The sequence below is a fragment of the Pipistrellus kuhlii genome, unplaced genomic scaffold, assembly GCF_014108245.1.
Source record: "Pipistrellus kuhlii isolate mPipKuh1 unplaced genomic scaffold, mPipKuh1.p scaffold_m20_p_30, whole genome shotgun sequence".
NCBI classification, from domain to species: Eukaryota; Metazoa; Chordata; class Mammalia; order Chiroptera; family Vespertilionidae; genus Pipistrellus; species Pipistrellus kuhlii.
The window spans coordinates 1,949,334-2,063,238 of record NW_023425530.1 but is presented as its reverse complement, the minus strand read 5'-3'; the positions used below and the strand labels follow the sequence as shown (position 1 = coordinate 2,063,238).

The 113,905-nt window shown below is 59.1% G+C and overlaps 1 protein-coding gene across 18 annotated transcripts; it reads left to right on the top strand.

The window, feature by feature from the left end:
• The first annotated feature begins 14,127 nt into the window (after nt 1-14,127).
• Nucleotides 14,128-113,650, top strand: PTPRS (protein tyrosine phosphatase receptor type S). 18 transcript variants are annotated; one of them, XR_006743043.1, is made up of 39 exons: nt 44,552-44,691; nt 51,152-51,348; nt 57,705-57,850; nt 58,759-58,900; nt 61,582-61,770; nt 63,538-63,546; nt 65,153-65,170; nt 67,245-67,355; nt 69,031-69,042; nt 78,160-78,429; nt 80,096-80,677; nt 81,605-81,738; nt 82,171-82,315; nt 88,902-89,207; nt 90,253-90,446; nt 90,574-90,600; nt 92,903-93,020; nt 94,626-95,234; nt 95,655-95,752; nt 96,069-96,322; nt 96,864-96,957; nt 97,059-97,274; nt 98,152-98,309; nt 98,783-98,794; nt 99,016-99,128; nt 100,825-100,872; nt 102,738-102,835; nt 102,918-103,041; nt 103,558-103,733; nt 103,826-103,945; nt 106,624-106,778; nt 106,858-107,143; nt 107,315-107,493; nt 108,717-108,843; nt 108,930-109,055; nt 111,060-111,214; nt 111,857-111,992; nt 112,524-113,186; nt 113,217-113,650. XR_006743043.1 is itself a non-coding variant. In XM_045589128.1 (39 exons), the coding sequence occupies exons 2-39, from the start codon at nt 51,258-51,260 to the stop codon at nt 112,590-112,592; spliced, it is 5,715 nt and encodes a 1,904-aa protein (XP_045445084.1). In that variant the 5' UTR covers nt 44,552-44,691; nt 51,152-51,257; the 3' UTR covers nt 112,593-113,650. The 18 variants fall into 18 exon arrangements, 17 of the variants coding, with proteins under 17 accessions (XP_045445076.1, XP_045445084.1, XP_045445075.1 ...); XM_045589128.1 differs by having other exon boundaries at nt 88,902-88,960; nt 89,093-89,207; nt 112,524-113,650; XM_045589120.1 differs by lacking the exon at nt 44,552-44,691 and adding an exon at nt 14,128-14,339 and having other exon boundaries at nt 112,524-113,650.
• The last annotated feature ends 255 nt before the right edge of the window (nt 113,651-113,905 follow it).

The window sequence follows — 113,905 nt, the reverse complement described above, 5'->3', positions numbered from 1 at the left end:
TCCTCCTCCTCCTCCTTCCTCCTCCTCCTCCTCCTCCTCCTCCCCTCCTCTTCCCATCCTCCTCCCTCCTCCTCCTCCTCCTCCTCCCCTCCTCCTTCTCCTCCTCCTCCCCTCCTCCTCCCCTCCTCCTCCTCCTCCCCTCCTTCCCTCCTCCTCCTCCCCTCCTCCTCCCCTCCTCCTCCTCCCCTCCTCCTCCTCCTCCTCCTCCCTCCTCCTCCCCTTCTCCCTCCTTCCTACTCCCCTCCTCTTCCTCCCCTCCTCCTCCTCTCCTCCTTCCCTCCTTCTCCTCCCCTCCTCCTCCTCCTCCTCCTTCCCTCCTCCCTCCGCCTCCTCCTCCTCCCCTCCTCCTCCCCGCCCTCCTCCCTCCTCCTCCTCCCCTCCTCCTTCCCTCCTTCTCCTCCCCTCCTCCTCCCCTCCTCCTTCCCTCCTCCTCCTGCCTCCTCCTCCTCCTCCTCCTCCCCTCCTCCTTCCCCCCTCCTCCCTTCCTCTCTCCTCCCCTCCTCCTCCTCCTCCCCTCCTCCTCCCCTCCTCCTCCCTCCTCCTCCTCCCCCCCTCCTCTTTCCCTCCTCCTCCTCCCCTCCTCCTCCCCTCCTCCTCCTCATCCTCCTCCTCTTCCTCCTCCTCCTCATCCTCTCCTCCTCTTCCCCTCCTCCTCTTCCCCTCCTCATCCTCTTCGTCCTCCTCCTCCTCCTCCTCTCCTCCTCGTCCTCATCCTCCTCCTCCTCCCCTCCCCCTCCCCTCCTCCTCCCCCTCCTCCTCTTCCCCTCCTCCTCCCCTCTTCCTCCTCCGCCCCTCCTCCTCCCCTCCCTCCTCCTCCCCTCCTCCTCCCTCCTTCCTCTTCCTCCTCCTCTTCCTCCTCCTCCTCCCCTCCTCCTCCCCTCCTCCTCCCCTCTTCCTCTTCCTCCTCCTCCTCCTCCCCTCCTCCCTCCTCCTCCTCCCCCTCCCCCCTCCTCCTCCTCTCCCGCCTCCTGCCTCATTCCTCTTCTCTCCCCTCATCTCCTCCTCCAACCGCCTCCTCCCCTCATCCTCTTCAACCTCATCTCCCCCTCCTCCTCCTCCTCCTCCTCCTCCTCCTCACAGTTCCCCAAAGTCTCTCTAGTCCAGTGGTCGGCAAACTGCAGCTCACGAGCCGCATGCGGCTGGCAAGCCTCTGTTTGCCGCTCTGTTGACGAATGAGTTTGCCGACCACAGCTCTAGCCCATGCCAGCTAACAAAGGAGGTAACGTGATCCCAGTCACCTGCAGTCATAGCTGTTGAGGTTGTGACACCAGGCCAAGACTGGGAGGCAGCCAGGCATGGGGACAGCCCCCACTGTGGTTGGCAAGGAGCACCCGCCCTGGCAGGCCCAGGTGGGGGGCAGTGAGTTGGGGCCAGGTGTGGGACACCCCTCCCCCCCAAACTGAGTCCCAAGCCCATCTGTCCCTGTGCCTGCTTTGTTTCATGTGCACTGCCACCAGGTGGGGGCATAACTGGATGGTGGATGCCAAAGAGCTGAGAGCTCTCGAGACAGAGCCCAGGTGCAAGATGCAGCCGAGGGTGTCCGCCAGATTTGGAGGACAGAGTTGGAACCAACCCTGGAGATAAAACTGAGTCAGCTTTAGACCCTGGGCTACAGGGAGGGAGGTCTGGACAGGCTGACATCAACCACAGCCAAGCACTATTGCATGCTGGGCATGGCACACATACCACACAGGCCACGGAACAACCCCGGGAGGGAGAGATTTCTGCTCTTTCTTTTCAGAGGAGGGGATGAAGCCCCGTGTCAGGAAGTGACTTCCCTAAAGCCTTACAGGAAAGATGCAATTCAGCCAGAATTTGAGCCCTGACCTGTCTGAGTCCAGGATTCATCCTACTGTCTTTTCCCAGAGAGTGTAGAGGGTTTTCTCTGAGCAGAAGCAGCCCCTTAACTGTGGGATGGCAAACGTGACACACAAATCCCCATATTCTCCTCAGCTGCCCATGACAGGCATCACTAATCAGTAACAAAACTATCCCAAGGAGACAAGATCCAGGCATCACTAATCAATTGCAGCACCTTTTCCCTGCAGAACTGGGACGGACACAGATTCAAAATCCAGCCCCCAAGGAGCAACTTCCCGTAAATGAGTGGGTGTGCAGTCGGAATTGTGAGGTGAGCACAGACTGACAAAGGTTCCTCCATTTTCCCAATGGACAGCGTGAAGCCACAGGTTTAATCCCTTCCCTGTGAAAAATCCCGTTAGTTCCTTTCCATTGCCCCGAGGATGGGATCCAAACTCCTGGCCCTGCCTTTGTTCCTGCTATTCCCTCCTGCTTCCATGCCATCTCTCAGCTCCTCAGAGAGCTCCCCACAGCCAGCCACTCTGGCTAAAGTCTCCCCAACATCTACCCTTCCATTATGTTACCACTGGAGGCCCGGTGCATGAAATACATGCACAGGTGCAGTCCCTAGGCCTGGCTGGTGATGTAGACAATAGTGTCTTGTGTGGAAGGGCAGGTCCCAGCTGACTTCTGGGCCCTGGGTAGCACCTGGGCCTCCGAGCCCCCACAACCCCCCTCATTGGGCCCCCACCCTGCTCTCTCAGCACCTGGGAGCTGGGCAGTGGCCCCACCGCCACTGCTGGTCGCCATCTGCTGGGTGATAGGCAGGGCAATTGGGCCCCACTCTCACCTGCCTTGGCCTGGTGCTGCCTGCTCACCTGCTCACCTGCTCCACCATCCCGCTGCGGTCCTACTCCTGTTGGGGCCTATGGGGCCGGCAGGGCTTCCACTGCCACCAGCTGCCAGTGTCACAGCGCCAACACCCACCATGTTCTGTGCCGCCTCCTGGTGGTCATTGCACGTTATAGTGAGCGGTCAAACTCCGGTCAGACTCCCAGTTGAGGAGACAATTTGCATATTAGGCTTTTATTATACTGGATGCTTTTCTTTCTTTGTAGCAATTGTCATAATTTTCAACATCCTCTTTATTCCTCAGTGTGCCTGCCCCTCCCACAAGGCAGGGGTGTGGTCTGAAGTGTCTGGTGTGTCGGGGTCCTCACTCCCAACTCCAAGAGGAAAGAATCTGATTGGCTCAGCCTATGCCCGGGGCCACCTGCTGAGACAGGAAGGTGGGGGTCGCAGTGTGAATGAGGCAGGGGTGCCGCGTGAGTGTGGTGGAGGGTCAGGGCAATCCTCAGGAAAAGTCCATGGGCTGGGCGGGCACCCCACTTGGGTTGTGAAAAGCAACAACAGACACAATAAGAAGAGCCAATTATAGCAGCAAATAATCACAGCTCATATTACAATGTTAAAATGAAAATATTGTTCATATTTGGCAGATGGGAAAATTGAGACTAGGAGATGGAATGCAATGTGCCCAAGATCTCACAGTGAGTACTCAAATGCCCACTAGAGACCTCCCTCATCTCCACCCCCACATAATATGCAACAGGAAATGAGAACCCCTTTCCCAGGAGTCGGAGCCTGGGCCCTCCTGGGCCCTCCTATCTCCTGAAAGGGCCTCAAGGGCAATTCCCTCCCACAGCATCTGGGTCCTCCATGACCTTCACTCCATCTTGGCGTGGCCCCAGGAACATGTCGGGCTGCAGCTCCGAGCAATTACAGTCTCTTTGTGGCTACTCTGCCTCCACGGCTCTGCAGGGCCCGGCACCCACAGCTGTGGGTGAAGTTTGCGTGTGGAGGACAGGAAGTGTCTATCTTTACATTCCGGCATTAACAAGCCTCTGCCACATTGAAGTGGCGTTTTATTTCTCCTCCTAATAAACGAGAATGTGGGGTGGTTTTTTTTAGCTCTTCCGCGATTACTTGATTCTCAAGTTTGAATTGTTTGGAAGCTTAAAACACTTCTGACTCCATCCACACATTTTAACATTTTCCTCTCCTGAATGAGAAAAACATAAAAAGGGGAGAAAAAATTTGAAAAAAAAAATTTGATTATATTAACAGGAGCATGGAGTGAAAAAATAGGGAGGTGATTGTGCCACTCTCTCTGCTTGGAACCTCACTAAGAGGAGTGGGTGTAACTCAGAAAACGCTGATAAACTGGAGCACAGGGAGGAAGCAGGTAGGAGAGTGTATAATGTTTGTTATTCATTCATTTCATTCAAAAGCACTCATTGAGCACGTACTGGGTGCCGGTGGTAGTCCAAGGTGCAGAAAGAGCAGATAGCAAGCCCTGCCCTCCTGACGTGGAGAATGTGTGGGGAAACAGGAGTTAAGCAGTCAATTACATAATTAGCCATCATAGTTTGTTTGTTTGTTTGTTTTGTTAATCCTGACCTGAGAATATTTTTTCTATTGCTATTCAAAGAGAATGTAAGGGAGGAGTGAGGGGAAAAGAGAGAGAAACATGATGTGAGAGAGATGCCCTAAGTGAGGGATGGGGCTCAAACCCACAACCCAGGTACATGCCCTGGACCCAATTTCAAACCAGCAAACCTCAGGTCAATGGGCCAACACTCTGACCACTGAGCAACTGGCCAGGGCTTTTTAAAACATATTTTATTGATTTTTTTTTTTTTTTTACAGAGAGAAAGGGAGAGGGATAGAGAGTTTAGAAACATCAGTGAGAGAGAAACATTGATCAGCTGCCTCCTGCACAACTCCTACTGGGGATGTGCTCCCAACCAAGGTACATGCCCCTGATCGGAATCAAACCTGGGACATTCCAGTCCACAGGCTGATGCTCTATCCACTGAGTCAAACTGGTTAGGGCTTTTTTTTTTTTTTTTTTTTTTTTTTTTTTTTTTTAATTCGAGAGAGAGAGAGAGAGAGAGAGAGAGAGAGAGAGAGAGAGAGAGAGAGAGGGAGGAAGGGAGAGGGAATGAGAGATCGAAACATCAATGAGAGAAACATTGATTGGCTGCCTCCTGCACACCCCCTACTGGGGACTGAGCCCACAATGCAGGCTTGTACCCTGACTGGGAATCAATCTGGTGACCTCTTGGTTCATGGGTTGGCGCTCAACCACTGAGCCATACCGGCTGGGCCATCAGTTTAAATGTAAACCCTTGGACACGGGAGGGGAGGGAGCCCCGAGGGGGAACCTCACGTAACTTCTCAGCATTCCTATTAAGGATGAAAAGCAAAGCAGGTGAGTGGGAAGAGCATTTCTGGCAGAAGGAACAGTATGTGCAAAGGCCGTAAGTTGGGGAGGAGCCGGCCTCGATGAGGAGCAGAGAGAAGTTGGCTGGGGAGGAGATGATTGTTGCTCTGGGAGTCCTGGGAATTTCTTGAGAAGGGTCAGATTTCGAGCATATGTGGAGTAATCAATGGACGAATGATCGGAAAGAAAAACATCCATTGAATAAACATTTATTGGGCATTTGCGGTGTGCCAGGCTCGGCGAGGTGCTGGGGCCACAGGGGCCACCAAGATAGGGGATAGCACCCTCGTTTTTCCTGAGGAGGAAACCAAAGAGCATGTACCGTAGACAACATGGATTGTCCAGGGCCACAGAGCTTGCCAAGGGGAGGGAGTATCTGACTCTAAACCCTAGGAGTCATCTGTTCCCCAATTCTGGTCCCTAGAGTGAAAGCTGGAGGGCTGCCTGGAGGAGGAGAGAAAGGTGGTAAGAGGAGGAAGGAGAGAAGGAAGAAAGAGGAATGAAGAAGGGGAGGAGACTTTTTCTGAGCAACCTCCAGAGAGTAGGACCAGGGCCAGAGGAGGGAGGTGAAAGAAAGACAGAGACAAACAAGAGCCAAGGAAAAACTAACTCTTAGCATAATCCCAGACCAAGGTGGCTCTCCCGTCCAGGAACGAGTGTGCAAGGCCAGCCTGTGTCAGGGAGGGGTTTCCACGCTGAGAAATCCCTGTCCTCCGGGCCCCTCACCCCTCTAACGGCCTGTGGTGGAAGGGCAGAGGGACCCTGACCTGAGACTCAGGGGCAGCCGTGGCTGAGCGCGGCTCGATTCTCAGAGTCCTGGTTTCCAGTCCCGGCTCTGCTGTGCGGGTCTAGGCTGGTCCTCAGCCTCTCTGTGCCTCGCCGGAGCCATAACAGCCCAGACCCGCAGGAAACGCATTGGGGACAGTGGAACAGAGCTTGTGCTCTGGAAACGCCGATTTGGTGACCCTCCCAGCTTCAGTCCTCAGGAGCTGTGGTTGTTACTAAGGGCTGGTGGGATCTGGCACACACTGGGAGGGCTGTGTTTCCACCTCGGCCCTCTGCAGGCCCCTGCTTAAGGGCTCAGGGCGGAGGAGTGGGCTCCTGTTTCCTGGGTTTTGGGGGCACAGGCCGCCCGTGGGTGAGGGGCTCACGCGCCTCATCCTCGTCACACAGCCCCTGGGGCAGCAGCGGCAGGAGTCAGAGGACTCGGGGCTGTGTGTACACCACTGACTAGTGCATGCCTGGGGTCCAGTCCTGGGACTCTGTCATCTGGGTTAATGATTCAGATGTGTCCCTGCAGGTCATCCAGGCCAAGGGTCACTTTGTTTCCCAAGCCTGTCCCCAGTCTAGCCACTCTCTCCCCTAAGCTGCTTGCACCCTGGTCCACCCTGCCATCACCCAGCCAGGGCAGCGCTGTCATCTCCAACCTGGTGTCCTAGCTCCCACCCTCGCCCACCCATGGTCTGTCCTCCCTGCGGCAGCCACCAGAGGGCGCCTGTGAGCACTTTAGTCAGGTCCCCCTTCCTCCTCTGCCCATACCCTCAGGGTATAAGCCCAAGTCCTCCCTGTGGCTCCGAAGGCCTTGCACAACCTGCCCTCTCCTCCTCCCTCTACCCCCCTACTCACTCTGCTGCGCGCACACACACACACACACACACACACACACACACACCGTCTTCCTGTTCCTCCAACACACCAAGCACCGTCCTGTCCCAGGGCCTTTGCACAGACTGTTCCTGCTGCCTGAGGTGTTCCTCACCCACCAGCACTTCTCCCCGTAGGCTCATTCATCTGGTTTCACATCTATCTCTTCCGTTACGAAGGCAGCTCAGGTGCCTGTAATAGTCTGCCAGAAGCACGGATAAATTTAGAATGAGCTGAGTCAGACCTGGGGCAGGAAGCCCAGCCCCGTCTCTCCCAGGCGACGTGAATGCCAGTACGTCCTTTTCAACCCTGAGTCTCAGTTTGCCTGGCTGTAAAATGGGGAGAACTCACCCTGGGGAGAATCCTTACTGCTCGGCTGCCCGGGAAGCTCTCGGCCTGCCACCCAGCATGCAGCAGACGCTCATCCGATGGACGTTTCTGTTGTGCTATGTCCTTGACCATCCCCTTTCCATCAGCAGCCTGCTCCCAGCTCGGAAACAGGTCTCATGTTTCGGTTTCTCTCTGCTCCCACAAAAGTTATGTCCTCTTAGGGGACAAGGACAATGACCCCAGGTTGGGAGGGTCCGTGTCCGGCTTCTGAAACCCTGGGGCACAGGAAAGGCACCCCCCCCCCCCAAGCCCCAAGGGCCCAGAGTGCCAGGCCCCCGAAGAGAAGAAGCTGGATGGGTAACCGGGACGCAAGGCGAGCGGATTTATTTAGCGCTTCCTGTTTTATCCTGAAGAAGTCTCCACTGCCAGGACAATCCCACTCGCAGCCGCACGGCGGGGTGGGAGCGCAGAGGGCGGCAGGGGGAGGGCCACACTCTAGCCGTGTTGGGGCATCCATGCCCCCGCCATGTCTGGGCCTAGCTGCCCCCTCCCTGAGACTGGGCTTCCTTCGGAGGGGTGAAGGAACACTGTAGCATCCTGTAAGCGCCTACTATGTGCCAGGTACGTCTCTGATAGCTGCCCAGGATGAAAGGCCACTAGCAGTTGTTCTTGGATGTTTAACTAACTTAGTGACTGCGCAGTGGTTAACTGGGCCGGGTGGCATTGCCTGGCAGTGGCTGCTGCTTGGTTAGGTTTTGGAGAGAACCATGCATACCGACTATAGGTAGTAAGCTGAGAACAACGTGATAACCTCCTGGGGTGCAGCACACCCGCTTGGATGCCCTGTGGTTGTCCAGTGATGGGGAGAAGCGATGTCACTCTGATCCCACAGTTAGGGCGCTGACCTTACCCTGACTCCCTCCCCCCCTCCCCCTCCCAGCTCATAGCCTCTAGCTCTGCCCAGAATAAGCCCTTTTCCCTTTCATCCAGGCCTCCCCTCCACCCACCCCCACCCCCAGCTCGGGTGCAGTCTGTTCTCAAGAAGCGTCTCATCTGGGCACAGTATGCAAACAAAGCGAGTTAACCCTTTCCACACTCAGGAAGGTCCCACACCTGGCCAGATTGAGCCAGCCCCGGGGTGTGCCAGGCTCCCTGCCCATCCCGGGCCCCCAGCCCAGCTGTCATAGTGACTTAAGACCAGGGGCTGCTCCAGCCGGAAGAGTCACCCAGGCCTCCTGCAGGTGCCTGGTCGGGGTGAGGGGAAATGTGGACCGACAGAAAGGGCAAGCCTGAAGTAGGCACAGCCTGGGAAGATCCAGAGGCAGGACCGTGGGCAAAGGAAGGGGGATGGCTTCTCCAGATCAGCCGGGCTGGTCTTTGTTTCAGACTGTCCCCGGGCCTCCCAGCGTGAGCTGTAATTTACACAGCACACCCTTCGCCCGTTTAACGTGTACAATCCAATATCTATAGTGTACTCCTAAATGGTCGTTAACCACCCAGAACCCAATTTTAGAGTAGTTCACCACCCCAAGAGGACCCATTGCCTAATCGAAGATCATGCAGATTTAGACCTGTTTCCACCCGAGAATTTTACAGTCTCACCTCTTTTGTGGAGGATAGAATCTTTTTTTTTTTTAAATATATATTTTAAAATATATTTTATTGATTTTATACGGAGAGGAATTGAGCCGAAGCCAGTTTGGCTCAGTGGTGGAGCGTCGGTCTGCGGACTGAAGGGTCCCGGGTTTGATTCTGGTCAAGGGCATGTACATTGGTTGTGGCACATCCCCAGTAGGGGGTGTGCAAGAGACAGCTGGTCGATGTTTCTCTCTCATCGATGTTTCTAGCTCTCTATCTCTCTCCCTTCCTCTCTGTAAAAAATCAATTAAATATATATATTTTTTTTTTAAAAAAAGAGAGGAATTGAGAGGGATAGAGAGTTAGAAACATCGATGAGAGAGAAAAATCGTCCACTGGGGATGCGCCCACAACCAAGGTACGTACCCCTGACCAGAATCAAACCCGGGACCTTGTGGTCCGCAGGCCGACGCTCTATCCACTGAGCCAAACCAGTTTCGGCAGATAGAATCTATTATGAGTTAATCTCTATATACAGTGTGAGGTAAGGGTTCAGTTTCATTCTTTTGCTTGTGGATACGCCGTTTCCCCAGAGCCACATGTTGCAAAGACCGTTCTTGCCCCACTGCATGGACAGCCTGGGTGAAGTCAATTGATCGAAGATGTGAGGGCTTGTTCTGGACCCTCGGTTCTATTCCATTGGCCTCCATGTCTATTCTGATGCTGGTACCATGGTGTCTCGATGCACAGAGCTTTGTAATAATTTTTGAAACTGGGAAGTGTGAGCCTCTCAGCTTTGCTCTTTTGTAAGATTGTTTGGCTATTCTGGACCCCTTGAGTTTCTGTATGAATTTTAGGATCAGCTTGTCAATTTCTGCAAAAGAAGCCAACAGGGATTTTGACAGGAATTGAGTTCAATCTGTAAATCTTAACAACATCCCATCTTCCATCTCCTGATCCATGAACATAGGTTGTCTTTCCATTAATTTAGGTGTTCTCTCAACAATGTTTTGCTGTTTTCTTAGTATAAATTATAGACTTCTTTTGGTAAATGTATCTCTAGGTATTTTATTCTTCCGATCAATTGCAGATGGAGTTGGTTTCTTAATTTCATTTTGTTTGTTCATTGCCACTGCATAGGAAATAAAATAGATTTTTGTGTATTGATCTTGTATTCCGCAGCCTTGCTGAATGTGTTTACTAGTCTTAATGGTTTTTTAGTGGATTCCTTAGAATTGTCTACACACTCAATTATGTCATGCGCAAATAGAGATACTTTCATTTCTTCCTTTCCAACCTGGATGCCTTTTATTTCATTTTCTTGCCTAATTGCCGGGTTACAATTTCCAGTGGTTTTGAACAGAAATGGTGAGAGCAGACATCCTTATCTTGCTCTTGGTCTTAGAGCACGTGTGTCAAACACAAGGCCCGCGGGCCAAATCCGTCCCGCCAGGCCTTGGAATGTGGCCCGCACCGCGCTGTCATCACTGCACTCCGCTGCGTTTCCATCACAATGACAGTTTATGACTGTTCAGTAAACCATTCGGCCCGCGATTTAGGCTGGATTTTAGATTTTGGCCCCTTCTCTGATTGAGTTCGACACCCCTAGTCTTAGAGGGACAACATGTACTCGTAGTCTCTTCCATTAAGTATTATGTTGGCTGTCGTGCCCGTTATTTACCAGGTTGAGAAAGTGCCCTTCCATGTCTAGTTAGTTGAGTGCCTATCACGAAGGGATGCTGAGTTTTGTCAAGTGCCACAGTCACAATCTGAACCCATGTTTCTCACTCCAACAGATAACTCCGGCATTAACCTGCTGAACTAAATCAGCAGACTCCAAAGGAGGCCCCCACGGAACCCAGTAAAGAGCTAATGTTCAGCAAATTCGGTGTTCCCGTGTGCCTCTTTTCTCTTTAACGTTTGAAGTGAACTTGGAGGAAGAGGGGGAAAGGGAGGGGGAGGGGGAAAGAGGAGAGGTAGGGGGAAGGGGAAGGGGAAGGGGAAGGGGAAAGGGAAGAGGAAGGGGAAGGGGAGAGGGAGAGGAGGAGAAAGGGAGAGGGAGGAAGAGAAGCATGTTTAATTTGAAGGAAGTGTAATGGTGGTGGAATCTCTGGCACACCAAAGCCGTAGGGGGATGTTTTAGACCTGTCTCATAGGGATCTAAGGCTGGGTTCTGTGCAGACAATCCTGAACTTGGCACAAGGAATCCTGTTTGTATTGGGCAGCTGATGGCTTCCCTGCAGTTGTCTCAACAAAAACACACTGGAGCTAATCACTAGGTTCTGGGAGTCACTGGGCGATGGGCAGGCTGGGCTGGAGGAACAGGAGGAAGAGGAGGAGGAGGAGGAGGAGGGGAAGGAGGAGGAGGCTGGGAAGGGGGGGGAGCTCCCACCCCAAGCAGAAGTTGGCATGTTCAGTGACTGCACTTTTCACCCAACAATGAGTTGCGCCCATTGCTGGCCAGGTGCAGAGGCTGGCGGAGACCCAGCGCCCGCCTCTGGATCCCAGCGTTTGGCACAGTGTGGGACTCGGAGGTTTCAGCCATGCCCCCGGGGGGAGCATTCTCTCCCTGTCCTCTCCCAGCTCTGGCTTGCAGGGAGTCTTGGTTTGGTGTGACTGAATCCTAATGCCTTCTTGACACTTGTAGACCCCCTGGCGCTACCTGGAGGCTAGCACAATGTCAGACTAGAATGTTCTGTTCTCCTTGTATTGATCTCTCCCGTCACTTGGGCCAGCCATTCTGATGTTCTCACGGACAGTGGCCACATTTACCAGGCAGGTCCTTCTGGAGCCGCCAGGGGCTTGGTGTTGTGCAGCTAACTTCACTCTCCCAGCAGCCCTAGCAGATAGAGACGATTGCCCCATTTATAGACGGGCAAACAGAGGCATGGCTAGAGTAGGCAGACAGACAGAAAAAAAAGCAAGCTGGCCAAAATATAAAACCATTCCAAATGATAATAAATAATCTGGTCCCAAGACAAAGGGTGAGCTGCATCCAGGCGTGGAAAGAGCATCCTGGGCAGAGGGAACAGCCAGTGCAAAGACTCTGAGGCTGGACTGACTGGCGTTTGCAAGGAACGTGGAAGAAGCTGGCGTGGGTGGAGGGGAGTGAGCAAGGGAGACAGGCAGGGGGAAGAGAGGATGTGGACAGGCTGGGGAGGACCTAGTGGGCTTCACCAACGAGTTGGGTTTTTACCTGGAGCGAGAGTTTGTCTATGGCTTCCCCTGCACTATTAATTCCTGGAGGGCAGGGATTGTTTAATCTGTTTTGTTTACTTCTGTGTCCCAGGCCAGAGTAAGGGCCCGAAGGGATGGGTTTCCCAGGAAGGCACACACTGTACCGTATTTACATCCGTTTCTCTTTGGTGCTTGAAAGAAAGAGGTAGATGTGGTTGCCCTCTTTTTTTTTCTTTTCTTTTTTCTTCAATATATATTTTTTAGAATAACAATTTCTTTTTATATATGTATATTATTGATTTTTTACAGAGAGGAAGGGAGACAGATAGAGAGTTAGAAACATCGATGAGACAGAAACATCGACCAGCCGCCTCCTGCACACCCCCACCCGGGGATGTGCCTGCAACCAAGGTACATGCCCTCTACCAAAATTGAACCCGGGACCCTTCAGTCCACAGGCCGACGCTCTATCCACTGAGCCAATCCGTTTTGGCTTTCTTCAATATTTTTATTAATTTCAGAGAGGAAGGGAAAGGGAGAGAGAGAGATAGGAACATCAATGATGGAGAGAATCATTGATCAGCTGCCTCCTGCATGCCCCCTACTAGGGACCGAGCCCACAACCCAGGCATGTGCCCTTGATTGGAATCAAACCGGGAACCCTTCAGACTGCAGACTGAAGCTCTATCCCTTGAGCCAAACCAGCCAGGGCTGGAAGAGTAAGGCTCAGAGTGACTTGTTCAAGGTTCCAACCCTTCATGGGCAGAGCTGGGGCTCATGCCATATCCATCAGCCTGCAGGCTCATTTCACTCTGCCTCCGCCGAGCATGCCGGGCCCGAGCGCCTATTGTGTAAGAGAAACCATGCTCAGAGTTTGCGGGACCATACCACTTGATTCTTCAAAACGGGGCTGTGTCCCCACTGCTTGGATGACAAAAACCAAGGCCAGTTTGCCGATGGCTAGGTCATGGAGCTTGGAAGGACAACACAGGCTCTGCAAATCTGGCCATTGCACTGGCCGCTGGGAAACTCCAAGCTTAATTTAGGTCCCTTGTTTAATTATTCATTCTCTCCTCTCCTCCTATTTATGACTTCCGCCTTCTCATTTTGTTCCCCAGTTAATGCCTTTTGTTTATATCTGCATCTTTGGCCTGGAATGAATGAATCAACGATTTTGGAAGAAAAAAACAACACTCAAATTCTAAACTTGAGTTCCTTTGTGGGTATGAGGCCCTCTCCAAATACATGCCCTGAAGAAAGAAAATCCTTTCAACATGTTCAAAGCACAACGACTCCACATGCAATCTTGTTTGGTGTCAGAGCACTCTCATCTCCCGTGGTAACCCTTTCCTTTATTTTTATTGTGTTGTCTCATTATCCCATTTTCAAGCACCAACTACAGGCTAGGCAGGCACCTTATCACCATTCATCCTTACACTTTCTCCATGTGCGCAGGGGGCTGGCTACCTTGCCCCGTTTTACAGATGGGAAACCAAGAACCAGAGAGGGAAACCCAGTTGGCAGGTGGCAAAACCCAGGCTCAGAGTCCCACACAGCTAGTTAAGTTCCTGAGCTGGGGTTCCTGTGGTGGTTTGTCCTGTCTCCAGGGCAGCTGGCAATGATACTTAGGTAGAACGTTTGTAAAGTGTTTCCTCTGCAGAAAATGCTCCCTCATCCATTCCCTCATTCATTCAACCCATACACAGGGATCCCAGGGTCCACGGCATCACATCCTAGTATGACCAGAATAAAACCAGGAAGATGGACAGAGAACAGGGCGTGAGATGGTTTTAGTGGCCCAGGTCAGGGAGGGCTTCTCCAAAGATTTGCTATTATTTGTGCAAAAATTAGGTCTTCGAGGAAGACCATTTCAGACAAAGGAACAAGCACGGCCAAGGTCCCTAAGTCAGGAGTGAGCAGTTTAAGGAGCCAGCTTGTCCGGAGCGCGGAGTTCTGGGGACAGAGTCGTGGGTGCAAATGCGGAGAGGTGGCTGGGTTTTATACGAAGAGTACTGGGGAGCCTGGCAGAGTGTACAGCAGGGCATGGCAAGCATCATGGCCTTCGTGCCAACAGCCCTGGGGCTCACACGCCAACCGGTGATCAGAACGGTCCCTCGCGCTAACGCAGCCGCCCACGTGTCACGCGAAGCCCCGCGCCCCACGTGCTCCGCCGGTCCTTTAAACGCCCGCGGCCACGTGGCTCCACCGCGCCCCCTCATTGGCCGGGGGGCGTGGATGCTGCGCGGCTGCGCAGTGACGCGCGCGGGCCGGCCCCGCCCCGCGGCCGCTGGCGGCGGCGGCGGCGCTGGCGGAGGGGATGACGTCACCGGCTGGAAGGGGGGCGCGCGAGCCGGCGCGAAGGGAGCGCGAGCCGCAGTGAGTGTCCTCGCGCCGCCCGCCCGGCAGCCCGGCCGGCGCGCGCATGCCGCGAGCCGCTGGCGCTGGGGCTCCGCTCGGATCCCTCGTAGCAGCCAGGATGTGAAGCGGAGCAGAGCCGGGGGAGCCCAGCCCAGCCAGCCTCCAGGTAAAGGGGGGACAGAAACCTCGAATTGCCCTGAAATCGCAGGCGCTCCAGCGGGGGTCTCGGAGGCAGCGGAGTGGGCAGCGCGCCGGCTTTGTGCCGGGGAAGCCTGCACGGCCATTGTGCTCGGAGGACGCTCCGCTGCAGCCGGCTGCACGCCCAGTCGCTGCGCCCGGCCAGCTGCGCCCGAACAATGCCCCCGAGGGCCGGGCTGGGCGGGGGCTCCGGGCAGGCTCCGCCGCGGGCGGGGGGCGGGGGGCGGGGGGCTTCGCCGCGGCGGGGAGGGGGCTGGGCTGGACTCGCCCGGAGCGCAGCGTTGGAAACAGCCCAGCGCCGCCGGCTGCACCACCGCCCCGGGCTGCGGGCGCAGGGGTATGTGCGCGTGTGGAGGGGTTGCTGGCCCCCTGAGCGCCGGCGAGGGACCCCGGGCGGGCCCCGAAGGCAGGGGGCGCTGTGCCTGGGGGTGCGGGTGCGCGGGCGCCCCGGAGTGGAGACCAGCCCGGGACGGGTGGCTCCTGGTGGGAGTCAGGGAGGACCCGCAGCTGCGTCCGGCTTGGCTGCTCTGCCCAGCGCCTTCCCTCTCCAGCCCCCATCCCCTGGAGACACCCTACTCCATGCCGTCTCCCCCGAGCGCCTTCCCGGCCTCGCCTCTCCTTGCAAAGGGGAGCGCCCCTCCATCACCCCGGCCTTGCCCCACCCTTCTGCCGCCCTGGCTTCCCCTGGCAGCCCCCCGGGCGAGGCCAGGCGAGGCTTAGCCCCCGACCCCGGGGACACTGGCGAACGGCCGAGCGCGCGCCCGGCACCGACCTCCCCGGGCGCCGGGGGTCCCGGGAGAGGGGATGCCGCCCCCCCCTCGCCTGCCCCGGGGTTTGCGCGCCGCTGGAGCCCCCTGGGGGCTGGGAGGAGAGGGTCGGTGACGTCATCCAGGGGGCGGAGTCGCCGGCACGGGGTGGAAGGGGGCGTGAGGAGGATGGGGTTGCCCTGTGGGGGGCTCCCCGAGTTAAGAGTGTCCGTCCGTGCCCTGGCTCCAGGGTTTCGTCTCAGCTGCGGCCAAGTTCACGGCTCCTTATGGGAAACCTTCCCATTCAGGACCTCCTCCCCATAGTGCTCACCCCCACCCATCTAGGAAACTTACCCTCCCCCCCCCCCCTCACGGAACCTCCCTAAATCGGGGGGGGGGGGACTCCCCTTCAACCGCTTTCTCTTCAACATTTTCAAATCAGGGAACACCCGCAAACTGGATTTTGTAGCCACACCCCCCAATCTGGAACCTCCTCCGAAGTGACCTTTTCCCCGATTTCCAGTCCTCGGGTAGCTGCGGACATGCGGCTCCGGAGAGGCCCCTTCCTCTGCAGCCCTCCTTCCCACGCAGCCGCCCCGGGGGACCGGGCCCCTCAGGTGGACAGACCTCCCCGCGCCTCCCGCCGAGGGGCGCCTCCCCTCCGCCTGGGCTCAGCTGGGATTCCCCGGTTCCCCCCATCTCCATCAGGGGGAGTTCCCATTCTGAGCGCGGGGCCCTTCTGCCGCTGGTCCAACCGCTGGACAAACAGCCCGGGAGCGGGGCTGGCGGAGCCGGAGTCTGGTGTCCAGCTTAGGCGTTAGGTCTATGCGAAGTGGGACAAAGTCGGAGGGTTCTGGAGGGTCCCCAAGATAGGGATCCACCCGCTCTAGCCCCCCACCCCCCTACCCCGTGGCCTCCATCCAGACTTTTGATTGCTGGGGTTTTGGCTTTCTTTCCACGTCCCCCATTGTAGTTCTCCCTGGGGTGCAGGGGAGGGGGGGCCCTCTTTGTTTGGGGCACACTGCTTCCCCGATGAGCTAGCTGCCTTCCAGGAGAGGAAGCCAGCCCTCCCCGCTCTCCTATGGTACCAGCTGCTGCTGCCGAAGCTTTTATTAATGGCCGAGGAGCCCAGTTGATTCTGCCATTTGCATAGCTCCCCACCCCCTCCCAGGGTCCCTTTCCTTTGTACCCCCTCCCCCTGCCAGTCTCGCCTGCCTTCTGCCCTTCCGCGTGCGCTCTTCTTCCTCCGCCAGCTGATACTTTGGCTGAGGATGGTAGGCAGCTGGGGCTAGGGGTGGCTGCGTCCTGCGCCTCCAAATTTCAGAAACCACCAATTTGGGCTGATGTCTCTGGCTGGACTCCCCTGCCCTCCCTCCCCCAACTCCCCAAGATGCCCTTCACTGGGCATCTTTTGCTGCCTGTGCTGCCTGCTGTCTGTCCAAGTCCCCATTCTTCCTCTCCAGGAAGCTTTATTCTGCCCCGGCCCCGGGGCCGTGGGGTGGGGGTGGGGGGGGGGTGGGGGCACCTTCACCATGACGGTGCACTTCTTCACGGGGCCCAGCCCCTTGGGGGCTGCCACCGGCCACACTCTGTCACACTGAGAGTTGGTTTAATTGGGCTCAGGCAAACAAAACGCCGAGGGAGACCTGGCCTGCCTGGTGAGCTCATGCGTTTTTCTATTCTTGTCACCTGGGCTGGTGACATCGGCCCCCGCGGGGGTCATGGGGGGGGGTCTGTCATGTCAGTGGACTTTGAAAGCCTGATCCACTCACTCCCTTTGGCAACGGGGGATGGGCATTCCGGTGTGGCCCAGGCTTGGCACTGGAGGGCAGTGCTGGGTGGTGTGCCTGGCTCCCCAGCAAACCCTCTTTCTGCAAGGTTCCTTGCAAGCCCCTGATCCAGGCCTGGCGGGGAGGGGGAGGCGGGTGCCAGGAGAGGGTCACCGGAAACCAGGGGCCTGCCTGCTGCACAGAAAGCATCGTCCGTGGACCATGCTTCTCTCTCCCCTCTCGGAGCCCGGCTTTCTTCCCTGCTTCCCAGGGGATCCGGGCATCTCCGTGTCCGCGGTCCACTGGGAGGCACGAGACTGTCTCCCCGCACGGGGACTGTGGCCCAGGGAGCGGGTGGGAGGGAGAAGCTCCCTGGGCCCCCAGGGTGAGCGGTGGCTTCTAGGTGGATGATTTGGGAGCCGTCACTATCCCCCCCCTCCCCCATTCTCTCCATATCTGGTATCTGGGTCGCACAGCGTGTACGCCTCTGCCTGGCATTTCCCGGACCTGGGCCCCGTCAAGGAGTCCGACCCGTCTTTGCTGGACAAAGGGATTTCCTAGGGGTGACTCAGTTTCCCCTCCCGCCTCCTGGGATCAGCACTGAGCAGCATGCCTTTCACAGGTGTCCGAGCGCCGCTCACACTTCCCACCGCCGCTTCCAGCATCCGGGCGCCCGGAGACCTGTGGCTGCGCTGATTGTGTCCGCTGCCACGGGGCCTGAGCGCGGTGGCTGGGCAGGGACGGGCGGGGACGGTGTGGCTGGGAGGCTCGGTGTGACGTTTCCGCCCGGCGCCCTCTTTGCTCACCTGCTCACCTTGACTTTGGTGCCCGCCTCGACTGTGCGTGGGGAAAGGGAGCGGGGGCGTGGAGAGAGTTCCGGGTGGGGAGGAAAACCCTAAAAATAAAAGTGGATATTTATAAACCCAGCAGGTTTGGGCAATAATTGACGAAGCTTAATGTTTTCAGCTGAGAGCCTTTTCCCCACCCGACTGCATTAGGCTCCATTTGTGGAGTCGCTGGGAGCCAGCTGAGGGCTCTGGAAGAGTGCGGTGGGCTTGGCAGGCGCCTGGCAGGCCGGGCCTCTTTGTGTGCGTGTGTGTGTGTGTGTGTGGCGGGGTGTGTTTGGGGGGGCATCTTGTGCTTCTGGAGGGAGGATTGGGGGGGGGCGGGGCGGGCGGGGCGGGAGTCGGCAAGGGCACTGAGACACCAGAGTCTCCGGCTTCTCCTCATCCAGGCAGCCTCCTGGAGCACCTCCGGTGGTGGGCATCCCCTTTTCCAGAATTCGCAAGGAGATTTGTCTCCCAGGAAGCGGGTGCAGGCTGTCCTTGCTCTGTCCTGTGCAGCTAAAGATGCCGGGGGTGGGCCATTGGGAGAGAACCCACACACACACACACACACACCTGCTCACCAGGTAGGGTGGCTCCGCCTTCAGTGGGGACAGGAGGGGACAAGATGGAGGCGTAACTGCTGTGCCAAGCCAGCGGAAACCCGCCATGGCTGCTTGGACACAGGCACATCGCTTCCCGTGTGAGGGAGAACCAGGATAGGAGGGTTTTCCACAAGTCTTTAAAATGTTGTCTATTCCCACCTGGTCTGGAACCAGGAAGCTCTGGCTTGCAGGTTGGGGAAGATGGGAGTTGAGGTTCCAGTGCACGCTCCCCTATTCCAAGGATGACGGACAGCCCCGAGGCGGGCGGGGGGGCAGACCTTCGCGCTGAGATCCGCGGGAACAGTGGCGCCTGGGTCTCCTGGCCTGAGGTTCAGTGTGTCACCTCCTCTGCCTTTCAGAAGCTCGAGGCTACTGAGCATAACATGTGGGCTCATTTTTCCCCCTTTCTTTTTTTTTTTTTTTTGCCAAAAGGAAATAAAAGACACTCAGAAAAGAAAAAAGGAGGGGGGAGGGAGTCCCGGGGTACCATTTCTGTCTTGTCTCTGGCTGATATTTCTGAAGTGTTGTGTGTGTGTAGGGGGTGTATGGGGAATATGAAAAAATCAATTGCCTTACACTTCTGCAAAGGCGAAAATTAGTGAGCGGGTGGGAGTGACTCACGGAGAGGGCCTGGACTTTTCATGGCTTTATTTTTGTCTCCTTGTCCCCCGCCCCCCACCCCCTGCCCCCTTCTCGGAGGAGCTGTCGATCCCCATTGCCCCTCCCCAGGCCTAAACAGGCCGGACCTGGGGGTTGGTGTGTTTGGCCTGGCCTTGGAGTCCCCTCTTTTCTTTCCTGCTATCAAGGCAGTGGAGGCCAAAGGGGTCCCAGACCTGAAGATCCTTCCAGTTTTTTTGTCTTGCATCCCTTTTGGTTCCTTCTCGGTTCCATGGATTCCACTCTGGCGAGGTTTCTGGGTTGCAGTGACCCTCCTCCCCCGAAAATGTCTGAACTGGAGCCGAATTGCAAAATGTCCTTTTTTCTTTCCAACGGGCAGATTTTGTTCAGAGCTCCCTGGGTGGTCCCTGCGACTTTTGAGGGTTTTTTTTCTTCTTCTGTGTGTGTGTGTGTGTGTGTGTGTGTTTTAAATCTTTGCTGTTAGCCCCTTGTAGTAAGGTTGGGAGTCCCCGGTCTTCCTACTGGGAGAACTGAAAATCCTCATTTTCCCGATTGTCCCTTCCCCTCTCCCTCTCTGTTTGGCCTGTTTTCGCAGAAACCTTCTCGCTTGCAAAAGGAGGTTAGGCCTCTGGCCTCGAGATGAGAGCCCTGACTTCTACCCCAGACCCTGTTTCTCCTGTGCACCCTTGGGCTGGTTAGCTGACCTCTGTATTGCTTCGTCTGTAGGATCAGGGCATTCACAGCCTGTTTCTTGGGGAGCTGGTACCTGAGATGCTGTGGGTCTGACGTAGGCTGAGGCGTGGGACCCCGGATGGAGGCGGTGGGGGAGAAGGGATGGGACAGAGGGGGCCTGGGAAGATGGTCTGTTGTCTTGCTGTCATGTGGGTGATTAAGTGTTGGTGGAAATTTAAGGGTTCTGGGGAAGTAAGGTCGACACATCTGTGTGTATAATTTAATGCCGCTTACAATTAGCCCTGTGATCGGCAAATGAGGGGATGTCGGGGGGATAATAATAGCTGCCCCGACGTATTCGGAGCTGGCGCCCGTATTGGGCCCCGTGCTGAGTAAGCACACGAAGCCCGTCCTCGGTCTTTAACCTTCACACCCCCGTGAGCCCGGCGGCTGTGCCCGGAGCCCGATTTTCAGGGAAACCAGGACACAGAGAGGGGTCTTCACGGGCCTGGGGTGGCACAGCTTGTAAGCGGCAGAGAGAGAAATGGCACCCAGGGCCACGGATGCCGGAATCTGAAGTCTTACCTGCCGCAGTCAGCTGCTCTGCCAGCTGTCAAAGAGGTCACTGTAATGACATTTCCCCCACTGGGGGCACCTGAGAGGGACTCTGGAGGCTCCGGGTCCCAGCTGCCTCCCTCCGAGGGTGAGAGAAGAGCCTGGACACTAGACCAAGGGGCCTGGGTTCAAATCCCAGCTCGGCCACCCGCTGGCTGGGTGGCCTGAGCCAAGTTGCTCGCCGTCTCTGTGGTTCCATTTTCGAGTCTGTGGAACGGAGAGTAATAGTACCTGCCACGCAGGTAATCGGGAGGATTCCACAAGTTCATACAGATAAAGCGGTGCCTTGTGACTTAGTGGGACCTGCCTTGCGGGGGCTCCTTGGCGGCCCCCCCCCTCCTGTCCGTCCATCCGTCCACGGGGTTCAGCCTGGGTGAAATGTTGGGATGACTCAGCCGCTGCAAACTGGGGCGTTCCCCGTCACTGGCTGCCTAATCAAGGCTGCCCCACTTCTTAGCGGGACCAGGCCAGGCGCCCGGCAGGATCGGAGCCACGGGAGGCCAGGGGAGGCTGGTGGGGAGGGCTGGCGGCTGCCCCTGAGACCCCAGTCGGTGGTGACCTCTGACCGCCAGGAGCCCCTGTGGCTTTGAGCAAGTGTGGAGGGTTTGGGGGTGGGGGGCGGTCAGGGACACTTCACAGCTGTAAGGTCTCGGCTTTGACCACGGCCTCACTGAGCGGTGTCTAAGAGAGGATCGGTTACAAGCTTGGCGTGCAAGCATTCGTCCGTTCATTCATTTGCCGATTCATTTGCCGATTCATTCCTTCAGCCAATCAGTATTTGAAGAAATACCAGCTGCCAGAGAATTGAGAGACAGACTCTGCCGCTCGCTGGCGATGGGCCTTGTGCTAGTTACATAGCCATCCTGTGCCTCAGTTCCTCATCTGTAAAATGGGTGCTTTGGCATTGCTTCACCCAGGATAGGGGCATTGTGAGAGGCACATGACATAAACCTGGCCGATTTCAAACCTTAAACCCACTGTGTAAGTACTTTTTCTTTCTTAAAAAAAAAAAAAAAAGCAGCAAATAAAAATGAAGTTCTGGGACTACAGCAGTGAACAAAGCAAGCTGGGTCCCTGGGACCCGCAGTGTATTGGAGCTAGTGAGGGCAAGTAAGGGTTCTGAGGCTGAAAACCGGTGGCACTTGGTACGTCACCTGGCCACTGTGTCGTCTGGGGGCACATGGACAGCCGCTCTGAGATGGTGTGGGGGCAGCAAGGGCAGAGCTGGAGACGAGGGAAGCAGCAGTGAAGGCCCCACTGGAAGGTGGGCTGGGTCCCCTCTCACCAGTCTGGAGGGGGAAACTGAGGCAGAAAGGCAGCGGGAAGATCATTCTCAAACCCACTGCCCACCAGGGCTCAGCAGGTAATGCCAGGGGGCGGTGTGGGCCAGGCAGGCTCCCCCAGCCTCTTGGGCAGCCTCCCCGAATGGCTCCATGGCCGGCTCTGCCGGTTTTTCTGAGAAAAACCAGGAATCTAGATTTCACATGAAATTGCCCTATTTTACATCTTTGGATCTTTTTCTTTTTTTCGTATATTTTCATTGATTTCAGAGAGGAATGGAGAGGGAGAGGGAAATGGAAACATGGATGATGAGAGAGAATCGTTGATTGGCTGCCTCCTGCATGCTCCCTATGGGGGGTTGAGCCCAGAACCGGAGCATGTGCCCTTGACTGGAATCAAACCCGGGACCCTTCAGTCCGCAGGCTGGTAACTCTATCCACTCAGCCAAACCAGCCAGGGCTGGATCTTTTCTTAAAGCTTCCTCCATTTGCTGATTGCGTTACCTCGAGCCACCTCACTTGCCGTGGCTGAGCCTGTTTCCTGGGCTGTGAAATGGGTTTAAGGTTTGAAATCACGTCGATGGGTTCTTCGGAGGCGCTGGCCCGGTAACTCCTGGGAGGGCCGAGCACAGGGCCTCGGCCAGCGTCCGCGCTCGATACACGTTGGCTCTGATTGTGTTAATATCGGCCATAACGATAAACTTGACTTAAATTAAATGCTGAGCAGAAGGAAGCCGGCCGGTCCCGTGGGGCAGGGCTGTGAATTATCTCCCGGCCGCTGGACCCGTTCCTCACGCGCGCCTTTCCCGGAACAAACCTGTTTGCTCTCAGGGCTGGGGCGTGGGCTCACCGGTGCCATTGGTAGAGTTTATTGGGGTGGTTTGCAGCCAGGGGTGTTTTTGCTCCCTGGGTGTCACGTGGCAATGGGAACCTCTCGGATGCTTCCGGCATCGAGGGGGGGGGAGAAGGGGAGAGGGATGCTGCTAACACCCCCCTCCCAGGGGACAGCCCGGCCCGGTGTCATGGTGCTGACGAGAAGACAGACCCTGGCTCCTGCGCATGGTGCGTAGCAGCGGCGGAGTCAGGCTGTGGGCTTGTCCATGGGTGCCCGCCTCCCACGCTTCGCAGGGTCCTGTTGGACTTGAACTTGCCGAGGTTGCTGGCGGGTTCCCTCCGGCACCTGTCCGGGCCCCATCGCCCGGCTGATCATCAGAAGCGTGTCATTGCCGCGACGTGTGGTCTGGAAACCGGGGGCGGCCAGGTGTCTGGCGATGGTGCTGGATCTGGAACGTGGAGGGGCTGCCATGTCCAGGGTTTTTTTGTTTTGTTTTGCTTTGTTTTGTTTTGTTTTTTTCCCCTACCTGGCCCTGGGAGCTGGACTCTGGCCCCACCGGGGAAGGGCTTTTGGAAAGTGAGACCTCTGGTTTCGAATTCTGATACTGATCTTCTCAGCTGTTGTTCTGACCACCACGCCTTGATTGTTCTCATCCGGGAAATGGGGACAGAGCTTGCCTGCTGCTCTGCCATTGGGGATGACGTGGGGTGATGCTGATATGGTGCCGGCACCTGGGGTGCACAGTTAGGGGCTGAATGACTGTGTCCTCCTCCCCAACCCCCATCTTCATGAACAGCTAGGGGGATGGGGATTGTCCCAGCCCCACCTCAGCAGCCCCAACACCCTGCTCGGCTCACTCTGCCCCGGGCAGGGAGGCTCGGAGACCCGGAGTGGAGGTGCTGTGTGACTTCGGCTACCCACTCGCTGTCTCTGAGCCTCTGCCTGTCTGCGGTGTCTGGCACAGAAGCAGTGATGCGTGGCCATGGAGAGCCAGGGATTTTGAGGATGGGGTTCAGGGAACCTCAAAATAGCCCATGGGATTTCCCATCTGGGAGAGGCCCAAATGAGCCGGGACTCCCAAAACAGTGCGCGGCAGCCAGGCGAGGCGGTTTAAGACTCAATGGGATACCCTTTGTGTCTAGCCAGATTGCTGGGGACGACGCCAAAGAGGCCCCCAGGAATGGGCAGGCTTTCTTTGGGGGGATCACTTTTGACATCTGAAGAGCCCGCACTGGAGTCTTGACTTGACCTCATGGGCCCGTAGACCCACCTGCTAGGGCCTCAGTCTGCTGGTCTGTAAAATGGGTGTGAGACTCTCTTGGGTGGTTAGAAGGACCCATCCTGTGGATGCCTGGAAAGTACTGGCATACACGTGGTGCAGTGCCATGTGAGGGTTAAGGCCTTTGGGAGCAGATGGGGAGACCTGTGATTAGGGGTTTGGAGGGTAGGTTTTGGGGGAGCTGTTGGGCCGGGTCTGACTTCTCTCAGGGTGTGGAGTCACGTCCAGAGCCTCCTGCTGCAGTGCCAAGCGCAGGCTGACAGGTACACCCACAGGCCAGGCTGACATTGGGATGGACGCTGGCAGGAGGCCTGCCCAGGACCACCTGAGCCATGGAGGGGAAACTAAGTCACACTAGTGTGGCCAGAGTCTTGGTAGGTATCGGGGCGGGGGGTGGGAGGGGAAGGTGATCAGTCCTGACCTTCTAGGTCTGCGCTGAGGTCGCCCTGCAGGCTGCATGGAGACCTCTGGACTCCCTGTCCAGTGCTCTGCCCAGACCCCACCCCGATGTCCCTCCCTCACTGTGCCCTGTGCCTCTCGCCCTGGCGGCCTGGTCCTCTCATGGCCTGCGTAGTTTTCTCTAAGCCCGTTCTCTTCAAACGCTGAAAGGGAAAACGTTGTCTTCCTCGCGGATGGGAAGCTGGTATATCCCTGACAAGAGTAGGTGGGACTTGACAGAAAACGTGACGGGAGGAAAAAAGGACATGAAATCATTTAGCTGCTACCACAGGCTGGGAGCAGAGGCCGAGGGCTGCGGAGACGGTAAAGCCACGTTAGACTCGGGGAGACGTCCAGCCCCGGAGGCCGTCCCCCTGCCACTGAGCCGGGGCTGCTGACCGTGGCTGGGACTGTCTGGGGCCCCAGCCCGGCAGGGAGGCCAGGTCCCCTCCTGCCTTCCCACGGAGCTGCTTGGACTTTCCCTGTCTGCATTTCAGTATTCCTTCTCAGCGGCCTGCGGAGAAGGTTATTTCTCCCTGAATTCAATTAATGAGCCTATTAAAAACTATTTATTTTCTCTGACAGTGTTTACTGTGGAGAAGGAGATGAATGGGTCAGGCGTCCGCACCGGGCGGGAGGGAGGATGGGGATGCCGGGTGCCCCGGGCGCTGGCGCTCGGGGAGGGCACAGGGGGCGCTGCCTTCCGGAGCCTCCAAAGCGCAGAGCCTGACCGTGGGCTGCGGGCGCTGCCTCTGACCCGGGGGTTTCGGGGGAGGTGGGTCCTGGGCTGGGTGAAGACCATCTGGTGTGGAGGCAGGGGGCTGGCCCCAGTGACTTCCGTCTTCACGTTCCAGGCCAGAGTGTCCCAGATGCACTGGTTTGGGACCTGAGACCTGCCCCCCCCCCCCGGGGGCCATGTGATGGTGGCAGGGGGTCCGAGGATCCCTCCTCTTCTCCGTAGCAGTTGAATCCCATGACTTAGCCGGGCACGTGGGCATCTGGTGAAAAGAAGCATCATCTTTTCATCGTGCTTCGAAGCTCTCTGTGCTCGATGGTTCGGCTCTGAGCAGTGGGATGAATAAGCAGGATTTCCGGGAAATGGGAAGTGTACACGCTCCCTCTTCCCCCCCAGCTGGAAGAGGGAGGTGATGGTCGGCACTCGGCAGCCCTTTTGGATCAGGAGGCAGGCATCAGGGGTAAGAATGAGGGAATCTGAGAGATGGAAGGAGCCTGGGCCCCTAGGTGGTGGGGTGGGCACAAAAGCCCTGCAAGGCCGGCCTGGGAGCGCGCTTGATGGAAAGGGAGAGAGCCCGCCTCTCCGGTGAGGCGTTGGCACCCGCAGCTCAGCGTGATCTGACAGTAGCAGTGCCGTGCGCCTCAGTAAACGGTGCTTTCCTGGTCTCCTCAGGTCTCTTCTCTTCAAATTTCTATTTTTTAAAAAAATTGAGTTTTAGAGATGAAGAGAGAGAGAGAGGAAACATTAATGTGAGAGTGAAGCATCATTTGGCTGCCTCCTCCATGCCCATACCAGGGTTCGAGCCTGAAACCCAGGTATGTGCCCTGACCAGGAATCCAACTGGCAACCTTTGGGGTACATGGGATGGCGCCCAACCCACTGAGCAACCCTGGCCAGGGCTCTGCTCACATTTTTAAATATATATATATATATATTGATTTTAGAGAGGGAGAGAGATAGAAACATCAATGATGAGAGAGTCATTGATCGGCTACCTCCAGCACGCCCCCCACTGGGGATCGAGCCCACAACCAGGTTATGTGTTCTTGACCAGAATCCAACCCGGGAGCCTTCAGTCCGCAGGCTGACCCTCTATCCACTGAGCCAAACCGGCTAGGGCTCTGTTCACTTTTAAGTGAGGCCTCCCCTCACCTCCCTATTGAGATCGGCAGAATTTGCCTCTCTCCCCAGCTCCCAGCACCCCCCTCCGGCTCTGCTTTTACTCGAAGCACTTGTCAGCATCTCCATGTTGTCTGGCTCTCCTTATCTCCGCCTCCTGCTCTGGCTGGGGCTCCCCGGGAGGCGTTTTGCCTGTTGTCTCCGCCGTGCCCGCAGCAGCGCCCGTGCACAGTGGGGCTCAACGCATCTGTTTTGCGCACAGAAGACAGCTCCGGTCACGGGGGAGACACGAGGTCTGGGGTCTTCCACCTGGCGGGTGGCAGCGCCCACACTGGCACCGAGCAGGTGGCTCCCGCGTTCTCTCTCTCCACCCTGCCCCCAGCCAGTTGGCCAGTCCGGGCGGGCCGAGCCAGTCCCAGTGCGGCTCCTGATCCTCTCTCTCGCCCCCATGTTCTCACCTCAGCCTCCAGAAATAGCCCCTTTAAAATAGCCGTGTCCCTGCCAGCCTTCCGGGGCCTCTGCCTGCCCACGGACATGACGCCTTGCTGACGGGCCGGTCTCTGTGCTGCTGTGGGATTTTTAAAAATACAGTTGGTATTGGGTGGTTTTTCCCCCACCCCTCCTTTCTGCCCAAAGAAGCCCTGTCATTCACAGGGCTGCTTCCCCATCCCGATGCCTGTCACTGAGGTTTGGCTCTGTGTGTCCCTGTGACTGCTCCACCGAGGCATGGCCACTGAGGGGTGTCCGGTGTGCAGAGACAAGCGCTTCTGCCATAGGCTCATGACAGCTCCACGGTCCCGAGACCGGTTGGGAAGCCCTGAGTTTGAGTCCCAGCACCGTCTCTTGCTGGCTGTTTGGCCTTGGGCAAGTGCCTGAACTTCTCTGAGCCTCGGTTTACCCTTCTGTGAAATGGGGGAGGGGGGCATCTCAGGACTATAAGCAAATGGCTAAAGTTCTCTGGGCCTCCGACACAGCTAATAGGCACTTTCTTAGGTTTTGTTCTTGTCATTTATTGAGACTGTGTAAATGAATGGTTAAGAACTGGACTCTAGCACCCGGTGGCTTGGGTTCAAGTCTCAGTTCTATTCCTTCTTTGCTGTGGTCTCACCTCTCCTGGCCTCACTGTCCCCATCTGTAAAATGGGGGTACTGAATATCCCAGCCTGCCAGGGTCCCAGGCAGGGTCCAGTGAGTTCCTTAAGGGTGAACTCCTTAGAGCAGCGCCGGGCTCAGAGTGAGGGTGAGATGGCGCTTGTAAATACCGTATTTTTCGGACCATAAGACGCTCCGGACCATAAGACGCACCAGTTTTTAGAGAAGGGAAATGAAGAAAAAAAGATTCTGAAACAAAGTGTCCTAAAATATTTTATGTACATTAAAACCCAACATCACAGTCATAAACACATGTAATCAACCCTGTAAAGTAAACAGCAGCATTTAGAACCATTTTAGAGCCGGGCAAGCACACAGAGACCACACAGAGCCGGGCAAGTAAAAAAACTTTTTTTTTAAAGTATATGTGTAGGCTATATTTGGACCATAAGACGCAGGGACTTTTCCCCCCCACTTCTGGGGGGGAAAAAAGTGCGTCTTATGGTCCGAAAAATACGGTAATACGTTTATTTGCTAAATATTTATCAGGGAACTTCCGTGGGCCGGCTCTTCCTGGAAGCGGGATCAGCGAGATGTATACTTCTCCAGTCCAGCTGTTTGCCTTCGGGCCCTGGCGCAGTCTCCAGGCCCTCCTCTCCCACGGGGCAGGGATTACACCGGCCGGAGGGACATGCCCAGCCCGGGCTACAGGCACCAGGCAGGCCTCTCTTCCTGTGTGTGCTCAGCAGGTGCGGGGCCGCCGGCTGGCTCCGGCTGGAGTGGAGGCTCAGGAAAGGGGGCAGAGGGCAGGGCCCAGGGATGGCTCAGAAACGGGGACAGGAAGGGCCCGCCGGAGGAGGTGCGGATGCTTCTGATGCTCGCCCAGCGGCCGGTTCAGCTGCTGCCGCTGCCTCCCCCACGTCTTGCCTTTCGTCACCCAGGGCGTCTCTCAGACACCTACTGTGTGCTGGGCTCTCTGCGGGGACCCGGCTGACGAGGAGGGGCTTGCCATGTGGGGCTCGTGTTCTGATCACAGGGACAGTGAGCAAGACAAAATATGTGTCATGTTCGATGGCGATAAGAGGAAGCAAAGGAAAAGACGGGATTTGGGAGTGGAGGGATGAGGGTTGTCACTTTAAAGGGATGGTAGGGACGGCTTCATTGAGGAGGTGACAGTTTGAGTAAAGGCAGGGGGAGGGGGGCGGGGGGATATGTGGGGAAGAACGTTCTGGGCAGAGGGGACAGCCAAGCCCATGAAAAATCCTGGGTGGGACCGTGCCTGGCATGTCGGAGGGGCAGTGAGGAGGCCCATGTGCCGGAGAGAGTGAGTGAGAGGCAGCGGGAGGTTGTGCAGGGCCTCCTGGGCTCTGGGAGGTCTTGGGCTTTTAACCCTGGGGAGGTGGGAGCCCTGGAGGGATGTGGTCAGAGTGGTGTTGGGACCTGACTCCGGTGCTCACATGCGCCCTCTGGTGGCTGCTTCGGGGAGGACAGCCTTTGGGGGCTGAGGGCAGAGGGGCAGGGTCAAGGGCTGAAGAGCCTGCACTCTTCCAGGTGGTGATGATGGAACTGGACCAGGTGGAGAAAGAGGGGGGGGCGGGGGGGGCGGCGGGGTGGTGGTGGTAAGATTTGAGATAGAATCTGAAGGCAGGCTTTTCGTGAGTCTAATCTTCGTAGGAGCTTTGAGGGAGAGACTCATGCCCATTTGACAGATGAAAATGCCATGGCCCAGAGCAGTGGAGTCATTTGACCGATGTCACACAGATGCTGCCCAGCGACTGGGCAGCCGGGCTGGCCGACCCGCTGCCGGGTCTGGATGGGGTGCAGCTTGCTCCCCAAGTCCATCGCAGTCATCCCTTCCCCCTAGTTTACAGACGAACCACGTGCATTTGAAGGCTCCGTTGAGAGGTTTGCCGGGTCCCACCCTGTCCTGCTGCAGGAAAGTACACTGTGCGTGCGGGGAGCCACGCAGAGCAGGGCAGAACTGGCGGTTCTGCTGGACCTCAGCTCCACGTCCGTCCTCACTGAGCTCTTGCGTGACTGTGGGACCTGTGGCCGGGGCCCAGCCCCTCTCAGCTCTCGTTGGCTGTGTCCTTGGTTTGTTCACGCAGGGATCTTGTGTGAGCGCCTGCTGTGCACCGGGCGGCTCAGGCAGAGCGGTTATCCTGCCGTGGTCATGGAGCCTCGAGCGTCGCTGACAGACCCCAGCGCTCGGGCCACGTGATGGCAGGCCGGAGCCGGCCCTCGCTGTGCTTCTGCGGATCCCTTCAGGGGGCGTCGCCGCTCGGAGGGCAGCCCGGGCAGCTGCCCGTGGGTGGGTGGGGTAGGTTACTGGGGCCTGGCAACCCGGGCATGGTGCCGGGCACAAAACCCCAGAGTGGCAAGCCTGGGCTGAGGAGCAGTGCAGCGGCGTTTCAGGGAAACTGGAACCTTACATTTTACTTTTCATTTTGCAGCTAGTTCAGGAAGGAAAGTCATCAAAATCTCTGTTCAAAGAAGTTTAAAAAAGCTCTTTTAGTAGCTACCAAATGATAATTCTCTGTGATAAGGAAGTCATGTCCAATTTTATTGACAGTGGGTTTTTGTTTGTTGTTGTTGTTTTCCTTCTCTTTTTGGTAAGTAATATAGCTGTGCACCTTAAATTCAATGAAGCATGGCAGTTGCCAGGCCTGGCACTGGGGTGGGGGAGGGGAATAAAGGATGGGGGGAGGTCAGGGGAGGCTTCCTGGAGGAGGTGGCCGCCTATCTAAGAGCTGGACGTTGAGTAGGGAAGTGGGGGGGGGGGGGTGTGAGGGAGAGGGAGCAGTGTTGGCAGACTTCCCTTTCTGCACACAGTGGAGCCCTCCAGGTGAAGTTGTTCAGTCTTGCACTGGGCCAGCACCGAGCGGCTGTGAATGGCTGATGCTCTCTGTCCCAGATCGGGATGGTGACACCCACGCGGGTGTTGCTTTCCGGTGACTGTGTTTCCAAAGACCCGAGGCCCAGGGGTTTGGGTCTGTCTGAGGCCCCTCGAGAAGCGGACAGCTGAGCAGTGACCTTCCAGGGTTCACACCCTCAGTCCCTGCCCCGCTACTAGTGAGGCCTCAGCCTCCGACACACAGGGGGCCTGCAGCCTGAACGGGAAGAAGCCCAGGTCTAACTGACTTCCGGGTAAAAGCAGGCGAATTGGGCCCTGGCCAGGCAGCTCAGTGGTGTCGTCCCAAGACAGCAGGGTTATGGGTTGGATCCCCGGTGAAGGCACATACAAGAATCAACTAATGCTGACGAATGTACAAATAGTGGAACAACAAACCAGTGTTTCTCCTCTCTCTCTCTCTCTTGCTCTCTCTCTCGCTCTCGCTCTCGCTCTCGCTCTCTGTCTTTTTTTTTTTTTTTTTTGTCACTTAAAAAACAACAACAGATGCATTGATTGGCTCTTGTAACTGAGAGGCTTGTGTGAGAACATACTACCTTCAGGCATGGCTCAGTCCAGGGTGCAAAGGGAAGGAAAGCAGACCCAGGTTGCTCAAACCACTTGCCTGAGGCTGTAGAACTAGGAGGAGCTCAGGCCAACACCCAGACCCAGAGCTGCTGTGAAAGTCGCGTTCGTGGCGTGGGGAGGTTGTCCCAGGCCGGCGGGCGGCAGCTCCATTTTACAGAGGGGGAAACCGAGGTTCGTAGGTGGGAAACGGTTTGCTGAAGGTCCCACCGTAAGGAAGGAGCGGAGCCTGGAACCGAACGCTCCTCAGACCTGTGGTCTCGGACCTCTCGCCACAGGGTTCTCTGTAGACACCGGGTGGATGGCAGGTTGGTTCAACCGAGGCAGCGAGGGAAGCAGGTGCGCCTGGGCCAGGCTCACCTCTCCCCACCCAGGAGGTGCCCCCTCGTGCCCGCTCCTGCCACCCGCCCCAGATGGCTACGGCATTTCCCTGCTCCTGATGAACACATCATGGCTGACAGGTGGGGAGGTCCCCGCTGGCTCTGGCTCCCCGCCCGCCACGGCCCCGGCCAGGCCTGCCCATCTCAGTCACGGGAGGAAATGAGACTGGCAGGCAATTGTTATCCTCCGAGCCAGCCTGCTCCCCGCGGCCCAATTCCCTCTGTGTTTGTGTTGCTTGCTTGAGCCTTCCCTCCCTTCCCATAACCTCCCCTCCTCTCCCCTCCTCTCCCCTCCCCTCTCCCCTCCCCTCTCCAGCAAGCGCCCGACTGACGGCTCAACAGCTCCCACCATCTCCACCTCAGCTCGTTTCGCCCATGGCATTTATTGGGCACCTACTGCATACCAAGCATGGTGCTTGGCTGCAGGGGGAGGGGGCGCATTGCCACCACATACCCCGTTCTGCCACATCTGAGCTGTGTGACCTCGAGCAAGTGTCCTGACCTCTCTGAACCGCTGTGAGGTGGAGAGAATTAGCGAGGTGTTAGGTGGAAAGCACCTTGCACAGTGCCAGCACACGGTACCCGGTCGTACGTGTCAGCAGTTGTCATCGCTGCTGCTGCTGCTACTTTACCAGTAGCTCCTGCAGCTCTGCTCTCCCCCCTCTTCCACACGACCCTCCTCACATCAGCATTCGCCGGACCTCGCCGGGTCATCCACAGAGAGTGTGTGCGTCCCGCTCCGGGCACCGGGGAGCCAGCGCAGGCCTCCGATGGCAGCGTGGGGGGACAGGCGTGTTTTCCTTCTTTCTCCGGCTGCTGCCACGGAGCCAGGGCCCCTGCCCTGCCCTGCCCCGCCCCGCCCTGCCCTGCCCTGCCTGCCCCCGTTCCTCCTGGGATGCTCCGGCTCTAGTCTTTTCTTCTGGGCCCTGAGAGAAGCGTCTGAGAAAGATGAAAGCCGTCGCCGTGCTTTTTCTGGGCCCAGGCCCCCGGGGGGGGGGGGGGGGGGCCGGGGAGGGGTCCGGATTCGCCAGTGGAGAGCTAGCCTCCTGTGTGCCGCCCGGAGAACAGAGTGGTGCAGCAGACAGAGGGGACACCCATTTCGCCTGGAGTGTAGCAGGGAGAAGGACAAGACACACCTCAATAGGCTAAGCATTTATTAAGGGCCTACTGTATGCCACGCTTGTAAGGAGAATGAAGCCAGGGGAAGGGGGGGGGGGCTGAGGAGGGGACCTGTGAGTCGAGGCTGGCGGAGGCGAGGAAGCGGAGGATGCGGATGGAGGCGGGAGGAGAGCTTTCTGAGGCTGCATGTTGCCTGGGTCGTAGGGCCACGAGGAAGCCCTGTTCCTGGCGCCAGGAGAGGGAGGAGAGGGGGGCAGGTGGGGCTGGGCCTCGTGGTCTGGGGGGGCAAGGGCAGAATCGGGGGATGAGCATGGGGGTGACTGCACTGGAACAAGAGGGAGATGCTGGGGGCTGAGCCAGATGGAGGTAGGAGAGGGGGAGTAAGTGCAGGGATTCTGGGAGGGTTTCTCACAAAAGCCGGTGGGATCGGCCAAGTGCCTGGGGGAGGGTGGGATGGGAAGGAATAGGATGACTTAGATCTTAGGCCTGAGCATCTGCCAGGAGGAGAGGGGCAGGCACGGGGACCCCCGCCAGCCCAGGACAGCCACCCCGGTTCCCAGGAGGCGGGGGGGGGGGGGGGTAGGAGGGCTGTGGAGGCTTGGTGCGGGCCTCCTGCAGGGGCGGATGCGAAGGGGGCCGGGGCCCTCGGCCAGGCACGTTCCTTTCCCGGCCTACGCACACATAGCGCCCAGCTGTGCCTTTGGGGCTGGATGGGGCTTGCGTTGGGACCCTGCCAGCTCCAAGCTCTGCTGGGGCTCTTGGGGCAGAAATTCAGAGATTCACAGAGGCCTCCATGTGGGGATAGAGGGGGGTCCTGGTTTGCGGACCAGGAGGCTGAAGCCCAGAGAGGCTAAGGCACTTGCCCCAGGCCACACAGCACGTGGCAGGGGTTCGACCCCACCCATGGGCCTGCACTCCCGCCTTCCCCTCTCGGCCCCTCGTTTTCCTTATCTTCTGTGTGTCTCCCACTCCCCGGGTCCCAGTTCGGTTCCTGGCAGCTTCAGGCTCCCCTCGGCCCCAGCTCGGCACTGCCCACCCAACCTCCATGCGCTCTGGGTCCGGGGCGGGTGCCAGGTGGGCCTGAGGGAGTTGAGCAGCCCCTGCCTTACACCCGGGGTTCCCACTGTGCCCCCCCCTGTCCCCCCACAATCCCACTAATGATGGAAGAGGAATGTGAGAGAGGGAGGGAAATTATATACACACGAACATACAAAAATTAGCTTAGGACCCGGGCCAAGAACCACTTGCGCTTGGCTGGGCATTGTGGGTAATTCATCGCCGATTACCATAAAAGCCAGAGCCTGGCTGACAGGCGGCTGTGGGGCTTTTGTTTAAGATTCTGATGAATCTATAATTCCTCTCCAGGTCTGGAGCCCGGGGTTCCTCCCCCCGAGGCGGCCGCTGCGGGTCCCCCGCCACCCTGCCCGTCTCCCCCTCTGCCCAGCGCTCTCCGCGGGCGGGCGGTGACAGGCTCCTGCCCAGGGCCAGGCTGGCCCGCGCCTGTCGGTGGCACGGCCTCAGGGAAGCGTGGCTTGGCATTTCCACGCCCGCCGCCAGTCCCAGCAACCCCAGGCCTTGTGCTGCGGCCCTGTCCCTGGGCCCAGGCCCTCCGTCCGTCCTCCATGCCCACTTCCCGGGCTCCCGCTGTTTGCCTGACCCGCACGGGTGCTGGGGACACTGCGGCCGATGAGACGGACGGGGTCCCTGCCCTCTGCTCCCGAGGAGGCTGGGGTCGGACGTGTATCCGTGTTTAAAGAGTCCCAGGAGATGCAAATTAAAACAACGAAACAACCATTTTTTTGCCCGCCCTTGGCAGAATTGTCTGGAGCCTGGTAATATCCAGAATGCCACCGGCAGGAAAATAAATACGCATCTCCGCGTTGCAACATCTTTAATTTTTAATTTATGTTTCTGGCCAGGTAATGCGTGCCCGTGGGGCACAGATGTGATGCAGACGAATGCACGGTGGATGCCTCTGCTGTCACCCCCCCCTCCGGGGTCCTCAACTCCCTCCCCCTCTCCTTCCCCAGAAACAGAAGTCAGAACATTTTTTTTTTTTTCTGTGAAGGGCCAGATAGTAAATCTTCCCAGCCGTACGCAGTGGAGAGTCCTGTCTCTGTCACTGGAGCACGAAGGCAGCCAGAGCCAGGAGCCGGGTGGATGGGCGTGGCCATGTGCCAATAAAGCTTTATTTGGCCTGGGGGGGCGTGGCTTGCACCTGGTTCTGCATCCGTCCCTGGGACCTTCGTGCAGTGACAGAAGTGCTCTCTGCCTGGACTTCCTAAGGAAGTAGCCACTAGCCAGGGGTCCTCTTATGCATTGGAGATGTGGCTAGTGCATCCGAGGACGTGGATTTTAAATTGTATCTCGTTTTATTTCATTTACATACCAGCAGACACTTGCAGCCATGGCTACCATCTTGGACAGCGCTGTTCTGCGGAGCTCTCCGGCGAACATTCAGTGGGCGGGCAGGTTTCTACTCCTTTGTGTCGCCGGAGGGTAGCGTCCTTTACAGGCTGTTCTGTACCTTGGCTTTTTCTTCCCCCACTTAAAAATCCCGTATCTTAAAAAGTAATTTTGTAATTGTACATCCAATTCCAAGGATATTTTCCCCTTTCATTTTTTAAAATATATTTGATTGACTTTTTTTTACAGAGAGGAAAGGAGAGAGAGAGAGTGAGAAACATCGATGAGAGAGAAACATCGATCAGCTGCTCCTGCACACCCCCTACTGGGGATGTGCCCGCAACCAAGGTACCAATATCTGCTGATAGTGATGCCCTATCCACTGAGCCAAACCGGTTTCGGCATCCCCTTTGATTTTTAGAGAGGGAAAGGAAGGGGGGAAGACTGAGAGAGAGACACATGGATCGGTTGCCTCCCGCGTGCCCCCGGGACCGGGCCGGGGACTGCGTCTGCAGCCGAGGTGTGTGCCTTGGCCGGAATCAGTCTGAGGGCTGATGCTCTCACACCACGGGAAAACGCCATTCCTTTTCGCAGCTGTGACACTGATCTCATAATCCTGAGGAATACCGGTGTTTCTGTGGCATTATGTGGTCCCTCGGACGGCTGCATATTTAACGGATCCATTATTAATGGGCACTTACGTTATTTCAAGTCTCGCTGTGAGGGTTTTTCTACACGTGTCACTTCAGGGGTGAGGACTGTCTGGTGTGTCATTTCAGGAGAACGCGTCTATCAGATACATTTCTGGAGGTGTTGTTTGCAGGCTCAGAGGGAATGTGAAAGCATCCCTACACCTCTCAGCAGTGAGCGAGACAAATGCTTCCCCCGGGCCTGGAGGCATGGACACCGAGACTCGGCATGGCCTTGGGGGAGCTGCGGGTGATCCAGCCTCCCCCCCCAATATATCCTATATAATGAAAGGCCAGCGACCATAACGGTGTAACGACCAGAACGACCAATCGACCGGTTGCTGTGAGGTGCATTGGCCACCTCTTTGTCCCTCCCCTCAGCCGCAGGCTCCGATCGCTGTATGGCCAACGGGGAACCATGGGGAAGTGGGGTGGGTGGGGGTGGGTGGAACTGGGGACTGGCGAGCTGGCGGAAGGCACACCTCTTGGTCCCTCCCCTCGGCCAGCAGGCACCGGTAGATCGCCAGATGGCAAACAGGGAACCAGGGGTGGGTGTTGGCGGCGGGGCGGGACTGGGGACTGGCAAACGGGCAGAAGATGGCCCTGATTGCAGGCTGGGCCTAGGGACCGTACCCGTGCCTGATTTTGTGCGCTGGGCCTCTAGTACACATGTGTCAAACACAAGGCCCGCGGGCCAAATCCATCCCGCAATGTGGCCCGCACCGCGCTGTCATCACTGCACTCCGCTGCGTTTCCATCACAATGACAGTTTATGACTGTTCAGTAAACCATTCGGCCCGCGATTTAGGCTGGATTTTAGATTTTGGCCCCTTCTCTGATTGAGTTCGACACCCCTACTCTAGTACATATATAGAAGAGGTTGGACCATATATATATATTGTTGCCAAGGTCAGGGCACATGCCCGGGTTGCTCAGAGAGGAAGGGAGAGGGACAGCAAGATAGAAGGAACAGCCTCTTGCACGCCCCCTACCAGGGATCAAGCCCACTACAGGAGTGTGATGCTTGTTCAAGCCTCGAGTATATTCATTTCTCAGCTGAAATGCTCTGTCATCCCTTACCCCTCCAATCCCGTTTCTCAGCGACCAGCCACCTCTCTTTTCCTGGAGCTTAGTGTGTTCAGTCCCCACCCCAGGGCCTTTGCATGTGCTGTGTCCTCTGCCCAGAGCCGGCTCCTCACCCATCGCTGCCTGGCTGGCTGTGTCTGTCACTCTTCTTCCCGAAAGGAGAGCCCTGGGCGGCTGTCTGCATTGGTCCCCGCTGTGTCCCCAGAACCCGGGGCAGCGCCTGGTGCAGGGGATACACTGAGGTGTGAGCACTGAGGGATCCAGACCTGGCCCCACCTCACCCTGCCTCCGGGACCTTGCTGGCCTTTTCCCTGATCTTTAAAGACCTGGAACCTACAAAATCAGCTTCGGGCACTAAAAAAACCGACCTTCCTCTCCTCTCTGTAGGTAGGGAAACTGAGGCAAGGGAGTGGCAAGAACTAGCTCGGGGGCCACGTGGCTCACCGGGGACAGAGCTGGGAAAAGTACCGTCTCCTCCTGCCTCCCAGAGACAGTAATTCCTAAAGGCTGCCCCAGAGTGAGGCTGTTTCGGGGTGACCGTGGAGGAGGTGTCCGGTGGCACAGACTAGCAGTGACTCCCTTTGGGGTTCATAGGGAACAGGGCAAGGAGAGGGACTCAGTCGGGGGCAGGGCGATCTTGAACCCCAACACCTGCCAGTCCAACCTCCTTATAACCAGATCCTTTCAGGCTGCTGCCTTCGGCAATGGTGTCCAGGGAAGGTGGCAGAACTCTGTGCGCACTTCCATTGTAACCGTTTTCCTGGTCACGTTCGAGGCTAGGCAGGGAGAGCCGTGCATGGTGGAGTAGTTCCTAGTTTTACCAGATTCTGAAGTAAATTAGGTGAAGGCAGTGATTTTCAACCCTTTTCATCTCATGGCACTAATTACCAATTACTAAAGTTCTACGGCAGACCAAAAACATATATGACAAAAAAGAGGTATAATTTTTATTGATTTACCAAAAAAAAAAACCCAACTAACGTTACCTACCTTTTATTACTCCTAAGTGCCTTTGAAAACAAGAAATCAGGTGCCCATGCTTATATTTAAGGATTTCTAGTACCAGGAATTAACCAATTGGACATAACCTTATACGATGTGACCAGTCAGATGCGGCTCTATTGAATGACCTGTATGCACTGAGTGGCCAGATTATTGTGTTCAGAAATCATCATCATCTGGCCACTCAGTATATATATATATTTTAGAGGTCTGGTGCATGAATTCGTGCATGGGTGGGATCTGGCCAGCCTGGCCAGGGGGAGGGGACATGAGCGGTTGGCCTGCCTGCCTGCTGGTCGAACTCCTGGTCGAGGGGACAATTTGCATATTAGCCTTTTATTATATTGGATACACACTGAGTGGCCAGATTATTACGCATTCAGAGGTCATCATAACCTGGCCACTCAGGGTATTTATGGCTCAAGACCGGCCGTTCTCACACCACTCCTCTTGTTGTTTTGCCTGTTGTAGGTTTTCCACGTGATAATCTAAGGGAAAGAGGTCAGTGCCCCTGACTCAGTGAGTCAGGTGTTGCACGTTTTCAGAATTCTTGGGGCACACCAGTGTGCTGGGCACACCAGGAGCTGAAGATCACGGCTTCAGGGAAAGGCATGAGCCGGCTGGATGTAAGGTTGAGGGCATTGGGATGTGGTAGGAGGCCTGAGCAAGGAGGGGGACGTTTGGAGAGCTCCAGCCACTCCCTGGGGAGCTGCTGAGCGTAGAGGCACGTTGCAGAGACCACGTGGCCAGAGCCAGGGAAGCAGCCACAGGTGGCTCAGCCTGGGAAATGGTGGTGGGCCTGGCGGGGGGCCCACCCTAGAGGACCATGCGTGGCAGGGGCCCAGGCCCTTCTCTCACCCACCACCACCCCTGCTTCTGGCGGGGTCAGTATGATGGCTCTGGGCTGCAACAAGGAGTAGCTTTTTACAGATGTCTGCCCGTGGGCCTGGAGTAGCATTCCCCGGAGAGTACCTGGGCAGCAGCTCAGACAGACCCAGCGCTAATCCCCGCTATGGGCCTGGGGCTGCAGGCGGCCTGTCCGGCAGATCCGCGCCTCCGGGTGCAAAGCCTCTGAGCCATCATTTGTCCAGAGAGCATTTATTGAGCGCCTGCTCTGCCAGGCCCCGGGCCCAGCAGTGACCACATACAGCCCAGCCTCACTCTCCTGGCTCCCGGGCTCCAGGAGAGCCGTCCACAGAACTCCTTGTGATGCCGAAAGGCACTGTGTCACCTGGCTCTGCGGCTCCGCTGATGGAGCGCCGTCCCGCGACTGAACGGTCACGGTTCAGGGCACCTGCTCTGGGGTCAGACTTGATCCCCAGCAGGGGCGGTGCCAGAGGCAGCCGGTCAGTGCTTCTCTCTCTCCCCTTCTCCCTTCCTCTCTCTCTAAATAAACAAAAACATATATATTTCAAAAAGAAGTGCCGAAACTGTTTGGCTCAGTGGATAGAGCATCAGCCTGCGGACTGAAGGGTCCCAGGTTCGATCCCGGTCAGGGGCATATGCCTTGGTTGTGGGCACATCCCCAGTAGGAGGTATGCAGGAGGCGGCTAATCGATGTTTCTCTCTCATCTCTATCTCCCTTCCTCTCTATAAAAATATCAAAAATATATATAAAAAGAAGTCCACTAGATCTGCACCAGTACCCTGGTCATGGGCCTCATTCATAGGCAGGAAGCTCAGCTGGTGTGACCAAGGAGCTACATTTTGAATTTTGTTTAGTTTTATTTAACTAATCATACATGGCTATTGATTCCCTGCTGGAGAGTGCTGATCTAGGCAATAAACAAGGAATAAATACAGGGAGGGGCAAGAGTAGGCTTACAGTTGTTCATATGGGGAATACTAATGCAATAATTAATATATATATATATATATATATATACACACACACATACATATATATATATATATAGTCTCACATACTCACAACTCTAAATCTACTTTTGCCCACCCTGTAATTTCAGATGAAAGCAGGTGCCCCAAAAAAAGGGAAAAAACAGAGGACGGTGTGATAACGGTGATGGGGGTGCTACCTGAATGGCAGTGAGGTCAGTTGGAGTGCCTGTGAGGAGGTGATGTTTGAGGGAGACCTGAATGGGGAGAAGGAAACGGCCATGAACATGTGGGGGAAGGGTGTCCCAGGCAGAGGGAACAGCCTGTACAGCGGCCCCGAGGCAGGACTGTGGCTGCAGGGTAGTGAGCAAAGGGGAGAGGGGGAGGGGGAGGTGTGGGCAGATTGTTCAGGGCCCCACGGGCTGTAGGCAGGGCTTGGGCTTTCACCTGGAAGGAGGTGGGAGCCTGGAGGGCTGAGGCCAGAGGAGGGACAGGGCCCAGGACCTGACTCAGCGCCCTCTGGCTCCTGCGGGGAGGACAGACTGTGGGGAGTGAGGCAGGAGCTGGAGGACCAGGTGGCGGTGGCTGAGGTCCAGGCAGGCCATAACGGGGACTAGGCAAAGAAGGCACATGGAGACGGCTGGACAAGTCCGTAAGAAATGGAAGAGGGAGACTCGGGAGCAGTTATTTGCAGACCGGCTGCGTGCGCAGAGCAGATGAGGGGAGAAGAGCCGGCTGGCCCCTAGGCTCCAGCCAAGCCTCTGGGAGGGTGGAGCTGCCAGCAGCCGGGAGTGGAGAACACGGGAAGAGCAGGTGCATCGGGATCCAGGGGCCCTGGAAGGCATCCCGGATTTCTCTGGAAGGAGAGGGAGGGCGCTGGGCCTGGGGAGCCGGCGGGTGAAAAAGGCAGCGGAGGAGCTGGGACGTGCCCGCTGCGGTGCGGCTAGCAGGCGGAGATGGCGCCAGGACCGCCATGCGAGTGTGGGTGAAGCAGGTTCCTGGCTGGTTGGCACACGCTCCCTGCCCCGGGTCATGGATACTGTGCTGGGCAAGGAAGCTGCCCAACCAGTTTTCCCCTCACTCTGATCCCAAGAGGGTGGACTTTGTCGGTTGCCTGCAAATGAAACTTGGAGGGATTTGGACTTCAAATGTGAAGACAGTGGGACAGATTGGGAGAGGGCTAGGAGTGTGGGGGTGGGCAGGGGAGGGTCCTACCGAGGTGTGTGGGGTTTTGCCTGAGGGCCCCACATCAGGGTGGGTGTCAAGGGCTGTAGGACATCCCAACAGAGATACTGCTTTTTTTTTTTTTAATATATTTTATTGATTTTTTTACAGAGAGGAAGGGAGAGAGATAGAGAGCTAGAAACGTCGATGAGAGACAAACATCGACCAGCTGCCTGGGGATGTGCCCGCAACCAATGTACATGCCCTTGACCAGAATCAAACCTGGGACCTTTCAGTCCGCAGACCGACGCTCTACCACTGAGCCAAACCGGTTTTGGCCAGCAGAGATACGTCTTGGTTGGAACTTTCGTGCAGGAAGTGACGGGCCCCAGGTTCACGTGTGGATGTCCCTCGCCGTGGAGTTTGTCCTGTAGAACAGGTAGGGACTGGTTGAACTCCGTGGGTTGGACACAGATAAATGGCCATTTTCAAAAGGAAGTACCAGTTTGCACACACAGAAGACTGGAAGGGCACAGTGGCCACAGGACCTTTGCACCTGCTGTTTCTCCTGCCTGAAGGTCTGTGCCATGGGTGCTTGTATGTCTGATTTGCTGGCTCCCCTGGGCCCCTCCAGGCATCTGGAGCCTCCTGTGTGTTAGTTGCTGCTGTTGGGATCTCTTAGCACTGACCGGCATTCTGCCACTGACAGTGGTGGTTTCCCTGGGAGTGTCTGTCTTCCTCACTTGTCTTGAGGGCAGGGGTGCTGGCTCTGCCATGCCCACTGCTGTGTCCCCACTGGCTCGGCACACAGTAGGTACCCAATACACGCTTGTGGAAAGAGTGGGTGAAAATGACCACATGCTCCCGTTTTCTCTCCAGGAGAGGCGTGCAATGTGGGCAATTTTTATATTCTTCTTTATGCTGATTTTCTCTAAATTTTCTGCTGCGCGCGCCTATTTTATAATTAGAAGAAAAGTTATTTTGAAGAAAAAAAAAATTACCCCCCCCAAATGCAGCTGCAGGGGCTGACGTGATCAGGCCCCAGGCTTCTCCCCAAGGACAGTTCCTCCTGGGTGTGTGTAGAGGACATGACCGAGCATTCAGGAGCTCCTGGGGTCAGCCCTCAAGAGCACTGGGAGGACAAAGCAGTCAGAGAGGGCTTCCCCGAGGTGGCAGCTCAACCTTCATGCTGCTCAGGCCCCACACCATGGAGTTGTCCTTGTGTCCCTGCTTTAATTCATGCCCCACCACTCGTCCTTTAGAAAATCCTGTTGGCTCTGCCTTCTCAGTCTGTCCAGAATGGGCCCATCCTCCCCAGCTCCCTTCCTGTGCTTCCAGCTGATTCAGCCCCCTCATTGCTGGCCTGACTATGTGCTGTCCCCTCTCCTCTGGGCCCCCTAACCTCCCGCAGGGTGTCTTTGCAGTGGACAGAGGGCTCCTGTGAGCACTGGAGCCAGGTCCTGCTCCTTCTCTGCCCATATCCCTCCAAAGCTCCCCCTCCCATGGGGAAAAGGCCCATGTCCTCCCTGGGGGCCCACAAGGCCCTGTATCCCTGCCTCTGTCCCCGGCCTGTCCTCCCCTCCCCCCCCTGCCCCCCCCCCCCCCTGCTCCAGCCACACACGCCGCTTCCTCCCTGTTCCTCCACCAGCCACACAGGGTCCTGTCCCAGGACCTTTGCATATGCTGTGCCCGCCCCTATCGCACTTCCTCCAAGCATCCTCCTCTTCCACATTCTCCCACTTCCTCCACATCTTCGGTAGAATGTCACTTCCTTCCTCCCTGACCGTGTTTAAGACCGAAACCCCCCTCCCCCCACTTTCTCCATGTTCATAGCACTGACTGCTAACTGATCCTCGGTGTATCTTACTTCTTCTGTTTCCCTTCCATCGCCCTCGCTAGAACATAAGCTCCATGAGGGCAAGGAACTTGGTCAGACTTAGTCACTGCTGTGTCCCTAGTGCCTCAAGCCAGTCATGGCTTATTACAGTAAGTGCTCAGAAATTTTTATTTTAAAAGGGTGGGTGAAAGAAAGAGAAGGTGGGTGAAGATGCCTGCTTGTGAGGAGGGTGCCGTGCCCTGTGCCCTGGGGAGAGTAAGGCTGGAGCGGGTTCTCCTGGGTGAGGAGGGTCCTGCTGTTCAGGGAAGGTTTGCCGAGAACCTGCTGTGTCCGATGCAGGCCCTCTGCTGGGTGCTGGGGACCCAGGACAGGGTGTCTGCCCTGATGGAGACAGAGTCCCTGCCCTGCCTCGGAGTCCGTCGGTCCGGTGGCAGAGGCGGGCCCGGACCAGGCAGTTGAAGAACGGGGTGATGGGAGCTGTGCTGGGGACATTCAGGTTGCTGTGTGGGTGGAGTCACCCCGCTGGGGTAGACCAGAGGCAGGCCTCATTCCTCGCCCAAATCTCCCCCACCCTTACCTCGAAGTGGCTGTGTTCCCAGCCCATGTGGTCACTGCCATGCACGGAGGCAAGAGGTCGTCTCCGAGGAGACACGGGCAGGAGGCCCAGAGAGGGCGGGACTGGCTGGAAAGGGCGTGGCCGGTCTTCAGCCACCATCCCCTGGGGCCTGGAGACCCAGAGACGGACGGCGCTTCTGCCCCGGGCGCCCTGACATCTCGATTCATTGTGGGCCTGGTGCTTAATAAAGCTGGGAAAACAGGTTCTTCCTTGAGGTCACATGGGCGAGCTTGGATTCATGCCTGAGTGTGTATGAGCCCCGTGTCTGGGCCATCAGTCTGCAAGTGCAAGCAAAGCGCCCACCGTGCACCCTGTCAAGCAGGAGGTCACACTGCATGATTTCACATCCATCTTGACACAGAGCACCTCCTGTGTGCGCCATGGCATGCTGAGGTGCCAAGTGTAGGCACCTCGTAAAGTACCTACTGTGTGCATTTCATAGTTGGGCTGTGGGGGGGGATATTGGAGTATCTTGTGTTTAGCAGCACCTACTATGTGTTCTGTATAGAGTCCACATCCAGACATTCACGGAGAACCTACTGTGCGCTCCGGGCTTTGGGGACTCCAGGGCAGGCCTTCCCAGTGCCGGGGGAGGTGGCATCGTACACTCTGTTTTGTGTAGACGGGAGAGCTGAGGCACAGGGTGGGGAAGGGGCAGATTCCCCGGGAGCGGTGGGGAAGGGGCCCTCTAAGGCAGCCATGGCAGGGCATGGAGAGGCCGCCTTCGGAAGTGAACTGTCCCTGAGCCCTTATCAGGGCCTCCTGCGGCCCACAGCTGCCTGCGTGGCCCCATCACAGCCGTCCTTTGCCCCACTGTGCAGAGCTCACTGAGGGCGGGGCGTCTCTGGCCAACAGGCCCTGTCCCTGGACACTTGCAATTTGTAGCAACTTGTCCATTTCTCCTCCCCCAGCCCTGGCCACCCCAGGCCTCCCGCAGCATTGTGGGTAAGGGCTCACCCTCTGGACCCAAACCCTGGCTCCAGCCCCTGCTCTTTTCGACCTTGGACCATGGACCTCTCTGTTCCTCCGCTAACCCCTTCGGAAAACGGGGGTGATGATGGGTGAGGGGAGCAGGCCCAACACTTAATATACAGCAGGAGCTCAATACCTGTTAGCTGTCCTGAGCACGAACGGTGAACCAGGCATTTGGGAACAGATGGGGAGCCAGCCCCCTGCAGCGGCCCTGGGCTCCGCTTTAGGGTCTCCGCCCGCCCCTCTCCAGACGCCTCTCTGCGCTCCCAGAACCCGGGGCCTCCCGCGCTCCCGGCATCAGCCCCGGAGTTTTCAAACCCGCACGGGGCGGCAGCGCGGCCGGGATTGGCTGCCGGGGAGGGGCCGCCCCTCCCGCTCCCCCTCCTTCCCTCCCTCCCACCCACCCCTCCCCGTGGATCGGGTGTCTCCGGCCTGGCACGGTGGCCCCATCTGTTTCCAATCTGGGCCTGAGCTCCCCGCCCCTTCCTCAGGGCTGTGCCTAAGGTGGGGGCCTCTGCCACCGTGTCCCCATTCATCCCCCTCCCCAGACCCAACCAGGGGGGCAGCCTCTCCGTGCCTGCCCCCCTCCCCCCCTCTGGGGCCCAATGTGGATGTGGGGGCGCGGCCGCTGCCATCCAGCTCGGCCTGGGCGGGTCTCTCTCTGCCCCTTATCCGACCTCCAGTGTTTGGGTGTGTTTGGGGAGCCCTCTGCTGTTTCGGGCTCCCAGTCCCTCCATCCGTTGCCATGGCCACGATCAGCACCTGGGAGGGGAGGGGGAGCGGGATCGGGGTTCCCTCTGCCATCAGGTTTCCAAAGGGGAGGGTGTCTCTCATGCATGTGCATGTGGGGGTGCAGAGTGCCCTCCTGAAGGCTTTGCGCACGCGGGAACCCCTCTGAGGCTTCCAGGGCCCTCGATGGGGCTCCCCCGCTGGTCCCCCGCCCCACTTCCGTCCGGAGCCCCACCCCCGGCCCCGCCCCCGGGCCGGGCTCTCGGGCCGCGGCCTCTCCCTGCGCGCGGCGCCGGCCTCAGAGTGGACGCCGCTCCGAGGGGACGCGCGGCCGGGGGGCCGGCTGCAGTGGGGCACCCCGTCCTCCGAGCCGGGCCGCGGGGTGAGTGCACCTGGGATTCCCTTCCACCTCTGGGGCCAGTCTGCGCTGGGCTTTGTTCCCCTCCTTGTCCCCCCCTCGGGGCTCCCGGGAGGGGAGGGGAGGGGAGGGGGTGCCCTCGCGTTCCCCACTCACCCCCTCCCGCGCGGGCCTGGCCCAGCCAAGCTCCAGAGACAGCCCCAGCCCACACCGCCTGCTGCGCCCCCATTCGGGGCCGTCCCTCTCACTTTGGAAAACTCCTGACCGTTATGCTCCGCAGGGTCCCCTCCCCCGGCTGGCCCCCGGCCCTCTCTCCTCCCCCACCTCCCGGGGCGGGGCCAGGCTGGGTAGCCTTAGCTGCCAGCCCGCGGCTCCTAGCTGGGGGGCTTCTGCATCCTTCCTGGGGGACCTGGACCTCCGAGGAGGCGGCTGGACCATGGGGGTGGGGTGGGAGGGATAGGTGACTGAGATCTCTGCTCTTAGTCACCCCTAAAACTCACTGAAAGTTTCTCTCTGTGTCCCTGCGCCCTGCTGGCTTGTGGGTCCCAGGTTGACACTGTGTCTTGTTGGGACTTTCGTAAAGGGGGGGAGGGGTGTCAGGGCAAGCACATCAGCACCCACATTCTCACCTCCCATTCCTCACCCCAAGCTCCATGCCTTTGTACCACCCATTATCGGCCGGCCAAACCTTTGCCTCAGTGTCCCTTTTATTGCCCGGGAGTCCTGCTCCCTGAGGTGGTTCTTTGTCCTGCTGGGCACTCCTCAGAGGAACTTCCTGCAACTCTCCCCACCGAGGCCCAGCACCCCCTTCCCCGTCCTGCCTGCCCCTCCTCGAGTCTCACTTCTACCCCTTAAGGCTCAGTGACAGAGCAGATGTAAGTTGCAGCTGGCGACATGCTCGCGTTGGCCTCCCCTGCCTGCAGTGTCGCCCTCCTACCTCAGTTTCCACTTCTGCATTGGACGTGCCCACGAGAATGATGTGGGTGAAGTGCCAGGTGGGCATCCAGTTCTCAGGGTGGGGAGAAGGCTCCCATCCCGGAGGAGGCAGAGCTGTGAGGGGAGACAGGGTCCGGAGAAGCCCAGAGTGGGTGCTGGTCCAGCCTGGGGCATTCAGGAGGGCTTCCTGGAGGAGGTGGCAGCTCAGCTGAGGCCTGATGATAAGTGTAAAGGCTGAGGTGTGATGGGGGAGGAGGAAGGCTGTGCTAGGGAAAGGAGCAGCATACACAAACACCCCTGTGTGGACCAGAGGCCAGTGCGGAGGGCAGTGGGGCAAGGAAGGCACTGGGTGCCACCTGACGGGCCAGCAGTTCTGGATTTTAATGGACGTGGATGAGAACCAGGGGAGGTTTTGGAGCGGACACAGCCACTCCCAGCTGCGGGGTGTGGGTCAGAGTTGGGCGGAGGAAGGGTCCCGGGGTGGGCGGATCCGTGGCGGCAGGTGGACCACTGGGGAAGGGCGTACCGTTCGGAGGGACTCGGTTAAGAAAGGCCCGAGGCCCCAGGCAGACCCCTGCATGCTGGGAGCAGTGGGACGTTTGGGAAGGTCCCAGATTGCTGAGCAGAGGAGCTGGGGAGCCCGGGAGGGTGGGGGTGCGCGCAGATCTTGGTATCTCACGCTCCTCTGTGAAGCCAGGGGACGTGCTGGTGGGAGCGAGCCTGGCCGCCTGGGCCCTTGGGGAGTGCAGGCTCTGGGGTCGAACGAGAACCAGCCTCAGACTTCGAACCCCAGCTCAGCCCCTTCCACGCTGGGTGAGCCCTGGCGAGCAGCAGCCCCTCTCTGAGCGTCAGTGTCCTCACATTCAAACAGGGCTTGGCACCCAGGGGCATCAAGCTGGGGTACTGATTCCGCCTTGGGGGCTGGCTCCTGTCTGCTCACCCTTCCACTCCTGATCTCGGGACAGCCCTAATGCAAACGCATAGTCAGTTAAAAGCAGCTCCCTCTCCCCAGGGCTGGGAGGGAGGGGGCCGGCTAACACTGAGCGTTTCCCAGTGGGGTGGGGGGCGTGGAGGCCCCCCGGGACTCAGCTAGAGCTTGGACCCTGCTGGGCACTGTGGGGGCACAGTCATCCAGCGAGGCCGGCTCCTGCCCTTGGGGACTTTGGGGCTTTGTCCTGAAGGGAGGCCATGGGCAGGGAGACGTGTGAGGGCGGAGAGGGGCCCCGCTGCCAGCATCGCCAGCCTTGCCTCCCCCGGGCCCTGGGCGGTGGGGAGCCTCTGAGGGTCAGCGCTGTGCAGGATGGACACCAGGTGGGGCAGAGAGGCCCTGGGCATCCTCAGGCCCCAGGAGACCCCGCCTTGGCGGGCGGCAGAGCCTGTGCGCCTCGCAGTCCTGGGCCATAATTGCCCCTTTATGCTCCCTGCTCTGCGTGGGTACACAGGCCGGCACATGGATCGCGTGACCCACGCCCCGGCGCCCGGCTGGAATGGGCGCCCACTCGTCCCCCGTTAGCACAGCCTGGGGTCCCCCAGTGGCTGTGTGAGGCCCTGGGAGGGTCGTTCCCTTTCCTGAGACCCCAGTGGCCACGGAAGCACAGTCGTATGAATAAATATGGGCTCTGGACCCAGCTGGGGACCTGGGCCCATCGCTAGGGACTCCTCTGTGAGCCTCAGTTTCCTCATCTTTGAAAGGAGGGCATACCTCCCTTCCCCCCAAAACGGGCTGCTGGGAGAGATGGTGGGCAGCTCAGCGCCTGGCACAGAGAGAGCTCTCAGCCGACCGCAGGGCAGGGCCCTCCCTGAACCCTGGGCTCCAGGTCCCGGGCTGCTCCTTCCTTCTCTCCAGCCCTGGCCGAGCCTCATCTGCTGCCCGTTATTTCCTACAGCTCCCCGGGAGGCTGTTCCCTTCTAAGCAGCCACAGCGTCTCCCGGGAACTTGGTGATTGTGGCATCCTGCAGCCCCATGGCGCCTGCCTCGGTTTCCCTTTCTTGACCGTGGCAGGGCTGGTGCCTCAGGCTGCTTTCCCAAAGGAGGTGCAGGGAGACTTGGCTGCCTGCCGACCTGGCCACGTCTCTTCCTGCCCAGAGCTGCCTCGGGCTCCTAGCTGTCCTGTGTTTCTGCCCTAATCTCTTCCCATCTCTCTCCTAGGGCCTCTAGGTACTGCTGCTTGCTGTTTCTTGTTGGATGACACCCACCCCCGTTTCCATTCACCGTTTAGTTCTTAGCCAAGTAATAATATTGCCGTTAAGTCTGGAGGCAGAGAGATCCAGGCAAGGGGACAGCCAGTGCAAAGGTCCTGGGGCAGGGCCATACCTCTTTGTTGGAGAAATAGTGAGGAGGCCGTTGCGGTGGGAGCAGGCGAGCGAGTGGGGAGAGGGCAGGGAGGGGCAGGGGCAGGTCCTGCAGGACCTTGTGGGTTGGGGGAGGGGAGGTCTTGGTAAAGGCCGTGGACAGAGGAGGGATGGGATGTGATCCGGGTGCTCACAGGGGTGCCTTGCCTTTGGGGTGCGGACAGACTATGGGCGGTGAGGGTGGGAGTGCATTGGCCCCGGTGGGTGATGGTGGAGCTCGACCAGGAAGAGGCAAAAGTAACTGGGCATACCTGGGGCTAGGTTTCGAAGGCGGAGCTCACAGCACTTTTTTTTATATTCTCTCCGGGTCCCTTACAAATGACCCCACACTCGGGGACTGCTGGAAAGCAGGAGGGTCGTGGGCTTTGCAGGGTCTTAGCTTCTGTCCTAGCAAGTTCCTCCGGAGTTCATGGGGGCTGAAGAGACACTGTCCCTTTCTCTCCCGTGAGTGGTGACGGACCCTCTCCTCTCCGACTCCGCCCTGTGCTCCCACCCTCATTCCAACTTCGTCATCCTAACCCTGCCCTCCCCTCCCCACACCGGGCCCCAGCAGGCTGGGTGTGGAGCTCGTGGCCCGGCCCGCCTGTACCTGGAGTAGCCCCCTCCTGCCCGGACATCTAGCAAGGCCGGGGCTGCAGGAGCCAGGGGGTTACCGGGAGCTGCCTTGTGTAGAAGGCGCTGCTAGCCCTGCCCCCGTGGGCCGTGGAGAGTGGGGGGACCAGTTGTAGCTTGGGCCTCCCTGCACCAGGCCTTCCATGCAGGTGGCCCCTGGCCTCGCCAGCTGGTTTCCTAGGCGAGGAGACGAGGCTGGAATAGGGAAGTCACTCCCCTGGGGGGCCATGGGAGGCTGGGCAGCCCTGGATTTGAGCTCCTCCGTGCTGCAGGCTGGCTAGGCTGCCTTGGTTTCCCCAGAGGCTTGCTGAGGGCGCACCCAGCTAACCAGAGTGGTCTGGGCCGGAGCCCTCTTCCCCAGATGTGCAGAATCTGTGGGTGGGGCCAGCTGCTGTGGTCGCCCTGGCCTTAGCTGGGCCTCCACCTTCCTCGTCGCCACTTTTACCCTTAAAGGTCCCACGGCTGGACACAGAGTGAGGGGCTGTGCTCGGGTTCCGGTTTCCCCAACTGGTCGTGTCTGCGTGTGTGTTATAGTCTGTGTACATGCCTGTCTGCACATATGTGTGGACGAGGGGATCTGGCTTTGTGTGTCTGGATCATTGTCTGGCTGGGTGGAAGCGTGGTGTGCATGTGGCCTGTCTCTGTAGCCTGACTGTGTGCACGTATTCCAGCTTAGGGTCCGTGTGTTAAGTTGACCTTCCTGTGCACCGCAGATGTCTGACCCGATTCCATATTTATATTTCGCTGCAGCCCAACCGTATACCTGTATGGCTTGCCTGGCTGTGGCCCTGTGTGTGTCTCTTGTCTGGCTGTGTCTCTGATCTGACTGTGCCAGTGGTCTGACGATGTAGGTGTATTGTCTGCCCCTACGTGTGTGTTTTCTCTGACTGTGTTTGTCTGAGGTCTGATTGTGTGCCTGCCTGTGTTTGTGGTCTGACTGTGCGCACATTTATTTGCCTGACTTTGCGTGTGGCCCCATCTCTCTTGCCTGACTGTGTATACACCTGTGGCTGTTTCTGGACTCCCTGTCTGTCTGTGGTCCGACTGAGTGCCTGTCTATGGTTTGACCGGGCAGATTCCTTCTGTGAGTCTTGTTCTGACTCAAAGCTTGAGCTCTCCCTACCTCCATTCCCCTCCCCCCCTCCCCCCATCCCAGCTTCCTCACCCTCTGCCCTGGGTCATGACCGGCCACCACCCCGTCTCCCCTGGGGCTGCTCCATGGCTGGGCGAGGTGACCGCAGCAGGGTATTTTGGGAGCCAGATGATAGGGGCTGCCCCATCATTATGTGGCACTCGACCCAGTGGCCATGGCCCAGACACACCCAGAGTACGGCCTGGGGTGGGTGCAGGGCTGGCCTGGCCAAAAGGCTCTATCCTTGGGTCTCTCCTTGTCCCCCCCCTTCCCTCCCCCCCGCCTCTGCCCCGACTCTGGCCAAAGCGGAGACTGGGGAGAGGGCCACCCTTGGTTCTGCTCTTGCAACAGGGACCCTTCTGCCTTTGGAAGAGTTTGGATTCTTGTGGGAGAAACAGAATCTGAGTGATTAACATTCCATTTGATTTACAAACTACGGTGTACATTGTGGAGGATGATCTTAGTCATTTCTGGGGCCGTGGGATGTGGAATGGGGTGGGGGGCCGGCCTTGGAGGGGCCAGGGGGGTTCCGGAGGAAGTGACAACTGAGCTGAGACTGTCATGTGCTGGGAGGGAGGGGACAGCATTCTGGCAGAGGGCACAGCTTCGGGGAGACAGCTCAGGCTGTGGGCGGCTTCCTCCGGGGGCGGTGGGAGCCACAGCAGGTGTGGAAGCAGGGCAGGGCCGACAGGTGCGTGCTGGGAGGATCTGACGGGGGGCCCGACGGGCCAGGTCATAGGACAGGCAGCAGAGTGAGCTGGAACCTCATCCTTCCGGAGTTCCAGGCTGTGTGTGTGTGGGGAGTGGTGGGAGGGTGGGGAGATTGGGTGTTCAGAGCAAATGCTAGAGCTGTGTTCAATTCTGGTTTAGGATGTGGCTGGAGTCAGGGCTTCTGTCCATATTTGGGGTTCAGCCTGGTATTGGGACTCAGCTGGGTGTGGGGGCTTTTGCCGTTTGGGCTGCTATAACAAGGGACCGGTGGCTTACAAACAACAGACATTTATTTCTCACCATTCTGGGAGCTGAAAGTGCCAAGTCAAGGTGCCGGCAGGTCTGGAGTCTGGTGAGAGTCCGGCTCCTGGTTCATGGACATTGGCTTCTTGCTGTGTCCTCACAGCGTGGGAGGGGTTGGGGAGCTCTCTGGGGCCTCTGGCATCAGGGCACTAATCCCATTCAGGAGGGCTCCACCCTCACGACCTAATCTTCACCCAAAGGCCCTGCCTCCTAACACCACCACATTGTGGGTTAGGGGCAGGGACACAGGCGTTCCTCTGTAGTCGGGGCTCAGCACTTCCCACCCATCACCACCCTAGGACGCTCCCCCATTGTCCTGTAATCCTGTCTTCCCCATCCTGTGACCCTTCCGCTGCCCCCTTCCTCCTGCTGCCTCCTCCAGGAAGGCCTCCCGGATTCCCCCGCTCCCCTCTCACGGCCCCTCCCTTGTCTCTGCAGACGCTGCCTCATCTGACGACTGGCTCGGCTCGAGTCCTCTCTGCGAGGGACTGGGGCCACCCCCCCCTCCAGGGTGGAGGTTGGAGGTTGCAGGTCACTGCCAAGCATGGCGCCTACCTGGGGCCCTGGTGTGGCGTCTGTGATTGGTACCGTGGGCCTCCTTGTGGTCTTGCTGGGCGGAGGCTGCGCGGCAGAAGGTAAGAGCCTGGCGCAGGGTGTGCGGGGGTTTGAGTACGCATTTATGGGTGCCTGTGGGAACACTTGCCCTCCCCGGGGCTCCTGGTTTTGCCAAGTGGGGTCTCTGTGCGCCATGAATGTTACTGAGTAAGAAACCTACTATGCACCGAGTCCTGAGGGATTCAGAGGTAAATAATAACGATGGTATTTTTAAAGCAGTAACAGGGATGATGATGATGTCTGCTTCCCCAGCATCAACTCTGCACCAAGCCCAGAGCTAAATACAGACTTACCTGCTTCCTCTCCCTCCAGCCTCTCAAAAGCCAGCATGCCAATTCTGTTACCTCCCATATTTTCCAGTGAGGGAAACCTAAGGCTCAGAGTAGGCAGGGACTTAGTTGAAGTCTCTCACTCCCGAGTGAGTCAAAGAGTTACCTTCCCTTGCTGCAGGTAGAAACACCAGCACCTAGATGGCAGACACACAGGCATCCAAACCTTTCCAGGCAGAGCCAGGGGAGGCTTCGTAGGAAAGAGAGGGCATTGGACATGGGGCTTTATGGGTTTGTAGGAGTTCGCTGGTGGAAAGGAGTTAACACATGGAAAGAGGTAGGTGCAGTTTGGAGATGGGCAAGGCTGTGTTTCTGGCAGTAACATTATAGGACGAGAGTCAGCTGTGGGCCCAGCACCAAGATCCGACCCGCTATGAAGGGTCTAGAGGAGGCATCACTCAGACCCATGGGGACAGTGTCAGGCCAGAAGATAAAGGAACGGATCTTTGATCAGGCTGGTTTTGCTGAAGACCTTGGGCTGGTGACTCAACTGCCATTTCCTCCTTGATTGAATGAGACTCATAACATTATCCCTGTCCCAGGATTCTTGTGACAAAAGACACATGATAAGCCCCTGCATGCTGCCTGGCACATAGTAGGCCCACAATCCCACGTTGCTACAAGCATAGTAGTTAATGCTGCTAGGTAAGAACACCGGAGACACACACAGCTGTCGCGTCCATTGGTGCTTTTTCTCGTTGTCACATTGATTTTTAGTAAGTGCCTAACACGTCAGATCAACCACATAGCCTGATGAGATGAATGCTGTTATCACCATCCCGGTTGTACAGATGGGGAAACTGAGGCACAGCCAGGTTACAGTACAGCCAAGAAGTGGCTGTGCTCAGGTTTGAACCTGGGGTGCCTGGCCCCAGAGCCAGGGTTCCCCACCTTGGTATGAAACTGCCTCCAGTCCAAAGTCGGGGCGTGGCTGGGCTGAGAGGTGTCCAGTCCCCCCCAGGGCAGGGCCTGCGCCTTCCTGGACTCGCTATTTCCTGCGGTGGGAATGGCCTCTGTTATCAGGGCACTAATTCTACTCCGGAGGGCTCCACCCTCATGACCTAATCATCGCCCAGCGGCCCTAAGAATTTTTGGTTTTTCATTCATTATTTAACAGGGTTTCTCCCGGTGGGCACTGCGGATAGGGAGGCCTGGTCACTCTTTGCGGGGGGTGGGGGGCTGGGGGGGTGGTCCTGGCCACTGTGGGGGGGGGGCGGGGGTTAAGCAGCATTCCTGGTCCCACCCACTCAATGTCAGTGTAAAGTTTGAGGTGTAGAAAACTGACAACCAAGACATGTTAAAGTAAAGTTTATTCCCCAGTAATGAGCGGGACTCATTACAGAGGTAGAGAAATCAGAATTGAAGGAGTGGGGAGGAGAGAAAGGACCCAGCCGGGCTGCCTCCAGATGGACATGGAGGGGAGGCAACACGTGGCTGGTCTGGGGGTCTTATTAAGGGGAGGAATAGGAGAGGGTTGGACCCAGGGCGGAACAGGAAGGGAAGGGGTGGGCTCCAGGGCACTTTGGCACGTGCTGATTGGTGGTTCAGTGTCTTGGGGATGTCTCTGTGGCAGATGCCAATAATGTCACAACTCCGCCCACCAGTTGGGGGGAGGGAGAATCTCACATTCCAGACTCTTTGATATATTATATTTAAAAAATTGAGAGCCTGGGAGAGTCTGGGCAGGGGTTCAGGGGCTTTGTCACCATCCACCTTGCAGATGCTTGCATCGGCTCTGGGCTTCCCCCCCCACCCGCCTCAACCTAACAGTCAGGCGCACCCCCAATGTGACAACGATAGATGTCTGCAGACAAAAATGCACCCCCCCCCCCCCCCATTGAGAACCACTGATTGAACTACACTGGTTGAATACATTTGTATTTACTGCTCGCCGTTTTGCTCCACTGATCATTGCCAGCCTTGGCCTTGGTGGAGCTGAGCTCATCCCCTTTTCAGGTGGGGAAACTGAGGCCACAAAGGGGCCATTGTGAGGAGGGATGGAGATCGCAGACTTCTAGTCCCAGCTGGAATCCTGGCTTCATCATGTGACACGGGAGGGACTGTGTTCTCATTCACATAAGCACCTACCCTGTGTCAGGCACCGGCTTAGACACAGAGGACAAAGCAAACATCTCACCCCGGCGGGGAGCAGCCAGTCTGGCAGGGAGAGAGGATGGTGGGCATGCCCAGGAGCAAGACCAGCAGGGCCATGAGGCATGGGGGAGGGGCAGGGGCGGTCCCAGTGAGGCGGTCTCTTCCGTGCAGAGGCTTAAAGCAGCTCAGGACGCAGCTCACAGGTAACTGGGGAAGGGCCCCAAGCAGAGGGATGGCAAGTGCAAAGGCCTGAGGCAGGACTGCCTGGTTTGTTGGAGAAACAGCCGGAGGCCTGTGTGGCTGGAGCCGGAGAGGAGGGGAGGGCAGGGAGGGGAATGGGCTTGGGGAGGACTGGGCTTTATGTCTAGGGAGGTGGAAGCCCTGGAGGGCTGTGGGTAGAGGAGGGGCAGCAGCTGACTCACTGACACCCTCTGGTGGCTCCTGTGGGGAGGACAGACCGTTGTGAGAGACCTTAGGAGCTGAGGGGCCAGATGGGCGGTGAAGGGTGTGACCCAGGATGCCAGCACCTGGCATGTAGTGGGACTTGGCTCAGTGGGTGTTCCCTTTGGGAGCCCTCAGCTATGATTACTGGGTGGCTTCAGGTGTTGGTAGTGGGCTCAGTTCAAACCCAGGTCTCCGTCTTCAGGGCCGGGACATCTCGACCCCAGGAGGTGAGCCTGTTTAGCAGGAGCCCTGCCATCTGGGGCCCTGCAGGGGGGGCGATGGGCACCGAGATGGGCACCTCCAGCGTCAGGGAGTGGCCGAGGTCCTCAGGGAGAGGTTTGAGGTGGGGCCGTCAGGCTGCACAGAGCCTGGGGGAGCAGCCAGCGCCAGGAGGCGTGATCCTGCTGTGGAAATGGCTCCGGGTCCGGTGGGACCTTCCCAGGATGCCGTGGGCCGGCCCAGGCCGAGTTGAAGAGGACAGTGGGTGGGTCTTTGGATCTGGCACTGAGGGTTTCTTCTCTGCAGAATCCGAAGTGGAAAAACAGAAACCAGGCCTTTCCCAGCCTCCACGCTGTTGCCATCGCCACTCAGACCCTCAGTCTCTTCATCTAAGAAAGAAACGGGGCCTCCGGAGTATGCTCAGGAACAAAGACCCACAGTCCATTTATCAAGCCTGCTGTCTGCAGGGCTTGGGAGCCAGAGAGGGCCGGGTTGGAATCCTAGCTCTTTGCCCTTCACGAGCTGGGTGACCCCAGGCAGGCCACTCGCCCTTTCTGAGCCTCATCTGTGACAGGGGTAGTAAAATAGTGCTGAGCCCCACCAGGCCTCGCACAGAAGGAGCGCTTGCTGGCTCACACTGCAGCTACACTCAGTGCATATTTTCTGTGTCCTGGGCTCCTTCGCCAAGAGGAGGGGCGAGAACGAGAGAATCCGAGCACGCACCAGGAACGTCCTAGTGGTGGACGCAGTGGGGAGAGAGCTCTCCTGGGCTGGGGGCATCCCGGAGCCCCCGGGAGAGGCCGAGAAGGCCCCTGTGGCAGGGAGGAGGGGCAGCCCAGGAGTGAGTAGGCAGCCTCCCCGGGCCTGGTGTTCACGGGCATCGAAGAGACCCGTTTTCTCAGGGTCACTGGACACAGAGAGGCGGTATGGTGGGGTCCCGGAGAGTGGGCTGCCCGTACCCCTCCCCCCTGCCCGGTGGCACACAGCCGGGTCCTTCGGCCCCGTGGGTTCAGGGCTGTGATGGGGACATCCAGGCAGAGGTGGGGACCAAGGGGTTATTGACCCAGCCTTCTGTAATCTGAGAAGCTCCGGGGTAGGTGCTGGCCCAGTGGAGGTTGGAGCTGCCAGAGGAAGGGAGGAGAGGGGGAAGGGACTCCAGGGGGAGGAGGGAGAGCAGTGCTCCCCCTGTGTCTCCTCCCCGGATTGGTGGGGGTAGGGGAGTGTCCCCAGCTCTGATAAACAGCCGTGCCTCCCGCGGCCGCTCTGCCCTCCGCCCAGCGGCTCTGAGGGAGGGTTTTCCCAGGAGTGAGATTCCTGACCTGGCTGCAGTGATTTTCCCCGTGACCTTGGTTGGAGACCCATATGGCCCCTGTCACTGTTCCTGAGGCTCTGAGGAGGGGCAGCCAGCAGCCAGAGCCAGGAGGCGGGCCCAGCCCAGGGCTCAGTGTGGAGCAAAACACCAAAGTCAGGCTCAGGGCCTGGAGGTGATAGGAGCATCAGACAGAGAGAGGCCCCAGTTCACATTCAGGTGCCCTCATTTCTGAATCTGTATAGTCCCATCTCTACAATGGGGTCACCAGTCACTGCCTCAGAGGGACACACAGGAGTCGAATGAGGCCACACGTGCCACGTGCGGTGGGTCTGCCCATTTCCCAGAGAGATGGCCAGTGTCGACACCTGTCACACCAGTGGGACAGAGCCTGAAGGAGGGAGGTGCGGCCAGGCCGATCGCTGACGGGCACTCTGCTTTGTCAAGCCTCGCCCGAGCCGTGGCTGGGATAAGCAGCTCCCGGCGGTGGAACCTGAGGCTTCCCTGGGCTTTTTGGTGTTTCTGAGCAGCTAGGCGTTTCCAGCTGAAGCCGGCGGCCTCCGCGCGCTCCGCTGAGTTTGAGGGCTCAGAGGCCCAGGATTGCTGCCGCTGGAGGTGTTCAGCCCTTCTCTGCCTCTCCTCAGACCCCAAATGTTTACTTAATGGTTTTCTTTAATAAGTTTACCTTTTTTTTTCAATCCTTTAAAAATTTTAAATTTGTCTTTAAATAGTTCTAAGTCTAAAAAAGATACCTCTTTTCCTCCTGTGTCTAGCCACATGGTTTTTGTCCCTGGAGGTAGCCACTGTTTCTAAACTAACTCTCTAACTCTCTCTCTCTCTCTCTCTCTCTCTCTCTCTCTCTCTCTCTCTCTGTTTTTCTTCCCACATAAACAATAGCATTCACTGCACTTCCCTCCCCCCCCCCCCATTTCATGATAGGTGTTTCCCCTAATAGTTCATTTGAAAAACACCCTTGTTTCTTTTTTTACAGCTGCATAGTATTCTACTTCCTGCTGAGCCCCGTATTCCTTTACTCACTCCCCTTCGGTTGGATAGATAGATTATTCCCCTCGGGACCTTGTTCGGGCGGTCCTCGAGTCTGCTGGTAAAAACCTCAGAAGTAACTGAATTTGCTTTATGAGATACCTGTAGCTGGACTGTGAATGGGAGTTCAGTATCCCTTGGGGCGACTCAGAGGTTACTGTGAGAAGTCAATAAAAAGGAAACCATGTTATTAAACTCTGGCTGTCCTGGTGCAGATTGAGGCTCCTAAGGATGCTAAAGACATAGTAGTTCCCACATGACACTTTCGTGGAGAGACTGTCCGATCACTGTGAGGGGCAGACATCGTGGGCACAAGGGCCAGCCTGGTTCACACCCCTCCTCGGCCGCTGGCTGACTGGCTGCGTGTGTCCGAAGCACGTGTCTTGCCTGGCCAGTGCCTCGGCTTTCTCATGTGTGAAATGGGAATGAGGGTGGCCTGGCCTCTCAGCACTGTCAGAAGGATTAGATGGCTACTCATCTTAGATGTCACTAACCTGCTTGGTGCCTCAGTTTCCCCACATGTCTCACTAGGGGATGAGACCAAGTTATCTCCTGCCAAGTCTTTTCCAGACGAAAGACCCTTCATGGTTTGGCTAGTCACCACTGGGGGGGCCTCAGAATCTCAGGGGTCTCCCCTTCCACCCTCCCCAGTGGCACTGAGCGGGTAAGCCCCCCTGAGGCTGTGTGTGGGGGTTGATCCAGGTGTGGTTGGTGAGGTAGGCTGTGCAGACCCCGGATACCCACAGGTACCTTGGGGCAGGGTGTGGGGCGGGCAGTCATGGCAGTGTTTCTCCACCTTCCTTCTCTCTCCAGCCTTCCTGTTGAGCTCATGGGGTGGGTGACTCCATGACCAGGCCGGGGGGCTGAGGGGCATGTTTGCATGGCCCCATGGGCCCTGGCGCTTACCGGGACCTTTCTTTTTCCTGCTTTATCCCAGAGCCCCCCAGGTTCGTCAAAGAGCCCAAAGACCAGATCGGCGTGTCGGGAGGCGTGGCGTCCTTCGTGTGCCAGGCCACGGGGGACCCCAAGCCCCGGGTGACCTGGAACAAGAAGGGGAAAAAGGTCAACTCGCAGCGCTTTGAGGTGAGTTGGGGGTGTGGGGAGGCAGCCAGTGCCCCCGGATCGGGCCACAGCGGCTCCGTCTTGGAAGGTGTCCCAGAGACGTTCCCCAGACGTGACGTGGGCAGCCAGGGCCGGGCAAGCCTGGCCAGGCACCCTCTCCAGCGGGACCCTTCCCCCACTCGCTCCCTGCCACGGGGCCCACCCGCCCAGTGAGGGCCCTGCCAGGCTGGCTCACTCTGCCACCTTCCTGCTGTGTGGCCTCAAGCAGGGCCTTGCCCTCTCTGAGTCTTTTTTTTTTTTTTTTTTTTAATATAAACTTTTTTTTACTGATTAACAGCTGAATAGCCAACTATCAAATAACAAAATGTGTTTTACATTTGTACTACGTCTGCAAACCTAAAAATTCAACTGAAGCCATATATGTGTGACACCCGCAATTACTTAGTTGCCGACCCAATATTTTATTGATCTTTTACAGAAAGGAAGAGAGAGGGATAGAGAGTTAGAATCATCAATTAGCTGCCTCTTGCACACCCCCTACTGAGAAGTGCCCACATGCCCTTGACCAAAATCGAACCTGGGACCTTTCAGTCCGCAGGCCAACGCTCTATCCACTGAGCCAAATCGGTTCCGGCCTGAGTCTTTCCTGACACACAGACTCACATGCAACATCACTGCTCACAGAAAGAAATCTGGACACATGCACATGATTAGACATGCATGTTTCCATATGCCAGCCATACATGCTTAATGTGCATGGCGCACACCCATGTACACATAACACACTTTCCTTGTACATAGCCAGGCCCAGTTTTCTGCCTCTAGTGTACGCACATAGGACATCCTCACACTGGTGTGGACAGCCCCAGCGCCTCTCCCTGGCCCCGGGGACCCCAGCCTGGCCCTGACCTTTCTTCCCTGCGCGGCAGACGATCGAGTTTGACGGGAGTGCGGGGGCCGTGCTGCGGATCCAGCCGCTGCGGACGCCGCGGGATGAGAACGTGTATGAGTGCGTGGCCCAGAACTCCGTGGGCGAGATCACGGTCCACGCCAAGCTCACTGTCCTCCGAGGTACGGGGTCCCCCGTGGCGGTGGGGCGGCGCTGGGCCCTCGGCTTCGGGGTCAAACACGAAAGCATCTGTGGACGTCTTGCTTTGGCTTTTCTCTTTGGGAGGCCTTGCTCTCTCTTCTCTAGCCCCTAGTCCCACCGTGCCCAGAGCCTATGATAGGAGTGAGTGAGCATTTGCAGCAAAGAGGCGTCTTCAGAGATAGAGCCATCCTCCTTTTTTTTTTTTATCTCAATCACGCTCTTCTGATTACAAGAGGCTGACTGAACCCACTGGTTCAAGGAAGAGAAGGAATTCCTTGGTTCGTGTGGTTAAAACGTAAGCGTCCAGCTTCCGGTTCAGCCGGACCCAGGAGCTCATACAAGTGTCCTCAGAGCTCACGCTCTGCCTCAGGGCTTATCTTCTTGTACGTGGATCCTCAGATGGCGCAGTGACTCCAGGCTGCCAAGCCCCCACCCCAAGCGGGGCCACGTAGCCCAGGACCGTGCGCTCTGGCCCAGCTTGCCCACGCCTGAGCCAGGGACCGTGGCTGGAGGAACAGAGCACTCCGAATGGCAGAGCTCTCCTGGAGCCGATGGTGTGTCGGCCCCTCAGACAGAAACAGCTGTGTCCCCCTCCCCCACGCCCCACTTCCTCCTGCATTTGGTCACACTCCTTCCACAGGCTGTTCGCTGGCCTTTCAGGTGGGCTGGGTGGGGCACAAGGAAATGCTTCCTCCTCACAAACCAGCAGCACTCAGACAGCCTCGCCACACATCCCTGCCCAGCTGTCCTCTCCTGCCTTCTCTATCGCAAGGTGGTTGTAGCCCGGGATGCCTATAACCTGAGTTCAAATCCTGGTGCTGCCACTCTGAGGCTGTGTGACCTTGCCTGGGTTAGAGAACCTCTCTGGGCTGCAGTGTCCTTATCTCCAGAGCCGGATAATAATGACGCTCAGCACAAGGGATGGTTTCCTGGGTCAAATAAGTGGTCCTTACAAGTGAGAGGCTCACGCCAATTGAGACTCTCTGATACTATTATTATTCTCGTTTGAACAAGCCAGCTTGGCCACCGACCATTCTGCCGCTCTCAGGTGGGGGGGTTGCTCCTGTCCCCAGCAGGGGTGCCCTGACCCCCTCTGGTTTATAAGTACGAGCCCCTGTCGGCGATTAGGTGGGAGGTGGCCCACACTTAGCTCCCAGGGGCGTGTCCTCCCAGCGTCCTCCAGGGCAGCAGAGCCGCGGTCAGCGTGGAGCCCTGGGAGGAGGCATCCTGTCGGCCCCAGGGCGCCTCTTAGGGTCCCGCGCTCAGAAGCTCTGCTGTGACTGTCTGGAAATCCTTAGAAACGTTTTCACAGAGGCCCCCTCCTTTCCTGTTGCATGGGTCCTGGAGCCTGTCCTGCAGGGATGGAGGGAGGAGGGAAGAGGGAGAAGGAGGAGTCAGAGGCCTGGCCCGCCTTGCTCCTCCCGGCAGATATTTTTGCCCTGACCTTTCCTGGCATAGCGGGAACAGCCTGCCTCCCGTGCCCAGTGCCAGCCTCCATTGTAAGCTCTCCGAGCTAAGAGAACAAGCTGTGAATCTACTAAGTGCCCCGGGCGTCTGGGAAGGCTGTGTCTCCACTCCCCGCCCCCAGCCAGGCCTCCCTGGCATCTCTGTGCTCCGGCTGCTAGAAGAACAAGGACGGGAGCCTGGCTGGGCACCCAGCCCGGGTGATTGACCCAGGCCCTGAGGCCCCCCGTCCCTCCCCCCTCCCTGACACACACACACACTGAGCGTGGAACATCTGAGCTGCTGGGCCCGGCATTCCCTGCCTCTCCCTCCCTCCTTCCCTCCCCGCTATCTGATTGTGGACTCCACTCACGCCTCCCACGCCGTTGTTTTAATTAAACTCCGAGGAATAGGGCACAATGTGGTGCGTGATGAACAATTTCGTTTAATTAGGAGCTCGCAGTAACGTCAGGCGGCCTCGGCCTTCCCCGGCAGCCCCGTGCCTGCCCCGCCCTGGCTGGCTGCCACCCACACGTGCTCACGGGGACCCCAGCAGAGCTGCATGCACATGGGAAGTGCTAACATATGGACAGTGTGGGTGCGAGCATGCATGCACATATAGGGAAACAGGAGCACAGAGGGTGCAGGCGGACCAGCCTCCCTCATGCACAGGCCAGCTCCTAGCGCCATGAATCGAGGCCCTGCTGTTTGGGCATCAGCCTCTGGTGCTGTTATGGGCACTAATGAGATCCACCTTCTTGGCCGTTCAGCTCGGGGGCCTGAAGCACCTCAGACAGGGTCCTCGGCTCCCTCAGGCCCCGGCAGGTCCAGGCCTGGTTTGGGGTGCTGCAGCTGCCATCCCAGCCTCCTCTGGGCTCAGCCAGGCTTGGGTGCTAACCCCAGCCTTGCCGTGTCCTGCCTGTATGACCTGGCACAGGTGTGTGTCTGTTGGAGCCTCAGTTTCCCCCTCTGAAATAGGAGGGCACAGGAAGGTACCTACGCAGAGGCTGGCACGTAGTTAGCATTCAGGACTTGGGACTGGGGCCACTCACCCTCCCTGCAGCGCCCCCCTGCCTGGGCCGCGACCACACCCCTCCGTTCCCCTGAGGGAATAGGGTGATGTGGCTCCCGTCCAGGCTGGCTGTGCCAAGCCCCACCCTGGAGGGGTGGCATGTGACCACCGGGCCTTTGGCCTGTCTTCCCCCCTCTCTGTCCTCAGAGGACCAGCTGCCCCCTGGTTTCCCCAACATCGACATGGGCCCCCAGCTGAAGGTGGTGGAGCGGACGCGGACGGCTACGATGCTGTGCGCTGCCAGCGGCAACCCCGACCCCGAGATCACCTGGTTCAAGGACTTCCTGCCCGTGGACCCCAGTGCCAGCAACGGGCGCATCAAGCAGCTGCGATCAGGTGCGTGCAGGAGGCCGGGAGGATCGGGGAGTCACAGAGGGCAGCCGGGGGAGGGCAGCATCTCCAGGGCCCAGGCCCTGCGGGCTGACGGGGGACGGAGAGGCGGAGAGGAGGGCATTGACGACGGGGTGTGTCTTCCGAGCTGGACCAGTGGGGCTGTAACGGGGCCCAGACCGGCAGGGGCGGTGGAGCTGTGGTCGATGATAGGAGCAGAGTTCCTTAATTGTGGGCCAGTTTTGCGCAGTGAGTTCCCTGTGAGGCCCGGAGGATGGGGGCTGTCTGCAGTGCCCAGCAGCGGGGACACGGAGGGGGACAGACAGGCAGAGATGGTGGGCACCTGGAAGGTGATATGGTGAGAGGCTCTCCTGTGCTGACGAAGGAGGCGTCCCCAGAGGGGAGAGAAGCACAGACGGGGAAGGTGTGGGGACCGTGCAGAGCTGCAGGCGTGGTGTCTCCAAGGCGGAAGCCGTAGGGAAGTTATGGGCGACGCGGGCAGAGGACGCGGCGGCGGTTCCTTTTACTGGGGCGCAGACGGGCAGCCTCGCCTGGCTGGCGGGGGGCCTGGGGGCAGAACACAATGCCTTGGTCACCTCCGGGATGGAGCACAGCTGTCTCAGCATAGCACCCACGTGCCCCATCTGTGAGCCCATGTGTCTGGGGGCTGTGTGTGTGTCTTGTGTCCGTGTTCCCCTGCTTCACGACATGTCCATGTGTTTGTGTGATCCGGTCTGTGGCACATGGTTCGCCTTCTCTCAGCCACACGTGTACTCATGTTACAGTCCCTTCCATGCACCCGTGCCCAGGACAGTCCCCCCACGTGCACGCATCTCAGGCCACAGCCTTCTAGCACGCATGTGTGCAGACACAGGTGGTAGGGATGTGCCTGTGTGCACGCACGCATGTTTCAGTCCATTGTGAGCACACACGTTGGAACACGCCTTTCTGCTTTCTCTCCTCTTCTCCTGAGGACTCAGCCTGGGAGCCACCAGTGCCTGAGGCCTCCCCGTGATTCTCACAGCCCCTTCCTCACTGCCCGGCCCCTCTCTGCCCACCCCCTTCTCTGTTTCCCTCCCCAGGGAAGGCCCCGCCCTGAAGAAGGGTGGGCATTAAGACCAGAATTTCTGCGCCTGGGAGAGAGAGAGCCGGACCCCTCCCGGCCTGTCTGGAGATAATCTGCAGCTTTGGGGGTTCAGCTGGGGCCGTGGTCGGCAAACTCATTAGTCAGCAGAGCCAAACATCAACAGGACAACGATTGAAATTTCTTTTGAGAGCCACATTTTTTAAACTTAAACTTCTTCTAACGCCACTTCCTCAAAACAGACTCGCCTTGGCCCTGGTATTTTGCGGAAGAGCCACACTCAAGGGGCCAAAGAGCCGCAGGTTGCCGGCCACGTAGCCGGGGGAATGATGGCAACCTTGGGAATCCGGTTGCTTCGCTGTTGGCTTCCACCGTTGGCTCCCGGTATAGTGAGATGATCAGGAGCGTGGACCTCTCGCCCTGATGCCGGGTCAGATGTGCGCTGTGTCCCGGAGCAGGCCCTTGTCCTGGCTCGGGCCTCGGTCCCTGGCGCTGTGGTGAGGGTCCCGGGACGGACGGCCTGGCACGTAGCAGGTGCTCAGGGAGCATACGCTGCTCTGTGAATCCCAGTAAATCTGATCGCTCTGCCTTTCCCTCCGCACCCGCGCCCTCGCGTTGACCTGCGTCTGCGTGACCACCCGTTAATGATCCTGTTCTCTCTTTCTTGTCCCTCTGTTGTAAACGTTCAGAAACCTTTGGTAAGTCTCATTTCTTCACCGTGTCAACCACTAACACCCCCTCTTCGCCCCCCGCCCCTGCCCCTCGGACTAACAGCCACCGTGACAGTAAGCCTGGCCCACTCCGCGTGGCATGTTGACTAACCCGCCCTCCCCCGCCAGGCGCCCGGAGGGAGCCGCAGAGAGAGGAGCCCCAAAGGGAAAGAGGAAAAGAGGCAAGGCCCCACGGGGCCGCTCCAACCCCAGACTGGGTGCTGAGGGGAAACCCGGAGCTCTGCATAGAACAGCCCACCTGCCCCATTCTGGGCCTTGACACTGCTGGCGGAGGTGAAGTTACAGAAGCCGGGGGCTGGGGCTGGAGTGAGATGGGAGTGTTCTCGCTGGGCTGGTCATGGGCACTGCTCACCCTCTCTTCCCAGCATCTTCCCTGAATTCCCTGACGCCAGTTGCTGGGCTCATTCTTACTCAGGTGAGAATGACTGGTAGCGGCCCATGATTTTTCCTCCTTATGTTTCCTTGGCTGCATCCTTTTCCTCTCTCCGCAGTGGCCATGGTCTGTTTGGGCACCTGGGAAGAAGTCCTGTGCACTAGCCTCTAGCTTCTACCATTGGGGCTACTGTAGTGAAATAGCCCAAAGCAAGGGCTGGCCTAGACTCGCAGCTGTCCTCGATCCTTCTTCTCCCCATGGCAGCCTTAGGCAAATTCTCCTTTCTTCTCTGTAAGGAGGAGAGGGTGGCCTTGTCCGGTTGAGGGTTTTTTGTTCAGGCTAGAGAGCCCCCAACCTGATAGGCTGGATAGCTGAGTTCAAGGCCCACCCCTGCCTTTGACTCATGGTGTGACAATTCCCTGGCCCCTCTGGGCCTCAGTTTGCCTGTCTGTAAAATGGGCTGGGGCCATGCAAAGGAGCTGGCGTGTTTTTTTCCCCCCGCCCTCAACATCTTCTCTGCCTTGGCCTTGTGGCCCCTTGTCCTCAGCGGGGTTATGAGCTATCATTGGGGGAGTCAGGGAGACACCCCCCAGAAGATGAGCAGAGGGGGAGACGCTCCTTTTCCTGTCCCCTGGGTTGTCTCTGCCCCCGTACCCACGTGGACACACAGAGCCCCTTTTTCCTCTTTCCCTTTGGAAGCAAAGGAGACTGCAGGGCCCTCCCTCTTCCTTAAAGCCCCCTCCCTCCCTCCCGTCTGTCCTACGTGGCCTGTTGGTAACACCTTCCCTTTGCTTTATTAATGCCCGGCCCTGGGGCACTAACACATCTCCCACCGTCGCTAACACGATTCCTGAGATCCCTACTGCTCCCTGCCCCGCCCGAGAAGGCAAAAGGAAGGGGGTCATTGATCTCGCTCCCTCCGCCCAGAAGGAAGGCAGCCAGCAGGCCTGCCGGGCATAGACCCCCGGGCGCTCGATGCCCTCCCCGGGGACTGCCTGCCTGCCCGAGGGAAGCCCTCCTGGCTGACAAGCCCTGCAGCCCACCCTGCTCCTGGGAGCCTTGCCTCCGCTCCGCGCGGCCTCTGCAAGGCCCTTAGGCCCAGGCTGGCTCTGGCTCACAGCCTGGCCTGCCCACCCCGGGGCCCCCGGCCCCCAGCACTGCCTCCTGTCGTTCACCTGACTCTCTCTGCTTCCCTTTCAGAAAGCACTCCGATCCGAGGTAAGAGGCTCTCTGCTCGCCCACCCACCCACCCACCCACCCACCCACTCATGCTCTCTGGCTGCCCACCCAGCCCCTAGGCTCCGCGGGGGGCTGCCTCAGGCCTCCCCTTTGCTCCCCACTACACGTCTCCTCCTCGACACCCTGCCCAGAGTCCTTCCATCCTCTGTGTCTGTGTTGCTGTCTGTGGCTGGAGGGCTGCGTCCGTGGTGGCTCCGCAGGCCAGCGGGCTGCAGGCGTGGGGCCGCCGCCTGCTCAGGCAGGGGCAGCGCCTCCCGTGCCCACCCAGAGGGGAGGAGCCAGGCTGGTGACCATGGCTCTGTGTGCAGCCCTGGTCCATGTCCAGCCTCCACCTTCCCATTGGTAAAGTGAGTGCACAGAGGGGCCTCCCAGCTCTGCGGCTTAGATCTGGGGCTTCCAGCCGAGGGGTCCGGGAGACCGGCGGTCTCCACGGTCTGACGTTAGCCCCTTGAACTGTCCCAGAGAACGGGCTAGAATGGGCCCGGATGGGGCCCTAGAAAGAGTCTGCATCCGATTCTGTGTTTCTGCGGAACGCAGTGTGACTGGGGCGGCCGCTCTCCCTCTCCGGGCCTCTGTAGTGATACTTGCATTCCTGCTTCCCAGAGCCTGGGAGTTGGGAAGGTAGGAATGTTAATGGGGCCCTTTACCTCTCAGTTGACATGTGCCAGGCCACTCCCCTGGGACAGCCTCGAACAAAGCTAGGAGGCGGGGTCTGCCCTCTGCTCCCTGGATCTCCCGACTCTCGGTGCCAGGGCCCCTGACGGGAGCCTGGGATTCTCACCCACTTGCAGATCCTCACCCGTCTTCATTTACAGGTCAACAAGCACACGGGTCCCGGCCCGTGATTCAGGCGCAGAGCGGTTCTCAGTCTTTACTGACTTGTGGAAGTGAGGGCACCCTAGAGCTTGATTCCCGGTGTCCCTGGGGAAGTCTTGGGCTCATTTCCGTTTGCCTACGGGCACTGAAGTGCTTGATCGCAGCCTGTGCTGTCACTTTTTTTTTTAAGTATATTTTATTGATGTTTTACAGAGAGGAAGAGAGAGGGATAGAGAGTTAGAAACATGGATGAAAGAGAGTCATCAACCAGCTGCCTCTTGCACACCCCCTACTGGGGACGTGCCCGCAACCAAGGTACATGCCCTTGACCGGAATCGAACCCGGGACCTTTCAGTCCGCAGGCCGACGCTCTATCCACTGAGCCAAACCGGTTTCAGCGTGTATTTTTGAGACGTTTCATTCACTCTTCTGTGCTCATGGGAAGTGACGTCTGCTTTGTGCCTGCGCTTTCTGACGTGCTGAGGGGAACTCGAAGAGCTGTGATTGGGGCCTGTGCTTGTGAACGTGCTTGAGAAAACCGGCCCCTTTAAAAGCCTGTTCGCTCATGACCAGCAAACCCTTTGAGTCAGGCCGGTGGTTTCAAGCCTCCTCGGTGTGTATCGCTCCCAACATCCTTTGCTCTAACTATCGGCAGGGGTGACCCCGTCCTGAAGTTTTGTCCAAAACCTTAGAGAATGACAACCTTGCCTCCGTTGGCTAATGGCCCTGTGGGCTTTGGGGCCTGTGGTCGCGGACCCGTGTGAGGAAACCAGACCCATTAGTATGTTCCCCTGCACACGGGCACCGGTCACACCGGCACAGCACCCCCGGCTCCCGCTTCGCACATCACCGGGGTGGCCCGCCGGGTCCCCGGGGTCTCGGGGTGACCACGGGGGTTACGAGTGCTAACCCCGTCTCTCCCTTTGCAAACACGCCTTCTTGGCACACACCCCCCGGCTATAGTTCGTGTTGGCGGCCGTGTGTGAGGCCCAGCCCGGGACCAGCTGCGGAGTGTGGTGTGTTCAGGATGGTAGGGGCTAGGCGCGGGGTTGGGAGTGGGGGGTGGGGCGGGGGGCGAGGGGAGTGCCGACCCAGCTGGGCTTCCAGGCTAACTCAACTCTGTGTCTGCCCTTCCGGTCCAGCCAGAACGAGAGCCGGGCCAGCTGGGGCTCTGGGAGGGCCCCCCGACACCCCTGGGCGCCCCTGACTGGGCACACGCTCTCCGCTCTCCCCACAGGGGCTCTGCAGATCGAGAGCAGCGAGGAGACCGACCAGGGCAAGTACGAGTGCGTGGCCACCAACAGCGCCGGCGTGCGCTACTCCTCGCCCGCCAACCTCTACGTGCGAGGTAGGGAGCGCCGCAGCCAGGTCGGAGGCAGGGACCCGCCCCATCCCCCCCTCCCCCCCCTGGGGCTCACAGCCTCTGGGCTCCCCTGACCCCTGCAGACCTGAGCAGGGGGCCCCAGTGCCCCGTCGAGGCAGCACCTAGGGCCAGGCGGCGTCCCCCTCCAGACCTCAGTCTCCCCGCCTGTAAAATGGACTCCCCGGTGGAGTACCGGACGTGGAGGAGGGTAGCAGGAGGGGACAGGGCAGGGCCTGGTAGGGGCTGGGGGATGGGGAGTCAGGTCAGCCTTGAGCCTACAGGGCCGGGGGAGTCTGCAGGCCTCTGCCCCAACCCGCCCGCCCACCCCAGTCAGCTTCTTCTGTGGTGTGTCGTGCGTGCCTCCCTTGTCATGTGCTCGCTTCGCTTCTCCAGAATCTGTGGCCTCGTGGCTCGCCTCACTGCCCCCCCCTCCAGCGCCCTCCATCTAAGAGTTGGGGGAGGGGTCTGCCCCCCGCTGCTGGCCCTCAGCCTTCCTAGAGTCCAGTGCTTTCTCCCAGTCGCCCTCAGAAAGGACTCGTGGGGCCAGCGCGAGACCAGGGCACAGCAGGCACCTGCCCGCAGCTCCGGCTCTGTCACGCCAGCCAGGCTTCTCCCGCCCGAGGCATGGGACTCTGGCCCCAGCCCCCGACCCCCAAGAAAGCCCCTCGAAAGCATCCACACATACTTCCTTTGGGGTCCCTTGGTCCCCCCAAGACCCTGGGGACGCCCTTGCCCTCAGGACCCCTTATCCCTGTGCTGCTGCTCTCCGGTCCCTTCAGAAACATTAACCCGCCTCCTCCACTGATCTCACCCCTCCACCTCCCGCCTCCCCACGGATGTTTCTGATCAGCTTTGTGGTGGAAGCAGCTTCTGTCTGCCTCCGGGCCGTCTCAACGGGCTCTGTGCACTTGACGCCACCACAGCTCTCCTCCAGGCCTCAGTTTCCCCATTTGACACACCAGGCCCCTGCCATCCTCCCCTCCGGGCGGGGGCGGCTCCTCCCTCACCACAGCCACCGGCCCGCTCCTTGGGTTTTGCACCTGTTCTCTGAGGAGGAGGCTGCACGGAGGGAGGGGACGGGGACGCGGGCGGGCGGGCGGGCAGGGGGCACGCATTCGATCCGCTGCCATGGCCCCTCTGGTGAGTTATAGTGCGTCCGTGGCTCCCACTGACTGGTCTTTGTCTAACCTGCTTATTTTTCTGCCAACACCTGGGATGGGGTGTAGGAGTCTGGCAGAGGCCAAGCAGGGTGGGGGCGGGCCTCGAGCCAGGCTGTGACAAGGACGAGGGGCCTTCGTGTCCTCAGCCCCCCAAAGGTGGGGTCCCCGGCTTGTGCCTCCTTCCTTTGGGGGGTATCCAGCCCTCCAAATCTTTGCCTGGGTCTCAAATGCTCCATAACTTGAACTTAAAAAAGAACTGTGGAAGGCAAATATAGATTGTGTTTGTCAAGGAAGGAGAGGAGGACAGGGAAAAAAGGTCATTGCTGTTCTTTTTTATTTTTTAATTTTATTTTTATTTTCTGGTTTAAAGAAAAGAAAACAACAAACGATTGCAGCTTTTAGCCTTGGGAAGTCCTCTTTTTACTCTCTGTATCTCCCCTATTTTTTCTCTCCTCCCCATGTCATTGTGTTCTGCATCAAACCCCCTTTACATCCCTCAGAGCTTCGAGAAGGTTGGTGTGTTTTTTTCTTTTTTACTTTCTTTACCCACATTTTTACATTCTGAAAGTGACACACACACACACACACACAACACACACACACATACACGAAATACACACAGACACGCACATGGACACACACAGGCACGCACGTGGAAAATGATAAATGAACTAAAAAAAAAAAAAAAAAAAAAAAAGAACAGAATACGAATAATAAGTGCAAAGCAAACAAAACAAAAAGCCGCCAAGCGTGAGCAAAAATCCAGAAAGACACGAAAATCTCAGCCGCGCCCAGCCCGGCCTAGGGCAGGCCGCACACATGCGATGCTTGCATTGTGGTCGCCTCTATGCATCCTGTTGGTAATGTTGTTGCTAAGTTTTTTGCACTCCTCGTCGTCATGGTAACTTGGGCCTGATGCATGCTGGGAGAATGTAAAAATTTCTCTGCATGCCACTCTTGTCGGTTCGGTTTGGTGAATTCCCAACGCCTTCTGTTGGAGTGTTTCTCGTCTTCCGTTCCGTTTTTTTTGTTTTTCTTTTTTTGTTCCTTTTTTGGTTTTCTTCATTTTTCTTCCTTGATTCCTTTTTATTTAATTATGAGGTATTTTTGGTTTCGTTCTGTTTCATTTTGGGGGGGAGGGGGAGAAACCGATCAGTTCGTTATTTTTCCCCCCCTCCCATCCCTTTCCCCCGGCCCCCCTCCTCCTCCAAAGCATTTTGTCTTTGGTTCTGTCTTGTGTTTCTGTGCTGTTTGATTTCGGTTTCTTGGGCTGAGCTGTTCTGTGGTTGTTCTCCAAACGCATTGTGACTTAAAAAGCCAGTGTTCCTGTCCCAACTACCATCTGGGAGGGCGGAAGTCCCGCAGCTGGGATGCTGGGCAGAAAGTGGCCGCCGGGTTCCAGGTGGGCAGGGCATAGACAGGGGACGGGAGGTGGGCGTCAGCTGGGGGGGTGCCATCAGTTGGCCTGACTCTCCCCAGCCGGCCCCCTTTTCCCCAGATCTGGCACCTCAGCCTTGCCAGAGGGAAGGGGCCTTAGCAGGCAGGTTCCCATCCTCTGCCTCAGCATGAGACCACCTCCCTCCCACTCTCCCAAACAGCCCCCCCCAAAAAAAACACAGGCATTTGAAGTACAGCCGAATGGGCTGTCGGCATTTTGAATTCTTGTTCAATATAGTGACAAGTCCATACGTGGGAAGTGGGTACCGTAAGCCGGACCCTCCTCCCAAAAGGATGCATGCTTGACAGCATTCGAAACGGCAGCTGGTGTGTGACTGTGGGGCCTGGCTGGGCACAGACACGGAGCCGCCCGGCAGAAGGCGTGGCCTGGCGGACTGGAAGTCCCTCGCCAGCGATCCTGGCCTTGCGCGCCACGCCTCCGCCTCCCGGCAGCATCGGCCGATTCCCCCACCGCCTCGCAGGCTCGGGGCCTAGTCACAGGTGTCTTTTGTCCAGAAATACGGCACGGCCACTTTCTGAGTCCCTGAGCACCACAGCTGTGGAATTCTGGAGAAAACCCAAGGGAACTTTGGACACAGCCTCTCCGCCCCTCTCTCTGCCTCCCCGATTCTCTCTGCCTTTCTCTCTGTCGACTCTCTTTCTCTCTGTCTCTCTCTCACTCTCACAGACCTTCAGAGGTGCATGCTCCCATCATTTGCTCCCTCCCTCGAATTAATGGCAAGCCCTCGAGAGTCCCACGCCAACCCCCACACCAGTCTCCAGTAATTCCCACTGAGATTTCTCATCTCCAGCCCCCAGCCTCTACCCAGCAGAGAGGATCACCCAGGGCAGAGGCATCCTCTTTGGGGTCACCTCTTCCCCCTCTTGTCCCTTTACGTAACTCCCAGTTATGAAGCGTAGGGCCAGGTTGGCAAGAGGAGTTTGGATGCAAAAAAGAGAGAGGTGTTTCTCTTGTCTTTTTTAATCCACTGTGAGAGCATCAGGCTGACCCTCAAGGAAGTTCCAAAAGATGGAAGAGAGGGGTCTCCCAGCCCCTCTGCCAAAATCATGCCCCAGTGAATTGCAGCTGAGGGCCTCTGAAGACCACTTGGACTTTGGGGGCAGTGTTCCCAGTGGTGAGAGCGCAGACTCTGTGCTCCAGCAGACCAGGGTTCAAACCCTGCCTCTGCTTCTTGGCTGTGTGGCTTTGGCAGTCACCATAACGACCAGTAAGGGTCGTTAGGATGTCTCACTCACAGGGGTGCTGGGGGGATTCCATCAAGCTAGCGAACGCTCCTCATGGGCCCTGTGTCGTCCATGGCACAACAGACATGGCCGGTGGGATTGTGGTAGGACAGGGAAGGCAAGACTTCAAGCAGACGATCTGGACTCGGCACTGGCCTTGTTTGGGGACCTCGGTTTCCCCGTTACATACCTCCCAAGATCCCCTGGCGGGAAATGTGGCTGATGGGAAGGTGCTTGGAAAACCAGGGCAGACGCTTATTCGTGTGCTCAGATCTCACGTTTTGCTAGTGCTTTTCGGAGGCCATTCCATGATCTCATTTTCTCCTGGCTCCGAACCCACCCCCGTGAGGCCAGTGGCCCCCCCGGAGCCACGTCTCTCCTCTTGTGCCCTGCCATTCCCCCGGGGCCCAGGCAGTTCTGTGGCCACGGTGTCAGAAGGAGGCAAAGAAAGGCCCCATTTGGGTGCTAGGCTCCCTAGCAGGTAGGAGCCAGCCCCCCCCCCCCCCCCCCCGAGATACGGGCCACCGGGCACGGTCGCTCTGCCCTGGAAGCGACAAGCATTGACATTGCTGCCAGAGCAGCCAGCCCTGGGAGTTCATTGCAAAGAATTCCCAAATCTCACTCTTTTTTTCCAATTCACAGTCTCGAGCTTTGCTGATGTCCCGGGTTGTTTAGGGGGTGGGCTATTCAGACGTGCCCTTCCCCTGACCATCATCTCTGAGATCCAAAGGACCAGAGTCAAAACCAAGCCCGTGTGGTAATGCCGCGGGCAACCGCGCTCCCATAACCCCCCTGGGGAGGTGCAGCCGCGGCTTTTGACAAGTTGGGACGATGACCAGATTATACACTCTCCCGGCTGTTAAAGCCGTGTTTTTTGTGTTTAAAATGGTAAGCCGTTAAGGGATGAATTAGTGGCCCAAGACAGTGTCATTCCTGCTTGGTCTAGCAAGGAGCATCCCTGAACCACGGTGCCCAGGACCCAGTAAATGGTGTGCCGCACGCCTTCGTGGTGGGGACAGACACGCAGGGAGGGCTCGGAGCCGCTGGAGACATGGGGAGTAGCTGTCCAGGGACTTACCGTGAGGGTTTTGGAGGAGGCCACATGGGGCTGGCGTCACTCCCAAATGCCGAGCTGAGAGCCTGGGACTCGATGCCCATCACCAGAGGGAGATCTAGACCGCCCAGTTCCGAGGGGTTCTCCAGAACCTTTCCTTTGAGACTTGTCCCCCGGTCTTTTCATACCGACTCCCAGTGTACAATTTCATAGGACAGATCGTTTTTAAAATTAAATCTCTGGCACTCCAGCCGTATAATTAGTGGACATGACCTCTAAGTGCTCCCCTTACCTCTCGGCCCCCCCAAACAGGAAGTAGTTGAAGATATCGGGCCTGGAACCCCTCTCCCCTCCTTTATCTCCAGAAAGACTTCCATGGGGGACCGTGGGCCAGCTCCCCAGTTCAGCCGATTATACCCAGCCACGCTGCCCCCGGGGGTAGGCGATGGCCCATCAGCCCTTCTCTCATCCCACCCTATCCCTAGGAGAGAGGGGGCTCCAGGGTGGGCTTGGCGGGCGGCGGGAGGGAGGGGGGGAGGGGGGCGCTCTGCAGGAACACTGAGCTCTAGACCCCTCTCGCCTGCTGCCTGCCTCACACTCTCTGCATCGCTGTTTCCTCTGTTTCTGGTGGGGGTGAGGGGAACATTAGATTACACCTCGTCACCTGGAAAGCCCGCGTCCCGGCTGCAGCCGAGGGGCCAGGGAGCCCGCCGATTGGCCAGATCTCATCTCATGTTCTGCTAGAACACAGCAAAAAAAAAAAAAAAAAAAAAAAAAAAGACATGGGGAGAGAGAGGGTATCAAAGAATGGACACCAATAGAAAAAATCTATAGTGCAGCGAAATAATGTCCAGCTCAAAATGCCAGCTTGCCAAGGCCGCTCGCTGGTCAGCCCGTGGGCCACGGGTCCAGCCAGGTCCCTCCAGGCCTCGCATGCTGCCTGGTGGCGGAGGGAGCTGGTGGAGGGAGGAGAGAGGCAGGAGGGTGGGGAGTTGGGGAGGAGGGGCCTAGGGCAGGCGGTACCCACCCTCCCTGGGCTACAGGCCGAGGTTCAATGCAGGGGCTGAGGAGCGGGATTTGAAATCAGGCCTCGGAGCCCCCCTTCCCCTGACAGGTGTAATCTAAGCTTCAGCGCCTGGAGGCTGCAGAACTTTTGGCATCTCTCCCCTGCCCTCCCCGCCCTCATCCTCATTTTGGGGTCCAGAGGAGCACCCAGGAGCTTCTCGCACCCCAAAATGCCCGGCAGAGCCCCACCCCGCCCCCTCGGAGCTGCGGCTTGCTGAACCATTGGGATGTCTGACACTGTCGAGTGCCCTACCTAGTGCTTCAACCAGATCACCTCACTTTTGAGTTTTCCCCTCCCCCTCTCCCCCACCCTTCCCTCCCCTGAACCCCACTTTTGGTTTTTGAGTTTCTGCCTCTTCCTGCTTGGGGGAGGGGTCGTCTCCCGGTTGCTTTGATGGTTTTTGAGTTGTTTTTCCATGTGAATCGGGGTTTGAAGCGACCCACCCCCTCCCGAACCCGCCACCCCCCCACCCCCACCGCCCACCTTCCCGACCCCTCACCCACGCGGGTCCCCCCCGCTGGGACCCCCGGCTACTCGGTGATGAGAAGAGCTGGAAACGAGAGCCAGCTGGAGCGTGCTGAGGACCAAGGCTGGTGTGGTCCCCTTATAACCCGCCTGGACCCTCCATTCAGGTCGGTAATTGGGGGCGGGGGTCCCGCGGGGCCACCCTGTCCCGAGGGCTCCGCGCCCACCTGACTTTCTCGCCCGCACCTCAGTCTCGCAGCCCGGGGTGGAGAGATGACGCGGGTGGGTGTCAGCACCAAACGGGGCAGAGCACAGGGTCAGCCGCCCGGCCTGGCCAGCTGGGAGGAACCCGGTGCCGAATGGCAGAGTCCTCCCCGAACTCGTGGCAAACCAGCCCTCTTCCCTCGGCCCGCCCTCGGGAGAGGATGGGGTGTTGAGAAAGCAAGTGGGCAAAGTGTCTTGGGCGTCAGGTTTTACCGCTATTGGCAGGTCCCTCTAACCGATGGCTGCCGGCCATGTTGGGGATTCTGGGCCCTATAATCACTGTGGTTGATAAATGCCCTCCCACACTGAGCTGACGTACAGTGAACAGCCTCCCCCAGCAAGGCTTTTGCATATTCAAGAGGTATGCCTTATCTGGAAGAAAGGTACTTTCCAAATGGTGATACTTCCTGAGGGAAGATTTATTTAAAAAAAAAAAATTTTTTTTTAATTGATTTCAGAGAGGAAGGGGACAGGGAGAGAGAGAGAGAAGCATCAGTGCTGAGAGAGAATCATTGATTGGCTGCCTCCTGCATGCCCCCCACTGGGGATCCAGCCTGCCACCCACGCAGGTGCCCCGACCGGGAATCGAACCCTGTCCTGGCACATAGGTGGATGCTCAACCACTGCGCCACACCAGCTGGGCATGAGGGGAGGTATTTTAAGATCCGATGTGAACAGTTTCTTTTTGGGGCAGGATGCTGAGCCTTACCGAGGGATAAATGGGGCTCTCGCTTAATCTTTAAATTCTAAAGCTAGCGCTTAGCGCCCTTTGATGTCCCGGCAATCCCTTTCAGTACGGTAAGCCTTTTGCTGAGGGCGCTGGGCGCTTGTTACGATGGCTGTTGGTTATTATCCAATGGGTGGTCGCTGGGCACCACCCCGTGGACAGCTGTGCGTAGGGGACGGGTGTTTTTGCCCTCTGTGGTGTCCTCAGTGGGTACATACAAGGCTCAAAGAGCCGAGTGCCAAGAAGGGACCCCGGCTGTGACCCTGCTCCCTCCCACGGGCACAGGAGAGAAGGCTCGCCGTCTCCGAGGCAGGGGCCGGCATGCCTGGCTTTGACCTCCAGCCGGCCACTTCCCTGGTGTCTCCCAGCTTAGCCCCGGCCCCTCTCCGAGCCGCCACGCCCTCCTCCACAGCCGGCATCAGAACATCGGCCTTGCAGTGTGGTTGGGATCCAGCGAGATAGGGATTCAGTAGAAAGTCTTACTGTTTCCTTTTTCAAATGCTTTCATTCCAATCCATCCCCAGACTCTCCCAGAGGAGAGAATCGGGTTGGTCTCCCCACAGCCCTGGAGCCCAGCAGGAGACGGTCCTCATCCTGCGCTCGGCCGAGCTCTGTCCTTGGCACGGCCCCGGGCCGCCCAGTGGCCTCAGGAGGGCACAGGTGGGGACACGGAGGCTCCGGGAGGCTGAGGGGCCTTCCCCAGGCCACAGGGCTCTGCCGCCCCCGCAGGGCCCCCAGCTCGGCCCCCAGGGACCTCGAGGGTGGGTCTTTCTGTGCCAGGATGTCTGGTCCTAACCAAGAGGTGGCCGAGAGGGGTTTTGTAGAGGGGACCCCGTGGGGCCTGGCTGGTTTGCCCCGAAGGTTCTTTCTCGGTGAGGTGTCGCCTCGTGGCCCTGAGGCGCTCGGTGTGGGCAGGGGGGCCAGACCCTGTGTTCTGCCAGGGGTGGGGGGCCCCTCCCCGGGAAGCCACAGCCCTCCTCCTTTCAGACCCCGATTTTCAGCCCCACACCCATTCCATGTTGTTGTTGTTGTTTTTCTCCTTGCTTTTGGGTGTTCTGTTTTGGAAGAATTTCTTTTGTTTGGTTGGTGTTTTGGATTTTTCCCTTTTTTCTCCCCCCCGCTTTGTTTCTTCATTAGTTTCTCCTGGTTTGGACGTCGATGCTGTTTTCTGTCCTTGATTAATTAGCTCCCCGCGCTCATCCCCCATCGTGTTCCGTTTCCATGACAACGCAGCATCGGGCATCCCACTCGTATGCCTCGCTGTGGATGCTGGTGGCGGTGGCTGGCCTGGACCACGTCCGCTGGCTGGCCGGACCCCATTCTCTTCTTCCAACTCCCGTCACCCTCCGCCCAGCCCTGCCAGAGAGCTGCCCCCCATCTCAGAGCCCCACCCATCACACCCCGGTCTGTCTGTCTGTCAGCATGGCCCCTCTGTCTCCCCTCCCTGCCCTGCCCCCGCTCCTCCCCTCGGGGGATGCCTTCCCCGTCCTCCATCCTGTCTCCAGTGTGACTCTGGACTTTTCGTGGGGCTTCCTTTTCCGAAGGGTTGTCAGCATCTTGGCCCTCCTTCCTCCCTCCCCCCAAGGAGCTCTCCCCTTCTCTCTGCCTCCATTCAGGGGTTCAGAAAACAGGGGTTGGGGTTTCCGCTAGGAACCCAGGCTGCAGAGAAGGAACCAGGCTGCCTCTCTTTACCCCCTACAGCCCCCTCCTCTGTAGAGCAGGCGACACCCCCTACCAGCCAGCACCCTCTTAGGGGGCAGCTGTGCCCCTTCACCACGGGGAAATGAGAGGCAGGCTGGAACGCTGGCAGTCATGGGGCCCTCCTCACAGTTAGAGACGAGGCTCCTGGGCCCCTCCCCAGGCTGGGGACCTGCCCACGTGGCCTCCGAGGCCCCAGGCCACAGCCAGGGGTGAGCTCTTTCTGGCTGGAAGGATTTACCGGGCGTACGCCTCCCCAAGGGGCAGCAAGCCATTTGGAAGTTCAGGTGCCCGTGAGCATGAACCCCTTCCTCCTCCCACACCCCAGCTCAGAAACCCATCCAACTTCTGAAAACGGAGCCCCCGAAACACGTCCTGCTGCCTTCGTGGTCTGCGAGATGGGGACCGAAGGCTGCATCCGCTTCCCCGCTCAGAAACGCACAGAACATGTCCCTGTTTTTTCTCAGCGTTCAAGTTCATGCCCCCACGTTTATTATATTATTATTATTATTATCGTTGTTGTTGTACTCTGCCAGGGCTGTGATGTGACAATGTGGCGTGTCACATTGGGTCACATCCGCTAGAATTAACATGCAGCACTGAAGTGGGCCCCCTCCCTCCTGCTCCTCTCTCTGTCTCTCCCTCCCTCTCTCTGTCCCTCTCCCTGTGTTCTCTCTCCCTCTCTCTCTCTCTCTCTCTCTCTCTCTCTCTCTCTCTCTCTCTCGCCTCCCCTGTCTCTGCTCTCTGGAACCCACATGAGTGTATGCACTAAGGCCCCCGAGATCCAGGCCTCTCCCATGCATTAGCTCTCTCTCCGTTCCTCTTCCTGCCTCTCTCTCTTTTTCTCTTCTCTTTTCCCTCTCTCTCTCTCTCTCTATCTCCTTCTCTCAACCAATCTCTTTTGCATGCTGTTTGTGACTCTGAGAGCTGCATTTATCAATGGAAACTTGTGAGATCCGACAGAAGCTTTTAGAAGGGTTTCTATACCCAAAAACCACAAAAATTTCATTAGAGTTTCTCATCTTTTCCTGGAGGGCCCCCGGGGAAGTGGGCGGGGCCCTTGTCACCCAGGGGAGGGGGGGGGCCTGAGATTCCCGGCCCCCGTGCCGCCTGGTTCCAACTCTCCCCCTGACCCCCCCTTCATCCTGTCCTCCCCAGAGCCCCCCACATGCAGCCAGGACCCTCCGAAGCTCCCCGCTTAAGAGAGCGAGTGGAGGGGCAGCCCCCTGCAGCCACCTCTGTCATCAAAGATGAGAAACAGCTGATAAATTTTTGTGTTCGTAACTGTGCTGTGACCAGTCCCCTCTGGTCTCTGAAACCCTGTTGCTATGGAATAATGCTTCATGTCTCTGATTATATATCGATTTATCTCTATTGTTTGTGGAGTACCTTCCTTTGAAGTTTTTGGTTTCTTTGTGTTGGAATTTGGTTCTTTTTTATTTGGTTTCTTTGTTTTCTTTTCATTTGGAATTTTTAAAAAAATTCAACTGGGGGAAAGGAAACAGCCCTGTTTATATTTAAATTGTTTTCCACTTTCCCCCCCCCCCTTTTTTTTTCTTTCTTTCCTTCCTTCCTTTCTATCTTTCTTCTTGCTTTTCTTGCTTTTCCCCTCTGCATTCTGTCTGCCCCCCCCCCAACACCCAACCCCACGCATCTCCCTCCTGCCGCCCCAGTCCGCCGCGTGGCTCCTCGGTTCTCCATCTTGCCCATGAGCCACGAGATCATGCCAGGGGGCAACGTGAACATCACCTGCGTAGCCGTGGGCTCGCCCATGCCCTACGTCAAGTGGATGCAGGGGGCGGAGGACCTGACCCCTGAAGATGACATGCCCGTGGGCCGGAACGTGCTGGAGCTCACCGATGTCAAGGACTCTGCCAACTACACCTGCGTCGCCATGTCCAGCCTGGGCGTCATCGAGGCTGTGGCCCAGATCACGGTGAAATGTAAGCAGGGGACTTGGGGGGAGAGGGGAGCAGATGGCACCCTGATCCTGGTGCAGGAGGAGGGGTCCAGGCGGAACACCTCTGCGTTTTGGCTTCTGACGTTCGTGGCCTTGAAGGGGAGAGTTCCGTGGTCACACGGCTATTGCTTGTGCGTGATTCTGGGCCTGCCCCGTGGAAGGAGGCGTGGTCTGGCTCTGCACCTCGCAGTCCTAAGCGGGAAACACCTGTGTAGCCACGTAGCTGTGACACAGGCTGGTGAGGGCTGTGATGGGGCCACAAAGCCCCATTCACACCCCCAGAGGAAAGGCCCCGTGTCCCAGGAATGTGAGGTCAGGGAATGACTTTCACTTGAAAGGGAATAAGCCAAAGGAGAAGGAGCATCGTTTTAAGAAAAGGAATAGCTGCCGAAACCAGTTTGGCTCTGTGATAGAGCATCGGTCTGCGGACTGAAAGGTCCCAGGTTCGATTCCAGTCAAGGGCATGTACATTGGTTGTGGGCACATCCCTGGTAGGGGGTGTGCAAGAGGCAGCTGGTCGATGTTTTTCTCTCATCGACATTTCTAGCTCTCTATCCCTCTCTCCTCCTCTCTGTGAAAAATCAATAAAATATATTAAAAAAAGAAAAAGAAAAAAAAGGAATAGCTTATGCAAAGCCTCAGAGAGATCGGGAGGGCAAGGTGTGAGGATGGCAGATTCTCCCTAGGTCTCAAGTTTGTGGTGAGATTCGGAGGAAGGTACCCACAAATATTTTTTTTTCTAACTTTAGAACAGGGGCCAGCAAACTGCAGCCCTCAGGCTGAATCTGGCCCTCCACTTGTTTTTCATAAATAAAGTTTTATTGGCACCCCCCCATTTTGTTCATGCCTTGTCTATGGAAGCTCTCTGGCTACAAAAGCAGAACTTAGTCTCAACAAAGGCCTGCAAAGCTAAAAGTATTTACCGTCTGAGCTTTTGCAGGAAAAATTTAATGAGCCCTAGGTCAGCTGGTTTGTTGGTCATTTTGCCGAGGAATTAAACTCTTGGCGAATGCTTCCTGAGGCCAGTGTGGAGAGAGCCACGATTATCCAGGTGCTGAGACACAGTTGTAAACAATACTCTGACCCCACTGGTGGGGTGGACAGACACATGTGGAAATGAGATGACCTGTGTGGTGACAGGAACCGGGCAAGGTAGCTTCTAGCCTGGGTGGTGAGTGAGGGCTTAAGGAATGGTTTTAGAAGGAGCTGGCCATGTGGCCATCGGGGCATTCCCGGTCCTGGGACAGCAAGTGTGAATGGGAACAGACAGGAGGGCCCTGTGGCTGAGCAGAGTGAACCAGAGAGAGAGCTGTGTTTCCTTCCAACGTAAATACTTTTCTTAAAACAGCAAATATTGGTTTAAAGGAAGTGGTTTCAGCCTTATGGGCCATGTAGCCTCCGCTGCAGCCACTCGTTTCTCCCATCACCGTGGAATGGTGGCCATTGGCCATAAGTAAGTGCTGCTCCAATAAAACGGTATTTGCGAGAGCAGGTTTTGGACCGGCGCTTGCTGACCCCGCGGTAGGCGATGGGATAGGGGTCCTCAGGCCCGATGTCACTGCCAAGGGAGCCGAGGCTCAGAGCCGTTGTGCGGCCGGGAGTCACACGGCTTCCCGGGCCCACGACGTGACCAGGCGCCCCGCCCGCAGCTCTCCCCAGAGCCCCCGGGACGCCGGTGGTGACCGAGAACACGGCCACGAGCATCACCATCACATGGGACTCGGGGAACCCGGACCCCGTGTCCTACTACGTCATCGAGTACAAATCCAAGAGCCAGGACGGGCCGTACCAGATCAAAGAGGACATCACCACCACGCGCTACAGCATCGGGGGCCTGAGCCCCAACTCCGAGTACGAGATCTGGGTGTCGGCCGTCAACTCCATCGGCCAGGGCCCGCCCAGCGAGGCGGTGGTCACCCGCACGGGCGAGCAGGCCCCGGCCAGCGCCCCGCGCAACGTGCAGGCCCGCATGCTGAGCGCCACCACCATGATCATCCAGTGGGAGGAGCCCGTGGAGCCCAACGGGCTGATCCGCGGCTACCGCATCTACTACACCATGGAGCCCGAGCACCCGGTGGGCAACTGGCAGAAGCACAACGTGGACGACAGCCTGCTGACCACGGTGGGCAGCCTGCTGGAGGACGAGACCTACACTGTGCGCGTGCTGGCCTTCACCTCCGTGGGCGACGGGCCCCTCTCCGACCCCATCCAGGTCAAGACGCAGCAGGGAGGTGAGGTGCCTGCGGGCAGCGTGGCTTCCGGCCGGGAGAGGGGGGTCCCCGGCAGAGGGGGAGGCAGCGGGGCAGACAGGCAGCTGGCCGGTCTCGCCGAGACGCCCCGGAGCGGTGTGTTTGCGCCACACGGCGCTTTACAACACCTTCGTGCCGGCGTTTCAGAGCAGGAGGTTGTCCCAGGAAGCCCGGAGTTCTGGCTTCCCTCGGGAAGTCCGGTTTGGCCAGCCCGCGGGGCTGCGGTCAGACGCCCCGGTGGCTCCCACGGCTGCACCTGAGCAAAGGGGCCGTCCGTGTCCAGCTGCTCCTCGTGGCCGGGCCGCGGGCGTCGGAGTCCCCTGCTCCCGCTGGAGCGCTGCCTCTCGAAATGACCCCACGGCAGTGGGCTGGGCTCCGGCCTCTCGGACGGAAGGACCTGGGGGGGCAGGGGGCGGGGGGCCATCTAGGTGTGGGGGACCCCAGCTCTCTGCCGGTTTCTCGTCCTCTCCTCGCGGGCTCGGGCTCTCTGAACCCCAACTCCAGGAAGACCGAGGCAGCCCACGCGAAGGGACGGGAGGGCTGGGACCGCCCCCCAGAGAGGAGGGGATGGAGCTGCAGGTTCCAAAGAGCGTCCCCACCACCTTCTCTGTCCCTTAACCTGGGGGGCGGGGAAGGCGGGGGCGATTGGAAAAGGGGGTTTGTAAATGCTTTCCCATTGGACGCAGAGAGGGCGGGAGAGTGGAGGCGGACAGCTGACAGCAGGAGGGCCGTGGGGGCTCCCCTGGGGACACGGGAGCGGGGAGAGCAGTGGGAGGACCTTCGGGAAGCCTTCGGAGACCAGCAGCCGAGCTCCCCGGGACTCCAGGGGCAGGCGGGTTCCCGGCCGGCTGGGGCCCCGGGGTGGACCCCTCCCCGGCCTCCCCCATCTCGGTTCCTCTGCCCCCCCAGTGCCCGGCCAGCCCATGAACTTCCGGGCCGAGGCCAAGTCCGAGACGAGCATCGGCCTCTCGTGGAGCCCCCCCCGGCAGGAGAGCGTCGTCCAGTACGAGCTCCTGTTCCGGGAAGGCGAGCACGGCAGAGAGGTACCCGGGCCGCGGGGGGAGGCGGAGGGCGCGCACGGGCCCCGCCTGCTGGCACTGCCTCCCGGGCCCCTGACGTCCGGTGTCTCTCTCCTTCTGCTCTTTGCCCCCACCCCCACCCCCCACCCACGTCGCTCCTTTTCCCTCCGCTCTCCTTTCTGCTTCTCCATCTCCATGTCTCTGCCTCGTCCCCCTCCCCCCGGCCCCCTTGTCTCCCTCTCCTCTCCCGTGTCTCCCGTCTCTGTGCCCCTCCACGTCCCTCCTTCTGTCTGTCTGTGTTTCTGTCTGTTACGTCTGTTCCCCTCTCTGCTTCTCCGTGTGTGCCCGTCGATGTCTCTGTTGGCATTTCTCTGTCTGACTCTCCGTGTCTCTCTCTGTCTCCATTTCTCCTGTGTGTCTCCCCCCGCCCGGCCCCGGCCCCGGCCCCGCTCCCAGGTCGGGAGGACCTTCGGCCCGGCCACGGTGTTCGTGGTGGACGACCTCAAGCCCAACACGGAGTACGCCTTCCGCCTGGCGGCGCGCTCCGCACAGGGCCTGGGCGCCTTCACCTCGGTGGTGCGGCAGCGCACGCTGCAGTCCAGTAGGTGTCTCGCAGACCCGCGCCCGTCTCCGGGGGGGACCTCGGCCGGCGGCCGGCGCAGACGGCCCCTGTGCACTCACCCCGGAGCAGCCTGCTGTAGGGCGGGGGGCTCCTCAGCCTCCGGCGTGTCCACGGGCGCTGCCCTCCAGCTCCCCGCCAGGGCGGGGGGTCCTACGGGCTCCGGTGGCTGTGTCTCGGGGTTCTGCCCTTCGTTCAGGAAGAGTTGCTGCGGGCACCTCTTTCCTTTCCTCTCCCTGATCTGGGGCTAACGAGAGGGGTGCATGTGGCTGTAACAGCTCGCACCCCGGTGGCCCTTCCCCCAACACGGGGTCTCCATGGGGTCTCCATGACCGAGGACAGGGGTGGGAGCCAGAGCCAGGGATAGCACAGGGCCCGCCTCAGGGCTCTCAGATTCCCGGCGTTCGCTGCTGTGCCCGCCCGGCCTTCCTGTCTCAAGCGAGTTCCCTTCTGGCCAGGACCCTGCAGCTGGGAGCCGGCTCCGGGCCAGCCGTGGCCCCCGGCACCGCCCTCCCCGCCTCCTCCGAACCCAGGACCGCCACGCGCCTCCTGCTGCGCCCCTGCCTCCCTCTCTCTCCTCTGCTCTCTCCTCTCTGCTCAGCGGGGCTTGGCGTGGCCTGCGCCGCAGCCTCCGCCTCCTGCATGGAGGCCTCCTCCCCTCCCGCGTCTCAGTCAGTCGCGTTAGCCGCCCAGGCCCCTGCTGGACGCAGCCTCACTGCTCTGATGTTCCAGCCGCCCAGGTGTGTGCACCCGGGCAAGTCAGTCCAGAATGACAGCACCTCGGGGCCGGGGTGTGGGCCGCTGGGATCAGAGGCCTCGGAGATGCACGCTCCCCCCCCCCACACACAGCCTTCCTCCCCCACCCTCCGCGCCGAGCTGAGCCGAGCAGAGCGGCCGCAGGTCGCGGCGTCGGGCGTGTGTGTGCGTACGGCGCTCAGTGAGGGTGTCCTGTGGCTCGGGCGGCCACGTGAGAGACCGGCCAGGGTGCCGAGAAGGTGAGTACGCGCTGGTCTCAAGCAGGTTCACAAAGACGGCCCACCCTGCGTGCTCCCCCCGCCCAGCCGCTCTGGGCTGCACGGACAGTCCAGAGCCCGAATTCACCCCCTGCCCCCCAGCCCGTCCACCCCGCAGCCAAGCAGCACGCTGCTGGGAAATCTTGCTGCTTTTCGCTACCTGCCTCGCACAGTGTCAAAGGCATCCGTTGTTTCTGTCTTTATGACGCCCCGAGTCCCGTGTTTGCGTTTCTGTCCACACCCGCCCCCTCCCAAGACGCTGCAGGTTGGGCCGGATTGTGAAGGAGGCGGCCTCCAGGGTGGTCACAGAGCGGCTTTGGCCCAGCCATGCGGACCTCGGGGGCGGCCCAGGACAGGGGACCGGGGACGGGGGAGAAGGGACTCCACCTCTCTCCCCGAGACGGGTGGGGCCTGAGAGAACGACAGCCGAGACGCAGGGCCAGGCGTGTCCCAGGGGCTGCGGGCTGCTTAGGCGGAACTCCAGGGTAGGTGGAGGCCGTGGGTCTCCCCAGACACCGTCCCGCCCGCCCGCCCGCCTCATCGGCGCCGTCCGGAGCTGCCGCGGCCACACGGGGGCCAGAGCTGGGCTGTGGGCCCACTCGCGTCCGGAGACCCACGCAGAGCCGGGTCTCGCCTGGTAGCTCGGCACCCGCCATTCCCTCCCTCGTAAGAAAGTCTTGTAGGTTAGCAGTTGAAGAGTGGAAGGTAGGTAACCAGACTGGGAGTGCTCTGGAAGGCGTCCTTCTTTTATTATGGTTTTCCTCATTATCACCATCACCCTCACGACCACCGTTGTTTTGTATTTTTTATTATGGTTTTGGTTTTATTTTTCCTCCCCCTTTCTCAGTGAATCCATTCCTTCCGGCACATTCCTTGAGTGGTTATTTTTTTTCCCCCCCCGCTCTTGCCTGATTCCCTTGGGCATTTTTGGTTGGGGAGGCTGGTCAAGAAATGGGGGAGGGGACCCCAAGTGTCTAGAGTCCCCGATTGCTTTGAAGATGGGGCTTCCGATTCATCTCCGGACCCCGGGCCGAGCACGGGGTGTGCCTGTCATAGACACTCCATAAACACATGTCCAGTGAGCAGGGAGGCTGGAGGATGGGGAAGGTGCTCGGTGCAAGGCCAGTGACTTTTGGGGGATCCCTCCAGCTGAGGGGGTGTGGCTCCAGCCACCCTCCACTGGCCTGAGCTGAGAGTAGGTACAGGCTGAGGTCAGTCTTCGCAGCCTTACACTGAGAGAGTCCGTGGAGAACAGCTGAGCCCAGGTTCAGATCTTTGCCACGTGCCCTTGGGCAGGCAACTTGCCATTTCCTGGTCTCAGTTTTTTCTTCTGCAAAATGGAGGGTGATCTATAAAAAGCAGCAGCATGGGTGGGGGCCTGGCTGTGTACACAGTAGGTACTCAGTCAGGGATAATAGAAAACCAAGCAGCCGTGTTTTGAACCTGCTTTCCCCATCTGTAGCATGGGGCTATCGGGGCGATAGATCTGGCTCCCCAGGAGATCCATGAGTATTAAATGAGGTATGATCCGTAGGACGCATTTTGAGTCCATGAGAGACTTAGGATGCTGCGTGTCAAGAAAGGTGCCTAGAACTTGAGGTTTAGTATCAGTAATGCCCATAACACAGGGCCTGGCCCGTTGTCGGTGCTCAACCCATGGAGACTATTACTGTTATTTCATAAAGCCTCTTAACACACAGTAGTTGCTAAATACAATATGTGGGAACTGTCACTGTAGTACATTGCCTAGTACACAGTAGATGCTTCATATATGCAGCTGCTGTTCCAAATCTAAACACGGATTGTCACAGTGTTGGGCATACAGTTGGCATTCGGTGGATGGATGGTATTAGCAGTTTGTCACAAGGTTAACCTCATGCCAAGTGCATAGTAGGTACTTAAAATATGGAGGCTGCTGTTCTGCAAAGCCTTTGTTTGACACAATGTCTGGCATACAATCTGCTCAATAAGTGGTGCTTTCTTTTTTAATGTATTTTTATTGATTTCAGAGAGGAAGGGAGAGAGAGAGAGAAATATCAATGATAAGAGAAAATCATTGATTGGCTGCCTCCTACACACCCTCTGCAGGGGATTGAGCCTGCAACACAGGAATGTGCCCTTGACCAGAATTGAACCTGGGACTTTTCAGTTCACAGGTGGACGCTCTACCCACTGAGCAAAACCATGTAGGGCAACTTTTCTTAAAAGAGGTAGGCCTGGTGCTAGGCAAACGTAGGTGCTCAGATGGAAGCCATTGTCAGTCTGAAAGGGCCTAACATGGTGTTGATGCACAGATTTTGCTCAAAACATGGAGTTACTATCTGCAAAGCCCTTGGCATTGTGTGTACAAATAGTAAGCGCTCAATACGAACTATTACCATTTTTATAGAAGGCCCTTGGCACATGTCTGGCACACAGTAGGTGTGCTTAATACATGGGAACTACTACCGTTACCCAATAAAGCCCTCAGTATAGGGCTGACATACTTCATGTAGGGGGACTACTGTTACTGCATTAGCAGTTCTTGGCACACAGTAGGTGCCTAAGAAGTGAGAACTATAGAAATTAATCTGCTATAAGACCCTTAGTACGGTGCCTAGCACATGCTAAGTGTTTAATATAAGGGAATTGTTACTGGTTTTCAATGAGCCTTCTAGCACAATGCCTGGCACACAGTAGGTGCTGCATAAAAGGCAACTGCTATTTTTATCTTTAGAGGACTATTATGATGCCCCACCCATTGTAGGTGCTCAGGAAATAAGACTTACTGTTGATCTGTAATGTTTAGTGTAGTGCCAGATGCACAGTAGGGGTTCAAAACAGAACTCTGATCTATAAAGACCTTGGCACATAGTAGGTGCTAAATATGTGCTGTGTTCTCTATAAAGCTCTGAATTTAGGATCAACACAGTAGGCACTTGCATTACTCTGGTATAGTCCTTGGCAGGCTAACTGGTACACAGTGATGCTCAAGACATTGGCATCATTTTCAAGTGAGGCCGAGGCAGCGGTCCTGGTTGCTGTAAGCCATGGAGTTAGCCTGTAGAATCTCTGGTAGAACAGGTGTTCAGTAAATAGATGCCTTTACTATTAACCCATGAAGCACTTAGCACCATGCACAGAGTATGTACCAAATAAATGGAAATGGGGCATTTACTGCTATTCCCTGGCAGTATTATTCTCCTGGCATACAGTAGGTGTTCAGTAAATTAGTATGTTTACTGTTGTACCATCCCTGGTGGTGCGCCTGGCACACAGTAGGTACCCAGTAAATGGAGTTTTTGCTGATCTTTTAGCACAGTGCCCAGCAGCACAGTAGGTGTGCTTAATATAGTAAGCACATATTATCCTATGAAGCTCTAGCCCAATAAATGTGGCTTTTATTGTGTTACCTAGCATAGTATCTGGCGCACAGAAGGTGTTCAGTAAATAAGTATTTTACTATCATTCTGTGAAGCCCTTGGCATAGTGCTTGGCGCACAGTAATTACCTAATGGGTCTTTTATTATTATTATTATTCTCACTCAAGGACTTGCTCTTATTGCTTTTAGGGAAAGAGGAAAGGAGAAGGGAGAAAGAGAGAAACATGGGTGTGAGAGTGAAGCATTGATGGTTGCCTCCCACATGCGCCCTGACCAAGGATTGAACTGCAGCCTGCGCACGCGCCCTGACTGGGAACCGAACCCGGGATGACACTCCAACCAATGAGCCACACTGGCCAGGGCTTTCATTGCTTTCCCACTTGGCACGGTGGCTGCCACACTGTGCGTCTCAATAAATAGGGCATTTATCGCTATTCCCTGGCAGTGGTATCCCCTGGCACACAGTGGTATTCAGTAAATAAATGCATTTACTGTTATCTGATGAAGCTCTTAGCGCCATAGATGCCTAGCACACAGTTGGTGTCTAATAAATGGGGCTTTATTGCTGTTCCTCTGACCCATAGTAGGTGTTCAGTAAATTAGTATGTTTACTGTTGTACCATCCCTGGTGGTGCGCCTGGCACACAGTAGGTACCCAGTAAATGGAGTTTTTGCTGATCTTTTAGCACAGTGCCCAGCAGCACAGTAGGTGTTCAATAAACATTTTACTGTTATTCCATGAAGCCCTGGCACATAGTAGTTACCTGATAAATGGGACTTCATTGCTTTTCCTCTTGGTATGGTGGCTGATGCAATAGTAGGTGCCCAGAAAATGGGGCTTTTATTGTTTTTCCTCTGGCAAAATATCTAGCATATAATAGGTGTTGGATTAAAAGGTACATTTAGCCTGGCCAGTGTGGCTAAATGGTTTAGCATTGACCCATGAGCCAGGAGGTCACGGTTCGATTCCCGGTCAGGGCTCATAGGAACTATTACCGTTACCCAATAACGCCTGCAGCACAGAGCCTGACACACGGGAGGTTGTGGGCTGGATCCCCAGGAAGGGGATGTGCAAGAGGCAGCCAGTCGATGATTCTCATCATTGATGTTTCTGTCTCTCTCCCTCTTCTTTCCTTTCTCTGAAATAAAAACTTTTTTTTTTTTTAAGTACATTTACTGCCTTAACCGGTTTGGCTCAGTGGATAGAGCATTGGCCTGCAGACTCAGGGGTCCCGGGTTCGATTCCAGTCAAGGGCATGTACCTTGGTTGTGGGCACATCCCCAGTGGGGTGTGTGCAGGAGGCAGCTGATCGATGTTTCTGGCTTTCTGTCTCTCTCCCTTTCTATCTGTAAAAAATAATAAAAAAAAATATATTTTTTTAAAGTACATTTGCTATTCTATGAAGCACTTGGCATGATGCTTGGTATAATATGGGGATTCAGTAAATAAGTTGTTTTTCTAAATCCTCATCATGGATGTGTTTTTATTGATTTTAGAGGAAGGAGGGGCGGGTTGGTCGATGTGAGAGAGAAGCACCAGTCGGCTGCCTCTCACACTCGCCCTGACTGGGGATCGAACCTGCAACCTCGGTGTGTGTCCTGACCCATCAAACCCACAACCCTTTCGGTATACAACATTCCAACCAACCCAGCCACCCAGCCAAGGCCGTAAACAGATGCTTTTGCTGTTACCCTGTGAAGCCCTTGGCACCGTAAACAGATGATTTTGCTGTTACCCAGTGAAGCCCTCGGCACCATGCCTGGCACACAGTAGGTGCTTGGTACACGGGGCTTTTATTGCTATTCCACTTGGCGAGGTGCCCGACACAGTGTGAGCCCAGTAAGCGGGGCTTCTGTGGCTGTTCCTCTCATCACAGTGCCTGGCACACGCACGTGTGCTCCACGGGGACCGTGGCGGCCCTCTACCTAAGACCTACTACGTGTCCGATAGGTTGAGCCACGTCAGTGAGAGCAGTGTTCTTGGCCAGCCCTCCCAGCCCCACTCCCACCCACCCATCTCACCTTTGGTTGACACCCGCTTCTTTTGGGTTCGACTTCTCTTTGCTTTTGGTCCTGTTTTGTTTGTTATCATCTTCTTTTTTATTTTCTCTTTCCCATCTTTTGTTTCCCCGTCCCTCCCCCCCGCCCGTCCCGCTCCCCTCCCCGCCCCCACGTTCTCCCCCCCTCCAATAGAACCGTCTGCCCCCCCTCAAGATGTTAAGTGTGTCAGCACACGCTCCACGGCCATTTTGGTAAGTTGGCGCCCGCCACCGCCGGACACACACAACGGGGCCCTGGTGAGCTATAGCGTCCGCTACCGACCGCTGGGCTCGGAGGACCCGCAACCCAAGGAGGTGAACGGCATCCCCCCGACCACCACTCAGATCCTGCTGGAGGCACTGGACAAGTGGACGGAGTACCGCATCACCACGGTCGCTCACACCGAGGTGGGACCAGGGCCCGAGAGCTCGCCCGTGGTCGTCCGCACCGACGAGGACGGTGAGCACCACCCCTGCCCGGACCCTCCGGCCCCGCCCGCCCGCCCGCCGCCCGCCCACCCACGCCGGAGCCTCCCGGCGGGAAAGCCGGCTGGCTGGTGGCCGACAGGCGGAAGCCACTCTCCGGAGAGGGAGACGCGCAGCCGGCTCTCTCCCCGAGGAACCCCGGCTCCTGGGCTTGGGATCCTCCGTTCCGGCCCGTTGGGTGCCATCGGCTCCCGGAGCCTCGTGGCTGGGAAGTGAGCTGGCTCCCCCGCCACTCGGTCCCGTGGTAGAAACCATGGACCAGAGTGTCAGAAGCAGCAAGTAGCACTTGCAGAAACCCTGAGGTTTTTTGTGGGTTTTTTTTTTTTGAGGTCCCTCAAAAACCTACTGTGTAGACTTCTCTTGGGATGAGCCCGGCTCTGCGGCTGCCTGGGCAGGCTGGCTGTGTGCTGGGGAGACGGAGACGGATTGTACCGATGCTCCAATCCCGGGGTGTCGGGTGTCAGGCAGAAAGTTTTAAGCTGCGAAGTGAGAGGGAGGCTGAGGGCCTGGGGCTGAATGCAGCGGGAGCTTCCCCCGTGATGGGGGCCCCTGGGGCCCCTGGTTTGCTTTCCAAGCTACAGCCCTGGCAGGTCAGGGTGGCAGCCCCGCGTTGTGCCGGGAGCAGGGGGTGTGGGGGGGACGGGCACCCCGAGCTGGGAGCTGGTGAGAAAGAGCTCAGTGCCCAGTGGGCAGCTGCCCTGCCTGGGGGCAGACCTGCTCTGCCTCTTCCTGACCCTGGGGCCATGGGATCCACTCTCTGGGCCTCGGGTTCCCAGAGCAAAGAGCCCCATGTGGCAGGCGGCTGTGAGGATGGGGGTGGGCCTGTGGGTCTCAGAACGAGGCGGGGGTGCCCCCCTGTCAGGTGGCCCCGGGGCAGCCGTGGGCACGGGGGCTGCGCTGAGGGCACCCAGTGAACAGCAGCCACGTGTCCCCCCGATCGGCCAGCTGCCCGGGGCAAGGCCGGGCCCCCCAGTAACGGCCCCCACCCTCCCCTTCGCCCCCGCTCCCCCTCCCGCCAGTGCCCAGCGCGCCTCCGCGGAAGGTGGAGGCGGAGGCGCTCAACGCCACGGCCATCCGCGTGCTGTGGCGCTCGCCCTTGCCCGGCCGGCAGCACGGCCAGATCCGCGGCTACCAGGTCCACTACGTGCGCATGGAGGGCGCCGAGGCCCGCGGGCCGCCGCGCATCAAGGACGTCATGCTGGCCGACGCCCAGGTGGGCCGGGCTCCGGGGCCCGGGGGGCGTCCGGGGGTGGGGGTGCCCCCGCGCTCCTGCCCTCTCGCTGCTTCTCCGCCACTGCTCACCGCCTCCTCTCTCCCCTGCCGCCTCCTCCCACGCGCAGTGGGAGACGGATGACACGGCCGAATATGTGAGTAGTGCTCTGGCCGCGGGCGTGCGCCTGCCCGGGTCCTGCCTTGTGTTCTGTGCCGCCGCCCTGCACGCCCCCGTCAAAGGGTCTCCTCCCCCGGCCCCAGCTCCCCTTTCGGAGCGAGCGGTCTGTTTTCGCATCGGGCAACCGGCACAGCCGCCCGGGCGCCTGCGGGGACCCCAGAGGAGTGACGTGGACACGACAGGTCATCCCCTTGCCTGGTGACACTTAGATCCCAGGCTCTCTCTCTCCTCACACACTCACGCACGTTCACACACACAAACACATACTCTCACGCTCACACACACACTCACACACACAAACACATATACATACACTCAAACAAACATACTCTCACACATACACACACACTCTCACACACAAACACATATACATACACACTCTCACACAAACACATACTCTCACACATACACACACACTCACTCACACTCTCACACACAAACACATACTCTCACACACAAACACATACTCTCACACACTCACACACAAACACATACTCTCACACACACACACAAACACATACACACACACATACTCTCACACACATGCGGGTGCGCACACACACTCCCACACAAACACACACATACACTCTCACACCCTCACATACACACATTCACACTGTCTCACACGCACACACACTCACACACCACTCCCATCAGCCTTTGCACAGGCTGTCCCTGAGGCCGGGGACGCCTTTCCTCCAGTGCCCACCCCCTCCTCCACCACCGCCTCCCCACTCCGACCCAGGCCAGAGCTGGGCCGCTTTCCAACCCAGCCTGACCCTCTGTCACCTGCTGCAGCCTCTGACCAAGCATCCCTCTCTCTGCCCCCGGTGCCCCTGTATCTGGCCTGAGCGGGGAGGGCCGGCCCCGGGGGAGGGAGAAGCCTGCAGCACCGCTGTCCCCTCCCTGGCGTCCCGGAGGCCCCGAGCCAGGCTGGGGTGCCGTGTGACTTCGGGCCGTCGCCCGGGTCTGATCCTAGACGGCCACACCCTGCTCCCCTCCTCGGGGAAGGTCCAGCCTCCCCCCCGCCGGACCCCGGGAGGGCCCAGGTGTGGGGCTCAGGGGCAGGAGACCCTCTGTTCATGCATCCCTGCCCCCCCATGCTCTTGACCTGGGGACCCCCCTCAACTCCCAGGCATGCTGGACGTGTTTGTGGTGTGCATGTGTGGGAACGTGGACACGTGTGTGATGGCGTTCGTGGGTGTGTGTGCAAGCCAGGGTGTGCTGGCGTTTGTTGGAACAGGCAGTCATTTCCTGAGCTCCTACTGCAGGCCAGACCCGGAGGGAGGGGCAGCAGGCCCGGAGGGAGGGGCAGCAGGCCCGGAGGGAGGGCAGCAGAGTGAGCCGCCTCCCTGGGGGCCGGCCCGGGTGGGGAGGGACGTCAGTGGGAGAGATGGAGTGTGGGTGGCGGTACAGCCTGGTGGAAACGGTGTGGACAGAGGTATAAGTGTCAGCTCTCGGATGGGTGTGTGGGGCAGCCCTGACCTGTCCCACCATGTCAGCTGTTGTGTAGTTTTCTGCCACAGGGACAGGTGACTGGATAGCCTAGTGTAAGCATAGTAGAATGACTAGGAGGGGGGTATTGAGTAATGCCTCTGTGCTTTTTAAGTTTTTATTGAATTATAAGTTTACGTAACTTACTTTTTAGTATTGGTGGTGTTTACTAACTGGCTTACGAAGTTCCTGAAAATTTAAATGTCGGCTCTCGTGAGCTGGGATAGGAAATTCCAGCACACCGGTGGTCGTAGTGGAGGCAGCGGGAAGAGCCTGTGCAAAGGTCCTGTGGCAGGACCGTGACGGGCGTGTTGGAGGGCAGGAAGGAGGCTCTTGTAGCTGGAGTGGAGTGGGTGAGGGGAACAGGAGGAGGCGAGAGCGGGGAGGAGATATGGCAGGAATGGCAGGGTCTTGTAGGACTTAGGGAAGACAGGATTTTACCCCAAGGGCAGGGGGGAAACCTAGAGAGCTGTGGGCAGAGGAGGGATGGGACCTGCTCCAATGCTCACAGGCGCCCTCTGGTGGCTGCTGCAGAGAGGACAGACTCCGGGGATGGGCTGGGAGCCTGATTCCTATTGCAGGGCCAGCTCCCTGCTCCAGGGAGGCTGCATGTGGCCATCTCAGCATGGGCCTGCTCCCTGTCGGGGTCTCTGCATGAGGTTGTGTGCACGTCTCTGTCTGAGGACCAGGCCCCACAGCCACCCTGTTTGAGCCCAGCCCTGGAGGGAGGGTGGACAGGGCGGGCCTCGCCCTGCCTCCCTCACCGACGCCACCCCTGCCTGCAGGAGATGGTCATCACAAACCTGCAGCCTGAGACCACCTACTCCGTCACTGTGGCCGCCTACACTATGAAAGGCGATGGCGCGCGCAGCAAACCCAAGGTGGTCGTGACCAAGGGAGCAGGTATGAGACCCTCCCCCGCCGCTCCTTGGCCCCTGGCATCCCTGCAGCGTGCTGGAGCCCGTGTGGGGAAGGGCGTACTGGGCGGGGAGGGCCGCCAGAGTAGACAGGGTGGGAGCTGCTCAAAGGGGCACTCAGGCCCAGCAGGGCCCAACCCCATCTCCTCGTCATCACTCTCTTCCTTAGTTACCGGGCCCCTCCGGATGCAAATAGCTAACAGCCACCGCTAACACCCTCTCTCCGGGCTGGACTCAGCTGCCCCCTCTGCTCAGATCCCTCCTCTCCCCGGCTGTACCCTCCCCATCCTTTAGATTCTGCTTCATCTCTCCCTCATCAGGAAGCCCTACCCACCCCACCCCTGTCCCACAGTCTTGGTTCGATGCCTCTCTGGGGCCCCCAGCACCCTGTCCTTCCCCTGTCATGGCTCTGATCACCCCAGGCGGGTTGTCTTTTGGGGGTGGTGTCCTCACCCCTCCAGCTGCACCAGGAAGCCGCCTCTCCTGGCAGCCCTGCCTCAGTTTCCCCTTCTGGCGCCGCCCATCAGCCTCGAGGTTCTGTTTTTGCCTCGGCCACCGCTGAGCTGCGTGAGGAGAGAGCCATCGCCGTGACGATGCAAGGGGGCGATGTCCCGGCGGAGGGCGCAGCCCAGTCAGGGGCTCAGAGTGTGTTTGAGAATCGGGCCTCCCATCCCACCCCCCACACCCATTCCTCTCTCCGGGACACTCGGTGCCACGCCTCTGACCCCACGGTCTGGCATCCAGGCTGGACACGGCCCCTGTTGCCTGAGCCTGGTTAGTCTGTGTATCCTCCAGGGTCCAGTGCCCACGTCACCTCCTCCAGGAAGCCTCCTACGGTCTCGCCCTCCTCTCAGGGGCATTGCATTGGGGCTGTGCTCGCTAAGCTGGACCCACGGCCCACACGGTGACCGCTCAGTCCTTGAAAGGTCCCGATGAGGCTTGCAGTGAGGAAGCTTGGTTTCCTTTGCAGAGCCCAGCTTTCCCCCTGCTTCCCCTGGCCCCAAAACGTCTTTTGGCACATTCATTGCTACTCAGACTGTGCAGACCATGAGGCATGTGCAGGATCTGGGCACTGCTGTGTCCGGTGGGTATTAATCAGGCGCCAGCGAGGGGCAAGAACAAGGCAAGAAACGTAGGACTTCCCAGCTAACGGAGGAGCCACCTCCATGAGGCCCCTTGTGGTGCCTGTGGGAGTTTTCCTTTAATGGCTTCTCCTCACCCTCATCCGGCACAGGCCTGCCTCAGGGCCTTTGCACCGTGGTTCCCTCTGCCTGGAACACTTCCTCCGAGACCTCCCTGCAGCCTCATGCCTTGCCTCCTTTTTTTATTTTATTTTTTTATTGATTTCAGAGAGGGAGAGAGAGAAACATCAGTGATGAGAGAGAAACATTGACTGGCTGCCTCCTGCACACTCGAGCCCACAACCTGGGCATGTGCCCTTGGCGGGAATGGAACCTGGGACCCTTCAGTCCGCAGGCTGACGCTCTATCCACTGAGCCAAACCAGCCGGGGCCCTGCCTTGCCTTCTCCAAGTTGTTGTTCCTCAGTGAGGCCCCTCTGAGTCCCTGATGCCGGCCCCGTGTCCCCACAGTGCTGGGCCGCCCCACCCTGTCGGTGCAGCAGACCCCCGAGGGCAGCCTGCTGGCACGCTGGGAGCCCCCCGCCGGCACCACCGCGGACCAGGTCCTGGGCTACCGCCTGCAGTTCGGCCGAGAGGACTCGTCCCCCCTGGCCACGCTGGAGTTCCCGCCCACCGAGGACCGCTACACGGCGTCGGGCGTGCACAAGGGGGCCACGTACGTGTTCCGGCTGGCGGCCCGGAGCCGCGGTGGCCTGGGCGAGGAGGCGGCGCAGGCGCTGAGCATCCCGGAGGACACGCCCCGCGGCCACCCGCAGATCCTGGAGGCCGCCGGCAACGCCTCGGCCGGCACCGTGCTGCTGCGCTGGCTGCCCCCCGTGCCCGCGGAGCGCAACGGCGCCATCGTCAAGTACACGGTGGCGGTCCGGGAGGCGGGCGCCCCGGGCCCCGCCCGGGAGACCGAGCTGCCGGCCGCGGCCGAGCCGGGCGCCGAGAACGTGCTCACGCTGCGGGGCCTCAAGCCCGACACGGCCTATGACCTCCAAGTGCGGGCCCACACGCGCCGCGGCCCCGGCCCCTACAGCCCCCCCGTCCGCTACCGGACGTTCCTGCGGGACCAAGGTAGGCGCGCGGAGACCCCGCACCAGAGCCGGACCGGGCCCCGTGCCCGCCCCCGCCCCCCTCCCCTCCCCCCCGCCAGGTAAGTGGCCGCTTTTCTGCTTCCTCGTGAGGCTCGAGGCGAGTCCGGACCCCGAGGCTCTGGCGTTGGCAAAGGTGGGACGTGCCTGGGCGGCACCGCCATCCCCGCCCCTCCCCTCCCCCGCCTTCTCTCTGCAGCCGCGCCGTCTCCCCCGCCGGCAGGGTCTTGGGACAGGGCCAGGCAGGGCCGGGCCAGGGCCAGGGCCAGGCAGGAAGGCCGTGGGCACAGCGGACAACAGGGAATGCCTGGGCCGCCCCCTCCCCGCCCCCGCCCGCCCGGCCCTCCCCGGCACTCACCGGGCTTCTCCTCTCTGCTCTCTCCCGCCGGACCGCTGCCCGCAGTCTCGCCCAAGAACTTCAAGGTGAAGATGATCATGAAGACGTCCGTGCTGCTCAGCTGGGAGTTCCCCGACACCTACACCTCGCCCACCCCCTACAAGGTGCGCCCGCGGGCGGGTCAGGCCTTAGAGCGTGGCCAGGGGGAGGGCTCGGTCTGGAGCCAGGGCCTGCTGGGGGGCAGGGGGCTCAGCGGGGCTTGGGGCTGCGTGGGATCGGGCTTCACGGGGGACTGAGGCTCCGCCTGGGGTTGGGGTTCACTCTGCGATGAGGTCTCCAAGCGGGGTTGGAGTTGAACCTGGGATTGGGGCTCAGTAAGGATTGGGGCTCTGCCTAGGGTCAGGGCTCAGCTGGGATCTAGGTTTGGTCAGGGCCGGAGGTCAGCCCGGACGGACCCTGCTGAGCCAGCCCGGCCCGCAGATCCAGTACAACGGGCTCACCCTGGACGTGGACGGCCGCACCACCAAGAAGCTCATCACGCACCTCAAGCCCAACACCTTCTACAACTTCGTGCTGACCAACCGCGGCAGCAGCCTGGGCGGCCTGCAGCAGACGGTCACGGCCTGGACCGCCTTCAACCTGCTCAGCGGCAAGCCCAGCGTGGCCCCCAAGCCCAACGCCGACGGCTTCATCCTGGTGTACCTTCCCGACGGCCAGAGCCCCGTGCCCGTCCAGTACGCCTCCCCCGGGCCCTCGCCCCGTTAGCCAGCCCCCGGCCTTTCCGGGCCGCCGTTCCTCGGCCAGAGTTAAGGCGAGGTCCGGAGCCGAGGCGCGCCGGGGTGGCGTTTACAACGGGGGTTCCGCCAGCCCCATCGGCGTGGCCCCAGGAAGGTCCAGGGCTTCTCACGGGAAGCGTCACTAACGGTGGCCTGTGTCTGCTCTGACGCCCCGTGTGCCTGACCTTCTCCCGGTTTGGGGTTCCCAGATTGGGGGGGGGGAGGCCACTCTGCACAGACTCTCAGCCCCTGGGGAGCATCTGGACCCCAGGCCTCCAAAACTGTGTGGGCCTGGGAGCTGGGGCGTTGGAAGGGTGTGTAGGAATTCAAGAAATACAGCTGCACAGGAGAGACCGTGCAGGCAGAGGTCCGTGTGATCAGCGGCCCGGCTGGGGCTGGAGGGCAGCGGACCCCATTGCAGGAGCAGCAGGGAGGACTCGGAAAGGGAGGCTCCACTCACCCCCCCAGAGGGCGGCTCTGACGCTCCGTCTCCTGACAGGAGCTACTTCATCGTGATGGTGCCGCTGCGCAAGTCCCGTGGCGGCCAGTTCCTGCCCCCGCTGGGCAGCCCGGAGGACATGGACCTGGAGGAGGTGAGGGCCGGCGCCCCGCCTGCAGGGGGCGCACACGTGCCGGCCGTCCTGAGCCCCCGGGCCCGGCGGGCTCTGAGCCGCCCGCGCCTCTGTTCCCGCAGCTCATCCAGGACATCGCCCGGCTGCAGAGGCGCAGCCTGCGGCACTCGCGCCAGCTCGAGGCGCCCCGGCCCTACATCGCCGCCCGCTTCTCCGCGCTGCCGCCCGCCTTCCAGCCCGGCGACCAGAAGCAGTACGGCGGCTTCGACAACAGGGGCCTGGAGCCCGGCCAGCGCTACGTCCTCTTCGTGCTGGCCGTGCTGCAGAAGAGCGAGCCCGTAAGTCCCGGCTCCTGCAGTGAGGCCGCCCCGGCCTGGCCTCGGCCCCCCGGGCCCTGACCTCAGAGCCAGACTCCCTTCCTCCCTCCTGCCTTCCCTGACCTCAGAGCCAGACTCCCTTCCTCCCTCCTGCCTTGCCTGACCTCAGAGCCAGACTCCCTTCCTCCCTCCTGCCTTCCCTGACCTCAGAGCCAGACTCCCTTCCTCCCTCCTGCCTTGCCTGACCTCAGAGCCAGACTCCCTTCCTCCCTCCTGCCTTGCCTGACCTCTGAGCCAGACACCCCTCCTCCCTCCTGCCTTCCCTGACCTCTGAGCCAGACACCCATCCTCCCTCCTGCCTTCCCTGACCTCAGAGCCAGACTCCCTTCCTCCCTCCTGCCTTCCCTGACCTCTGAGCCAGACACCCATCCTCCCTCCTGCCTTCCCTGACCTCTGAGCCAGACACCCTTCCTCCCTCCTGCCTTCCCTGACCTCAGAGCCAGACACCCATCCTCCCTCCTGCCTTCCCTGACCTCTGAGCCAGACACCCATCCTCCCTCCTGCCCTCCCTGACCTCTGAGCCAGACACCCCTCCTCCCTCCTGCCTTCCGGGCCCAGGGAAGGACGTGAAGGGGCGGGTCCCAGGAGGAAGGCGCTTCAGAGGAAGGAGCTTGGGGTGGGGCTTTGGCTGGGTGTGTAGGAGTCCAACCCAGAAGGGCCCGCAGGGTCCGCACGTGCAAAGCTCTGGAGGCAAGAGGCACGGCGGGGCCCCAGGCGGCGTTCTCTGGAGCCACGGGTGTGTGTGTGTGTGTGCGTGCGTGTGCGTGTGGAGCCCGGGAGGGGCTGCGGGCGTGAGGAGGAGGGACGCCAACGAGGCCCTCTCCGCCTGTGCACACAGACCTTCGCGGCCAGCCCCTTCTCAGACCCCTTCCAGCTGGACAACCCGGACCCCCAGCCCATCGTGGACGGCGAGGAGGGGCTCATCTGGGTGATCGGGCCGGTGCTGGCCGTGGTCTTCATCATCTGCATCGTCATCGCCATCCTGCTCTACAAGAAGTGAGGCCGCACGCCCCTGACAGAGGGGGCGGGGGAGGGGCGGTTCCTGGGACAGGAGGGGGTGTCATCTCAGAAGATCAGTACGGGAGCCCCCTGAGGTAACGGTGGGAAAACTGAGCCCAGAGGTTAAGCTGCCTGATCGCAGTCACACGGCTCAGGGAGGGTCCGGCTGGGGCTCACTCCGGCCAGCGGCTTGACTCCTCCTAGGCCGCACAGTCCCCTGGGGTGGAGAGGATGGGGGGCAGAGGCTGCCTGTCCAGTCTAATGAGGACAGCGCTCCTCGCGGCCACGTGGGCCTGTCTTGGCGCAGACAGGAGGGTGGTGGGCCTGGCACCGGGAGGAGCCCCATTTCCTGGGTGAGACGAAGGCTCAGAGCGGTTAGGAAAGCCACCTGCCGTTCGGAGCAGGCCCACATGGCCACACCCCTCACCTGTCTCCTTTCCCTCCTCTCCTGCGCCTGCTTTTGGGAGCAGCAAGCCTGACAGGTGAGAACTGGCCCTGCCCTCTGAGGCCCAAGGAGGCTGAGGAGGGGGGATGGGTTGGTGGGGGAGGGGGCCTGGCTGCTCCTATAGTTGCACACGTGTGTACACACGACCCTGGGAACTCCTGTCGTGTGTATACACAGGGCCAGGAGTGTGTTCACACGTGCGTACGCGTCTGTGGACACATGCTGGCACTCACCGATGCTTCCCTTTCTCCTCCCAAGTAAACGCAAGGACTCGGAGCCCCGCACCAAATGCCTGCTGAACAACGCCGACCTCGCCCCCCACCACCCCAAGGACCCCGTGGAAATGAGGCGCATTAACTTCCAGACGCCAGGTACGTGCTCACCCCCCGTGCCAGGGGCAGCCCCGCCGGGCAGAGGCAGCTGCCTGCAGCCACCCGCCCTGCCTCTCCACGCTGCGCTCCGTGCAGCCAGTTCCCGATTCCCGACTTCCACCTGTTCCAGGCGTGGAGCTCGCTTACAACCAAAGGAGGCTTGTGCTGTCTTCTGTGGGGGAGCGTAAAGGGCGTGTAAAAACCACCAAGCCCTCCTCCTCTCTTCCGGCAGAAAGAGCTGTTTCCGTTCACACCTCTAGTCTTAAGACCACTTGGCCTTTTCCACACTCCCTGGATGTGCCCCTAGCAAGACGCTAATCATACCTCCCATGTGGCCTGCATCCCCCCTCCCTGGCCACAGATGCTCGTGCACCTTCTGCCTCCGAACAGCTCCCTGTAGGTTAGGGGTGTCGAACTCAATCAGAGAAGGGGCCAAAATCTAAAATCCAGCCTAAATCGCGGGCCGAATGGTTTACTGAACAGTCATAAACTGTCATTGTGATGGAAACGCAGCGGAGTGCAGTGATGACAGCGCGGTGCGGGCCACATTGCAAGGCCTGGCGGGACGGATTTGGCCCGCGGGCCTTGTGTTTGACACATGTGCTGTAGGTGAATAAGGTGCAGCTTAGGCCACCGCCACGCCTGGTGGGAAGCGGAATCAGCTTCGTCCGTGATCCTCTTCATGGACAAGAGCCACGCACGCCCGCCTCCTCCCTCTCACCAGGCTGGTGCCAGCTGCTTCTAACAGAATAAGGGTTGTTTTTTTTCTTTAAATATATATATTTTACTGATTTTTTTACAGAGAGGAAGAGAGAGGGATAGAGAGTGAGAAACATCGATCAGCTGCCTCCTGCACAACCCCCACTGGGGATGTGCCGGCAACCAAGGTACATGCCCCCTACCGGAATCGAACCCGGGACCTTTCAGTCTGCAGGCCGAAGCTCTATCCACTGAGCCAAACCGGTTTCGGCCAAATAAGGGATTTTTAATGTAACGGATGGTGGCTGTTCTTAACGTGGTTCCCTCGTTCCCTCCACCTGCACTCTGGAATCTGCTTTCTCTTTCTGAACTGGTTCATATTAACTCAGTTTCCAACCAAATAGAGATTATATATATATATATATATATATGTATTTTTTTTAAATTTATTGATTTGTTTGTTTTTGAGAGAGAATGGGGAGGAATAGAGAGATGGAAACATCAATGATGAGAGAACCTGGACTGGCTGTCTCCTGAACGCCCCAGGGTGGGGATCGAGCCCGCAGCCCTGGCATGTGCCCTTGACTAGAATCGAACCCGGGACCCCTCAGTTTGCAGCCTGATGCTCTATCCACTGAGCAAAACCATCTGGGGCTAAATAGAGATTTTAAACATGTTTAACTGGTGGCCGGCGTCCGCTCCAAGTTTATGGCATCGGCCCTGTCCTTCCTCCACCCTCAGTTCTCCCTCACCGTCCTGCACTCTCCCGAGCCCGCAGTGACCTGCACGGTGGGTGTGGGTGGCGCTGACGGAAGAAGCTAACACTGGGATCCTCCCAGAGTCGTGGCTAAACACCAGGCAGAGGAAGCAGCCGCTGCTCCGGTCCCGGGGACGTGCCTGCCCCGCGTCTGTCGGCAGCCGTGTGCGTGCGCCCAGCTCGGGTGGGGAGGCCGCGCCCCGCCTGTTTTCATTTACTTATTGTTTGCTGTTTCTGCAGATTCGGGCCTCAGCAGCCCCCTCAGGGAGCCGGGGTTTCACTTTGAAAGTTAGTTCCTGTGTCTTTCTGTTCTCGGCTCCCTTCCCCACCCGCCCCTCGTTTGTTTTCATCTTTGGTTTCTCCATCCCGCCACCTCTCTCTGCCCGCTGTCCTGCGCTGGCTTCAGGGGAAAGGGGTCCGGCCCGCTGCGCCCTTAGAGAGCTGGTTGTGACTGTGTGTGGGCGTGGGGACGGATGTAGGTGAGACTCATACATACAGGAGAGCAGGAGCCCACCCTGGTGACAGGCAGGGAGAGCCACAGGCAGAGGAACACCAGCCTCAGACTCCATGGGGTGGGCTCCTGGGAGACCCCGGGGGCCCCACCAGAACAGCAGTTGTTTGCCAGCTGGCCTGGCAACACTTGACCCGATTCACGTAGCTGCCGTGTGTGTGTGTGTGTGTGTGTGTGTGTGTGTGTTCGTAGCTAGCACTGGCCCGGGCATGGAGACTGGTCTGGCAGACCCAGATACCAGGAAGAGCCAGACCCACCCCCCTACCTCCAGTCACCACCACACCCCAGGAGCTTGAAGATCAGGCTGTCACCGACCCATGTACAGGGTGATCCATGCACAGGATGATCCGTGTACAGGGTGCTCTGTGCACAAGGTGATCCCTGCACAGGATGGTCCGTGCACAGGATGATCCGTGCACAGGGTGCTCCGGGCACAGGATGGTCCATGCACAGGATGGTCCGTGCACAGGGTGCTCCGTGCACAGGATGGTCCGTGCACAGGATGGTCCGTGCACAGGATGGTCCGTGCACAAGGTGATCCCTGCACAGGATGGTCCGTGCACAGGATGGTCCGTGCACAGGATGGTCCGTGCACAGGATGGTCCGTGCACAGGGTGCTCCGTGCACAGGATGGTCCGTGCACAGGATGGTCCGTGCACAGGATTCTCTGTGCACAAGGTGATCCCTGCACAGGATGGTTCGTGCACAGGGTGCTCCGTGCACAGGATGGTCCGTGCACAGGGTGCTCCGTGCACAGGGTGATCCGTGCACAGGGTGCTCCGTGCACAGGATGGTCCGTGCACAAGGTGATCCCTGCACAGGATGGTCCGTGCACAGGATTCTCTGTGCACAAGGTGATCCCTGCACAAGGTGTTCCGTGCACAGGGTGATCCCTGCACAGGGTGCTCCGGGCACAGGGTGCTCCAGGCACAGGGTGCTCCGGGCACAGGGTGATCCCTGCACAGGTGCTCCGTGCACAGGGTGCTCCGTGCACAGGGTGCTCCGTGCACAGGATGATCCATGCACAGGGTGCTCTGGGCACAGGATGATCCATGCACAGGATGATCCGTGTACAGGATGATCCGTGCACAGGATGGTCCGTGCACAGGATGGTCCATGCACAGGGTGCTCCGGGCACAGGGTGCTCCGGGCACAGGGTGAGGACACGGCTGCAGAGTGAGGGGTGCAGTGTCTGTCCCAGCTGGGCAGAGACATACCCGCAGGCCCCAGCTCTCCTGGCAGAGTACTGGGAGGCCCTCGGACCCCAGAGGGGCAGGAAGGAATGTGTCTCCCACTCCGGGGAACAGTGTTTCTGGAGGCTCAGCCAGCTGCCATCTGCTTCTCCATTTCTGTGTCACCCGCCTGCTTCCTGCCACGAGGCACCAGGAGCTTGAAGGCCTCCGGGCGCCCCTCCCCGGCCGGGTGGGGACGGGGTGGGAGGACGTGTGAGCAGGGGGGCCGGGCGCGGCCGGGGCTGCAGCCCCTGCTGCCCCATCTCAGGCCCTCGGCCAGGGTCCCCCCACCCGCCAGGCCCTCTAACCACAGCTCGTCCATCGCAGACTCACACTGTAGAGCTCCCCCACCCCCCGGCTCGGGTGGGCCCCCCTGACCGGCCCGCACTGCGGGTCTGCTCTCCCCGCAGGCATGCTCAGCCACCCGCCGATCCCCATCTCGGACATGGCAGAGCACACGGAGCGCCTCAAGGCCAACGACAGCCTCAAGCTCTCCCAGGAGTACGAGGTGAGCTGAGCCCTTCCCCAGACCCCCCCTCCCCCGCCCAGCCCTCCGACGGCCACCTGACACTCCCTCCCCTTCCCCGCAGTCCATTGACCCAGGCCAGCAGTTCACGTGGGAGCATTCCAACCTGGAAGTGAACAAGCCCAAGAACCGCTATGCCAACGTCATCGCCTACGACCACTCCCGCGTCATCCTCCAGCCCATCGAAGGTAGCACCGGGCCCGGCCACCCCGCCTCTCCTTCCGGAGTGCCCGCAGCCCGCTCCACGGCCGGCAGCATGGACGAGCCAGGGGTCGGATGGGAGAGGCTGGTTCTGGGCTCAGGCCTGGTCCAGCGCACTGGGAATTGTTACACGTGTGTTTAAGTGATGGCTGCTATCCCTTCCGTGTTTCCACCGGCCTCTCTGCACTCCTGGCTCTCAGCTGGAGCCGTTGTGCCACCCACGGACGTAGGGCAGTGTCTGGGTCCCCGGGGGGAGGAGGGGTTGTTAGTGACAGCTGGAGGGGGGCCAGGGACGTGCGCCACCCCTGCCGTGCCCAGGACGGCCCCACAGCGCACCACCCGGCCCCCGTGGCCGCAGCGCTGAGGTGGGATCCTACCGTCTGTGCCCACGATTCCTGGGGGACAGGCCGGGGCGCTCCGAGAGGGCTTCCCGTTGGGCTCACGGAGCCGGCCTGGAAGGAAGGGGCTCCCCCACTGACCTCGGCGTCTCGCTCGGGCCGCAGGCATTGTGGGCAGCGATTACATCAACGCCAACTACGTGGACGGCTACCGCCGGCAGAACGCGTACATCGCCACGCAGGGGCCGCTGCCCGAGACCTTCGGGGACTTCTGGCGCATGGTGTGGGAGCAGCGCTCCGCCACCATCGTCATGATGACGCGGCTGGAGGAGAAATCGCGGGTGAGGCCCGGACCTGCCCTCCCCCCCCCCCCCCCCCCGAGTCCCCGGCCCGCCCAGGCGCACACTCACCTCCGTCCTCCTTTCCGGCACAGATCAAATGTGACCAGTACTGGCCCAACAGGGGCACCGAGACCTACGGCTTCATCCAGGTGACGCTGCTGGACACCATCGAGCTGGCCACCTTCTGCGTGCGGACCTTCTCCCTGCACAAGGTGGGCCGGGCCGGGCCGGGCCGGGCCGGGGGCTGAGGGGGACGAGGGAGGGCGGCGAGGCAGAGGGGAAGATGGGCCTAGCTTCTGCCCTGGAGGCACCCCCTCAGGCAGAGAGAGCCAGGCATTGACCCAGGCTGACCACATTCTCGTGAAGCCCATTTTATGGATGGGGAAACTGAGGCTCGGGGTGGGGCACCGCGTGTCCCTGGCCACAGCGAGAGAACAGAACCAGCAGAGCCCCGTTGAGCAGTGAATCTGTTATCCTCCTGGGCCTCAGACCAGTCCTGGCAGAGGCCAACCCTGCCCTAAGGGAGCTTAAGTCTTGGGTGGAACAGAGCAGGAGGGACCCCATAGGCTGTGGGCGGCCAGGGCTGGGCCGAAGGTCACCTTCAGGTAAGCATTTAGCTCCACCTGTCCTGCACCCGGGGACTCCACGCATCATGTTGATGTAATCGCTGCAACCCAGCGGGGAGAGGAGGTGCGTACCAGCACCCCGAGGCTCCCCCGCCTCAGGTTTCCTCTTGGCATGAAGCACAGCCTGGCCCGTGCATCAGGAAGCTGAGTGGATGGGCAGGAGGAGGCAGTAAGGATGCTTATCTCCTTCACACACGTCCAGCACGTGCTGTGTGTCAGGCCCTGAGCCGGCACCAGGACACAGCAGGGACAGAGAAAGACGGAATATCCTGGCCTCATGGGGCTGAGTCTAGGCCAGTGGCCGGCAAACTCATTAGTCAGCAGAGCCAAATATCAACAGGACAACGTTTGGAATTTCTTTTGAGAGCCACAATTTTTAAACTTCAACTTCTTCTAACATCTCTTCTTCAACATAGACTCGCCCAGGCCGTGGTATTTTGTGGAAGAGCCACCCTCAAGGGGCCAAAGAGCCACAGTTTGCCGACCACGGGTCTAGTGGACAAGACAGACAAAAGACATGCCAATAATGAGTCATTTTTTTTATTAAATGTATTGGCATGGGTTGATAACACATAGGGTGTCTGTCCTGGGAATATGATATCTCTGTACTCCATTGCATGCTCACCACCCGAGTCCAGTCTCCGCCAGTCGCTGTATATTTGACCCCCTTTATCCTCGTCCACCTCCCCCCCCCTTTTCCCCTCTGGTAACCACCATTCTGTTGTCTATACGTATGAGTGTGTTCCTGTGTTGCTTCCTGTTCTTTTCCGTCGGGCTTCACATAGCGTCACGTTCTCAGGGTCCGTTCACGTTGTCAGCACTGGCAGTGTTTTGTCTCTGCATTTGGCTGAGGAGCATCCGTTGTGTATTCGGACCATATCTTCTTGACCCATTCTCCTTCGAAGGACACGTGGGTTGTTTCCGTGTCTTGTTTCCATGTCTTGGCCGCCATGAATAAGGTTGCCGTGAACATCGGGGTCCATAGATCTGTGTGTGTGCTTTCGAGTCTTTCAGGTGGATCCCGGAGAGGGATTGCTGGGCCATCAGGGTTACTGTTAATTTGGGGGGAGCCTCCCTACTGTGTTCCATGGTGGCTGTGCCCGTTTACGTTCCCACCAGCTGTGAGAGAGGCTTCTCTTTTCTCCACAACCTCTCCAGCACTGGTTATCATTACTCGTCTTGTTGGGAACAGCCATTTTGACAGGCGTGAGGTGGTACCCCTTTGTGGTTTTGATTTACATTTCCCTGGCTGCTAGTGAAGTTGAGCATCTGAATGTCTTGGAAAATGGTTCTGGTCCCCTGCCCGTGTTTTAATCAGATGGTTTTTTGGTTGTTGAGTTCTCTGAAGTCTTTATATATTTTGGATATTAGCCATGTATTGGAATACCACTTGCAAATATGTTCTCCCATTTAGTTGGTTGCCTTTTTGTTTTGTTGATGGTTTCTCTTGCTGTGCAGAAGTTTTTTAGCGTGGCGCAGTCCCATTCATTTATTTATTTTTTCTTTTATTTCTCTTGCCTTTGGGGGAAGGGAGGTCAAGTTCACAAAAACCCCTCTGAGACCAAGGTCCAAACACGACAGGAAATCTCACGTGTAGGATGACAGCAAAGCAGAGGAGAGGGATAGAATGTGAACTGGGGGACCTGGAGGAAGGAGCCATGAGCTGTGGGGAAATAGCACTCCAGCCAGGCAGGGGGCACAGCACGTGCAAAGGCCCTGGGGCAGGACTGTGCCTGGCGTGCTGGAAGAGCAGTGCGAAGGCCACGTAACGGGCTGAGTGAACAGTGTGGGGGGAGAGAGGAGCTGAGGACAGGGAGAGGATGGAGAGGGCTGTGCAGGGCCTATGGGCCATGGGGAGGACTTGGGCTTTTTCCCCAAGGGAGGTGGGAGCCCTCCCGGGCGGTAGGCACAGTAGGCACGGGACCTGACTCATGCTCACAGGCGCTCCCTGGCTTCATGGGGGTGGCACCGGCGGACTGGAGGGGCCAGGGTGATGATGGGGAGGACCGTGGTGACTGCCATGGGGGGCGAGACATGGGCAGGTCTGGGGTAGACGCTGAAGGCCGTGATCGTGTTGGCCGGTATGAGCGGGTGGGGGGAGAGAGTGGGGGCACGGTGTTGGCCCCGCTGTGTGACACAGACAGGAGACTTACCTGCGGGGACCCCCTGTGCCGGACATGGGCGCGGGGGCCGGAGAGTGCGTTGGGCGCCCTCCGCGTGTGGGTGGTGGGCTGTGGTGACGGCCGTGTCCCTGCGGCTCCCAGAACGGCTCCAGCGAGAAGCGGGAAGTCCGCCAGTTCCAGTTCACGGCATGGCCGGACCACGGGGTGCCCGAGTACCCCACCCCCTTCCTGGCTTTCCTGCGGAGAGTCAAGACCTGCAACCCCCCCGACGCCGGCCCCGTGGTGGTCCACTGCAGGTAGGCGGCCCGCCCTGCGCCCGCTCCCCCCGCGCCCCCCGCCCCTCCCCAGCCCACCCTGAGGCGCCTGTCCCCGCAGCGCGGGGGTGGGCCGCACGGGCTGCTTCATCGTCATCGACGCCATGCTGGAGCGCATCAAGCCGGAGAAGACGGTGGACGTGTACGGCCATGTGACGCTCATGCGGTCCCAGCGCAACTACATGGTGCAGACGGAGGACCAGTACAGCTTCATCCACGAGGCGCTGCTGGAGGCTGTGGGCTGCGGCAACACCGAGGTGCCCGCCCGCAGCCTCTACGCCTACATCCAGAAGCTGGCCCAGGTGGAGCCCGGCGAGCACGTCACCGGCATGGAGCTCGAGTTCAAGGTGGGGCGGGCAGGGCGGGCGAGGGGCCTTGGGGCGAGACTGACATCGCCCCGGCGATGGGGCGGGAGGGGGGTGAGTGGGGGGATGTGGGTGGGCGGTCCCTGCGACCGGGGTCCCTCGGGGCTCCGGCCGGAGGTCATGCTGAAGGCAGCCCTGCCTCTCGCCCCCCAGCGGCTGGCCAACTCCAAAGCCCACACGTCCCGCTTCATCAGTGCCAATCTGCCTTGTAACAAGTTCAAGAACCGCCTGGTCAACATCATGCCCTACGAGAGCACGCGGGTCTGCCTGCAGCCCATCCGGGGCGTGGAGGGCTCCGACTACATCAACGCCAGCTTCATCGACGGCTACAGGTACCGCCTCGGCCTGGGATCCCCCGCCCCGGCCCTGAGGGGCCTCCGTTCTCACTTGGGAGTCGCCAGGCACAGGGAGGCAGAGGGAGGGCACCGCCCGGGCTGAGAGCTGCCGTTCACAATGGGCCCGTCTTTCCTTCTGCACCCATGGCTCTGTCTGCATGATTCCGTCCCCCGGGGGAAATTCGGCAAAGTCTAGGGACTTTTTAAAAACATATATACTCTTTTTTTTTTTTTTTAATATATTTTATTGGTTCTTTACAGAGAGGAAGGGAGAGAGAGAGAGAGAGAGCTAGAAACGTCGATGAGAGAGAAACATCGACCAGCTGCCTCCTGCACACCCCCTACTGGGGATGTGCCCGCAACCAAGGTACATGCCCTTGACCGGAATCGAACCTGGGACCTTTCAGTCTGCAGACCGATGCTCTACCACTGAGCCAAACCGGTTTCGGCAACATATATACTCTCATTGATTTTGGAGAGGGAGAGGGAGAGAGAAATAGAAACGTCGATGATGAGAATCATTGATTGGCTGCCCCCTACAACCCCCTGATCGTGGATGGAGCCCACAACTGCAACCTGGGTATGTGCCCTGACCAGGAGTCGAACCCTGACCGCCTGGGTCATAGGTTGACAGTCAGCCACTGAGCCGCCGGGCTGGGCTAAGGACGTTTTTGATGGTTGTGATTTGAGTATGTGTGGAGGGGAGAGGTGGCTCCTACTGGCATCTGGTGGGTGGAGGCCAGGGGTTTTGCCCAGAACAGTGCCCGTCACAGAGTGAGCCGGCCCCCAAGGTCAGTCCTGCTGACGAAACCGCGGCCCCGGCAGGTTGTCCAGGCCAGTGGCCGGCAGACTCATCAGTCCACAGACCCAAATACCAACGGTATAACAACTGAAATTTCTTCTGAGAGCCAAATTTTTAGAACTTCAACTTCTCCCATTGCCACTTCTTTAAAATGGACTCGCCCAGGCCGTGGTATTTTGTGGAAGAGCCACACTCAAGGGGCCGAAGAGCCGCATGTGGCTCTCGAGCTGCAGTTTGCCGACCACGGTCTAGGCAGAAGGTGCCACCTCTGCCAAGGCCTGGCTGGGAGAGAGGATGTGTCCTGAGGCCGGTGGCCTCCCTGAGTGCAGATGGGGCGGCTGGGAGGCGCCACGGCCAGCCGTTCCCAAGCGCTGCCGGGGTCCCCCGTCAGCCTGGACTCACACACCCGACCCCGCAGGCAGCAGAAGGCGTACATGGCCACGCAGGGGCCGCTGGCGGAGACCACGGAGGACTTCTGGCGCATGCTGTGGGAGAACAACTCCACCATCGTGGTGATGCTCACCAAGCTGCGGGAGATGGGCCGGGTACGCCGGGTGCGGAGGGCAGGGCGGTGCCCAGGGTGTCCGGCAGACCCGGGCAGGGCTGACCTCGGATGCCATCCCCTCGACAGGAAAAGTGTCACCAGTACTGGCCGGCCGAGCGCTCCGCCCGCTACCAGTACTTCGTGGTGGATCCGATGGCGGAGTACAACATGCCGCAGTACATCCTGCGGGAGTTCAAGGTCACGGACGCCCGGGTGAGTGTGGGGGCGCCTTGGCAGCAGGTTTGGGAGCCCAGGCTGAGCTCCCTGGTGCCCTGGCGGTCTGGAGACGGCTCCCCAGCGCGGGTAGAAGCCCAGGCCCGGGCACAGGATAAGCATGGGGGTGGGTGGGAGGAAAGGGGGAGCTGGCCAATCACTCCTGCCACCCGGTGGGCGCAGGAGGACCGTGCCCCTGTGCTGACCCCAGTGTCCCCACCTGAGCATGTGTGAGCCCCTCACATGTGAAAGGGAGCGAGGGGTGTGGGGAGAGGTAGGGGCTGAGAGCCGGTGGCGGTCGGACACAGCTGGTGCTGTGGGAAGGAAAAGGGTGGCGAACACGGGACTCAGTGCTGGGGGTTGGCACCACCTGGTAGGGAGACACGACAGGCAGAGGGTGTTGGCAGGGGTGGGGGTGGGGGAGCCGGATTGAAGGAGCAGCGTCCTGGGTCGTGGTGCTGCTGGTGTAAGACGGGGCCGGCGGGCCGGTGGGATGCGGTTGGAGAGTCGGTGGAAGGCTGTCCTGTCGGGCGGGGAGGACGTGCTGGGCAGAGGAAGACGGGGCCGGAGGGTGGAGTGTGTGGAGACGGGATGGAGAGTGTGGCCTGAGAGGGGGATGTGTTATCGGCAGGGGACGGAGGGAGATTGGAGAACAGCCGGGTGGGGAGGAGGGGGGGGTGGTGATGAAGAAAATCGACGGGAAATGGCGCTAAGTCGAGAAGGATGTGTGTTCAGTGGCAGGGACAGCGCTGTGCGCGGTGCAGACGGAGGAGGGTGGGCTGGAGGGAGCCGGTGAGGGGGGGTCAGGGGAAGGTGGGGCCCCTCCAGGGTGACCCCGGGTGGATGGCGGGCTGTGGGAAATGGCGCCGTGGGGTCGTGGAGAATGGAGGATGGCAGTGACGCCGCGGACGGCGCTGCTGGGTGTAGGAAGGATGATGGGGGAGAGGGGTCAGTGGAAGGTGACAGCATTGATGGTTGGGACGGTTGCCAGTGGGGTGAGAGGGGAGGGGTTGGTGGCGCTCTCAGGGATAGAGGGTGGTGAGCACGGGGTCCCCGCTTACCTGCAGGGGGGCGGGGGGGGTCCTCTGAGACCACCGTGGAAGCCTGGACCTGCAGACGGGTCCGAGCCCTGGACAGACTGCGGTTTCCCGTACACGCGTTCAGTTACAGCGTTTAACTTACAAAGCAGGCCCAGCGAGAGCGCAGCAGCAGCAGCTCACGGCCGCCGTGAGGACACGGAACAGCTAGAAAAGATGCCGTAACAAACGCTGTGCGTGGCTCCGGGGCGGGAAGTGAGCTCTGCGCTCGGTGCCGCCGCCCTGGACCAGGTGACCAGGACGGCGGCTCAGCGCCGCGGGCGCGGGCGGGAGCGCGCACAGCGCCCACACACCCGGCACAGGAACGCCCCCGGCCAGGCCGGGCAGGGCAGCGCAGGGCGAGGCCTCACCACACTCCTCAACGTCACGCCGTTTAACACGGACTTAATGGGAAATCCCAGAAATAAACCATTCCTGTCGTGGACCCTAGTTGACTGCGGGTAACTGAACCGGAACCGCAGAAAAGGGAGGGGCTGCTGCCCTCGGCTGGGCGGGGAGGGTGGGACGGCGGACGGTGGGAGGTGGCACTGTCCGTGGTGAAGGATGGAAGGCGATGGTGCGGGAGGTGGTGCTCGGAGCCGAGCAGGAGGGCCCGAACGTGGAGATGGGCGGGAGGGGCATGGCCAGGCACGGAGGTGGAGGTGCCCGGTGTAGCTCTGGCCTTGGGGGAAGAGGGTGATGTGGGGGGAGGCGCAGCTGGGCGGGCCAGCGTGGTGAGTGTCTCCGGGAGCCGGTGTCGGTGGGTGGCGACCTAGAAAATGTGGAGGAAGGAGGTGCTGGCCATGAGACCAGAGTTCAGCAACCGGCGGCCGATAGTCCTCGGGGTGGGCGGGAGGGAGGACGGGGGTGGGACGGGAAACAGCCGAGCTGCACCTGAACAGCGAGATGCGGCTCTTCTCCCTCCCAGGACGGCCAGTCCCGGACCGTCCGGCAGTTCCAGTTCACGGACTGGCCGGAGCAGGGCGTGCCCAAGTCGGGGGAGGGCTTCATCGACTTCATCGGCCAGGTGCACAAGACCAAGGAGCAGTTCGGCCAGGACGGCCCCATCTCCGTCCACTGCAGGTGCGTGGCCCCCGGGCCCGGCCCTTCTCCGGCGGGGAGACCGGGGCCCCGGAGGGTAATCGTCCGCCTCGGGGGTCCCATCGGAGCTGAGTTCACGGGGGTGGGGGGAGCCGGGTCCCATCGGAGCTGAGTTCTCGGGGGTGGGGGGAGCCGGGTCCCATCGGAGCTGAGTTCAGGGGGGTTGGGGGGAGCCGGGCCTGGAGGGTAACCGTCCGCCTCGGGGGGTGTCATCGGAGCTGAGTTCACGGGGGTGGGGGGAGCCGGGCCTGGAGGGTAACCGTCCGCCTCGGGGGTCCCATCGGAGCTGAGTTCACGGGGGTGGGGGGAGCCGAGCCCTGGAGGGTAACCGTCCGCCTCGGGGGGTCCCATCGGAGCTGAGTTCATGGGGGGGTGGGGGGAGCCGAGCCCTGGAGGGTAACCGTCCGCCTCGGGGGTCCTATCGGAGCTGAGTTCTCGGGGGTGGGGGGAGCCGAGCCCTGGAGGGTAACCGTCCGCCTCGGGGGTCCCATCGGAGCTGAGTTCACGGGGGTGGGGGGAGCCGGGTCCTGGAGGGTAACCGTCCGCCCCGGGGGTCCCATCGGAGCTGAGTTCACGCCGGGAGCCGGGCCCGGAGCTGCACCCTGAGCCGCCCTCCCCCCGCAGCGCCGGCGTGGGCCGGACTGGCGTCTTCATCACGCTCAGCATCGTGCTGGAGCGGATGCGGTACGAGGGGGTGGTCGACATCTTCCAGACGGTGAAGATGCTGCGGACCCAGCGGCCGGCCATGGTGCAGACGGAGGTGAGGCGGACGGGGGACGCCCGGCCGCGCGGCCCTGCCCGGGGCCTCCGTGTCCTCCCCGGGAGGCGGCTCGTGAAGGGGGGTCCTCGCTGCTCCCGCTTCGGGCTGGAGGGGCCTGGTCCGCTCTCGGCACAAGAGCAGGTTCAAGTCCGGAGCCAGGAAGTGGAGTGGACGCGGAGAGAGGGGCCGCTCTCGTCCCAGAGCCACGGCTCCAGGACAGGCCACAGATCCCAACATCCCACCCTCCCCGGAGCGGGAGCCGGACCCAGAGCGGGGAGGGAGGTCTTCCCTGCGGTCGCATTCACGCTGGGCATTTTAACAAAGTCCCCAAACGCGTCTGGGCAGACACAGCGGGGCCACAGAGGCCCAGCCTGAAGGGGCAGGTGGCGGGGCGGCTGAGCAGCCACGTCTTAAAAGACGCGCATGACCTGCTGGCAGAGCGAAGGGGGGGGGCGCGTTCGGGGTACAGGCTGAGGAGGGGGCGGCCCTGGGCCCCGGGGAGCCCCGCCTGAGCCCCGTTCCCTCCCGCAGGACGAGTACCAGTTCTGCTACCAGGCCGCCCTGGAGTACCTGGGAAGCTTTGACCACTATGCAACCTAAAGCCATGGCCGCCGGCCTGACTCCACCGGCCCAGAGCCTCTGCCGGCCGGGGCGGGGCGGGCGGCGGGGCCGGACCCGGCGGTGGCAGCGGCGCCTTTCTCCGCGGTCTCCGCGGTCTCCGGGAACGACGCGGCCCCAGCCCCCACGCGGCCCCAGCAGCCTCCCTGGCCGGCCGCCGCCTTCAGATACTTGCCACATTCCTCGTTCCTTCCGATTCCAAAATGAGCAGTTCCGGGGTGGGGGGTGGGGGTGGTGAGCAAATGGGGGTGTTCTCCCCAGAACCAGAGGAGGACAGGGGCCATGAACTGGACCCCCCTCCCCCGCCACAGCCTGCACTCTGGGGTGGGCCGCTGGCTGGGCGGGTGGGCAGAGGTCAGCTTTCTTTTCTCCGTGTAACTCTCCAGTGACATTTCCTTTTTTTTTAATAACGTATTTTTCCCCCCGTTTTTGTTTTTGTTTTTTTAAAGAAGAAACAAACTGAAAAAAAAAAAAAAAAAAAAACCAGTGACTTGCCATCGATGAACTCAAAAAGAAAAGCATTGCTTATTCCTGTTACTCCGCCGCCTGTTTTTTCTCGGTGGGAAACGGCCTTGTGTGGCGGCTGCTTCCTTTTCCTGCCCTCAGGAGCCTCGCCTCCCTCGCGACAGGACGCCCTTTGGCTCCTGGTTTCTTTTTTCCTTTTTTTTTTTCTCTCTTTTTTTAACGATTACATTCTCAGACATATCAAGGACAGTTCTGAGGGTGGGCGTGGAGGGAGGGGCCCTGCCGCCCTGCCTCCACGCTTCGCCCCCCGAGGAGGAGGAACGATCCTTTCGGGGCCAGAGAGGCTACGTGCCGCCCGTCAGGGGGCCTTCCCGAACCCGGGACCGGGGGCAGTTCCGGGGCAGAAGCAGAAAGGACGGCACCCCCACCCCCGAGCAAGCGAGCTTTCCTCTTTGCGCAGGAGCAGACCTGCCGTCGCTCTCGACACTGTTTATCCAAATGGAAGCAGCTGGGTGGCTTTCCCACCTCTGTGTATGTAGATATATCGACTTTGTATTAAAGGAAGATCGTCTGAACCCGGCGTGGGCAGCATCTTTGTCCTGCCCGTCTGTCTCCGTCGTGTCCTGGGAAAGCTGTGTTCTCCTGCCGTCGGTGACGGTCCGAGGGGCGGGGCCCAGAGGGGTGGCGTGGCTGGTCCAAGAGGACACAGTGTCTAAGGACACAGTGTCTAAGACTAGAACCAAGGAGATAGTTACTCTCGTTGATGATAGTGTGACTACCCTTGAGCACCTGCCAGGGGCCAGTGCTCTGAGATGGGCATCGTCAGCGCA

Bases quoted from the DNA above. Each gene is read 5' to 3' on its own strand.
- PTPRS (XM_045589120.1), top strand. From the start codon at position 51,258: ATGGCGCCTACCTGGGGCCCTGGTGTGGCGTCTGTGATTGGTACCGTG. The intron at 81,739-82,170 runs GTACCCGGGCCG...CCCCGCTCCCAG, and splicing joins AAGGCGAGCACGGCAGAGAG to GTCGGGAGGACCTTCGGCCC. The intron at 95,753-96,068 runs GTGCGCCCGCGG...CCCGGCCCGCAG, and splicing joins CCTCGCCCACCCCCTACAAG to ATCCAGTACAACGGGCTCAC.